Source organism: Bradysia coprophila, chromosome IV, assembly GCF_014529535.1.
Source record: "Bradysia coprophila strain Holo2 chromosome IV, BU_Bcop_v1, whole genome shotgun sequence".
Lineage (NCBI taxonomy): Eukaryota > Metazoa > Arthropoda > Insecta > Diptera > Sciaridae > Bradysia > Bradysia coprophila.
In genome coordinates this window covers 15,089,814-15,228,292 of record NC_050738.1, presented here as the reverse complement: position 1 = coordinate 15,228,292, position 138,479 = coordinate 15,089,814, and the positions used below count along the sequence as shown (strand labels likewise).

Genomic DNA, 138,479 nt, shown 5'->3' with positions numbered 1-138,479 from the left:
AAACCTTGGGCACATGGAACGAGTACAGTTGGAAAATATAACTGATGAGAATTATTTCATACCTCATCATGCCGTTAGGAACCCATCCAGCAGCACAATGAAATTTAGAGTAGTTTTCGATGGATCGGCAAAAACTACAACGAATATTTCACTGAATGAAATACTGGCTAATGGTCCAATGCTTCAAGACGACTTATTTTCCATATTAGTTCGTTTCAGAAAACACGCGATAGTGTTTTCAGCGGACATTACAAAAATGTATCGCCAAGTAGAAGTGACTGAAAGTCACCAAAAATGGCAGATGATTATCTGGCGAGAACAACCAGACCAACCATTGGGATTTTATAAACTAAAAACATTGACATATGGGCTAACATGTTCTTCTTATTTGGCAATAAAAGCACTTCAAACATTGGCAGAAGAGCACAAGAACGTCTATCCTGAAGCCGCAGAAATAGCAAAATCAGATTTTAACGTTGACGATGTTATGACTGGAGCCGAAAATGTGGAACAAGCGCTAGTGCTACAAGAGCAATTAATACAGATGTGCAAAAGTGGACATTTTGAACTACATAAATGGTGCTCCAATCATCCAATGTTATTGAAAACAATACCAGCAAAGAAGCGAGAAGTAAGCCTGGAGATCAATGCAGAAAAAACAGAAACGAAGGCATTGGGAGTAAAATGGATTCCCAAAGACGACATTTTTATGCTTTCGTACGTTCCAAAAGAGCATAACAAAGTCACAAAGCGGACAGTCTTATCGGAACTATCGCAATTATTTGACCCACTTGGCTTCGTAAATCCGGTAGTCGTGATGGCAAAAATATTCTTGCAAGAGATATGCAAATTAAAATTGCAATGGGATGCAGCAGTACCAATGCACATGAATAGCAAATGGGAGCAGTATCGAAACCAACTAAAAAAGTTAAATAAGGTGAAACTACCCAGGCGCATATTGGTGGATAATCCGTCAGATATACAACTGCATTTATTCTCGGACGCAAGTGAAGAAGCATATGGAAGTGTTGCTTATCTACGGTCGGTAAATTCAGACGGAGAACGGCTAGTCAGCTTGGTCTGTTCTAAAAGCAGAGTTGCCCCGATAGTGCAAACAACATTGCCAAGGCTGGAATTATGTGCAGCGCTACTAAACGTGGAATTAGCAAAAAAGGTTGAGCAAACGTTGCAACTAAATATATCTAGCACTACTTACTGGACGGACTCGGAAGTTGTCTTATCATGGGTGTTATCAGATGGAACCTACCGCACATTTGTCGCCAACAGAGTAGCTGAAATAAAAAGGAAAACTCAGCCGGAAAATTGGAGATATATCAATACGAAGTCTAACCCAGCAGATTTAGTGTCACGTGGAATGACACCTGAAAAACTGTTGGAATCCAAGCTATGGTGGGAAGGACCAGAGTTCTTAAAACAAGAAAAAGAAGATTGGCCAGAAATGAAAGCCTCATTCATCAGAGAAATCACTGAAGAAAAGCAAATTAAAACGGTGCTAACAGCTTCAGTACCAGAAGCCAATTTCATAGACAGGATCAATCATAGAAATTCTATTCGAGTCCTTCAACGAATTGTGGCGTACGCGCTGAGAATGCTGAGAAAAAACAATGGCGAACGAGAGCAATCAAATGAAACATTGTCGATAACGGAATTAAAAGCAGCGATGCGCGTAATACTCAAACACGTCCAAAAAACCTGTTTTGCTGAAGAATTGGATTTGCTAAGCAAAGGAAAACATTTGAAAAGTCGATTTTCTAACTTTTCACCAATCTTAGACGCAGACGGTCTAATACGAGTCGGTGGAAGATTACGAACAGCCGAAATTTCATTCGATCAGCGACATCCAGTATTACTACCAAGGAAACATTATGTGACAAGATTAATATTGGAGCAGCTACATCGTGAAAATATGCACGCCGGACCACAAGCACTCTTAGCGATAGCTATGCAAAAATACTGGCCAGAGCAAGGCAAGCAATTGGCGCAAGAGGTCGTGAAAAATTGTGTCCTCTGTGTAAAATCGAAGCCAAAAATGATGGAGCAAATCATGGGAGATCTGCCTAAATCTAGGACAACTATAGCACGAGCGTTCTACAACGTAAGCGTAGATTTCGCAGGACCGGTTGAAATTCATAGCACCATTCGTGGAAAACGAGTAACTAAAGGATATATTTGCATCTTTGTGTGCTTCACGACAAAAGCAGTTCATATGGAAGCCGCAATAGACTTGTCCATAGACGGGTTCATTTGTTGTTTGAAACGATTTGTCGCACGAAGGGGATTACCAAACGCAATCGTGTCAGACAATGCTACTAACTTCAAAGGAACTCATAACCAGCTGATGGAGCTAAAAAATGTGTTTTCGGACACAGAAAACCAGAAAAAATTGTACGAATATTGTCAGGATCATCAAATTGAATGGAAATTTTGTCCGGCAAGAAGTCCACATTTTAACGGATTAGCAGAAGCTGCTGTCAAATCAGCTAAGTGGCATTTGCGAAAAATTTTACATTCTGCCAGACTCACTTATGATCAACTGGGAACAATCACAGCCGAAATTGAAGCAATTCTGAATTCCAGGCCGTTAACACCGATGTCCAACAATCCCGACGATTTACAGCCATTAACAGCTGGGCATTTCTTAATTGGAGGACCACTGACAGGTCTAGAGGACCGAAACATCTCAAATGGTCCCAAAACAAAAATTTGGTACAAAATGATGGAAATGCGAAAGGAATTTTGGCGGCGATGGTCCACGGAATACTTGGCGGAATTACAAAGCAAGGCCAAATGGAGGCAGGAATGCAACAACATTAAAGTTGGAACATTAGTCATCTTAAAAGAAGATAACATGGCTCCATTAAAATGGCGAATGGGCAGAGTCACAAAGGTTTTTTGTGATGAAAATGGTAAAGTACGAGTTGTCGAATTAATAACCAGTGTGGTCAGAATTCCGGACATAGCTACCAACAAAAAACGAATAGCAAACATGACCGCTTCAACCCATTTGGTACGAAGAGCAATACATCGTATTTGTCCATTGCCAATTGAGGTTAATGACGAGCCAGATACGTTAGCTTCCTCAAGCCAGCACATACAAAATCCAGCTCAACCTAGCGTCATCGAGGAATCTAAGGAAACAACTGAGCAGTCTCCCGAAATAGAAGTTGCTAATGCAGAGACTACTATTGAGGAAGTTTCTGCAATCGCTAAACCACAAGGCAAATTATTGAGAGTGTCAAATGGTCGGGAGCCTCCAGTAATCGTCAAGCAGCCAGACGAGCCGATTGCGCGAAGAACCAGATCAAAAATCAAAACCACAATATGTTCAGTGGCAACTGTAGCATTCGTCTTTCTCGCTTTCCTTGGCAGAGCAAAGGCTGAACAGTGCCAATACAAATCATTCGATCATAATCCAGGACTGTATTTCGAACCAGTGGGCAGAATGGCTTTAACTCATGATAAATGGAACATCATATGCGTACTCAGTCTAGATCAACTATGGTCACAGGCATCCGAAATAACAACTATGTTGGACCAGTTGGACACCATTTGCAGCAAGATAAAACCCCCGAAGCTTTGCAATATCACACGAAAGCAATTTCGACAGCAAGTGAAAATATTGGAAGAACAAAGTGAGTTGATTAGACAGTTTTCTCATCAGCGCAGGATGAGAAAACGGCGGGCTGGGTCCAATAGTGATATACAATTATCACTATCAGAAAAAGTGAATAAACGAAGCAAACGAGGCTGGGTAAATATTTTCGGAAGTGCTTTGAAACTAACTACTGGAGTTATGGACCATGATGACAGTGAATTGATCCAGAAGCAAGTCGAATATTTGAACGGAACTTATCAAAATGCAATGAAGTTAATTGCTGATCAGACAACAATTCAAGACATAACACAAAATATAATCAAGCGTGATGAAGTGAATGTGTCAAAGCAATACACATTAGTTCACAACGAAGTGTTGGAATTAAGGAACGTTACAATAGAAAATTCGCATTTTGATTCACTATCAATTCAAGCCTTGTCGCTAATTGAAAACCATCGCGAAAGAATTAATGCTATTATTGACGTAATTACTCAAGTTCGTCATGGACATATTTCAACCATACTGATTACCCCACAACAGTTGATGCAACATTTGGAAAAAATGTCAGGCGAAATCAAAAGAAATTTGATGATACCTGGAAATGATGTACAAACTAATTTGGTACATTTGTATAGCATAATGAATGCGGAAGTAAGCATGTGCAAACGAAATCTCATCATAAAATTAACAATTCCATTGATTGAAAGAGAATTTTATGACATGCACCATATAATACCAGTTCCTTTTCGAAATGACAAAAATGCAATGCGCATTATCCACACAACGGCGCAATATATTTGCATTAATAATCGTCAAGACAAATATTATATGATTTCTCATAATGAGAATGCAGCATGCAAGGCGTTTGTTGACAACATTATTATATGCGAGCAAAAACATATGCTGTATAATATCTACAATGGTTCAGCGGAATGTGAAATGGCTATATTTACCCACACGACAAAGGCTATTTCTCCAAGATGTGCATTAATTCCAGTGCTTGGAGATCAAATATGGTCTAAGCTGCATACGCCAAATACGTTCTTGTTTACAACAAAAACCAGGACAACCTTCAATATCATATGTGGTAATAAAGCGACAACGTGTTACGCGGAAGGAGCGGGCATTGTTCAATTAGATCCTCAATGTGTACTACAAGCAGCGAACTACGAAATTACGTCGGAAAATGATGTTGATTACGGAGAACTTCATATTGTCATCCCTAAGCTAAATATTTCCGATATTCTCATCGAAATAAAACCCAATTCATCAAACGAACCTACACATGAAACAATGCAATTGGACGAACAGATGGCGATATTGGAAAAGGCAATTCACAATCAGAAACAACAAATGCAGACATTCCCTACTATCAGCGTCCATGACATTCACCACTACACAATGGTATATGTTATTGTAATTTTGCTTATTGTTTTCATTAGTCTATTTATTTACTGGATGCTCAAAGTAAGAAAACAGCAAAGTTTCACAATAGAAACAGTTCCAGTGACTAATATAGAGAAAATTCCAAAAGACGAATCATTAAATGTCACTTTTAGTGCATAGTCATATGTATGTTATGGATAACTGACCTAAATTTTATTTTTTGAATTAACTACTAACTGTGTGCATGTGTGTGCATTTCTTAAGGAAACTTTTGTTGTTTTCATTGCATTGTATACGTATGTATTAATTACTTGAAAGGCAGCTTATGATTTTTCCATTGTGTGTACTTGCCTATTTAAATTTTTCATGCTAAAAAATTGAAAATTTGAGTGGAAATAGAATACGCAACGGTCAGGAGCAAGTTAATTCTTACATATTATTGTAATCCTAGAATAAATCCTAGAACTTATTTGTTGAATTAAATATTCAACGGTCGGGAGTATGTTAATGCTTGCAATGATAATGATATAAAATTATGTAAAATTTCTATTCAATTAGATCACATATAATAATTACAATATGCGCGCGCATCTTCATGCTCGCGCATGCGCAATGCATTAACAGTTCAGTCGATAGAATTGTTATACTTGAATCATATACGCGACATTATGAACAATTATATGCGCGAATGTAAACATTGCAATCATTAACGTGTAATATGAGATGCATTAAGCGAAATATGTGGTAAAAAGATGTTAAATGATTTATGGTATTCATTTCTAGGAAATGTTTATAATAAATTGTCTTTCTTGGAAACATTTATTCCAAATACTTTTTGGAATAAATGTATTAACCAAATTATGGAAAAGGATGAACGTCACATCCGGTGCATTGCTTTATTACTATGTGAATCAAGCGTTAAAATACTTCCCACGATAATTATAAGTGGTTGTAATTATAACAATAAGTTCTTTGTTTAGAATTAGTATAAATACTGTATCCATTCAATAGATAAGATCAGAGTTTGAGAAGTAGTCAAACAGGAGAGTTTGAGAAGTATTCAAACAGGAGAGTTTGAACGGTAGTCAAACAGGAGAGTTCTTGTGAAAGAATCAGTTAATAAAGTAAAGTTTATAATTAAAATAAAACATCTTAGTCTTTTTATTCGATAAAAGGATAACCGTAGGAAAAAGCTCCTACGGGTTAAACAGATGCCTCTGTGGAATAAAACGTTGTATGCAACTCGATACAAAGTATTTCATTAGGCTCACTATGTCTATTATGACACACAAGGCCGCACCTAGACACACCTAGAGCCTAATAAACTACTTTGCACCTCGATTGCATAAATAACTAATTCTTCGGTCTACTGGTATATGTGGCACTAACATTTGGAGGGATAAATAACAAGGGTTTTTTTAGTGCTAAACGACGATTACAACTTCTCAAACGTTTCTTGGTAGAGTTAGTTTCTAATCATATTGACGTTTTAGCAAATAATTTCTGAAATTTATTTATTAGGGCTCATTCACAAAGTACGTACGCTCATAAGGGGGAAGGGGGGGTCAGACAAAAGCGTGCGCTTCATATATTTAAAAAAAACTGTCCATACATTTTTGCGTGCATGGGGGGAGGGGAGGGTCAAAAAATATTTAAAAAAAAGCGTGCGTACTTTGTGAAAGAGCCCTTAATAAAACGAATTTTAAGAATCCCACCGAGGGTTCCAAATATTTGGAAATCGACACATAGAATTTAAGATTTTTTTATTAAAATTTCCAAAGAGTCCTACAGATGAGGTCGAATTTACGAATAAGAGCAGTGTACTTGTATAAGTGGACCAGCTAAAGCAAATTTTGATAGGAATTCGGTTGACTATATAATTCTAAAATTTATTGAACAAATATTTTGGTGGCTAAATTTAAGTGAATTCTGTAGATCATTGACCTACTAGATCAACCTTCCAATCCAACAATATTTAATCATATTTTTTGATTACTTAATATAGTTTCAGGAGCTTCAGTCAGTATTGTTGACCAGGTGTTTTATCACGACATAAATTGAAAAATTGTATTCCCAAAAAATAAAGGGCTACTACATTATTCAGGTCAAATCAGCGTTAAATCCTGATTTAACTTTACTCTGTCGTGGTTTTATACACTCACTGTTGACCGAAACAATTTTATATTGCAACGAATATGCCAACCTAAGTTACTGATTATTTAAGAGGAATCTACACATGGCTAAATTGATGCCTACATTTGGAGGGAAAATTATTATTATTTTGATGATAACTTTGGACTCGCAACTTTTTTGGAAAAAGTACGATAATATAATCGTTTGGTGTTAAAATGTGTTAGCTTTCAGTAAAAATTTTAATGTTTGTGGTGATGTAACTTAACTCCGTGAAAACTCAAAATGTGTAAATTTTCGTGAAATATTGAGTTTTCTCGGACTGATGTTACATCACCACAAACATTTTTACTGAAATCTAACACGTTTTAACACCAAACGATGGTCGTACTTTTTCTAAAGAGAATGCAAATCTAAAATTATCATCAAAATAATAATGTAGTTTCCTCTTCATATGTGATAACTGCTGTAGTCTTCGATAATATTGCTTATTCGAAAGCGTTCAGATAAGCGCAAGAAATTAGTATTATCGCAATACGTCAATTGAGTGAAACGGCTATTTTCGTATTACTCAATGGAATCAGTGCTACGTGACTCCGTGGCGCAATGGTAGCGCGTCTGACTCCAGATCAGAAGGTTGCGTGTTCAATTCACGTCGGGGTCATTGATTTTTTGTTATTGACATGGCACCTTGTTTATACATAGATTTTGATAAGAAAACTTATAGTTTATGGAATTAAATTTCCTTGTTTTGAATATGGTAGCTTTGCTCGTTTTTAAAAGAGGCATTAAATGCCATCTGCTACATTTTTTAGAAAATTGAAATTGAAAATTGAGCATGATGAAAAATTAATTTGAAGATAAAATTTTGACTGAAAGGTCTCATTTTTCTACTTTTATTTATCATTTAGTATACAAATACCTTCATTTTAACGTTAATTTGGATTTTCTACAATCTTTGAATGCTATTTTGGCTCTCGCCAACGCACTTCAAGCAAAAATGCTCCGAATGAAAGTTGTCTTGTATCTTGCATGATTTTTTTTTTACAGTGAATCATAAAACTTAGTGACATACACTCGCGGAATTTTGAAAACCGACACATTTTCTGTTTCGTGGTTTACTGGTTTTTTGTGAATTTTGCATGTATTTTTATATGGAGAAATCAGAAACTCAAGTAAAACACAGAAACAGAAAATGTGTTGGTTTTCAAAATTCAGTGTGTATATTTCTGGCCAACACATTCTTTAAATCGATTTTTTACCATGATGTGATGGCTCATTTTTGGTCAAATGAAGAAAAATGTAGAACAGAACCAGATCTACATTTTTCTTCATTTGGCCAAAAATGAGCCATCATGGTAAAAAATCGATTTAAAGAATGTCTTGGCCAGAAATATGTCACTGAGTTTTATGTTTCTTTGTTCCATTTCAGTATTCTCTTTAGAGTACCACTCATGCTTGAAGTGCGTTCTCGGGAGCTGCGCATTGGGTCTGTTAGAATCTATTGTCATTTTTCCAACGTAAGTGACCCGTTAAAATGATATGACAACATTCAATACCCTCTCTAGCAACCAAACTACTTTTATTAAGGTGGTGAAAGAATGAAGTAGCAAACTGCTTTTATGGGACAAGTGGGTTGGCCAGTAGAGGCGCCACATTTTTTCATCGTACTTCATTCTCTACGGCTTATTTTCATGTGAACCAACTTCACATTTGTCATTACAGAACAAAATGTCACCATATATAGTTGGTTCACATGAAAATAAGCGCAGTGACAGCAGTAATGTTATGACAGAATGTAATAGTAATAACATATGGGAAAACTCAATTACATTTCTTCTTAGTGTCTAAACATCATTCTCCTATTAAGGTGGTGAAAGAATCAAGTAGCCTTTAGAATTTACATGTACTTTGCAGCGTAGTCAGTCAAAATGTAGAATAGTGTTTGTAGAATACAAAGAAATAAGGTGTGAATTTGACACAGAGAGCTGAGAGTTTGTTTGCTAGAGAGAGTATTGCAACATTTTATTCAGGAGCGTATAGGTGAGCGCGAACGGTCAGTAGTATACAAGTTGACGCACGTGCATTGGTACGCTATACTTAAAATATATATACTGAGGGCAATGCAAATGCGCAGTTCCGTACGGATGCCTGCTTTCAGGTGAATTTAGTTTTGTTATGTTGCACATATATTGAATCCGTTTGCGTCAAGTTGCAGCTAGTGTTGAGGTCAATTCGATTTATATACTATATACTATATACTATGTTTATACTCCCTGAAACCACCTACGTAATAAACACACACTAAACGATTGATAGCCATAATCTATTCCTTCGAAATCCATATAATTAACAAAACAATTATTTTTTAGGTGCCATCGTCTGATTTACTATTGTGCGTGCGTTTCATTGGTATCAACCCACTTAACATATTTTAATCATGACTGTTTCTTTCCACTGTTTCGTTTTTGGAATAAAAGTTTGAAATTAAGACAAAAAAATTTATTGAGTATGAAAGAAAAACTTATGACAAGAAAACGGTTTTACCAACAAAATTCAATAAAAAATAAAAAGACAAAATAATGAAAAAACCACTCCACCAAGTTCGATCAAAAGGTGGTCGAATGATTTTTTTTTCATCATTTTGAAAAAACACATTAGACAATTTCCATATTTTTTTAAAGAAATTAATTTTCAACTTGCCCTAGAACTAAAACAATGACAAATTTTTACAATAATTCTTCGTTTCGTTTATGTTCACTTTGAATTTTAAATTTAAATTTTTTATTTTTCATATTAATTACACTTTCATTTAGATGATTAGGCTCGGAAATAAAAGCAAAAATTCTATTTCTAAAATAAAACAAAAAATGTTTTCCACGATTAATCTTTTCGGTTCTTTTTTTGTTAAACCGCATATTTCATCCACTAAATTTTGATCAAGGATATATATGATGGAACTTTTGTGCTCCCAATAGTGTCAAATAAATTTCAAAAATGGTTTACTCTACCTTGCACAAGTCACTCAATTCGAGTGCAAGCGCGAGTTATCCAAACAATTTTTACATCAGCATTCCGAATCGTTGATCATGATGTTGTGTGATGTGATGATCGTTGAATGAAGTTGTGATGGAATTGATAATACGCTATTTCTCAGTGTATGACATGACAGAGGGAATATATGTAGTCCCGCCATAGGCGCATTATCGCAAAAATGATTGTGAGTGGCATTGATCGATTTTTTATTAACGTTTTCGTCGCTTAGATATCAACGGAGTTTGAGGAATGTTTAGAATATTCATAACAGTTCCTAATGCCTACATGGTAAGACATCAATCTTTGTCTTTGGGATGATCAACACTTCTTTAACATAAATACTTTAGCCTAGGGTCGAAAGTGGCTTATTTCGACCCCAGGGATGAAAAGTGAATCGACTTTAAGCTCAAAAGCACGTAATAGTAAGCGTGTCTATCGGCCAACGGTTTTAGGATGTTTAATGTGTTATAAGCTAAGTGAAAATGCTTGAAAACCTCCGGCCAAGATCGATACGCACATTTTTTTTCATGTAAAGGGCCGAAGATCTGAGATAATTTCTGCAAACTTTTCACTGTTTTCATCCCCGACACATGAAAAATCCATTATGTTACACGTGATAAAAATTAAAAGTCTCGTTATCGTGCGCTTATGGACCTTGGCTACGCCTCGAAGCAACAAATTACACACGAAACCTCTACTTCTTGTTTTTATCCATTTTTATGTAACAAAACTATTAACTAAATGTCTTCCGAATGTGATAATAATATATCGGCACCGTACAGAGCTAAAGGTTCTTTCAACTCCAGCGGAGTTACAACATTGAATCCATATCGACGACATTCAAAAAATGTTTTATGAAGCGTCGATTGAATCTCAATTAGCTTAAAAAACACGATTCGGTTCGGTTCGGTTAAAATCGATGTACAATGTTCGGGGATTTAATGACCACAATAGCAATGTTAGTCTTGTTTTTGCTTTGACTTTTTGAATATAAAAATTGTTACCGATAAGTCTACTTCGTATTACAAGTCCTAGACAACTAAAAATTCATAATTTCACGATAGAATTTGATGGTCAATATGAAAAACCACCAATTGAACCAATCACTTTTACTATAATGCGTCTTTCACTTAAAATGCCCTTAGTCAAACTTGATTTGTAAAATGTTTAATGATTTTCTGTGTCTTGTTTGAGGTTCTCTTTTTTGTGTTAAAAGTTTCTTGTTAAATTTGTTAAAACGTTTGTCTAAACACATAAAATGTGAGTGGAAAGACAAGTAAGATATTTATTAAAAATTTAATAAATTTTATTTGGAATCTTTTTGTATAACGGAATCTCATCATTTTAACGATGTAATTATAAGTACCGCTAGTCGCAAACAATGTTTGAATTCGAAAATGAATTATTCTTTTTTTAAATTAATCGCTGAAACACTATCGTGGGTTCGGTAATTTGGTATTCGGTTTTCTGTTAACTTATATTTAGCATCGATTGCCGAGAGCAGTGCCGATCCAACATAGTAATTTTGATAATAGCTTTGTAAAAAGTCTTGTTCACTTTCATCATCTCATTACACAACACAACTATCACAGTCATATATTCCTTGATCATGTTCTTTAATGCTGTATGCAGATTTCGTAGCATGGAAACAGATTCTATTTTGCGCCTCAATCATCAACTCCAGGAACGGTTGGCAATTCGGCTTCCGGTTTGTTTTCATTCGTTGATTCGCTATTGGTTTCAACGTCGTGCTGTTCATCCTTCTCTGTGCTGTGCTTTTTCTCTTCCGGTTCGTCGTACAATGGTGTTGTATTGCATTCAGCTGATTCGTTACGGTTTTCGGACGTTTCAGTATCCTTATCGTCGTCGCTATTATTAAATGCTGTCGGTTGTGGTTGTTTGGTGGCAGCAGTCTCGTTGTCGTCAAATATGTCGAATCGTTCGGGTATGTTTTGTTTAACGTCAACGGATTGCTGTTGCAATGGCACTGAATGTTGAGGCTCATCAACCGTTTCCACATTTTCATTCCTACTATCAGCAACACTGATTTCGCTTTGAGCAGATTTCTCAGTTAAAGCAGCAGCTGCTGCACCGTCATCAAAGTCAACATCACTATCGTCGTCGATTGGCTCGGTTTGTGGCAACGGAACTATCGGAGAATTGTCGTCGTTCTTACGCTCGATTTCATCGTCCCAGTTTTCTTCTTCCGATACTATCGACTTCGGACTGGAATTGCCCCAACGGGACGCTTTCTTATCTTTCGATTCATTTTGTTCGGAGTTGTTAGCTGGCACTCTGTCTTCGTCCTTTGCGGCTGCATTCCATGCTGGCCGATTTACTGAGTCATCTCTGCGGTTCTCGACATTTCGGGGATTACGAGGAGCACCGCGCTCGTCGAAGCCACCTGCACGATCAAAGAATGGTCGCTCAGGAAAACCTTTCAAAAAATGGAAAATTGTTAACATTGCTGCTGCTGCTGCTAAAATTCATTAATTTAATATACCTGGTCCTGGCGGCCGTTGTCCACGCATGAACAATGGTGTATTTACCATTCTGGGACCGAATGGTGGTGGTGGTCCGCCTCTAATCATTGGCCCTCCAAAACGATTTGGTCCGAAGAACTCCCTATGAGGACCACCACGTCGATTGTCGAATTCATCGCTACGGTTAAAATCTGCGATGTGCCAACAATTCTCAGTAAAAATTCAATCAGCGGCAATATATACTGTTTACTCACCTCCTCTGTGTCCCATTCCTGGTGGCGGCCCGCGAATGTTATCCATAACCATTGGTGCTAATCGAATATCTTCCAATGGTGTTGGTCCCATGTTCATTGGTCTGATATTGCGAACATTTTGATCCATAAAATTGCCCTGGAAATTGCCACTCATTTGCGGTCCATCACGCCAGGGCATACCGTCACCGGTTTCATTGCGACGATTGTATTCATTGCGATTACCATCATTGGCCATGTCGCGCAAGCGATCTTGAAGCGATTTGTCTCTTTCATTTCGATCATTTCGGTCACGAGATCCTCTTCGACTATCACGAAACGAGTTATCATCATCGCGGGATCGACTTCGTTCATCCGGCCAACGAGAATTGGATCCATTTCGGAAATTACGATCGCTGCGACGGTTATCACGATCCCTATCTCGATCTCTACCACGTAGTTCGCGCTCATTACTTCTTCGATCGCGGCTGTTGCTACGACGATCATGTCCTAATTTGAAATAAATAGTTACGTGACTGTGTACGAGAATACATCGTTGATCATTAAAACTGAAAATTTACCTTGTCGTCTTTCACGATCGTTGTGGTCTTTATTGTAACTTTGTGTCATATTTGCTGGTATTGGTGGCATGGACTGATCGAACATCTGAGGCGGTGGTCGATTAAACATGCTTACGTTAGTACTGGAGCTAACGACTTTTGTTGATGGCTCGTCATCCATTTCGATATCCATATGATCGTCACTGTTCGATGGAATCGAAACTGGTGGAAGATGTGACATTTGGTGTGGAGGCATTGGTGGAAAGTGATTCATAAATGCTGGCTGGTTACCCGTTGACGATGGCGGAGGAACTGATTTGTCCATAGGAATCGGTGGCAATATTGCGCCAGTTGGGATCATCATTGTTGGCGGAGGAACGCCTATCGATAAGCCAGGAACTAAATTCGGTGCCATTAATCCCATGGGTGTCATAAGTCTTGGAACGGGTCCCATAAATGGTGGAACCATTTGCATTCCAGGAATCATTTGTCCACTCGGCGGAGGTTGGGTTGTGTCCACTCGGCCAGTCATATTCATTTGAAACATTTGGCTGGGATCCATTGGCAGTAATGGATCTTTCTTTTGTGCCGACGATTTGAGTTTTTCTTTCAGCCAAGCAGGCATAGAATCTTCGTCGAACATGCCACCCTCTTCCAGCGATTCAAAGTCCGTTGAATTGCTCAATTTGTTATATGGTATATAGCTAATGCCTGTATCTAAGTCCCAGTAATCCTTCCATTCTTTGCCTTTGACACCTTTACCAGCCGCCCATGATATCATAATGGGCCTTCCTTGAAGTTTGTAATTTTTCAAGCTACTCATAGCCTTGTATGCGTCTTGTCGACGATTCATTACTAGAAATGCACATCCTCGCGGAATGATCATATCAATGCTGATGATATCTCCATACTTAGCAAAAGTGTCGGAAAGTTCTTCTTGTTGCACGAGTTTCGACAAATGTCCCACCCACAATGTCGTACTGCAAACTGAAAATAAAGAAATTGGCTGTCCATTACATTGACCCATTAATTTGCGTGTGTGATCAGGGGTCAACTGTTCGCTTCTGTACAAAAATATTGAAAGAAAAATGTTCTGATGGAATTCACGACGCAACCAAATAAATCGATGCAACAAAACACTGAATTTGATCAAGAATTTTTGTTTGACTCACAACTCGACCGACGTTTCCCTTACCACTCAAATGTTCCTTCTTAATATCATGCAATCCCTTTCGACGCCGCTCTCTCTCATATTCACGTTCCATTTCTCTCGTTCTCTCCTTATCTTTGTCCTTTCCACGGTCACGATCTCTAGATCGTCGTCGCGATCTTGGTGAACGGGTTCGGCTGCGTCGACGGGATCTACCACTGCGATCTCTTGACCGTGAACGACTGCGTCTTCGTTTATTGTAACGATCGCGGTCCATTGACGGACTACGTGAATTGCCATCCAAGTTGATTACCTAGTTTGTTCGATTTGATAAGATTATTTGGTAAGCATTTACATTGTGCCTTGTCGGGCATTGTGACAGTCAAATCAATGATCAAATTACAGTGTTTGTTGCAAAGGAAAATTTGAAATTGTTTTCCGATTTATTTGGTAAAATTGTTCGAATGATTCATTCATTGTTGATTGAGTAATATAAAACTTAAAGCATGATTCTGATCTCTTAACTATTTGCCTTACGATAAATTTACTGAAGAGGCATTTCAACAATAGATTCAAATTCTAATGTAACGTAACGCATCATATTCTGATATAACGGAACATGTTCCAATACCAACAAAAATAAACCGAACCAATCCCACCTCCCTGATTCTAAAACTTAAAAAATTTAAACTTGAACCCAATTGACATACTTTTTCAAATCGGCGCAATGGACTAAATAATAATCCGTAAATCTCTAGTGACAACATCCGAGCAAACACGCTATGACGTAATCGTCTTTATCAGTAACATGTTAAAAAAAACGTTTGGCACTCTGTTCGGATCGTGTAATCGTAACATTTTGGAAGATATGTCCAAGAAACAAAAAAAAATGCTTGAAATACTAACTTTGGTGAAACTTTATCAGAGAAATGGTTTTTGTCTTGTCTCACAAATGGAATTCGCTTCGCGCAATTACGCGTTAGTAATTATGTTACCTAGCTTTACAGACCATTTTCTAGTAATAATTTACTAGAGGTGTAATTATGACACTAGGCCGCAGGTTTTGTGTCATAATACACATCGTGAGCCTAATAAAGTACTTTGCACCGACATTCATACAATGATTTATGCAACAGAAGCATCCAAAGGCCTGTCAATTTTGCACATTATGAAGCTTATGCAACTCAACTGATCAAATTTTGTACAGCTGGTTTACAATCTCTATGGACATGATAAGGAACAGCTGGTTTAACTTCAGTTGGTTTCAATTGAATTATTTGTGCGATCTGAATTTTTCGGCTGGCATTGGTAATGCATATATAAAGGCGAACAGTTCGACAAACATAAATCGAACAAACGTTGCGTTGTGGACCAGCTGAAGCAAAACCAACTGTTGCTAGTGATGTCTATGAGAATTAGTTTACGACTCTTTATCCCTAGTTTGCTGACAAGTTCACGAAATTTAATTTTCCGCTATTAGCATCGAAAAGAAACCCTACGATACTTCACATTTCTAAAAACATTTTCGGTAAACTTATAAAATCGTTTAATGTTATGGATCCTCGCAAATCAGATTCATAAATTGAACTTTACAAAACAAAATAAATTCATGAAAAATTATAAAGGAAAAAAATTCCTTACCTTTACGATGGCCAAATTGATGATTAACCAAAATTTGGCATAATATTAAACCCGATGTGCAGACGAAACTTACAAATGCAATTCGCATTTATCTAATTCATTTAAAAATCATATCTTTCCACTAAATTCAATCCGATATCATAGCCCAAACGTTCGACTCAACAAAATCCCATTCCCCTTTTAGATTCGTTAGATTCGTTACACTTAAAACCATCTGTGGTACTCTGAGTGATTATTTTTGCTTCTTCTTTCAAAATTAACCAAAGAACAATTTATGAATCATCATCGACCCCCCCCCCCAGCATCTCAATCAATCAAAATCTATGTTTCGGCAAAATTCACAATCTTTAACCATATTTTGATCATTTTAAAACGACTGGCATTTGAATAAGATCATAAAGGAAAAGTCAATTACCTCCACTTTTCCATCGTCGGACACTAGTTCAATTTCTGGTTCGATTTGATCGGATGGACCAGCTAAATTGTTCTGTTGCATAAGACTGAGGGCTGACGGCATTCCAAAGATTTGATTTTGATCGGCTGGCTGTCGACTTAAATCGCATTCGTTTGCGAACGGAAGTTTCTGAAATCGGTAGCAAAAAAAGCTCGAATAAAAACTCCCTCACTCCATCTCACATGACAAACATTTACTTTTAGAACGGTTGCCAAATGCTTTTCGAACGCCTCCTCCTGTAGACGCATTTCGGTCAGTTTTGATTGCTTCTCTTCTTGTTGCTTCAATTTCTGCAAATTTTGCAGCTGCCGCAATACATTCGGATCGTTCAGTAGTTGGGCGATGCTGTTACTCTGCAATAAAGAAAAATTCGATCAAAATCACGGCATTTGTTTGCGTCTAGGCTTCTTACTTCAGATAGCAAATTGTTTTGATTTCTGGGTGTCATTGTCCTATTATCGTTGTCTTCATCTTCTTCGTCACCGTAATCGTAGTCCAGAACCTTTTTATTGAATTTCACCGAATCTTGAGCAGTACTACTGCTACTCGCACCCATATTTTCACTTCCCGTCTGACGTATTAACAACTGCTGCAGTTGTTGCAGCTGACGTATCGTACTAGAGTCCAACTGACTAGCTGTTGGTATTGCCATCTAAAAACAATTTAGAATTTCAATAGTACGGACAAACTGAACATTTAACGCTTCTATGAAGTACGTACAGGTCCAGATGTATCCGAAGACATTGTATGACCATCATCCATGTTCGGTGGCGGAGACTCCTGATTCATTGACGAATTCAAATTCATGCCTGTACAATTGGGTTTCAATGAATGACACAAATAGAAATGAAGTCAAATTCCATACAAACTTACCATTCGAGGAGGAGTCCAATGGCGGTTGATTTTGATAAATTATGTGATTCGGATCGGCCAGATCAAACAGCGGTTGTATAACTTCCGGCGCAAAAACACTGTTCTTCTGCCACAAATTCAGCACCCGAATAATTTTACTTTTGTCTTCGGCGGCACACCGGAACAAATTCGCAAACGTATTCTGCATATTACGGGCGAATCTCGGAGCAAATACATCCTTTTCAGCACCGAATTGATGGCGTGACTGCCGCACAATGGAATCGATCACATATAAGCCGGGCACCTTGTATTCCGCCTTACATTTGAGAATGAATTTCTCGACACTTTGGACGACGTGTTTATAGAATTTAATGGCTTTCATGGCCGTCCGTGTGATCGATGCCATCTTAGCTTTAGAAATCGGTGGTCTCTGTTCGTAAAGACCGGACAACTAAAATGGAAAAGAAACGTCAGTTTTAGTTCATCTACTTTGGATGGAACGATGGATGTATAGAGTGAGTCAAGTGTTAGAGGTTTCACTTCTTTAAAATAATAAAAGAAATGGGTAGGCCGGTACCTTTAGTAATGAGTTAATGTTCGGTCTAAGAATTATTGAGTGATTGCTAACGGGGACCCATTAATGTCAAGAAGCGGCAGATTAAGAAATCTGGACCCTCCGGTAAAACTCAAAATTTGAGAGGTATAATTGAAGGTCCGCCGAATATTATGACAGACAGTCTGAACTGCTTAAATGAGGTTATGTTTAAAGGGACAGAGTTCGGGTTCGACATCAGCCAATATCCCGCTTATGTTGCATCCACATTGTGGATAGAGAAAAAAAAAACTTCGAACATTTGGAGGGCGAACGACTATAGCCATTAGTGCTCGTAATTTGTAACGTACAGCACCGAAAAATAGAACGTCACACATCCCGTTGATTTTCACCAACACGTACTAAATTTAAGACCAGACCAGTGGCTGGTCCTATCAACAATTGGAAGAATTGTTTCAACAAAAACTATTTGCTTCACATGCTGGATGCAATTTCACGGAAACAACACTGGCCATTTACAACATAAAAGGCAAAACAGTTTATCACAGAACGTTTCAATCAACTTTTTTTTCGCAAACGATAGAGAACTTTTTATGTAACGCCCATAGTTTAGCCTGGCATTTCACTCACTTCCGTATTGAACACAATTACTGCGTCCATCTTAAAGCTGTCTTGTACAATTTGTAAATAAGATTTTCGCACTACAAACACTTTTTATGGTAGCTAGAAATCGAAACACTCCAAAGAATTCATTGTCTTCGAATGAAAATGGATGAGTTTTAAAATGGCGAACGATTGACAATCGCTTTTGACAACTATTTATCTACGCGTAAAAATCACCGCCGCGTCGACATACGTATATGTTGTGCGGATGGGCGATGTTATGAGTCCAGCATAGACCCAGCATACAAATAGCGGGTTACATACAAAAAATTTATTGAAATCAACCAATTTTGAGTTATTTTAGATGTTTCGATATCAATTCTTAAACGGTTGATCAACTGTTACAATACTTCACGATTCAGCGAAATTCCAAATTTTTCTTTTCTAAAATCTGCTCATGACCTCATGACCACAAGAGATGTTTTTGATTGAAATTCCCAGAAATTCCTACCCAAGACTTGCTGGGAATTAAAATTTTACGTAAGACGGTGCGTTGCCAGTTGTCAAATTATTACACAAAACTTAAAGACGATTATTTTGTATCAAGGCAAACATTAAGTTTTCAATTTAAAAGAATGAATTATAACGACGTTAAGCTGATCGAACTGGTTAAGCACTGTCCAACCGTTTACGATTCGAAAATAGCTGAATTTAAAATACCACATCGCAAAGAAGAGGCCTGGGAGATTATCAGCAAAGAGATGGAAATAACAGGTGAGCTGACTTTCGCAATAAAAGAATCCAATCGGGAGTCAAGAGCAAAAATTTTCACCACAGTTCTGGAATGTAGAAACCGCTGGCGAACGATACGAGAACGATATGCCCGAGAGCTTCGACGTCACGATATGAATTCGACTTGGCCATACTTCCATTTGATGGAATTTCTGACACCTTTCATCAAACCGAGAGAGATTCGAATCAAACTGGCTGGCTCCAACATTAAAAATGAGTACGATGACCGATCTAAATCTTACCAAAATACCTCACTACATACCGACACAACAGTCACGGGCAACAAATTAGTTTCCGAAGAGAGTGCAGGTGAGGAATATTCCGAACAAATGGTAAACGTAAAAGTAATAAATGTTCGCCCGGCAGCATCAGCAAACGCTTTCGTCGAGATCGAAGAGGTTTACTATGACGACTCAAACGATCGCTCCAACGACATTGATCAAAATGAAGACATTAATCGGAAGAAATTGAAACGAAAATGTTCCAGTGACGAAATGCATCAGGAAGACGTGTTGACACAAACGACCAATCATTCGCAATCGATCGAAGATAAATTATTTTGCAGTTCCGTTGCATGCACACTGAATAAACTGTCTCGTGTTCATAATATCAAAGCGAAGTGCGAAATTTATAAGGTGCTGGAAAAGTATATTGAACTGGAGGAGAGATAGCAGTAAATAGAAGATCAAAAGTTAAACAGCGTCAATGTTGAATAAGAACTCTTTTTGAATTTTCATTGTTGTTGCTTCTTGACTATCGGAAGAAATGTGTACTCTTGTATGTGTTTGTTAGTATTGAGTCTGTTTAACAATAGTCATCTAAGGAACAGGCTATATACATTTATCTGCTCTAGGTGTGTAAATTTTTCGAAGTTTATTTTAGACTCTTTAAAGAGGAGTGACACTTCACCCTAACGTGTGTAGAGGTACACAATTTATTTAAATAAAAGAAAGAAAATTTTATTTATCATAAGTGTCGAGTATGTTTTCATGTTATACCACAAATCATACGCCGTACTTCAAATTTACGCTCTCAAAATTCTACAAAGTTTCAAACTGAAATTGGCTCCCGATTAGTCATTTTCATTGAAAAATACCATAAATCGACGGTAAAATTTCCAAATAATCGATAAAATATTAACGCATTGACTTGGAAGGGCTGACATTTAGGGTTTAGCAAAATGTCAGGATTTCGCCCATTTCAAGGGAATGCGTCTAATGTTTTATCGATAATCGATAAATATCGACTGATAATCGATGTATCAGTCGATTTTTGTTGATTACCGATAACACAGTCGGAGGATATTGATTTTTGAAAACATCGATATCCGATTCTAAGGACACAATCGATATTTTATCAAGATGGATTCTTTTGAATTTCGACTGACCGAAATCGACGCTATTTTTTCCGGAACTTTTTTATATATGCCTAGTTCGGCCTTGGTGCCTAGGCCCTAAAACAAGTCTCAGATATTTTTGATCTTCCATACCTGGCTGGTTGTAAGTGGCCAAAAGTCAAAAAATGGGGTTTCGTAGTCCGGATTTCATTTCCGTAAGTTGGCGAGAACACAGGCGTGTATGGGCTCGTTGGAAAGCTGGGGTCGAGTACTTCAGGGGCAAATATTAACTTCAAAACTTGACCTCAGCTTTCCAACGAACCCATACACGCCTGTGTCCTCACCACATTACGGAAATGAAATCCAGACTACGTAACCCCATTTTTCGACTCTTGGCCACTTACAACCAGCCAGTAATGGAAGATCAAAAATATCTGAGACTTGTTTTGGGGCCCAGGCACCAAGGCCTAACTAGGCATACATAAAAAAGTCCCGGAAAAAATAGCGCCGATTTCGGTCAGTCGAAATTCAAAAGATCCCCTCTGTATCAGTCAAGATCTATCGAATTATCAGTCGACTTCTAAGGACACAATCGATATTTTATCAATCGAGTGAAAAGCGACTCTCATGGGTACCATTCTCTTGCGTCGGTTACACCTCTTTTATATCTTTTTTACGTTTTCATTTGTGCTGGTGCTCTTTTTATTGGATTTGATGTGGCCTCGCAGAGATAATAGGGAGATAGAGAGAGAGATCAATGTAGCCCTTTCACAGCCGGCAATTTTATCATAAGTCTAATAGGTTTGTTACAAATAACTGTAAACCCAAGCTTTGTATTTTTGGAAAGTTAAAGATTTTTTTTTTAATCAAAGTCAACCAACACCCTTTCTAGCAAACAAACTGCGTTTGACGTTGTCAAGATACCATCCTATTACTTTGTTTGTAGAATCATACACTATTGACTAATTTCTAATTTCACATGTAAAATAGGCAACACCGACGGCAACACAAATTGTTTGGTGAACAAGTTCTTCACCTAGCACAAAGGACCTTGGACATATTCATATTTGACATTGAAATGTGTGCAACATAGAGAAACACGTAATTTCAAATAACATAAAAACACATATCGAACAAGCCAATCTTAATCTATTATTGGGTCTGTTTGTTAGTTTGATCCTAGCATTGTCAACAGATTAATGGGAAATCTGGTACTTCATTTATTTTATCAAACTTCTTGGTATGAAAGACTTCACGAGTTTCTATCGCTTAAATTTTATCGTTGCTATCGAAAACACATGAAATATAGAAAATATTTGATTTTAATGTTGCTACCATTATAACACAGTGTTACGTCAGACGTTATAGTATAAATTGTGTACGATATTGAGTATACCTACCGTTTAATTTCAGGTGACTTTCTTATGCGTTTTCATGTGAGTCTGCAGCGCAATAGACTGAATAAATCGTTTGTTGCAGATGCTGCAAGCATGCGGCTGTTGACAAATGTGTTTAAATTATTATCGTAACTTTGCAAGTTGTAGCGCTAAATTGCTGCGTTTATGTGGTGACTAAAGGAACCTCGCACCGTGTGAGATTCGTACTCTAGGGGTAGGAATCTCGCATCCAAACATTTTTTTAAATCTACGTAATGCTGGAAATCGTTGTGACGATTTGAAAACAACATTGAAGAGCTCATTTACACCCTGGAGTTGGAATCTCGCTCTGCTCGAGATTTCTCGATATCAGTTGAATACTCACCTTTTCGCCTGTGTGTGTATAGACGTGATGTTTCAGAGTTTCCGATTTGCCGAATGATCTATCGCATATTGTGCCTGAAAATGTTAGTTTGCAGTGGCTTCAACCTTTCAGTGGATAGAAGTAATTTTGCCAGATCGGGCTGATTCGGCAATTACTCCGATCATTAAAAAGGTATACTTACAGGTATAAGCCTTAATGCCACAATGGACAATTTTGAAATGTCTGCTCATGTTGCCTTTACGTTTAAAAGTAAAATCAAAATTCGAATCAACAAACCAACATGGAAACAAAATCTCTTAAATTACCAATGCTCGAAAATTGGGCGTTGCACAATTTACAGGGCCATAATTTTTCCCTCGTATGGTAATTAATATGAACTTTCAGCTCGTGTGGCGTAGTTTTCCGTAGTCCACAAAATGGACAGATATGATTTTTGACTCCTGCAATGTCATGGATTACGATATTATTCTGAACTGGACCGCGTCGCTATCAACGCTGCTTTATATATTGAATAAACATCTACCGTCATGTCGCATTGTGTGCTCCTTCAGTTTATGTTTTGTTGTATACTTCTTGGGACAAACGGAGCACGAATAGGGCATTTTGTCATATCCAGTGTGCGTATAAGTGTGCTTCTGTTGATGGAAATAGAAAATGAATTGAGTTTCATTGCAACTGGTCTCCTCGTCTTTAATTACATTTTGACCTTACTTTAAGTGCGTTGCTGGTTTTGAACGGTTTTCCACACACTTCGCACACACATTTAATTTCTTGAACTGTCTTCGTATCAGAGTGTCGATTTTTCTTGTGCAAACTCAGCGATTGTTTCATGTTGTATGCCTAAAGTTAAACCAATTTCAGTTTGCATGAAAAAATGAATCAAAATATTCTCGGTGAGCCAGGTGCTGAGACAGTCATTTCCACTTCCAGACCATTAGTACCTTGTCACAATTTTCAGCATCGCAAGAGAATTGTTTTTGGTCTGGTTTATCATTGTGCCAGCCACTCATATGTAAACTCAATCCAGACCACTTACTGAACGCCTTACCACATATTCCACAGACGCAAGGCTGAAAACATAAACAACGAATCGAATGTTGTTCGATCTGAACGATCCCTCAAAACACAAACCTTAAGTCCCTGATGTTGACGTAAGTGACCTTCTAAGCGATGCAGTTTGAAAAACTTTTTGCCGCACTGGTCACAACTTAGGGTCGACTTTTTATTCGGACTTTCTGCGCTAACATCAAGACCGTCTTTGCTAGTTTCAATTTCAGTTGTTCCATTTGTATCGGAATTCTCTGCGTTAATATCTGCGCCAAGTGCCGTTTGCTCGTCTGAAAAAGTTGTTGCAAACCGATTTATAATCACCAAAGAAAACTGCGTAGGCATTTACTAACCTCTCGATTCTTCAATTGTGAGACTGTTTTCTGAATCAGATTGAGACCAATCATCTAAATCTTCGGCCTTCTCCACAATATTGCCTGTACCTTCTTGTTTATCGTTTTTGTCGCCTTCTTCAGTAACAAAATTAACATCCACCTCATCACTGTCATGATCGTCATGATCCACTTTAATCTTCATGTTCTGGCGAAAGAAAGTGTCTGACGACGTGCACAACAATCTAAATTTATTAACATTGACCAAGTCATTGTGACAACTCAAGCAAATATGCTTCGGTAAACCATCATCGACGTCTGAAGCCTAGTGATTTAAATTCGATACAAAAATGGTTTTTTGTTCCAGTAGATTGTGGCTTACCTCCAACGAAGTACATTTGGAAAATATTTCAGCCAAATTGTTGTTGCTTTCAAACAAAAATATCATTCTGCTCGAATCGTCGAACAACATACCTGTAAACAAGTTCTTTGTTTATTGAATGTAACAAGATGAAAAGCTTCGCTTAACATACAGGCTCTACAAGTTCCCGACGGAAACTGTTTCGGTTGGCTATGTGCTATGGTTTCAGTCATATTTTGTCTGATTTATTCAGAGATTCAGTCATTTAAATTGTGCGAACACCAGAAGCATCCTGTCGTTTTATTTATTTTTTTTGTTTTTGTTGGATTTTGACATAATTGCCATAATTGACATTATCATGTGACAGTACTGTACAGTGCAGATGGCAGTGAACTCCTCCTGGCGGACATTTATTGAATTGAAAAAGTTCCGAAAGTTAACACAATCGCAATAAATTCTAAAAATCCAAAACGAAATTCTAGATTTTTAGAAATTTATTTGGAGGCATTCCTCGACGATTTAAGTTAAGTCCAGGGTGCCGAAAGTTGACAAGTCGCAATTAACTTCAACGTAAAGAGTAAACGGAGAGAAAACTGAGTGCTTTTTTGTAAGTGGAAATAAAGACTTACTGTGCTATACTGAGTATCAGCGTTGTAAACAACGGGCTCGTAATTATACCTAATGAATTAAAGTGAAAATTCACTTACGATTTCAATACAACTACTCGAGTTCGGAGACTATGATAGGTGGAATATTGTAGGCATTTTAGAGTAGAATGGAGCATTGTAGGGGGCCTCACCATTCTATGAAAAATCCAGAGAGCTAATATGACGACTGGGACGTCGTTTCGACAGATCGAACAGATGTCGAATGCAGAGAAGTGATAACAGATGGCGTTGCTGTCTCCTCACTGGGAGCAGTGCCATCTGTTATAATTTCTCTGGTCGAATTACAGCTGGTTTTTTGAGATAGAATTCAATATATTGTCCGTCGTATATTAACCGTCGAAACGACCCAGTCGTTCTATCAGCATCTCTATGGAAAAAATAAAGATCACAAGTTGCTAATCTTTGCTAATAGGGTTGCCATCTTACTCCTCAAGTGTCAATTCACTTTTGTGAACATAGCCCAATATTTATTTGTTGACCCAGTCGACCTAGTGAAAACAGTTATAACAGTTTTGTCACTTGAGAAAACAAAAACCAAGGCTGTTGAAGCTTCAGCTGAGGTGCGAAAATGACTATTTTCTCGCCTGCGTTGTTAAAAGTATACAAACCACACACATACCCCAAGTTTCGGTAAATTCGAGTGGCAGTGCAGCCAGTATTGTAGATTTTACGACTTCAATAGAATCTTTGCCAATATCGAAATATTTTTGTTTCACAAAACGTTGTGCCTATAAAAAAACAGATGGCCCAGGTTTCTAAGCAATTTTGTGATTTTAAAGAAAGTGAGAGATGGCGTTTATAGCGCTGCACATCTGATTCAGTTATAATATGGCATTACCTCCGCCCATTACCTTGGCTGTATCGACCATTCTAACAGAATATATGTGTCCACATACAGATGTCACTACAATGCATTATTATGGAAAGAGTGTTACCCTCACGCGCCGCACGCGTCATCTCCACAAACTATCTGAGTTGCCCGTGCAAAATGTCATTAATTTGAATTCCGTTGATTATAACAGACGCTTCAAGTGAAAAACTTTTTATTTTAATTTTCTATATTTTGTTTTGTTATCGTTAAACAACTATACCGAGTAAATATTTTGTTGCGCTAGTTAAGTTTTCATTGCGTCGATTAATTACACTACAAAAAGGTGAGTTTGATTGAACCATTTTTTCGATTAAATTTTTTTTTTACAAAACAAAAGATGCTGAGTCCTTTTGTGATTTTGATAACAATACGATGCGACGCATTTTCTGAGGTTAGGCATTGATGACGTACGTTCGCAGTGTGTTTCACCGCTCAATTGATTTTTCGCTTCTAAAACAAAAGAACAATTCCATCGTTACAGCCATTCGGACTTTACTAAAAAAAATTGTTTGTTTCTTTCACAGAATGGACCGACGTAAATTACATAAGGTCAACGGCCAAACAATTGGAAAACATCGACAAATCTCTTCCAGAGCAAGAGCTAATAATAGAGCAGCTAATCAAGATGCACACCGCGAAATGGAGCCAGAAGAGGTACCGGTCAAACTATCCCGGTTGGAACGAATGAAGTTGTGGCGTCTTGAGAGAGACGAAAAGAAGAAAGAAGAAGAACAAAAGAAGAAGAAACCGTTCGTTACGGTAGTGAAACGGGGCGTCTTTTTGGATAAAACAAATTACGCCGAATTGAATAAGCAGCGCAGAAAGCGACTTAATACCACAAACGCTGGTCAAAATTTGTCGGTTCAAGTGCAAAATGAAGCTGTAACATCTGACAATAACGTTTCCAGACGTGAGCGAGGACTTATCACAGAAACAGAAGTTATTCGTACAGACAATCATACTGACAATGCCGGATTGCTAGCCATTCCAGACGATACGTCAGCGTTGAACAGCACTTTTGAAACTTCTGAAGCTACAGCCACTGTCGTTGAAAACGCAGACTCAGTTCATAACGTTCATTCTATCGCAACTCCAGCCACAGGTGGTAATGTGCTGAACGTTCCAAATGTCACCCCTCAGTTGAACACCACTTTTGAGATGGAAAATTCGACCGAAGACAACGGAACGTCAGAAATAAATGATAGTGAAAATCAACCTGCTCGACCTTCAGCTGGTGATGTTGACATGCTCACCGTTCCAGAAAACACTTCTGTGTTAAACACTACCTTTGAGATGCTGAATTCGGTTGACAATAACGGAGCTTCGGAACCAACGTCAATGGAAGTATCCAATTTGTTAGCAATCGTTAAATCGGAAAATGTTACTGGCGGAAGAAGACCGTCAATCAAATCGACGCCGAAGTCTGTTAAATCGGAAAATGTGACTGAAGGAAGAAGACCAACAATCAAATCGACTCCGAAGTCTGTTAAGTCAGAAAATATTCCTGAAGGAGAAACATCATCAGTCAAATCTACACCGAAGTCCGTATTGAGTACATCGTTTACATATGTCAGTCCGTTTGTGACGATTTCACGCGGAAAAGGAAGCGCACACAAAGAGGTTAGAGTTCGCGAATCGTTTTACAAGCTAGAATTAAGTCAGTCCAAGCACGATTCTCCAGCGGTTCGTCGGAATCGTGCGGCTGCGGACTATTTCCGCGAACAAGTGAACAGCGAAACCAATAGTCTCATGCAGAAGGTTGAGTATTGGACTAAATACAAGGCTGAAAACGATCACGTTGATTCGGTCTATGTGGACCAAATTGATGTCGCTATTGGGCAAACTCGGTTGTTGATCACCAAAAAATTCAATCAATTTTTGGGATTGTGTGACGAATGCGAGAAAGGAACCAGTCAACCACCGGTACTTCCTAAGGATCTTGAAGGTTTTTGGAGTATGGTGTACATTCAAGTTGAGAACTGCGGTCTACGGTTTCAAAAGCTAATGACTTTACAAGAAAATGACTGGGTCGAAGCGGATCTCTTGCCAGTAAAGGTTATTAAACAAACAAGAAATAGGAAAGCAGCGAAGAAAGGTGGGGCTGCGTCCAGTGGAATACAAAAAATGATTGAAGAAGCCAGACTCAAAATGAAGGAGAGCAAAATAGCTGCGACTGCTACAAGTTCAAGGTAAATTGAAGCACTAGTGCACTAGCCTATGATCGAATGTTGGACTCGTTGTTAACAGAAGTTTTTTTCTTACAGTAACACAGATGGCGGCAACGGTTTTTCGATGACACTACGTCAAACACCAGCGGTAAGTTCTCTTCCAAATGTTAAATCTTACAGTCAAATGACGATACATTGATCTTGCAGAGACTTTCGCTGTCGACCATCAAAACACCGCGAAGTATCATAAAAGTGAAAACTCCCGGAGTAAAGCGTAGCACTAAAAGTGTGGCTTTCTCGTTCATCGAATCACCGACTGCGTCGCGTTCGTTGCGGGTCGCAGCTACACCGAACCCCAAAGTGATTAAGCGTAGGGCCAGCACGAGTGGTGTGCCATCGGAAAAGAAAGGTATGACAACCGATGGTGTTTCAGCATTCCTGACCCCGAACAATCGAAAAGTTTCAACAGCCCCAGCTACATCAGCAGATAGACGATCTTCTCGCAGACTATTCAGTAATGTTGAGAACTAATTTTTTGATTCAATTTTTTATTTGCCGTTGATTGAGCGATTAAATTTTGTGATTATAAAAATGTGTTGCGTATTCAATGGAAAGACAACGAATGAGGAACTGAAACAAATACAAGTAATGAGCCCTTCACAAACTGTCGAGGATCACTCTTTTATTCTTCAACTTTATTATCACTTTCAATCACATTCTCATCTTTTTTTACTGTTTTTCTGCTGTGTCTGAAAGAGAAATGAAAAATTTTAATGGGCCGCTTCACGGGAGAACTTCGAAGAATTCTTCATTTTCTATACTGACCTGTAAAGACCATAATGTTGAACCATAAATAAAATATCGAAACACACCGAAAATAGGCCCAGACCGAATTTTGTGGGATCACCGAATATGGACACCCAGTCATCTAAAAAATAGATTTTTCTTTCGTTAACAACAGATGCACTGTTACAGTCTTCCATGCTTCCAGTCATACCGTAATTGTATCCGTTTAGTAACATCTGTAGCATACTTAGCATTCCACCGGTAAAATCGAGGAGAATATTTTCTATGCTCCAACCTACGGTACTTTTTCGTCGATAGTTCAGTACAGCCTACAGAAAGAAGATGATTTTATTATAAGAAAAAGGATCCACAATCCCACGTGCTAAACACTGACCTGAGGAATATACTTCATGATAGTTATGCTCAACTTTACGTAGCTGCAGTAGTAGAGGAAATCCAACCAATGAACCACATTCACACCGCCCAGTATAGCCATTACAATCGTACAAATTCCATAAACCCCCAATATAATTCTTGCCAAAATCGATACTCGCTGTTCGCCTCGTTCGTAAACACAGCACTGAATAATAATGACGATCGTTGCAACAACAGCATGCAACGCAAACACCACATCGTTTATCAACACAGGATTTAAGCCTTGGGGAAATCGTTGGAAATATTCAGCCTAAGTCAAGAGTTTAATTAATGTTCGACTGGCAGCAACTTAGAATTGTAGACCTGAATGTATTTATTCCAGAACAGGCCACAATTGAACGCGGAGTACATAACAAATCCAACAATGTTCAGCGATGCATAATCGAAACTATAACCGACCACACTTCTTCGGCTGAAATTAATATAAATTTGAGGATAAAACGACACTGACCAAGCTGCAAAATATATCCAGCCAACAACTTCAGATATCACAATCAGTGGACTGGAGACGGCTATCGTTACTCTCAAGAATAAATCACTTTCACTGGAAAAGAAAATTGAAAATCATTTGGATATTGAATTGGTTGAAACTTCCCAGTGGAATTAATTACTTTATGACCGTATTCTCGGTGATGTTCGTTGTGACCAGCGAATGTCCAGGGCTCTTTCCCAGCACTGTTATCATAAATTCTCTCGGTCCGTCTGAATAGATTTCAATAAACGATGGAACGACGTCAATCAGATGAGGATGCTCTCTTTCAAATATTATGGTTGCATTCTGGTTGACTACACCATTCCTAAGGACGTTGGGTTTTTAACAATTTTAACGGTAAAATATATTTAAGCCAACGATCAACTCACCCAACTTTAATATCAACGTACCGCACTTCGTCGACTAATACTGTCATGTCTTGCGGTGTCATAGACAGGAGTAACTCCTGACTGTGAACTTCTGCGCTTAGGACTTTTAAGAAGAACAGTTTTAAAGGTAAGAGTGGAAAAGATCTTAAATAATTTACCCATGAGGAAGGTCATGGCTATCCGCGGTAGTATGGCCATTTTCTCTTTCGAATTAATTATTTATCAATCTGCTAGAAGTATGAGAACCGTTTGATGAAAATCTCTTAACAAGGCAATTTAATTAGTTGCAATCACTAATGATTTATTATCAAAATTTATGTTTTGATTGTACGCAGACATCACTTGAAATGACCATATCAAAGATAATGCGGGTAGTAGAAAATAGGTTAGACGTTTTCAACAGTAGAAATTATCCCGATACATTTCTTACTTTAAAAGTAAAAGAAAGAAAATGAGAAAAGTACAAACAAAAAATATGTCAATGAGAGGTTCGTTCGTTCGAGCCTCCTGTGGGATTTATCGTTTTTCCAAAAATTGAATTGAATCTGGTTCATGCATTACTAACAAAATCAAATTTTGAGAAGCATAGATCTGTTCCATAGGACCTTCTATATGACCTTCTTGGAATTTTATCTCATCTACTAACGATTCGAATTCAAAAGAATCTAAGAAAAATTTGAAATATCTCGATCCTCGATCTATTTTGGTTTGATATTTCGTTAGTCAGGCAACAAGTTAAATCCATTGAAATTACAGTTCACGTTTACGCTATATTCGACTCTAACGACCCGTTCTTTAACCTTTGTGAAGTAAAAGTTGCAAATTAGAAGTCAATAACTCACTCGTGTCAGCAGTACTTCACAACCCGAATCGAACTGAAATTGATATTAAATTAATGCTTTAATCAGGAGATAAAACTAATCACCTGTACAAATTAACAATTGCTCATTAAAATGGTATTCAATCGATTCAATCATTGCGAATGAACTACGTTATAGATATAACTGTTTGGGGCCGTATAAATAAAACGCAAAACTCTTTCCAATTATAGTTACCATGTAAGACAATGATATTGTTAAAATAAAGGAAAATAATTCACAATAATTTTACACTAGAACTACTTGCAATTCAAGCCTAGAATGCCTTAAAACTTTTAAATGGAAACCTTAAGAGTACGTTGTAAACATCATAAAGTTTGATGCTAAAATGAACACATGATCTTGATCACTCGTTGCATTTGTATGATTCTGTGAGGGTTTTACGCGAACAAACATTTTGATCGAAAAATCAGCCATACACCCATGCGTTTGAACAGCATTTCCGATGAGACAACAGCGAACTTCGATTCAGTAAAAATACATAATCTACCAACGCATAAACGGGACGTGTTACATTAGCGAATTATTAGAAAAATGAAATTTCATGTAGCTCCGTTCCGAACAGGCTGACGATGCTTTTTGTATTGAACTATCGAGAAAAAAACTTTTTGAAACAGAAATGAAATTTCATTTTTCTTATAAGTCGCTAATTGGCAAGTCCTGTTTCGGCATTTAACCTTTCATTTGTAAATCTAATAGACATAGTAGAGACTCACAAAAATTACAACCACTTGTAAACGTAAGATGTAAAATGATGGAATATGCTGCTTCTCTCGTGCGAAGTTTAATTATCCTAGACTAGCCCGAGTAAAAATGTAACTTTAACTCTCGTCGTTGAGTAAAAATATATAATTTCGAGCCTTATGTATCACAACTCAGTCAATTAAAAGCTGCACGAGCTTCCATCTGAAAATATAAAGTATGAGCTCATAAACATGTCGTATCTGTATTGTAGTTATCACCATTGTTTCCGAAATATTGAAGAGATAAATTCAGTTCACGTAAGTCGTGCTATCAGCGAAGATGTCCAAATTTCCACGGTCGAAAGTGATTACTGACGAAAAACTTATCGAGTTGTCAGAAAAACTAAATTCACCATTTTGGGCATACGATGCAGATCTTATAAAGTCCAAAGTGGATCAGCTCCGTAAATTTGATGTTATACGATACGCCCAGAAGGCATGTTCCAACGTTAACATACTTAAGTATATGAAATCTTTGGGTACGAAAGTGGACTCGGTATCACTAGGGGAAATTGAACGTTCCTTGTTTGCTGGTTATCAACCTGGAACTCATGATAATGAAATTGTTTTTACTGCTGATATAATCGACGATGAAACCTGTGACCGTGCATTAGATTTGAAAATTCCAATAAATGCTGGATCAATTGAAATGTTAAAAGAACTGGGTAGGAGGAAAGCGTACGGTCATCCCGTGTGGATTCGGATAAACCCGGGATTTGGTTATGGACATAGTAAGAAGACAAACACGGGAGGCGAAAATAGCAAACATGGAATTTGGTTTGAAGATTTAGCCGAAGCGTTGTCTGTGGTTAAAGATTTTCGCTTAAATTTAGTAGGATTTCATATGCACTTAGGCTCGGGATCGTTTTCGAATAAATTAGAAAATGCTTGCAGTGCCATGGTTCAGTGCGTAATTGAATGTAATCATGACATTAAAGCGATTTCAGCAGGTGGAGGCATTCCAATATCATACCTTGAAGATGAACCGGATGTCGATGTTGCCAACGTTGATGGATCGGGTACTAACTATTTTGATTTGTGGGATGCAGCAAGAAAGAAAATCGAAAATCATTTCGGACATTCAATAACATTAGAAGTGGAACCGGGTCGTTTTCTAGTCGCCGAAAGTGGGATTCTTGTTACTAAAGTGCATGCAGTAAAGACAATGGGCTCGAAACGATATGCGCTTATAAATGCGGGATTTAACGACTTACTCCGTCCAGCTATTTACGGAAGCTATCATCACATTACCATATTGGGTGATGTAACAAAACGTGAACTGGAGGAAGTTGTTATTGCTGGTCATTTGTGTGAATCTGGGGACGTGTTTACACAAAACAAAGACGGATATGTGGAAACGAGATTATTGCCTAAAGTATATGTTGGAGACTACATCGTTTTTCATGATGTCGGGGCTTATGGTTCGTCAATGTCCTCGAACTACAATTCCAGATTACTATTGCCAGAAGTTCTTTTCGTCGATGATGATGTGAAAGTGATCAGAAGAAGGCAAAAAATCGATGATTTGATCGACTTGGAAAATGTTAATTAAATTATTTTTTGCAAATCTCCTTGTCTTCTTTCTTTCTCTACATTCATCCATGTATGTATGTATGTATGTATGTATGTATGTATGTATGTATGTATGTATGTTTGTATGTATGTATGTAATCGTTCTAATACTTTATATCTAAAATTAGTGGAGTACCCCCGACTTTGCTAGGGATTACTATAGTGACCAATTTTTATTCGTTCCAAAAAGTTTCATGGTTTGCCTTTTAAAGCTAAGTATACAGTCAGCCGTGTGAGAATTTCATGCGCTTATTTTCTCAAAGTCTTGCATCTCTTTTGCACAAAGTTTTTTATGCGTTGTAGGTAGAAATGTAAGATTACCGTTCTAGGCAGATATAGCTTATATTATAGATTCATTAAAAAAAGCCAATTAAATGTTATATAAAAAATTTCATCTGTGAAGCTTGTATTTTCTCCACTCAAATGCGGTGAGAAGATGACGTTTTGTTCCAGCTCTCTCTAATGACAATTGAGAGTTTTTTTTGTTTCTCAACTCTTGTTTATTCCATGGATTTCATGTTTGTTCATTGATCTCGGTTTCGCTTGAGGATCAACAAAATTCGCACTACAATTCTACTTTTCATTGTGTATAACTACAGCGATGTTTCTGACTCACTTTTCTCACTTTTTCCAACTAAAAGGTAACTGATTGAAAGTTGACCTAGTGGAAAAGTGATCTTAAGTTGTCTGTGTAAATTTGTATGGAGAAAAAATTATAGGACAACTCAACAATCAATAAATCGTGATATGTCCTATGACTTTTGTATAGATAGGACAACTCACGATTCAATGTGCTTAAACGTGAAATAGGACCACTCACGATTCATATAGGTCAACTCTGCATTTTTATTAATTCATTAACTTTGTTAGACGAAATCGGCAATAATTAATAAAATTTATATTAATTAAGTAAACAAAAGATAAATCTTTAAAATAAAAGTGGTTCCATGGAACATTATAGTTCCAAAATCGCTGAGAAATTCAAGTTCAAAGTTGAGATTTTTCAAATTAGGTCAACTTTCAATCAGTTACCTAATATTTAGAAAATCTGAAAAAGTGAGCAACTTTTTGCACCCAAAACCAACTATTTCAACTAAAAACTCAGTTTTTTTCTTAAAATCATATTTTTTCAAATTATTAGGCGGATATTTTTGAGTTAGGTCAGATTATTGTCTTAAAAATTTTGCCTGCGACCCTATTCATTGTTAATACTTTTGAAAAACTTAAATTATGTTCGTGATTTTTTGACACCAGTACATTAGGTCAATTATTTTTCAGACTATGTCAAACAGTTCTTTGAAAGTTATTGAAATTAAAACCTCAGATCTTAAAATCGCACTTTTTTGGACAAAAGTTTAAGAAACATCCCTGTAACTATTTCTCTGTGAAACTCTTACCTTGTTTTGGTTTTGAAAAATGGTAAGTCGATCCGCTCTGGCTACAAACTACAAAGAATTTTACATTCTGGAAACTCTATGCTTTTGCATGGCACCGTTGATATATTTTGATTAATGAGGTAAGGCGTTCATTCGAAAACCGATGAAATTTATTCCAATCTCTTCTTGTCGGAGAACTCGCCGAAACATTCACGTAATACGCGCCTCTGTCCAAATGTTCATTTTGATGAGTGGGAGATTGTGTTCTTAGGCTAAACATTTGAACATTGGTGCATATTGTATTTCACGAGCCGATACAAAGATAAACCCGAATTCGCTCTCCAAGCTGATACATAATTTATGAAAAAAGAACGTAATTGGTGGCGCATAAACTGAGTTCCTGTCTTTAAGGATGAGTTGAAGGTTGCAGTTTCTGAGAGCGATACATCAGGCAGGCTAGTTGATGGACTCATTGATGACAAAGTATGATTGTTCGTTTAGGGTTGAATGAGATCAAGATCAATTTGTCCGGGTCAACCACAAACCGGCTAAACAATCAATGGAATAAAATGTGAAAAGTCAAAGTTGCATGAATTTCTTATTTATTCAGAGAAACACACACAAATCATAATGCTTAGATGAACCATGCTGTCTGGCATATTTTGTATTGTTTTTTTTTACTATTCAATTAAATGCTAAGAATAAAAGAGAATTAAATTGAATGAAAAAAAATAAAACCTTTTACGCTATCAGTTAAACCACACTCAACATAATTAGGAAGAGAGAAACTGAGGCGATTGCGTATGAGCAGGCAACAATAATATTGGAAAATTGTTGATCAGGTCGAAGCAGTGTCAGTTATGCTACATTTCCCTTTCATCATAAAACCATTGTTCATGCTTGCGAGAAAGGACTTGAGTGTGGAGAGAAAATTTAAATTCTCTCACTGCAAGTATGAAAATGTGTTTTCGTGAATTTGCCAATTAAATTTTAAAATCGATTTTCTGACACAACTGTACTGTTCGCCATTCGCGAATGTTTCTCCAATGTTTTTATCGCATATTCAATGCCCCGCCTTTTCATTTGTGTTAAGGTCATTCCGAAAACTGGTTAGAAATAAATTACAAGAAAACAAAATCAATTTCATGAATTGAAACAGCTAGAATTTCTTTCTTTATATTGCTGGTATATCAAATACAAACTCAGGACAGAATACAATAATCTTTTTTTTGTTAAATTTTCTTTTACGAATTGATTTTGATATATCGATATAAGGAGAGGGGGCGGTGCTAACAAACTAAAATATTATCAATTATTATCATCATCATTTTTAAATTGTATTTATAGTGTGTACCGGACGTACGGAACCTCAACATCTTCACCCTCTTCATCATTACAACAGACTTCAAAAACGAGCGCAGTAACATGAGGTTCAATACGTTTTTTCGATACTTTTTTGACCACCTCCGACATCGGCAGCTTTAAGCGCTCTTCAAGCTTGGCCTTCTGCATAAAGAATGAGTACAGCATGGATACACCTTGGGACAGCATCGTAATCTCTAATTTGTGTTCGTTCTTGAAATGGTCCAAGAATTCGCGAAGAGTCAGTTCGCCTTTTACTTCGAATCGGTCCCACAGAGTCCATTCGATGTCGTAGTACTTCTGTGTGGCGGCCTTTATCGGTTCGGAGAAGGCGAACAACGGTATAGCCAAGTTGAAAAATCCATTTTTGAAGCGGTCCAACGTTTTGTAACTGTAAAATGAATGTTTGATTGTCAATGGTGACTGATTACGACCGAGTGATCTTCAAAAATACGAACCCTTGAGCTATTTTGTACAGCTCCAATGCTGCCAAGCCCGACACAACGGTTGTCGATGTTGCAATAGCCGGAATAATTTTGCCGGCAATCAATTTCGACGTATGTCGGTCGGCTGTTTGAATTTTATAGTTGGTAGCACGGAGATTGGAACAAGCGACAATGTAGTCCATATGGAAATTTGTGTCGTCATCCTTTTCGAATTCGATTGGTGTAACTTTGAAGTTTAGTGGTCCCAAATTTATCAGTTCATTGATGATGGTTTGCACACGATCTTGGTCAATACTTTCACCATTTTGATCGGCTTGCAAGGCAGCATCGCTTTCGGCAATTCTAACACCGGATCTGGGATTGAAAACGGGCACCTGAAATTAAATAAAACCCAAGACATGATTACAGATTGTTGATTGGGCAGCCATGGGGTCCGCTGTTACCTTAAAGCAGACACAAAATTGAATTACATACCTGCACTTGAGCTACCATTTCGGCAATAACATTCTTATCACGAATGTGTGGCAATCCGTAGACCTCAGCCTTTAAGTTGGCAGCTGCATAAACGTAATCTAAATGCATCGGATCGTTAATGTCGAAGGTAAGTGGAGTTGGACAACGTTTTGGACCCGACCAAAATGGTTGGCCACTGGAGGTGGTTTGGTCTGGAGGAAAGTTGAATAACAGTTGACGAATTTGATTCGAGAACTGATCTTGCCAGTGCAATCTGGCCCATTTAACACAGTCAGCAAAATTTTCCGGTTTGTCGGCGATCAATGCGGCCTAAAAAGCAAAATGATTTTTTTTTTAAATGAGAAATCGGTCTCCAGTTACACAAGTCGAGTGGGAGTACTTACTCTTACTGACTCCAAGATCTCCAACGGTTGAACGCCTGGCATTTTCAAGACTCTATCGACGAAATTCGAGTCGCTTAAGTATTGTGACGCATTTTCAGCTGATTGTTTAAAGACGCCTTCAAAATTATCTCTGGCCCATTGTAATGTGTGCTCGATTGCATTGGGGAAATTCTTCAAAGTGCAAATGGGAATACTTTTCTCTGGTGGATCTTGGGATGAACTGTACGATTCGGTTAAAAATGGTACGACAACCTGGAAATTTCCAAATCAATTGTGTCAGTAAAAAGCATTTAAACACTTAAAGCGCTTCACTGTGTACCTGTGTACTACCCATTGTTCCTAGAGTGCCAGCATCAATCAGCATTTTTCTGTAATAAATGCAACGCCGATCCATGTAAATTCGTGCCTCAACATTGTCAAGTGCGTTAGCCACACCATCCAAAGCTTCGAAAAATTTGTCGTCGTAGATTTTCTCCGATTCGGATCCAACGCGATTTTCGTGAGCGACAATGTTGATGGTTTTGTTCATTTTCTTTATAGCTGCGGCTGCAGTGTGTGATTTCGGCTTCTGTACGTCATTGGGACGGAACAAAAACTGTCGGTTCAGATTGGACTTTTCAATTATGTCCATGTCGGTGATATAAATGGTTCCCTTGCCACTGCCGATGCCCATCATTGCGAAATTCTTCAAGTATTCACATCCAATAGCTCCAGCTCCGACGATGAAGTAACTGAAATTCAAAAGATTTTTTGTTATTGTCTCTATCGACAAAGGGCGAAGCGTTGCAATTACTTTAAGTCACCAAGAGTCTCCTGGAATTTGGATCCGAAGACTGCGATTTGTTTGTCATAGCGGCTGCCAATCGGCTTACATTCCTCCTCAGTTAAATCTTGTTCCGGCAAGCATTCAATCGCATCGAAGTAGAAATACTGCTGTATGGGCATAAATTTGCCCGAACAAGCCTTCATGACTTCCTGTGCGACGATTCCACCAACTGTTCCGACCATGGGCGACAATTCACCAGCCGAAATCTTTGCAAAGGTTGTTAGCAGCGGTTCATCGATTGGACTCTCCAAATTACGAGCGTTGGCCATGTTGATAAATGCCTTTGAATCATCGTCGCTCCATGGATTCGGTGTACGACCATTTTGTTCGATGAATTCGTGCAAAACATCAAATGCAAGATGAATTTTTTCTGGTCGATCGAATTTGCCAAAATCGGAGTAGATGAACGCTGGATTGGCGTGACTTTCTTCAAGGGACGAAAATTTCACGGTTTTTGGCATTTTCACTTGCTTTGCGATGCCACCGCGAATGTACTCGCTAAATTTGGTTGTGTCACCAATGCTGAATGTGTACGGTCCAAGGACTTTGATTGGGATTGGACTAATGCCATTCAATTCAGTCATGCCTTCAACCTGAAAGTCGTAAAAAATTGCCAAATTATTTTCCGGAAATTTCGTTAGATTTATAAATTCGTGAAATTAATTCGTTCGTTCGTCCGTTACGATTGTTTTCATTTCATAGGATGCATTTTATCAGTTAAAATTAAGAAAAAAAAAACAAAATTAAGCTGACGTTCATCGAAAGCTGCTTTAATATTACAGAGAAGGTCCACCCTGATAAATAACAAGGTGGACAACAGACATTTTGGTTTACAGACATGAATTTAAATAAATCGTGAAAGGAGGAAATAATTGATCACTTGACCAACTTCGGATTTCAATAAACACTCCAATTTCATACATTAAAGATTTGGTTCAAGGCTAGCGGAACATGCAGGACCTGCATTGCAGATAGTTTGTATGTAACATAATAAATGACAGTTCATAAGGTATTGAAGGCTAAACTTTTATATGGAGTTCGTGGAGTATCTTGTCAGAATGACTAAAGTGGATTTAAATCAACACAGACCATACTAACAACATGATAAATAATCTAAGTCTCAGCGTATTTTTCAATGAGCTTCCGTTCAACCTATGTCATCAATAATAATCTTGAACTGATTGATAATCACGCCTCTAATCGCGCGTTATCACTTTCTCATGTTATAAAAATAATTGTTGACAGTTCAGCTCTTACAACTTCTGAGCAATGCAAGAAACGTGAGTAATGCAGCACGAATACCACAAGCCCTGGCAGTAGTAGCTGTAGCTCGAACACAACAACAGAGTTTAGAGTTCGATGGGATGGGACTAATTTTCAAATGAGTTAGCTGATTCAGTTTTTGAAATTGATATTTTAATACTAACAGTCAGAATTTGTGGCACAGTTTGGAAACTTCATTTGGGACAGTAAATTTACAATAGTTATTGCATCGTTGCGTTTAGTTAAACCGGGCGAGGAAATTATGCTTTCTTCCCTGTAACCGAGTCGACATTTCTCGGTGACCAAAAACGTAAAAGGTTCTTCCCGGTCCATACATTTCCCGCTTACTTGTTTGGCGAAGTTTCGATCTCGCGGGAACCAAATTTTTTCCGAAAACCTTTCCCTGTAACGATGTTACCAGAAAACCACATTATCTCCAAGCCCGAGTAAAACACACAATGTTCGGCCGAACTGTGCAGTACTACAAGATATTTACATATTAAGTATGGTTTTCATTCAACAAAAAGTATTCCGTGAGAGAGACGTCAGATAGCAAGCTATCAAGTAAGCAAAGCAAAAGTTAAAAAAAAAACAACTTTGCCTCTCACACGGAGTACTTTTTTGGTAAGTGGAAATCAAGCCTTAAAAATTAAAAGAATTTATAATTTTGGCTGATCGGATAGGTCCGAAAACCTCTTGACTGAAATACATTCGAAATACATATGGCCCATTCCGCAGTTGCCCATGCCCAGCCCATGTTATATTTTCAAGTTTGCATCTTTTTCAATCAACTGTATTTGAGTGAAATAGAAAATAAATTCTCTTGGGAAATAGGTTAGGGAAATAAAAAAAAAAAAAAATTAAAAATTGGCTTGAAAAATGTCAAACGACCTAAGGGCACAATTGGGATTGAGTTACAAATGGTTTCGCGGATCAACCGTAAACCTTCTTATTTACCGTTCTCATTCAAACCGATTTTTTAATCTAATTTTCGATAACCTTGCAGCAAGGCGTTGTTCAGAAACGGTTTTGATTTCTTATGGTTTAAAGATTAAATTACATTGTCAGATTGAAAATATCAGGGATGTATACGTTTCTCTTGATTCGATTAACCTTTGTTCCCTCTCAAATGTTTTGTCGTTTGAGACGTGGGACTGCGTATTTCGAACTATTGAGACTTTAATTTTCACCCGGGTAACCACGGTCCTGTTTGTACTCAATGAATTTCCATTGATTGTTTTTTTTTTTCGTTTTCATTGCAGGCTTTAAGAGGGCAGACTAGGTGCGAAGTAGGCTATATATTGAAAAATTGGTTTTAAAATTAATGTAGACCATTTAATGAAAATCTGTTCCAGCAATTAGATGAGCAATATGTTTATCTATCTCTAAAAAATGAAAAACGATTTACAATAAGCAACAGTTGGAAGAAAACCGATTTCCAAAATATGAACGTCGCTTAAAGTTAGGCTATGCAATATTTTTTTGGAAATCGGTTTTCTTCCAACTGTTGCTTATTGTAAATCGTTTTTCATTTTTTAGAGATAGATAAACATATTGCTCATCTAATTGCTGGAACAGATTTTCATTAAATGGTCTACATTAATTTTAAAACCAATTTTTCAATATATAGCCTACTTCGCACCTAGTCTGCCCTCTTGATTCAATTAAAACTTTCGAACGTAACATCGCAATTAGTAAGTAAACCTAACAGCGTCATACGTAAACCGTTTCGTTATTCGACCTAACCCCTTAATAATGCCGATGCTCAGTTTCAAATTTCCATAATTAATTAAAAAATTTACAGCTTCGTTTAGTGCCGTGTAATCAATAAAAACGGAAAGAACTCGCTCATTTATTTATTTTTACGATGAAAAAGCAATGCTATGCGGTATATATAGGCGGATGATATTTTTCTGAGTAATGAAAACAGTTAGCCCGACAAAAAAAAACTTAAAGGCGACAAAGAAATTAATTGGAATTTATTTTTCACCCGGCATAATTAGTCAGCATAACGAATTTCACAACTCTGTGAAAATCGACAGACAATCGACATTCATGTTAATTCATGTCCGACAGAATAACAATAGAAAAAAAATCGAATCATAAAAATTATCGCAGGGTCATTGCATTTGCGTCCATTAAAAATGTAATGTACCGTAAAAACGTAATTCCCATTCGGAAAAAATAACCACTTAGACAAAACATTGAAACGCAATGAAATAAAACAAAGACTTCGTGACGTCACAATCAACATGAATCATGTTGAAAGAAAAATAACGAAAAAGAAAATGGAATTTGCTAGAAAATAAGGAACAAAAAAGTAAATATTTTTCGCATGTGAATTTTACCTCGGTAAATGTAACATGATCTCCATCTTCGAGCCCGTGTCTGGTTTCATCCAGACAAGTAACAATGCTTTCAACATCTTTAGTGATTCCAGCCACCATAGTTGAAATTGGATTATTTCCATTGGTATCGTAAACAACGAAATTTTCACCGAAATCACAAAATACTTGAGCGAATAGGCCTCTCGTATCGGCAATAATGAGGGCAATATCATGTTGATGAGTGATTTTAGCGATTCTTTGTTGTTCGGATGCTGTTGATGTGGTCAAAACGACAACACGAAATTTTTTCAGAAAATCTTCAGTCAAATCGCCAGTGTACGATTTTGTAGGCACGTAATTGTTCAATTCAGATAATTGCTGACGGGATGCCTCGGCACGGTTTTGTCCAATATCATCTTCAGTCAAATAAAATTGAGTCGATAGATCACCAATTGTGCAAACCGCTTTGTCATGCAAAGTGACAGATTTGACACCACCAAGAATTACATTTTTTGCCACTTCAACACCAAGGCCGCCGAGCCCCGATATTAACACATCCGAATTTGCCATGCGACGCATGGCGTCATGGCCCAAAACATAAAGTTGACGAGAGTATAGACTCTCATCAATTTCAGAGGTTGATTCGCGCGAAGTCGACCCATTGTTTGCGGCCATTACTGCGGAGGAAGTTTCGTCAACTGAAGGTAGCTTCCGCTTTTTGGCAGCTGGGGGATCAACGGAGCTATCAAAGACTTCAGCACCAGACATCGGGCACAAAAACCAGCCTTTGAATTAAAATCCTTCACTTGTATTCAATGTTCAAACACTTAAAACACACTTATTTGCACTCGGATTAGATTAAATTATTAAATTTTACACTAAAATATCAATTTATTGCGGTCGCTAACACGATTTGTGTGAAGCGGTGTTTCAAGCATGAAGAAGATGGCACGCACAAATTCAATTCGAATGAAGCGTCAAAAATTACATTAATTTTTTTCAATCTGGCAATTCTTACCAGAGTTATTAATCGAAATTTTTGGAAAATATTTCTATTGGGAATGGGCGGAAAGATTTGATTTTATATCTGTGGCATCAAATTCAAAATTCCACGTTCCTACAATGAAATAATTCCATTGGAATTAAGGTTCCGATAGATTAAGGTTAGCTAGTTTAATATGTGTGCATTACGTAGGTGGAAGCACGGGTTTTCAGGGATCATAATGTACCAATGCACGTCTGGCAACTTGTAAAAATTTTAAATCAAAACCCACCGCTGACCGGTGGAGACTTGCTTGACGAACGGATAATGGGAAACCAAATTCCTTACTCTATTACCTTGCGGTTTAAAAAGACATAATTTTTAGTGAGTCTTCAGATAATTATAATCAACTGCTCTAGCTGGTTTACCCGTTTTACCGCATGTTTTACTCACACATACACACTGATTTATACGGGGTTCACTTGCGTGGTAATATCGTATATAAGCAATGTGGTAGGAGTGGGCAAAGTTAGATATAAATTTGGTTGGCATTAAGAGGGCAGACTAGGTGCGAAGTAGGCTATATATTGAAAAATTGGTTTTAAAATTAATGTAGACCATTTAATGAAAATCTGTTCCAGCAATTAGATGAGCAATATGTTTATCTATCTCTAAAAAATGAAAAACGATTTACAATAAGCAACAGTTGGAAGAAAACCGATTTCCAAAATATGAACGTCGCTTAAAGTTAGGCTATGCAATATTTTTTTGGAAATCGGTTTTCTTCCAACTGTTGCTTATTGTAAATCGTTTTTCATTTTTTAGAGATAGATAAACATATTGCTCATCTAATTGCTGGAACAGATTTTCATTAAATGGTCTACATTAATTTTAAAACCAATTTTTCAATATATAGCCTACTTCGCACCTAGTCTGCCCTCTTAACTGTATAAATTGTGGATGAACTTACTGATTTTTTGTTGATTTTTAAACGAAAAATATCAAAAGTGTGGAAAGAGGCCAATAGTTTTTTGACGGCAACCTACAATTTTCCTTCAATTTTTCAACATAGATCATCTTCAAGGTCATTTGAAATGCCATCAACGTCAAGAAATGCCATCCACGGTAAAAAAAAAAAAACTCATACAAATGAGGGAATGAACGAAACATTTAACGAAACTTAAGTAAGGCAAATTGAATGTGAATCGGAATATTGAATGTTTGACGAGTTAAGTATAGTTTCCACTTAAAAAGAGCACTCCGTTTAGCCTCCGTTTACATGACAGTTGTAAAATAGAACAAAGGAACTGTCACGTAAACGGAGTAAAAAATTGAAATAAATTCAATTTCCACTCCGTTTGCGTGACAGTTCTTTTGTTCTATTTTACAACTGTCATGTAAACGGAGGCTAAACGGAGTGCTCTTTTTGAGTGGAAACTATACATTATTGCATATTGCATAATTAGATAACACCACCACTGGAATTAGTATGTTTTCCAGGTAAAATGAAGTGTTGTACCTTTGGAATATTGAATGTAGGAATGTATTGAATGTTTTCAGAGGAAAGTAGTGTATTTTCAAGATGATCTGTAGGAGTTCATTTTTAAGATTTTTTAGATTTTAAGATCACCCACAAAGATCGACACACAACAAAAATAACAGGATGAGCTCCGGTAATTATGGAGCAAGACGTGTTGTATTAAGACAAAAGTAAACAAGATTTTCAAGTTTGTGTTGCTCTCCGTCTCGGTGTCAACTGTTACTCCGCACACAAATGCATATGCAATTCGTTAGTAGACGAATCTGGTACACATGGCCTTAGCTGCCCGAACGCTAAGGGAACATATCCAAGACACGTTATCCTCAATCAGATCTTCAATAGGTCTTTGACATCTGCACGTCGTGGCAATACATTGGAACCGATAGGCCTTTCACGTGATGATGGTAAACGCCCAGATGGCGTCACACTCGCACCATGGTCCAAAGGGAAACGATTAATTTGGGACGTTACCTGTGTCGACACTTTGGCAGCATCATATCTTCACCTTACAAGCAAGGTAGCAGGTTCAGCGGCTGAACGAGCATGCCAACAGAAGCACAGTCATTATACGAAACTCAAAGCGTCAGGTTTTCTGTTGGCTGGTTTAGCATTCGAAACATTAGGCCCGTGGTGCAAGGAAACAAAATTATTCGTAGATTCAATTGGCAAAATGTTAATTGAAGAAACTGGTGACATTCGAGCGAAACAATTCTTATACAACCGTTTATCTTTGGCTATTCAACAAGGCAACGCAGCCAGCATTCTAGGTACCCACCCAACAAGCAATAAGTTTGACGAAATTTTCAAGTTATAAATATTTAAAAAACAAACCCATGTAAAATGATCACAATCTACTTTGACAAAATAAAAGAATTCTGTTCCACAGAGAAGTAACAGATTTAGTAAATATATCGCAATATAGTTCTTTGGATTCTATTGAATCCTACCTACCGAGATCGGACGCATTTTTCAGCGGACTTTTTGATACTTGCCTTGAAAGGTATTGGTCTCCACAAGCCAACACAACCATAAAGAAATCCTCGATGCTTGTTAGGCTAGTCGAAGATTGTTAAAAACCGAAAACATGCACTTTTCTTGTGGAGTTCTTTCCAGATACATGAAAGCTGCGTAGTCGTGCGGGTGTCGTTGGAAAGGGAATTGAGAGTTCTTTCGAATGGGGTCTTATTGGGTTCAAATTTTAGTTACACTTTGATATAAGCAGTTGAAAATTAAGGGAAAAATTTGGCTATTTGGGCAAACTTGCAACAGTTGCTCTGTAACAGAAAAGCAACATAAACACAGAAAAACTGTTACTGACTGTTACTTGCCTCAGCTTTCTTACAACACCAGACATGCATGGGAAGTGACACCTACCTTTGAAGTGTAAATTTGAAAGTGAAGATCTCGAAGATCTACGAACACGTATTGCAGTAGTGCCGAAACAAAGAAAGTGATCTTACAAAATTGCAAAATCAAATCTGAAATGTGCTCCTAGCATTCCTAGGCTGCTACGCAAGATTTCTGACCCATGGTTGTCATAAAACATAACAAATAGGAAATTATTCTCACTAAGACATTTTAACATCACTTGGCCGAAAGCTTTGTTAATTAAAACCGTCAACTGAATTGGAGCTTTATGTCAAGGCTCATAGCTAGGGTCTAAAGATATTATTTACCTTTAATTTTGTAGAGATTAGAAGCAGAAACCACGAAAAAAGATCTTAGTAAACAGAGTAAATTCTGATCTTGGAATGTCTTTTACCTTTTTAGTAGATTCATAGCACACTAGTTAATGGCCCATTGAAATTGAAATGAATAGAAAAATTAGTTTAGACAAATTAACTTTTATTTACTCATCATCCAGGGAATCTACGTTCGATTCAGCAACAATTTTTTCTTTCTTTTCTTCGTCGTCCAAAAATTGGTCCCATTTGGAAAGACGTTTTTCCATTTCCTCTTTCGTTTCATTGACTTTGTAATTGGTTTTACCATCATACAGTTCTGCGGTCAGTTGCCTTTTACCGAAATAACGCTTGTCCATCATCTGCACAACCAAATCCGCCTCTTCTGCATCACCCATATTTATTTGAGCTACACCTTCCGGATGTCTATCGAATATCACCACTTTGGACACTTTGCCGCATTTACTGCACTCCTCCCTTAAGTCCCGCTGATAATCGATGATCAAATGCACCTCCGTGTCGAACAGCTCTGGCGTAAATAAATTTTTTATGATCACAATTCGTTCATGCTTGGGTCGTTCACCTCTCATTTGTTCCGGTCGCCAATCCAATAATTTCTCTTGCATCTTTTTCAACTTTTCTTTGTCCTTCTTTTTCTTTTTCGGCTTTAACGTCGGATTGTATTGGCCACGCATCTCGAATTTGGCACGTTGTACTTTGATTTTCTTACCGCGAACATCAGAACCGTCAAGGAGGTTTAAGGCGAGATCAACAGATTCAACACGAATGTAATGACACAGTCCATCTCCTTTCAGTTGACCATCAGCTTCAGCATATAGTTTAACTTTCAGCTTATTCGAGCCGGGATCACGGAATATCATGCCGCATTTCGACATCAATTCGGTGAATTCCTCTTCTGTGATGTCATCTGGTAGGTTGGAGACATATACCTTCGTATTCTGCTCTGGTGGAAGCTCGAACCATTGCTGCGATTCCGCTTGATTTTTTCGCTTATTCGATGATTTCGTTTCCTTCTCTCCGTTTTTACTTTCTTCTTCAACAACGTCCTTTCCTTTTGCGACCTCATCTTCTTTACATACGTCATTTGAAGTACCTGAGGTATTGTCAACGAAGCCATAGCTCATCTGGTATATCGCCATGAAATCGTCATCAATTTTTGGAAACCAAGCGTTTTTCTTGTCGTCCCAGAAAAATGTTGCTCCATCTTTATCCGTGTACGTGTGCACTCCATCGACAATGTTTGTACTGACTTCACTACCCTGTGTCTTCGGAATCCATTGATTTTGAACCGAATCCCATTTGTAAAACTCATTTTCTAAAACATTCTGATTTTCTTTCGCTATCCATTGGTTCGTTTCGGTACACCATCTGTAGTGTTCGTTCTCATAGGGATTGCTGCTGTTGACGGCTTCCGTTTGACTAGTCTCACCAGTTGCATTGGCATTGCTACCTTCCTTGATCGGCAACCATTCATTCTTTACCGTGTCAAATTCGTATTGACATTTCGTCGTCGGGTCTGTGTAAATTGCCTGTCCTTTTTCATTGTAGGTAATATCTTTCTCATATCCGTGAGACACACCATCCGCAGATGTTGATGCATTTACATCGTTCACTTCACCGCGTTCCAGCAATTCCTTTTCACGATTTTCATTGTTGGAATTTTCGGATAATGAAATTATCTCGGAATGTTTGTCTAATTCCTGTGGCTGTGCAGAACCTTTAGCATCAGTATTGACGGCTGGACTTTCATCCATTGTTGTATTAACACCACTTTCCATATTTTCACAGAATTCAAAACCAGAAATCCAGAAAATGATTCAATAAGCTCGCATTTTATTTATTTATTTCTGTGTTACAGAGCGAAACGTTTGCACGATGTAATGTCACTGCTAAGCCTGCTAAACTGACTAAACATCAATCACCAATGTTCGAATACAGTGTTGTCGTAAAATTAAAATTCATCGAAGTTTTAAGTCCCAAACTAAATAATACTTGTTCTCCGGACGAAATGACGCAATCAAATACCTCATCGCTAGAGAGTTAAAAGTCTTGTGAATGTGTTTGTTCTCACAATTTATTAGTTGACTAACACGAATTCAGTCCAAGGTCATATTTACATATTGTTTTCATATCAAACGTCGTTAACTGGTTTGACAAATATGAAAACTCCGTATAGAGTGTTATGATGAAAGAGAAGAAGATATTTTGACAAGTACCCCAAGGCAAGTTAAAATAAACTGGTCTTCTGTCCTCTCGCTCTCAACGTACCACGTTGAAAGAGAAGCAAATACTTTGACAAGTACCCCAAGGCAAGTTATAATAACTAGTCTTCGGTTTTCTCGCTCTGATCATAACAGTCTATACAAGTCTGATGTAATCGAACATCTTTTTTTTACTTCAGTGAATTTCTGTAATCTGTTGGAAGATGTTGCGAGTAACATTCGTTCTTCTATCGATTGGTAGTGTCTTCTGCGAAACAAAACACCCGATCGAAGTCGCTTATTACGATGAAATCAAAGATCTACCAAACCACCCTGAAAAGTTGTTGGTTGATGTACGAGAACCAGTTGAACTAGCAACAACTGGACAAATACCATTGAGCATAAATGTGCCTTGTATGGGACTCATTACTTTTACCATACCTAAAATTGATAGAAATCATTTTTTTTTTGAGTGTCAGAGGTTGAAAAAACATTTTCAAACGAAACATCGAACGAAGATTTTATGAAAATTTACAATCGCGCAAAGCCAACATTCACTGATCAGATAATTGTTTATTGTCGAACTGGACGTCGATCACAAATCGCTGCAGAGACTCTCGTCAACCTGGGATATCAACGGTTAGTATAGCAATATTGACAACGTATAAGAAACTAAGCAATGGAAAAGTGCATCTGATTAATGTTGTTAAAATTTTAGTGTAAAAAACTACAAAGGATCGTGGACGGAATGGGCTGATAAAAGTGGACTACCAAAGTAAAGGCTGTTCTTCAATTAGAAAGACTAGATTTGAAAGATTAAAGAAATGAAAACGATCAGTCTTTTTCTTAGATATAACGGTATGGCAAAATGTATTTATTTTGTCTGAATATCAAGAATATTTTAGAAGTACTCAGTTAGAAAGATCTATTTGTAAGATACGCAAACATTTTTCACTGTGGCACGAACGCAAAAAGCAGACAAATTCATTGCGATGCATACAATTTCACCATAAATTACTTTCGAATCTGTGTAATCTGAGTAGGACATTGACTTTAAGGTTCCAAGTAACTGTAATATACCAATTTTCACTGGACGTACACCATTTCATCCACAGAGATCGGTTTTCATAAAAATATTGATGAATATGTCTCTATATGGATGAAATTTTACAGTAATTTGACAATTCGTATCGCCTTGGAACGAACCGAATAGACCTATAGAGTGTCATGATCAGAGCAAGAAACCCGAAGACAATTTAGTTATAACTTGCCTTGGGGTATTTGTCAAAGTATTTGCTTTTTTTCAACGTGGTACGTTGAGAGCGAGAGGACAGAAGACCAATTTGGGGTACTCGGGGTTCTTGTCAAAATATTTCTTTCTCTTTCATTATAATACTCTATATAGACTGTTATGATCAGAGCGAGAAAACCGAAGACTAGTTATTATAACTTGCCTTGGGGTACTTGTCAAAGTATTTGCTTCTCTTTGAACGTGGTACGTTGAGAGCGAGAGGACAGAAGACCAGTTTATTTTAACTTGCCTTGGGGTACTTGTCGAAATATCTTCTTCCCTTTCATCATAACACTCTAACAGATCTGTTATTTACAAGGCTTTGACAGTCGACGACGAAAATTTTATGAAACGATACTGTCAGCACTGTCACTGTTGACATTTAATATCTTGACATAACCTCTATGTTATTATCGTGAGACAAGTTAACTTCAGAGTTCCTTTTCATTATGTCCGTCTTCAGGATTTCGGGGCTAAATATTTTAAGGTGAGCTGAGTAACCTTTGATCAAATTGTGCCTGTGATAATGGGTAACCGAATTTCCATGCAGAACTGGCAGACAGCCGGCTTTGCTTGTTAATTTCTCCGACGATGCATCAAAGAAGGACGATCCTTCGAAAGAGAATGATTCTACTGATAAAAAAGGAAAAGACGAGAAAACCGCTAACAAGAAGAGAGAAGTGACATCGCGTCGCATAAATGAACTATTGGGATTGATGACTAAAGATACAAATCTATCGATCGTTAAAGATGTGATTCGGCCTAGATCGGCGGCTGAAAAAAAGGAACGACATAAAGCAGCATCATCTGCCAGCGAACAGAAGGCATCAAAGCCAGCAAGTATTGCTGAGGCAGCTAAGGAAGTTGCTAAGACACTGGGTGGAGATATCGAAAAGACCGAATCAGAACTGTTAGGAGCTTTGTTAAAAAAGCAGGCCTCAAATCTGGATCTTAAGTAAGTACAGTCTACAGTCTTCTTCGGTGCCATATTATTCTAATGTTGTTCTTATTGCAGTTCGTTGATAAGTGGCATGACAGTAGACACCGAAAAAAGGGGTCCTCCATCAGAACGTCGATCGGATTTTGTTCGAAAATCGATGACACAGAGATCCGGTCACTCAAATTATGAAAGAAAATACGAGAGAAAGGAAGGAATACCACGACGAAACGAGCAACAATCGCAGAGGTGAAATTTAAGATAAAAAAAACTTTTTTCCATTTATTTGATTATTTATTCAGCGGTGTTCGTGTCCATGTCGATTTGTTTGGCGGAAAACCACTCGGCATCTTTACAACGGCCAAGGATCTGCAGGAAAGCCCGGACATTTTACCAACTTGGAATAACTTACTAAAGAAAGAACTAAAGTTGGCCGTTTCACATCCTCCAAAGAATTATTTCGAAAAAATGGCTCTCTGGACAGAGCAAGGAAAATTATGGAAGTTTCCCATTGACAACGAACAAGGTAAGTTCTCATAACCGACACATATATCTACGGTTAAACTGACACTTATTCCCAGGATTGGATGAAGAAGCAAAGATATACTTCACCGAGCACATTTTCCTCGAACAGCATTTGGAGTCATGGTGTCCGAAAAAGGGACCAGTTAGACATTTCATGGAATTGGTCTGTGTGGGATTGTCGAAGAATCCCCACTACACAGTCACTCAAAAGAAGGAGCACATTGAGTGGTACCGCGATTATTTCGCAGCCAAAAAGGAGCTGTTGGAAAGTGTCATCATAGACTCGGACACACCGAAAGAATTGCAACAGTAAATTAGTTAGCCTAGACATTGATATCCCAGCACAGTGTGGTACAATAAATTAGAAAGTCAGAGAAATGGTTCCTATTGCCACCGTAAAACTTTCCTGTGAAAAGGGGTTGAGTTGTAGCGGAAACATATATATATTGCAGAAGGTAAGTCATTCCATTTTTTGAGGCTGATGCGATTGTTGCACCATTTGTAAGACCTTTGGTTGCTATTTTAAATCGTTGGTTTATTGTAATGTATGTCATAATCGCACACTCCGAGTGCTTTCCTCTCGAAGGACACATTTAGTTCAAATACGTGGTTTTCATTAATGTGATTGCACTCCGAAGATTACAGTTGAACATTTCGAAATTCTAGAGAGAAGCATCAAATTGAAAACATTTCATCGTCAAAAGTTTTACTCGAAAAACTCACATCTTTGTGCAGCTCGATACGTTGCTCTTTCCGCAGTAAAATTTGTTTCAGTTTCGGTTCATTTGGTTCGTTCATTTGCTCTTGGATTTGTTGCAATTCGAGATCGTAATGCCGTCTGATCGTATCGAACCATTGAAGTTCATCGAATGTGTCCACTTGATTCATGCTAATAAGGAAATAAGCGACGCCCATCACAAATCCGTCATTGACGTCGATTCGGTCGCATTTTTCGATATGGAAAATGGTTAGTGCTGGCATTATGACGTACAAGCAAGTGGTGTACACGTCTTTCGGCAACGATTGGAAGTATTTGAGATAATCCTTTTCGAAAGATCGGTTTCAATTTGTATTTTGAAAAATTGGCAAAATTAACAAACCTTAAAGTAGGTCACCTCATCCGGTGATGCATTCTTGATATTTTCGAAATTCTTCAACGCTGCCAGCGTCTCCTCCATCAATTCGATTTCATCGCCAATTTTCAAATTGTCACGTCTATTTTGCGTGTACATCATCATGTTCGATTCATAATTTTTCACCGCTGACTTTATCGTTCGTATGTAGGCCATTATGTTGCCGATCTTAACAATAATATTGTAAATGCTTGGAATCTGTAGGCTTTGTTCAATGTTTTGCAGATCATCCAATAAATCCGAAGCTTTCTTGTAGCTGTATCTGTCGCTTTTGTGCTCATTCATAACGTATTTGATGTCACGCTGCAGACGTGACTTTACGTTTCGGTGATAGAAATATTGAAGAACCGATTCCATGACGTGAATAAATTGCTCATAGCCATTATGGGTCTACACGGGGCGTTCAGAGTCAGTTTGCAGTTCAGACAACTATTTTATTCTGTAAACTCACCGCAATATAAACGATACCGATTCCATTGGTCCGCAAGGCATTGATTATGTGATTGACCGTAAGCGTTTCCACTTTCTTGCCCAGTTTCTTGAAAAATTCCTGATTCTGCATGTCATACGAATAGTCGGTTATGAATTCATCTAAATTTCGCATGACGAACAGCAAATCTAATCCCTTTAAATGTCTCGTGATTAAACGACGAAGCAGAAAAAAAAATGTTTTCGTCGAAAAGTTTACCTGGTCTAGAGTTTTTGTTGGCAAGTGATCGTCAACGGTTCCTAAATTATACTTCCTTTCAGCTACGCATCTCATGTCTCCGTACGTTCGACCATCAGTTAGGGCAACCGCTTTCAATTTGTAAAACATTTCACTTAAGTAGCACTCAATGCTATCCTTAACCATAATGTGAAAGTCGATGGACTGGATCGTGTCGCATTTCACCAAGCTGACCAAGTATGAACGTAAATCTTTCAATGTCACCGAATCTTTGCCACCCACTGAATCGGTATTCATGTAATGCACGTACAGACGCAAATTGTTTTCGACATTTACGCAAGCAGTACTTAAAATACTCTTCCTGTAAACTTCATCATTGTCTTCGTTCTGATGTTGATTGATCCCGTTGAGTTGGGATAGAAATCGTAGGCAATTCTTTATAGTTGGACTTAAGTTCTGCAAACAAAACAGATTTATTACACCCACTACGTACAAACGACTAATGCTACGTACATAAATCTGCCAAAAGTCACATGCACATTCACGAAATTCCTTTGAATTTCGTTGCACTGGAGCATCAAGAGTTCTGTTAATGTTGAGCACAGCTCTAACGTATCCCGATAGAATCGATTGATGCCAATACATGAACGATGTGTCGGTTAATCTGTCGATCAATCTGCGAAAATTGGCGAACAGTTCAATATTGCTGAACAAAGTCTGAATTTGTCGGATTTGTTCAATCGTGAACAGTCGAGCGTTCAGGGAATCGGTAAGGCTGAGAGCTATCTTTGTAGCTAGTAAGCGGTTGCTAGTCATAGGTCCGTACATACACCTTTCCGCAGTTTGTAATGCAGTCAAACTGTCGATGTTTTTCGTGAAATATTTTTTGGATTTAGTCGAAAAGTCATTCTGAAACAACACCGTTGTAATCGACAATGGACATCTGCCTAAATTTCGCTTACCATAACTTGACGAAGAAGACGTAACACCTGATAACTTGCATGCTGTGAAGATTTGTGTGTGACATTCACGAAAAATTGAAAATTATCGTTGAAATATGTGCGAACAAGGCGTAGGAATTCAATCATTCGACACACCAACAGCACAACACATTGATAGATTTTCTCATTCAACTTTAGATGGATGTTTAGGATGGCAGTGGTCAAATGCTTAATTTGGCCAACGATATGGATGAACTAGAAACGAAAGATTTTCGAATAAATTTACGTTAAGTCCAAAGAAACCCACGTGATTGTCTAACCTGAACCACTAATTCACTATCATCCAAAAGATCTTTCTCATTTTTCGCTGACGCTGGTTCTCGTTTCGATGCCTCAATTTTCCATATGCACCGAACTAAACGATTCAACAGTGCGTGTGGTTCGTTTAGCAATTTACATTTCAAAGTGCTCTCATAATACTGCAACCGCGTCTTGCCCGCTGTTGTGACAAACGTCTGATGCGAGTGATTCTTAGTGGTGGCATATTTCTCCAAAAACTCCTCCGGCGTCCACAGAACATTTTCCACCAATGTAACACCGAAAAACCGATTGTTGATATCGTACACCATTTTTATCGATTTTTGATTGAAAATGACAAACAAATTGTGGCGAACGATGGACATCAAGGTGAACTTGATGATATCACGCGTGTCCTGCACATCGACTTGAGACATTTTGTCCAATTTGACGATTTTCATGTGTAGTTCATCTAAATAAACGTTGAACAATGTCGCAATGGCTGCATCCACCTTCGGTTCCCATTGAATTTTGATGTGGTACAACGTCTGAATCATTTTTTGAAACAACTTGCCATCGAACAAATGGTCTAATTCACCGATAACAATTTGTAGAGCCGTCATGTCATCGGCTCTGCAGTCCTCTACGACAACGGATTCGATTGCCCGTCGAAAACTCGACCAGTGCTCTTTTATGATGCAATTAGAATATATTTGTTCAAACGTAGCTACAACAACCATTAGATCGGCCAATGATCCCGTGACGGTGTTGGTGAAAAAGTGTACGTTGAACTGTTCTTTGAAGACAACAAATTCACTGGTTTGATTGAAAATTTCAGCCGCAACACTGTTACAACGTTGGAGAAAATTTAGTGTTGTGTATAACAACTCCAAGCTTCGACTTATTTGAACATAGATCTGCGACTTGTTCAAATGTTCGCACATATCATCCTGATACATAAAGTCCAGTAGAATCGATTTCGACTCGTCGACCAGACGATTGACTTCCGATGTTAGTTCACAAAACGTTGATATCAGTTTGACCAGCAATTTGTCGTCGGAGTTGACGAGTTGAAACCATGTAATGTTTTCATTTGTCATGTCTGGATTCAGCGACACCGGACGATACTTTGATGCATCGACCTTCGGTGTTTTGCTGACACTCAGCTTATTTAGTCTGTCCAGCAATTCGGAATGATTCTCGAGAAACTCATTGAATTGGCGAAGTTGTGACGCCCCAATGTCTGGTTAAGCGATGATAAGTAATTGTTTTAAGCGAATTATTAGTTTGAATCGGCAAGTTTAACTTACTTTGTGCGTTCCTCGTCAACGTCGACATTGTTTAACAATTTTTATTGTCGATTTTGAAGCCTTATTAGTGATTTACTAGATTCTGTTGATTCATAATAAATTGATAGTAATTGACACAGAGGAACGTCATATGCTCTTTGACAATCCAATGGATTGTGTAGACATTTCAACAGCTGATCAACGTCCAATGTTATGATTCGGAAATTCAAACAAACAACAGCCGACATGCTTGTGGGTGTTAGTTCTTCGTATATGGGAAATCAGGGAGTGTGCGTATGCGTAGAGTGGATATCCCCTTGCTGTTGCCGAATGAAAACTGATTTAAATTTTTTAAATTTAATTTATTTATTCCTGCAATCAAAATACACATTGCAGCAGCAAATATTCGTATTTATCATTGTAAATTATGCTGAAAATATCATTTCTTAGCATGGACTTTCATATGTGTTCGCATAGCAACAGCTTGAATAAAACGATGATCACAAACAGGACATGCGAACGGTTTCTCACCTGTGAAAACAACAATTTAAATCTTTTCTGTTTAAATTTAATGAAAGTGATCTAAAGAAACACTTTTAAGAGAAGGGCTTGAGGTTTCGAACTCTTGAACTTGATGTCAAATCACCAGACAAGAACATTATAAATTTAGGGTTCAGGTTCATTCAAGTTTTACCTGAGCCTGAGATTATTAAACGAGGGTTTCTCATGTCAGGTGCAGGTCAGACCAAACAGAACCCGACAAAACCTCCGAACTCTGAGAACAATGTTTTTGTGGGACAATGCGTCCAGACAGATTTTGCATATCTACTTTAGGCTGGACTCGGACGATGTTTTTTTTTATTATGATGCATCGTTTTTGGATTAATATTTTATAAAAGCAAAAGTGAATTTATTCTACGAAACACAACAGATTTAAAAGAACGTGAGCTGAGATTCAAGGAAAACAAAAAATAATTATAATTAGTTGGCCCACGAAATACGCTGACTATTTATTCGATAACAATTTGCGGGTATTTGGCCCTCAAGAAAAAAAAAGGGTTTTTTCAAAGGAGCAGCTCAGATCAATATGAACCGATTTTTCCGAGTCCCTTTAGGTCCCTTCACTGCTATCTATACTCTTTTCGAGAAATTTATTTTTTTGCTCCATGGAAAAACCATCCAAATTCGGAAAAAAATTAAATTTTTAAAACGTTCTATGAGAAAGAAATCGTTCAGGTATCGTGGAACGGTTTTTGTGTGTCACTTAAATCCTCTTTACTAACGAAAATACTAATTTGAGTACCCTTTGAAAAAACTTTTTCTCGCTGAGGGCCACCGAGTATTTTCTTACCAGTGTGTGTCATCACATGATTTTTCATTGTCTCCGCCTTTGCAAATGCACGTTGACAGTGTGGACAAATGTACGGTTTATGATTACGATGATGGATTCTTACGTGTCGGGTCACTGCACCTATATCCAATAGCAATGAAATATGAGCAGTCAGTAAACGAAAGAAACGGCCAAAGAAATTGTCCACTTACCATAGCTGGTAAATACTCGCGGACATTCTTTACACGGATACGATATTTCTTTCGAATGAAAGTTAAGGTGAGCCTGCAACTCTTTGTTCGTAGTTTTGCGTGCTCCACACGTCGGACATTCAAATGGTTTCACATTCATATGTCTCATTGTGTGAATTTTGAGCTCAACGTTCGTTGCAAATGCTTTTGGACAAATCTGTAATGGAATGAAAACTGTGGTGTGGTGACCACTAAAGACAGGCTACTTTCTTGAGTCTCTTACCTTACACGCGTGCGGAAGTTTACCGCTATGCGTATAGATGTGTTTCTGTTGATAAACATTGTTGAATTACTTTCCGTTCTGTAATTTCGAATTTTTGAATCGACACTGAGATGTATACAGACCTTCAGAGTATATCCATCCACAAACGATTTTCCACATTGGTCGCAAATGAGCTTTTGATCTCTACGTACAGGTATTATGCCCAAATGAGCTCGCTTAATGTGAGCGTTCAATGAATCCATCAACCCATATTCCCTGTCGCAGCCATCGTAGTAACAGCGAAATTCGCATATCGTTGTTGTATTCAGAAACTTTTGATGGGCAGCTCTTAAGTGATATTCGAATGCTCCGTACCTGCAGAACTCTTTCACGCACTCTGGACATTTGTACGGCTGTAATGTATTGAAATATTAGAGGAAGAACGTTACTCAACGGCTCATTCACTTACCTTCAATCCTTCGTGCTTCGAACGGACATGACCATCTAATTTGTATTGCTCTGTAAACCACTTTGGACACTTCGGACAACAGAATTTCACCTTTGTCTTGGTAGGATCTGGGCTCTGCGGTTTTAATTTGTGAATGTTGATTCGATGTTCGTCAAACGATTTCTTGGTCTTGAAAACTTTACTGCAATCGTCTGTAGTGCAATGATACGTTTTCGGCTTTCGTTCCATCTTCTTTCTGTGTGCGGTCATATGTGATCCGAGGTAACTCTTTTGACGAAATCCTTTGCCACAATAGTCACAAAAATATTTTGGCGGGTCCTCGGATGTGGTTGAGTTAGGGATAATTGGATTAGATACATCAGTTGACGCTGCAGGGCTGTGCACGATCGATTCTGTGTCATATTGTGTGAAATTCTCGCCACTACAATCAATTTCATTGAATTCGAATTTGATTTCTTGATTCGGTTCATTTTCCTCGCTTTTCACAACAGTTTGGTCGAGTTGTTCTGTTTTGATCGATTTTGTGAGAATCTACCAGAAAAAATCGCTGGTCAACTAGACTTAATGCGGCGATAGTTAGAAAGGTATACCTGTTCACGAAAGTATGCATCTGACTCTGCACAGTTACGACGAAACGCACTGAAGTCTGATAATTGTCGAAAACATTCCGGGCAAATACAATTTGGAAGGCTATCGTTTGAAGAAACCTACATCAGCACATAGCGAGAGATTGAACATTATTTGATCTGGACAATAGAATTATGTTTAGTCCATTCACCTCCAATGAAGTGCAGTATGTAAACATGACAAGTAGATTGTCTTCCAACAGAGATATAATTTTTTCCGAACTCATTAGTAGCACGGCACAGGCTCGACATCGATTTGAAAATGGGTTATCCATTTTCAGTTCCTTATTTCTCAATGAAAAACTAAAATTATTTAACACTTAAGAGCGATTTGTTTTTAAATACTTGTTTTTGACGTTTGCATTGTTCCTCTAGTTCGATATAGTATTTGAAGGGTGTGTAGAATGTGTAGAATTGTGTAGACTTAGCAGAGACATAACACTTTATTCACACCCCAAGAAATTTTTTGAAACTGATGGAAAATTAAAGTCGTGTAAATAAATGAAGTTTTTAAATGCGTTTATTTACAATTATAGATTCTTACAATCGGTGATCATGAGAAGTTTATCTCTTAGCCGTTTAAATAAAAAATCTCATTGATTTTGGAACTTTGAGGAATCGTTTCTGTAATTGCTGCGACGTTTCCGCGTTGAATTGCCAGACTTATCTTTTGATTAAAAAAAGATTTTGCGTGAACGCTGCCTGATTTAGAATTTAGAATTGGGCCTAATTTGTTAACAAATGATTTCGCTGGTTCACTAAAAGTGCCGAAAGTTTCTACAGCAAATGGTAAAAAATGGTAATTCTTCATTATTTCCTCATATAAATGTTCCTTCTTTGAACAAGCAAAGTTAGCTGCTGCACCAGCATTTTTCGATGACATATCTATATAACTGTGAGCAATCGTGTCGACACAGGTCGCATCCCATACCAAACTCTTTCAATTCATCCAGGGCGTGATTGTATTTCAATCCGGTCGTTTATTGTCTTTACGGATCAAACCTGGCGGCTCCAAAATTGAAGGAAAACATACTGTTACCAAGGCCTTCAAAATTAGATCGTTCAAGAGGATGTGTCGGAAAAACGTTCCCTTCTTTTTGATGCAAGACAGCCCATGTGTGCCAAATGAATCCACAGGGTATCCACATATACAAGTGTACGGTTGGCATATGAGTGCTCCAAGTCGAATACCGGCAATAATTCTCAATGAGTCCAAATCCAATAATGTACCCAAATGCGGCGATGGAAGCGCTTGTAACCAACCACCTGATTCCTTTTGTGTTATTAAATGAAGTAAGAGATTTTGTAATCGCGAACATGAGTAAGCATGAGTGATCGTGGTAAAAGCTGCCAAATAGTGTACTATTTTGTATGAAAAATTCTTCCAACTTAATCGGGGCAGACGATTTGTAAATTGTTTGCTGTTCAGAAATTTAATTCATAATCTGGGAGTTGTGATTCTTCTTCAACGTTACATTTTTCCATATACTGCGCACTTTGTCTAAAAAAAATGTTATCGCGGAGGTTGTCTTCTCATAAACAATATCCAATTAATTCAAAATTCATTAGGACAGTTTTTCATTACAAGCAACGCACTTCAAGCATGAGTGGTACTCTAAATAAAGTACTGAAACTAGACAGTGTATCATACAAATGTTGACACTGTAAAAAACGTGAAAAAATCTGTTCATACAAAACAGTACTCTATTTGGCAGCTATCAATACGATCACTCATGCTAGCAGTGCGTTGTAAGAAGAGAAATTCTTTTTATACACAAAATTTGGAAATTCAATAAAACAGATCGTGGAACATCTCGTTATGTTTCAATTTATTGAACTGCAACACTCTTGTTTCACTTATTTGTTTTACAATTTCTTGGCATATAAACAAAACTTAACTTCTCGACAAGGACTTTCAAGAGTGCCTTCACGACAACAGGTTGCATGAACGATGACCATAGAATATAAAAACTGCTTCTCGCCTGCAAAACACACATAATATGTTCCAGATTCTAGTCATTAAATTGAAAAAGTATTGCCTTCTTACCAGGAGTGTCTTCACATTGTCTTTCATCGTTTCGCACTTCGAAAATGTACGTTGAAAATGAGGACTTAATGCGTCCAACACATACTTGGTTTCGATGATGGGTTCGGTACATGCCAATCGATTCAGCCTATAAATGAAAAATAGTTGCAGTCACATAATAGCGAGAACAAAACACCGCCAGAAGTCACTTACTGCAACTCGGAAGCACTCGAGTATAGGTTTTTACTACCTTACAGGCAGATGGTGATATTTCCGAATGCTTCAGGCTATGCTTCTGTTGAAGAAGAAGTTGAAATTTTATTGAAGTTCATGATAGTCGTGTGCTACAACCAAAAGTTAAAAGTCAACGAGTGAAACAAAACAAACCTTTAAGCTATATCTAGTCTTAAATACTTGTCCACATTGACCACAAGTGGGTTTTCGAGTTGCACGTACTATCCCCAAATGAATTCGTTTAATGTGATTTTTCAATGAGTCTAGTGCTCCATACTCTCTATCACATCCATCGTATGTACAGTAATGTTTTTCTGTTTCGTCGGTGCCATGTCGAACTCGTAAATGCCTATTGTAGGATCGGTATTTGCAGAACTCTTTCTCGCAATGTTCACATCTGTATCCCTACGGAAATTGTCAAACTTATCTCTATGGATCTAATACACACATAACTACCTTCAATCCTTGATGGTACGATCGGATGTGTGCATCTAATTTCAGTTGAATCGTAAACCATTTCGGACATTGCTGACAGATTAATTTTATTATTTTCTCGCCGTCGGGAGTGATCTCAGGACGGGGTTCTGCTCTCAGTTTGTGCGAATTCCATCTGTGTCTATTGTACAGTTCTCTTGTTTTATAAACTCTGCTGCACCCTTCTATTGTGCATGGGAATTTGTTTTTCTCTGGACCATTTCTATGCCTGGCCATATGTGCACCGATAGAAGTCTTTTTATTGAACACCCGGTCACAGTAGTGGCATATGTATTTTTCACTGCTCATTGAATTGGAATGAGTATCTACTGGAGATGTTACATCATTCTGAGCGGTTGAGACGTAATGGTACTGTTCGAACTTCGCGTCAATATATTCAATTTTAAAGAATTCAGATTCGATATCTTCAGCTTCGGCTGGATTCTCTTCAAGTTCCATGTTAACATCGATTGGTGGTTCCTCTTTTATTGGCGCAGTTATGATCTAAACAGACAAGCATAAGTCCACGTCCCGGTAAAAGTTCTCATGGAGCTACCTGTTCTCGAAAGTAGGCATCCGAAGTGATACACTTTTGTCGAAATTTGTTGAAATTGGACAAATGCCCGAAGCATTCGAAGCAAATGAAACTTGGTAGACTTTCGTTCGAGTCAATCTACAAAAAATAGGAAGGAAATAATCTTCACAGTGCTATAATATGCCGTAAAAATGTTGCTCTACCTCCAACGAAGTGCAGTCTGTAAACATTTCCGATAAATTCTTCTCGAATAACGATATCATTCTATTGGAACATTCCTGCAGAACGGTGCACGTTCGGCAACGGTTTATGAAAAATTCCCTCATGTCTGATTTGATATTTCTTTCAGTTTCAGTCAACGGTTTCAAACAACCAGCAATTGTTTTCAATAAACATAAACACGATGGATGTTGACATTTGCATACTATTTTTATAAGCCACTGATGTCAAGGTAGTCCAACTTGTAGAGATTTGAATGAAAATCAGAGAAATGAGAAGATTATGTTAGCTATTCGATTATAGAACCATAAAATTGTTGATGTAGATAGTTGATTGCTGATTATTCGAATACGAAAATTTTAATGACAGCAATCGATTCATCACTTTTATTATACCTTGGTATGATTTTTCTTATATCGATCGTAAAGCTGAAGTCCTAGATTTCGAATATTTTATGTTGTTTTTATCACTTTTTTGTATAGATAAATCGACATCACCTATGAAACGAGCAGCATCAACACACTTCAAGCAATATTGATTCGATTGACAGCTGTCAAATAGAGTACTATTTCTGCATGAAAAACTTTTCCAAATTTTTTTACAGTTCCAAAATGTGTTTGTCCAGTCTCAGTACTATACCTTAGAGTACCACTCATGCTCGAAGTGCGTTGATAACATTCATTTAAATAGTTAAAACAAATTTTTTGATTTTTATATATTAAAGCGAGTAATGGATAAAGCTCATCTGTATTTAAATTTAAATAGTTTTTGAGATACACTGTAATTACTGTGAAATCACGTCTAGGCTACAAAAAACGTTAACAATACATCACAGAAGTGCTTAGAAATTTTTGTTTTAACTCGACCGATCCGAAGATGAGTTGTGCTATCATAAAATTCAAAGAAATGAACAGCCACATCTTGTTATGTCCATCAATTTATTGAAGCTCATGATTGGTCTTACAACTTTTACTTAACTCTTTTTTCATGGACTTTCATATGTGTTCTCAAAGCAACGGACTGAATGAAACGATGACCACAGACGGAACAGGCAAACGGTTTCTCACCTGCAAAAAGCAGAAAACAATTTTCTGGAGTTACTTCACGCCGTAAGTGTGCCTAAAATTTGAATTTCAAGTGAACGAGTCGATGCGAAAGTGAACCGAAAAATACATTTTAACGCATTCGTATGAAAATGACGCTGCGTAAGAAAGATTTGCGTGAGGAAGACCGCAATTGCGTCGTGACAAATCTCGAAATTCCCACATTAACGTCTTGTCCTTTTAAAAGACTCCTTTATTTGACAAAAAAAAAATAATAAAAAATTGTCTCCTCACCAGTATGTGTCATGACATGATTTTTCATCGTCTCAGACTTTGCAAATGCACGTTCACAATGGGGACAAATGTATGGTCTATGATTACGATGATGGATTCGTACATGCCGACTGACTGCACCTAAAACGGAAACTGGTCAGATAACTGTGCAAGAACAAATATAAGTCACTTACTGGTGCTCGGAAACACTCGAGGACACTCTTTACAGGGATACGTTATTTCCGTCGAATGGACGCTAAGATGTGTATTCAGCTCTTTCCTAGTAGTTTTGCGCGCTCCACACGTTGGACATTCGAATGGTTTCACTTTCAAATGTCTCATTGTGTGAATTTTGAGTTCAGCATTCGTTGGAAACGTTTTTGGGCAAATCTATAATTAAATAGAAGGAGTGGCCATTTTCGACAAACTAAGTTTTTGAGTCTCTTACCTTACACGCGTGCGGATGTTTACCGCTATGCGTATAAATGTGTTTCTGTAAATAACATTCTTGAATTACTTTCCGTTCTGTAATTTCGAATTTTTGAATCGACACTGCGATGTACAAACCTTCAGAGTATATCCATCCACAAACGATTTTCCACATTGGTCGCAAATGAGCTTTTGATCTCTACGTACAGGTATTATGCCCAAATGAGCTCGCTTAATGTGAGCGTTCAATGAATCCATCAACCCATATTTCCTGTCGCAACCATCGTAGTAACAGCGAAATTCCTTTACCTTTGTTGTAGTCAGAACCATTTTATGGGTCGTTCGTAAGTGAAATTCGAAAGCTCCGTACCTGCAAAACTCTTTCTCGCACTCTGGACATTGGTACGGCTGTAATGTATTGAAATTTTAGAGGAAGAACGTTACTCAACGGCTCATTCACTTACCTTCAATCCTTCGTGCGTCGAACGGACATGACCATCTAATTTGTATTGCTCTGTAAACCACTTTGGACACTTCGGACAACAGAATTTCAACTTTTTCTCGGTAGGAACTGGGCTCTCCGGTTTTATGTTGTGAATGTTGATTCGATGTTCGTCAAACGATTTCTTGGTTTTAAAAACTTTACTGCAACCGTCTGTAGTGCAACGATACGTTTTCGGCTTTCGTTCCGTCTTCTTTTTATGTGCGGTCATATGTGATCCGAGATAACTCTTTTCACGAAAACCTTTGCCACAATAATCACAAAAATATCTTGGCGGTCCCTCGGATTTGGTTGAGTTAGGGATAATTGGATTAGATGCATCAGTTGACGCTACAGGGCTGTGTTCGATCGATCCTGTGTCATAGTGTGCAAAATTCTCGCCACTACAATCAATTTCATTGAATTCGAATTTGATTTCTGGGTTCGGTTCATTTTCTTCACTGTTCACAACAGTTTGGTCGAGTCGTTCTATTTTGATCGATTGATATACCTGTTCACGAAAGTATGCATCTGACTCTGCACAGTTATGACGAAATGTATTGAAGTCTGTTAATTGTCGAAAACATTCCGGGCAAATACAATTTGGAAGGCTGTCGTTTGAAGAAATCTAAATCAGCACGCAGCGAGAGATTGAACATAATTTGATCTGGACAATAGAAATATACTTAGTTCATTCACCTCTAATGAAGTGCAGTGGGTAAACATGACAAGTAGATCGTTTTCGAACAGAGATATCATTTTTTCCGAACTCATTAGTAGCACGGCACAGGCTCGACATCGATTTGAAAATGGGTTATCCATTTTCAGTTCCTTATTTCTCAATTAAAAACTAAAATTATTTAACACTTAAGAGCGATTTGTTTTTAAATACTTGTTTTTGACGTTTGCATTGTTTCTCTGTTGTAGACATTGTAACTTAGCAGAGACATAACAATTTACTTAGACTCCAAAAGAATTTTGCGAAAACAAATGTTTGAAGAAATTGAAAATGTCCCTCAAAACTACCGTACAACGCATAAAAACTTTAGAGAGGCGAATTTGTGCGAGAAAATATATGAAATTCTCTCACAAATTCGCCTCTCTAAGGTTTTTTATGCTGTTGAAAAGTGCAAAAACAAATGAAGTAAAAGATTTTGTCAAATGCCAATATTTTCACTTTGAAATACCATGAAGGCTCTCATTTTGACCTACAGCGATTCATCATCACACGAGAAATAATAATCAGCAAAAAGAAGATGTATCGACGATAATATAAGCTTGCACCGCTGGTATTATGGGGCTAACAGACGCACTTCAAGCATGAGTATTTTAGGGTACTACAGCTGGACAGTGTATCATACTGTAAAAATAGTACTCTACTTAGCACTTTAGCAGCTGTCGACTTTTGAATATTTAGACTACAAACGACATTAATAGGTAGATCACAGAAGTGCTTAGAACCAAAGGAACTATGAAATTATTCAAATAAAGGAAAACAAATGGGGAACAACCACATCTTGTTATGTCTATCAATTTATTGAAGCTCATAATTGGTCTTACAATTTTCATTTATTACTGATACAACCACTTACTTCACTCCTTTTTCATGGACTTTCATGTGTGCTTTCAAAGCAACAGACTGAATGAAACGATGACCACAGACGGAACAGGAAAACGGTTTCTCACCTGCAAAAAAGCGGAAAATAATTTTCAGGAGTCAATAATGACAAATCTCAAAATTCCAATCCTGTCCTTTCTTCGACTAAAAAATAAAAAAAAATGTTTTCGCCTCACCAGTATGTGTCATGACATGATTTTTCATTGTCTCAGCCTTTGCAAATGCGCGTTCACAATGGGGACAAATGTATGGTTTATGATTACGATGATGGATTCGTACATGCCGATTGACTGCACCTAAAAAAATGGTCGGATAACTGTGCAAGAACCCAAAAACACCGACAGCAGTCACTTACTGTAACTCGGAAACACGCGAGGACATTCTTTACACGGATACGTTATTTCCTTCGAATGAAAATTAAGGTGTGCCTTCAGCTCTTTGTTAGTAGTTTTCCGTAGTCCACACGTTGGACATTCAAAGGGTTTCACATTCATATGGCGCATGGTGTGAATTTTGAGTTTGTAATTCGAAATAAACTTTTTCGGGCATATCTAGAATACGAGGAAAATAATTGAATTTTGATAGTAGATCGAGGGCGGTGTATGCAGTTCTTGATAACCGTTTTTTCTATCACTTTTGTGTTTGAGCTCAGTAAGGCCGTAACGTGGGTAAGCCCGATTTACATCTCAGCAGCCAATTTTTGTTGAAAGGTCTGTCGTGCCATACAAGACCAATTTTCGGATTTTCAACTTGTTGATCATGACATACCTTCCAATAAAAATGGATAGATAAACTAGATGACCTATCCACGTTAGAGCCTTCCTGGCGCTCAAAAAGCAGGGTCTTTGAAGAAATGGCACATGCTCACGGTCTACAATTCGATTAAGGGAAGGAATAATCTTCTTACGTTACACGCAAACGGCGTAATTCCAGAATGCGAATAGCTATGTTCCTGTAGAAAAATAAGTTGAAATTTAATTGAAGGTCTACCGCTTGTAATAATAATCAATGAGTGCAGCCAAACAAACCTTCAAACTAAATCCATTTTTGAATGATCGTCCACATTGATCACAAATGAGTTTTCGATTCACTGGTGGAGGTGCTTCTCCCAAATGAAATCGTTTAATGTGCTTTCTCAATGAGTCTTGCGCGTTATAAACTCTATCGCATCCATCGTACGTGCAGTAATGTTTTTCTGTTTCATCTGTACCATGTCGATTTCGTAAATGACTATTGTACGATCGATATTTGCAGAACTCTTTCTCGCAATGTTCACATTTGTATCCCTACGGGAATTGTCAAAATGACATGAGTCTCTGGATCTTTATATGGATTAATAACACACACAAAACTACCTTCAATCCGTGATGGTACGATCGGATATGCGCATCCAATTTCAGTTGCATTGTAAACCATTTGGGACATTCCTGGCAGTTGAATTTTACTATTTTCTCGCTTTCGACAGTGACCTTCGGACGTGGTCCTGCTTTCAATTTGTGCACTTTTAATCTGTGTCTATTGATCGATTTTCTTGTGTTAAAAACTTTGCTGCAACCTTCTACAGTGCATGGGAAGCTGGTCTGAGCTGGACCATTTTTGTGCTTGGTCATGTGCGCTCCGATGTAACTCTTCCTGCTAAACACTTGGCCACAATAATCGCAAATGTATTTTTCACCGGTATTTGAATTCGAATTGGTATCGTCTGCGGATGCCACATCATTCTGAGGTGTATAGTCTGAATCGTACTCTTCGAAATCGTCGTCAACATCGTCAATATATTCAGTTTCAAACAATTCGGATTCGAAGTCTTCATTTGCTGGATGTTCTTCAAGTTTAACGCTAACGCCTATTAGCGGTTCCTCTTTTATCTGTTCAGCTATGATCTAAAGATGCAATCATTAGTCCACGTCCCGGTAAAAGTGCTCACCGAATTACCTGTTCCCGAAAGTAGGCATCCGAAGTGATACAACTTTGACGAAATTTGTTGAAATTGGACAAATGTCCGAAGCATTCAAAGCATATGTAACTTGGAAGACTGTCGTTTGTGTTTATCTACATGAGAAGTAAATCACCGTCACAGTGCTGTTATATGCCGTAAAATTGTTTTCGTACCTCCAACGATGTGCAGTCCTTGAACATTTCAGACAACTTTTTGTCGAATAGAAATACCATTTTGTTGGAACATTCCTGCAGAACGGCACAAGCTCGGCAACGATTTACGAAGATTTCACTCATCCTTGATTCCTTAGTTCTTTAAAGATTTGTAACAATTGCACTGCATGGATGATATAGTTTTGTTAATAAGAAACCAATTGGTGAGGATTTTTAGATTGTTTTCTGTAAACTCAATGTTGATGTTTGCTTTCTACGCTTTCTACTAAAATAATAGGTCCATGGATGTCAAGTTGTAGAGACTTGTGGAGATTTTAGTTAAGTAGAGAAATGACAAATTATTGTTCATGAAAGGATGTTTCAGTTACAGTTATATATCCTGTGCTTTACTGATCGATTGAGAGAGTTGTCGAAAGTTATCCTTTCCATTTACTTAATCTCCATAAGATTTTATCAAAAGTGATCAATTTACTCCGATCGGAGATGTTTTTGTTCTTTAAGCAGTCTGACTTTTTAAAAGACTGTCACTTCCATGTCGTAACAAATGAAAAGTTGATACCGCAACATACTTCAGTCATTACAAGAAATGTCAAAAATTTAGTCAGAGACGAACCACCATTTTTGTAGTGTTTTTATACAATTTAATTTATTTTAATTTTTGGCTTCAATAGTCAACCTATTTCCGTCAAATGGCTTCTGCCCAACCTCCAGCAGAACCACAAAATTCAGGAAATACAACGACCACCGTACGGACCACACCTAGATTCAATATTGACGGTGTTGGGGCTAGAGTTATACGAGGTTTGACGAACGAAAAAAAAAATCTTGCATCTTTTTCAGTGAGAAGAAAATCTAAATTTCATTTCAGGTGTTGATTGGAAATGGGGGAAACAGGTAAATTGCTATTGTCCAAAATTGTGTCAACTCTCACAACTATTCAGTGAACCCAAATGTAAATCTTTCATCGGTCAAACGAGCCTTGTGAATTGAAGGGATCAGATCCTTTCTTATCTGTTGCATCAAAACAAAAAGAACCAGAATCTAGTCCAATTTGAACTAACACTGGTGTTAAACTGAAAATTCCTATTTTTCCAGGATGGAGGTGAAGGTCATGTGGGAACAGTTAGGAATTTCGAGTCCAACGAAGAAGTAGTGGTAGTTTGGGATAATGGCACCGCAGCCAATTATCGATGTTCTGGTGCCTATGATTTGAGAGTTTTCGATAGTGCTCCAACTGGTGTTAAACATGATGGCACCATGTGTGATACGTGTAGACAGCAGCCAATTTTCGGAATTCGCTGGAAGTGCGCAGAATGTGCCAATTACGATTTGTGTAGCATTTGCTATCATGGCGACAAGCATCATACTCGCCATAAATTTTTTAGAATTTATGTCCCAGGAGGTGAACGTACGATACTTGAGCCACGACGAAAATCGAAGAAAATTCACGTTCGAGGCATCTTTCCCGGTGCTCGGGTTCTGAGAGGTGTTGATTGGCAGTGGGAAGATCAGGATGGTGGCAGCACCAGACGTGGAAAAGTGAATGAAATTCAAGATTGGTCAGCCGCATCACCGCGATCGGCTGCATACGTTGTCTGGGACAATGGAGCCAAAAATTTGTATAGAGTGGGATTCGAAGGAATGGCCGATCTTAAGCTCGTTAATGATGCAAAGGGACCGACCATATATCGCGATCATCTTCCGTTGCTTGGTGAAAATGTGTTGGCCAAAGGACCGCATGGATTTCAAATTGGTGATCAGGTTACTGTTGATTTGGAATTGGAAATAGTTCAGTCACTGTAAGTAGTTGGATTTGATAGAGACTCCAGCAATTGTACGGAAAATGATTTAATTACAGTCAACACGGTCACGGTGGGTGGACAGATGGTATGTTTGAGTGCTTAAGTAATTCCGGAACAGTGGTGGGAATCGACGAAGATCAAGACATTGTTGTCGCGTACGCCAGTGCCAATAGATGGACGTTTAATCCAGCTGTATTAACGAAAGTAGGAACAACGGCAGTTACTGGTGATGGAACTCAATTTGCTGTCGGAGATTTCGTCAAAATATCGAACGATTTGGAGCGTATAAAAGTACTTCAACGTGGTCACGGAGAGTGGGCGGAGGCGATGCTTCCGGTAAGTTACCTTCAAATTATTGGCGTTCTGTTCTATAACTCAACGAATATCTTCAGACTCTCGGAAAAGTGGGTCGTGTTCAACAGGTGTACCACGATGGTGATTTGAAAATCGAGGTCTGCAACACTTCTTGGACCTACAATCCGTTGGCTGTTACCAAAGTGGTATAATTTTATACGTTTTGATTTGATCAAGTGCGTTCTAAATCAATCTAATTTTATAGGCATCTGCGGCAGATGGAACGGTGCCAACAACTTCGAATGGTGAACGACTCTCCGCTATTTTGAAAAAATTGTTCGAACCTCACGTTTCTGGTGATGTAACCGAAGAGCTTGTGAAAGCTGCTGCGAATGGGGATGCAGTACGTCGGCTTGTTGTGATGTTTAGTGTAGTGGTCGACTAATTATTTCGATTTGTAGGCAAAATGTGAAGAGTTCTTAACTGGAATGGGGCCGAATCCAAACAGTTCGACTGCTCCTACTGCTAATGTTAATGGTGTGTTCGCCGGTCACACAGCGCTACAAGCTGGAAGCCAAAATGGCCATTTAGAAGGTACATTCCGGTTCACTGTTTTGAAGCCACTAGAAACCATCGAACATTTACGATTCAAACTTTAAACTTTCAGTAATCCAAGTTCTTCTCAACCACAAAGCTGACGTTGAAATTGAAGGTAGGTCCTGGTTGGAAATATGTTAATTTTTCAGTTCAATAAAATGCCACAATATCATTGAAGATAAAGACGGTGATCGAGCCGTTCATCATGCTGCTTTCGGTGATGAGCCTGGCGTTATTCGATTACTAGCCAAGGCGAACGCCGATTTAAACGCTCGCAACCGACGTCGACAAACCGCATTACACATTGCAATCAACAAGCAGCACATCAACGTTGTTAAAACTTTGCTGGAACTGAACTGTCATCCGAGTTTACAAGATTCGGAAGGCGATACACCATTACACGATGCTATATCGAAGGAACAAGACGAAATGCTGTCGCTACTGTTGGACTATGGAGCTGACATAACGCTGACAAACAATAACGGTTTCAATGCTCTGCACCATGCGGCACTCAAAGGCAATCCAAGTCCAATGAAAATTTTATTAGCCAAATCGAATCGTCCGTGGATTGTCGAAGAGAAAAAAGATGATGGCTACACAGCACTGCATTTGGCTGCGCTGAACAATCATGTGGAAATTGCTGAACTTCTTGTACACTTGGGCGGTGCCAGCATGGACAAGCAAAATGTGAATTTGCAAACAGCATTGCATTTGGCCGTCGAACGGCAACACGATCAAATAGTGAAGCTATTGGTACGCGAAGGGGCTAACGTAAATATTCCAGATAAGGACGGAGGTATGGACTTTCATTACTCGGAGAACTTTTGTTTACCCTTTCTTTACACACATTTTATCTGTTCAGACACTCCACTACACGAAGCGCTGCGACATCATACTTTGTCACAATTAAGACAACTGCAAGATGTGGAAGGTTTTGGTAAGCTGTTGATGGGACTGAGAAACGTAAGTTGTCTCCGATTGTTTGTTATTTAACGGATGCTGTAACGATCTTGTACGCTTTAGCATGCTGACAAGAAAGCCAGTGCAACCATTGCCTGTTTCTTAGCGGCAAACGGGGCTGACCTTACGATCAAAAATAGAAAATCACAAACGCCGTTAGATCTATGCCCAGATCCGAATTTATGCAAAGCTTTGGTTGAATGCTACAACGAACGAAAAACGAGTGATATTGGTGATATGGTTACAAATAGTGAAACAACCGGTCGCATTCCCATATATCCTATGGAAATAACTGAAACTACTATGCCGGTGTATGAATGCTTAGTTTGTTCAGATCTTAAACGTGATACGGTCTTTAAGGTTGGTACATGTAACGAGTGACGATTTTCCAATTTAATCATTTTTCATAACAGCCTTGTGGACATGTCTGTTGCTGTGAAACCTGTGCTCCCCGAGTGAAAAAATGTCTGTTTTGTCGTGAAAACGTTTCTGCTAGGGAAAAGGTTAGTCATTCAATGGCAATGGACTTACCAATTTTACTAAATTTATCTCTTCTAGATCGATGAGTGCCTGGTGTGCTCTGACAAACGAGCTTCAGTGTTCTTTAAGCCTTGCGGTCATATGGTTGCATGTTCAAACTGTTCCACAATTATGAAAAAATGTGTTCAATGCCGTACTCAAATCGAAGAGATGGTTCCATTTAATGTGTGCTGTAGTGGCGAAGGATCGTCTTCAAAGGTAAAAATGGTTTTCCTTCGTTTCACATTGAATTGATATTCAAATCTTTGTTATCAACTAAGGTTACTGCCACAGTCGATGACAAAATGGATACAGATGAAACCCTGTGTGTTAACAAAGCCGGTCACGGTGTGGCTATGAACAATTCCGTTGTAGCCACACCCAGCACATCTACGACTGCAGCAAAACCAACGAACGTTAACAACATCCATGACGTACAGAAATTACAGCAACAATTGCAAGACATTAAGGAACAGGTGAGTGCCATGCAATGGTCGCATCCTTTTTCTGTTGATTAAATTCCGATTCGGACAATATTTTATCCTTTCCAGACAATGTGTCCCGTCTGCTTCGATCGTATCAAAAATATGGTATTCCTGTGCGGACATGGAACGTGTCAGATGTGTGGTGATCAGATCGAAGGTTGTCCGATATGTAGGAAAACAGTCGAAAAGCGCATTTTGTTATTTTAAAAGTGAAAAATACTTATTCGTTTTGATCTATTTTGTACACATCAAATCTATCCTTATTCCTGTCAATGTGCTACGGGTTACTCTATTAAACGAATATTGTCTAAAACCGAGAATATTGTGGATGAGTCTTCGGATTCGATAAAATGTTGTGTGATGTGAAAGAGCAGACTTGTTTTCGTGAGAAAGGTGTCCTTCAATTGAACAAATATCATCCGTTAACAGCCAAATATTTTTAAAAATTGGGAAAGTGTGCGGATGATTTTAGGATTTACTTCCCATACAGCAATGGACATATGAATTATGTAACATAAACTATTCCATAATTCTCATTCAATTGATTCAAATTCGATGTATACGAGTTGTTTGTCTGATGAGATCACACAATTAAATTTTTGTCATGAAATCGAGACCGATCCAAAAACACTGAATTTTGAATGAATAAAATTTGATACAAGAGCATGACCTTTTAGAATAAAAACTTTATTCAATATTTGCAAGAAAAATCAATTTAATAAAATTCTCAATGTGCTAGATTAGACTGTGTATTCTATATATTGTGAGTAATGCATCATATAAGACAAACAGAAGGAAGAGAAGAGAAAAATGATTATGAAAAACCACACAACGTCTTGCTAACTCGTTTAGATAGTTTTGTATTTTAATCCCATTTTACAAATTATTATATTAATGTTTGTCACCGACAATGTTTATAAAAATTATTCAAATATTTTTACACACACACATGAACACATGAACACAAAAACCAAATAATGAATTTAGCTGCATCAATTGAATAATAATAATATCAAAGATCATCATCCTCATCTCACACACAAACACACCATTCATTATTTCGTTTTATCGGGGTTGTTGTTATACTTTATGCGCACATATTTCGAAAATTTTGATATGTAGTACGCTAGGAGTGCAGAACAATACAAAAATCAGTTTATCACACAATCTATTGTGTAATCAGTGACTAATGATTCAGACACCGGTTATTGTTGTCTTGAAACTTATATTTTCAATTTACTTATCCCATTGCCCCAAGCATTTTACTTTACTTTTGTTTGCATGAAACATGAAACCTACTTTTTTCCCTCATTTTGGTGATTAATATTGTTCCTTTAAAGATTTACTAAGCATATTTGTTGCGTGTGCAGTTAGCAAAATTTCTTTTGAATATATCTGTTTATAGGTAACTAATAGTCACTATGCAATTGTTTCGGTAGGATTGGAGTAACTGATGGTCTTAAGTCCTACTGAAACATCCTACGGCAATGCCACATTTAGCATTAATTAGTTCATGACTGTTATGTCGACTAAAAAACCTCAGAATTTCAGAGCTGCGAATTTCAAAGTTCCGAAAACGTTTCTCTTTTGCAGAAGCTCTTCTACTTCATTTTGTAAAACGAAAATGTAACAGAAAATCTTCCTTAAAGGAAACTCGTTCGGAGCTTAAAAATTCGGAGTTGTTTTTCGCAGATACTGGTGATATTGTTGGAAATTTAAAATTATTTTCGTTTTATTCAACGAAACGATTCAAATCCTTTTATTTTACACTGAATAACTCTAATTACCTTTACATTGTCATGTTCAATTTTGGTTCCAACACTCCTACCGAAATTCAGCTTTTTTCCTAAAAGTGAACTAGACAAATTAGAGAATCCATGGCCTTATGATTTGTTTGCGCAGCGTTCTTTCAATTGACGAGACACAATTATTAAAGTAAAAAAAAGACAATAATTTTGTTACATGCAAAAGTTATGTAATTTTCGGTTAAATAATTATTAAATTGTTGAGAGTTGATGTTATGAAATTGATCATCAATTTTGTTGATTTTCGTCGTATTAATTTTTTGTTTTTTCTCTTTTAATTTTTCTTTTTTTTTTAACATTAAATCGTCATCAACTCATGATTTACATTTTTGACTAGTTATTTTTATTCAATAAATTGTATTCATAGAACAAATTTTTATACAAAATATTAATATTTTTAATTACTCAAACGAAAAATTAAATAAATTAATTCAAAAACACAGTGATCGTTGTTTGAATAAAACAATCAGATGACATCCTCTTCAGATAGGTCACGTGAGATAACAATGAAAACGGAACATACCGATCTATGGTGAAAAAAAAGCTCTCAAAAGTTTGATAAATCGATAGTCATGGTCTATATTGTCGAAACCAAGGCCAAGACCAGCAGCGATCAAAATTTGTTTTGAAAATGTTACTTTCACCGGCGGTGCTTATATTCATTAATTTTCTTCCACTAGAGTTAGCTATTTAGCAAAGTGATTCTTAAATCGACTAAACTAAAAGGAGGTCTTATATCAAACACAACGTGTCCTGTCCAGCAATCATCCTGACACTGTAAACAAAAACCTTTTTTTTGCATTTTATGTTCGCAAGCAACTCACTTCAAGCATGAGTGGTACTCTAAATAGGGTACCGAAACTGGACAGTGTATCGAACAAATTTTGGCACTGTAAAAAAATCTAGAAATTTGTTTCATACAAATTAGCACTCTATTTGGCAGCTGGCACTAATAGAACTTTTGCTTGAAGTGCGTTGTCGCAAGGCAACAAAGCACCTGTACTGTTGACGTGTGGGATGCATTCCTCGTCTTCAAATACAACCCTTCCACATGCCTAAACAAAAAGTTTCCCCTCAAGACAGTATCGTACTATTGTTTGCTTGCGACTAAAAAACGACTCATTGCCGTCTTGCTCAAAATCAGTTTTTTTTGTCTTTGTCGTAGTCGTACTTATTGAGGTGAAAAAACAATAACTGAGATTAAATCCAAATTATATGCTGTGACCCCGAAATTATTTTCGTAGCCTAAGCTATTCATTGAATTGAATTAACAATTTTTTTTAACATTCGCTCCGTGTACATACTATATTACAAATGACTAAAAAACATTTGAACATTTGATATTAATACCAAATTATCATCCAACACTTCGACTGAATATTTGTATATATGCTCAATGCTAGTGCAGACTTTGTGATGTTCACACAAAAAATATCACTCTACTTTCGCTGCTGTAGGTAAACAGATTTCATACTAATAGAAAATCGGTTTTTACAGAAAAATAATAAATAAAAAAAAAACTTCCACGTTTTGTACACAACATAAAATTTGATGTTAATAAATGTTTGTGCGTTATTTGTCTATCCATTACATGTAGATTGGACAATGAATATATCTATATAATGTTGAGATGTATCTCCGTATATATGTACACATATATATATCTGTCAGACTGACAATACGAAGAAAATTTGTGTTTTTTTGTAAATGTTTGCTTAAAAATATATCTTGTGTGTTTGTTCAATCCCGACAGTCATTTTTTTTTTCTTAAATATTTGCATCGGCCATTGGTCATCCATTTTATAACACAACGGATAAGTTGTAAGACAAGACATTAAAAGAGAACGGATAAATAATGTATTTGTCTCGTTGTTTGTTTTGAGCGCATAATATTCTATAATTATTCAGATTTTTATTTGAAATAAAAATATAAATATGTGCTCAAGTTTACCTATTTGCTGAATATAACCCGTCGTATTTGAACTACATTGGATTTAATATTAAAAGACTGGTATGGAACATAAAAGTGACGTTATACAATCCGACCGAATTGTGATTTTATACAATAATCCTAAGTCAGTCTACCGTTCATTTTACCAAACAATATTTGAAATAAATTTTCATAATTTAATGAAAGCAAATGGAATCATTTTACTGTGTATTCGGTAAACCACAGATCCTAAATTTTTCGCTTCTTGTCCCTTCTCGTCGTCCTTCTAGCGTCCCGATATCAAAAATTAAATATTAAATAACGATTGCCTGACTAAAATTTGAAAAGACTACCATAAAATTGCTTATTCCATTTACTTTGTAACTTTCATCACTGAATTTCATTCACCGTACCCCAATTCTCATCTATTCTTATTTTTAACAATTAGAAACCCTTTTTATTCTTAAAACAATAAAAAAAAAAATAAAAAAAAAATTGTGTCAAAGATGGGATTCGAACCCATGCCTTCAGAGAAGACTACGACCTGAACGTAGCGCCTTAGACCACTCGGCCACTTTGACTGTTCATGAAATTACTATTTATCACCAATAAAAGACTAACTGCCACTTAGAGTCTCAACAAATTTATTTCTTTGCAAATTTTGGGGTACAAAATCAATATTATAATAAAAACTTAGTTGTGTAAGTCGATATAGTATATGCGGTGATAAAATCAACTGTACTCGTACTGAATACTTCGTTGAACAGACCAATAAACAATAAATTATTGTAATTATTTGAATTTAACGTGGGCCAAACAACATAAATACAACAATTCTACTCAAATACATACATATGCTCGCGATATTTCGCCCATTCATGTTGAACTGCGTTAGGCGTCTTAAATTTCATAAACAAAAATTTACAAAAAATTCCATGAAAATATCACATAGTCATATCGCAATTGATAAGAAGTGATGGCGTCCAAGTCATTGTTTATCAATTGTGATAATATGTGTGATACGTTTCATGCAAATTTTTCGTTAGTTTTTTTTTGGTTTATGTAGCTTAAGACGTCTGGAAACAATTTTTTCCCCATTTATTTTTTATAAATGGGCAAAACATCACAACAGATTTTAGGAAAACTGTTTTTTGTTCTATTGTTTGTCCGCTATAATCCATGACAAGAAACGTACGTATTTGAGTACAACGACAATAGCTATACAACAAGCGGGATCATCTGATCAACATTTATGGCCTCTGATTGCAAGTACGGTTTTAGATTTCACGAGTTGTAGCACGACGTGAAGGCGACAAGCGAAAATGCCCAAAATTTACAGTCCACAGTAATACGTTATTCAACTTTTCATGCCGAGGGCCTAAATTACGAGAAAACAGTACCACAGGAAGTGTGATCATCTGAATAGCCTGATTACAAGTAAATTAACGAAATTAGTTAGTTAGTTACGTTTATTTGTTCTAGTAAGTGATTACATAGATTACAATTAGGCATCATGTTGAATTAACGAAATTACTTCTCTCCCTAAGCTGCTTCGTCCCTTTGTATGAAAAATTACATACGGACCTGTCTTGGACTATTAATTGGGCAATTTCGCGTGTTGTAGCGAGAATGAAGTGAAAGTTCCCAAAACAACCGTCCACAACAGATACGTATACAACTTTTCATGCAAAGGGACCCAATTGCGAGAAAAATTCTGTAATTTTAGCCCTTGGCATTAAAGAGTCATTTTTTCGAGTGAAAACATTAACCTCGGGTGCTGTACCCGGTTTGTTTTATATCACAACAACTGATACTCGTAAATCGTCTCTATTCTTTGTTTATCATTTTTGTTCATATTGGCAAACACTTCGAACAACGATTCAGATTCAGATCTTTTTCCAAAGCTTAATGAACTTTAACGAAAAACAAAAAATTCAAATTTACTTTAGGAATTAATAAATTGCCGAAAAATCATAAAGACGAAATGCATTACATTTTTTTCTCTCCTCGACATCGTCTGCTTTTGAACAACAACAATAAACCTAATGTCTGTTTGGTTGGGTAAAATAATAAAAATATCAAATATAAGTAATCAAAATCATATGCCGACCAATTAAAACAATAAAATGTTCTCGTCTTTTTTTTACTTTTTCTTGTACCACAAAAAAAAACATCTAAAGAAAAAACCGCTCTTTGATTTTATTTCCCATACGATACACACAATATCATAAACGTTATATTCAATGGAATGGATTCTTATTTTGACTCATGTATGAGTATAAATGCAATAAAGAGTCTGAAATTCATAACTTCATTTTGACCTATAATATGCCTTTACCGTACATGCTCGTCAGCATAATAGGAATTTTTCTTCAGGTAAGTTTATAGAACAAAAACGAAATAGAATTAAGTTGTTCCATCCTATCCAATTTTATCGAAATGATGTGCACCAATAATAAAGTTCTTGATGGATAAGTGAAATAATTGCAATAGAGCCAACGTTATCAGGCATATATTTTATGAGGCTTAACCATATGCACCTTACACATTAATCGAACACGGTAAGAATGCTATATAGAAATCACCTTTGTGGATTATACCATCGGAATATAATGCGGTTTTATGAGACTTTATCATCATTTACGTTTCACACATTTAACTGTTTATTATTTTTATTGCGTAAGGCATTCGGAAAGAAAAGAAGTGGACACTGAAGACTATATGATGAATACGAATTAACAATTCAAAGAGATCGAAGAAAAAAGATTCTTTGTAAAGTAAGTTACTTAACGATTAAGGTAACTTGAAATGGAGACTTAAGATACGTTGAGGCCATTACACTACACATGGCTTCCTGTTCACTTTCTGCTGAATTTTGAAATTGGTTGTATAGATGAGTGGGTATACCAAATTATTGTGCTCATAACGCCCGACACTCATTAATTTTTGAACAATGCACAGCCCAAGAATAAAATGCCAAAGTCCACTGCCCAGCTCAAAAACTTTATTTCAAAAGCCCGCAAAATAGGCAAGTGCACTCGCTTGTATTTACAGAAGTTTAGACAAAGATTTAGGTTATAGTAGTTGTAGTATACTCAGCTAAGAAACCTTTTTTTTTTGGGTCGACAACCAACCACTCAAACTAAGTCTTTTGTAGGTTTCTCTAAAAGTTAATAAATTTACTGGGCACCCACGTTTCATGAAAATACCCATGCCCATTGAATGCGAATTGGAAACCCATAATAGCTTCCACTCACCTTCAATTGGTTGAACGAAAACGAACTTAAAAGTGAGAGGAGGATCGGAATGTAATAAACTGCAAATTCCGAGCACACAAAATTTTGATTTATATTTCAACAATTTTTTTATTGCAACTATCCGTCATCCTGACTCACCACCAAAAGTTGTCGTCCAAGTGTTATGCACTTCTTCCAAATATCTCTCCTGTTTATTCTGTTCCCACTTTGCCAACACATTTTTGACATCAACGATAAATTCGTCGATGTTGGTCTTTATTTCCGGCAAAAAGTCCATGTTAGGAACATCAGCATCCCCTCCGAAAAACGTTGAATCCAAATAAAAGTAGCTTGGATTTGGAGGTAAGAAAACCTCAAAGTCTTGTCTGCTGATCGCTAGACGAACCGTTTGATATCCATCTTCAGGCTGCCCGTCTTTTTGTACCGGTTTCGGTTTCGATGTTTTTGCATAGGATCGAGGTAGCTTTCCTGTACGTGGCTGTCGACGGAACGGTGGATTGCTATGCTTAATCATAACTTTTCTAGCTTTCTCGAAATGAGTTTCCAATTCAACTGCACGAGCCGTTCGTCGTTCAATGAAACCGTTCTCTTTGCGGATATTCTTTTCAATTTCTTTACGCTTCGTTGATGGAATCGAATCTATTTGTTCTGATGGCATTGAGAGAAAAATTTGATCAAAACGCGAAAGATATCGAAGTAATCTTCAAAAGTACCTAGCATGTTCATAGCATGGGATATGATCAAACGAAATTTCAACAGAACACTGCTACCTTCAGCTACTTGGTCCCGAATGTTTTTCGGAATCACAATGATGAAGAGGGTATTGCATAACGGTTCCAATGTACGAAGTGTTTTCTCTGAAATTGATTCCACCAATTTGCTATTTATGAGCTCAACAGCATCTTTCTTCATATGTGTCGTACAAATATCGAGAAAATATTTTCGAGCACAACGAGCTTCAACATACTTTTTGCGGTTCTCAATGAAATCCGTGGACCATTTAATATACGAATTGTATGCATGCGACAGATTCACTAGAGTCCATGTGGATAGATCCAGTTTTAATAGCGACAGATACAATTGAATTTTGAAATCGGTAATCGTGTCGATGATTGCTTGTGGTGTCTCGAAGCAAATCAGAGCTGGACGCTTGTTCGTGAATATTTGTTGTTCGAAAAATTCTTTGATCGCCCACACATTGTCATTGTCCCTCTTGCGTAAATTAGTTGTCATTCGATTCTCAATGGATTCTTTAATAGTTTCAAGATATCCGTCCGGTTTCTTATGGATCCAGTCATTTTTCTCCCGCCAATTGGGCTCTTTCATTAAATAGCTCACATTTTGAAGAATTGTCGCCTCTCTCGCTCTGCCCTCAGTACGAATGATAGCTGTTCTCAGCTGGATTAGTTCATTTTGAAGGGATGTCAGTTCCGATGTTAGTTGATCATTCAACTCATACATCGGTCGTAGATCTTGTATTTTGGCCATGGATTGGCGGTAGTTGGTTGTTGTTAAATTTGAGAAAAATGCCGTACAAAAATCGCGAAACTCTTCAGCTCGCTGAATAAACATCTTTTCTTGTTCAATGATGATAGTCTTCTCTGTTAGATATTCCCGCTTAAACGTCGATTCGTATTTCAACCTTAGACTGTCCACTACCTGTTTGATAATCGTTCTCGGTTTAAATCTTCGAATTCTCGGTCGGTTAAGAATTTCTTTCTGATAGTATTCATCCCATTCCGTGGCAAGTTGACTCACATATTTCCTATTCTTTACACCAATACGCTCTGAATCGAATTGAGGGACATCCACCCTCAAACGCTCTTTATAATCAAATTCAGGTACCAGCTTGTTATCTCTTCGATTTAATTTTTTTGCTTCTTTTAATGGGAGTACTTCGTAGGGGCAAAGATATTCGTCAAATTTTTTCGCTGGCTTTTGTGGTCTAATTTTAGTAGTCTTCTTAGTCGACAGCAATTGATTGAAATGAAGTTTCTTTCCTGGAACTGCAATGAAACTGCCGCTATCGTCGGTAAAATTCGTGCAGAATGATTCCGTTTTCTTAACGTCCTCTCTATCATTTCTTTGCTCTGTTTCATTTTCTTGTAGGCGACTTTCTTCGGAAGGAATATTGCTTACGTCTGAAGAGCATATTTACGTCACCGTTAGAAATGAAAACATTGAATGTTCTCAGTTAGTTTTTATTACCTTGCTCTATATCAGCGCAACCCTTAGCCACTGCAACGTCAATTTGTCTTGCTTCAAATGGATAAGTAAAATCCATCGGCAAGGTGATTTCTTGCGACGAAACATCTTTCTTCTTCTCTTCATTATTTTCCAAAAGTTCAGGATCTTCATCGGGCCTTTCAAAACTTGGCGCGTCAATTTCCAGTAATTTCTTCAGAATTTTCTCTTCGTAGTCTTTCATCACTACATGTAGATGTTGCCCACGGGGCTCGTCATGTATTATTTCTTGCTGACCATCATGAGCGCCATTAAGAACATTTGAACTTTCCATAAATTCGTCAAAGTCTTTCAAAGCCAATTCAATGGAAAGATTTTCTATTTTTTGTTTCTGTAGAATCTTCTTCAGTTCGCGGGCAGTTTCTCGATACGGAAAGTCATTCATCACATTTTCTTCTATGGGCTTTGAATAATTTTGTACTTCTTCTCTCAACTTCTCTAGATTCCTTGGTTTATCTAGTGTTCTTGTTAAAGAGACCAACTTTTCAGTTTGCGGAAGAGTCGGTATGAACGGCATTGGTCTACCAAATTTTAGATCGCAATAGTGTGCTTCGACCTTGTACTTTTCAGTCCAATCCTCTTCAACTTGTATTACCGACTCCATGTCCACTTCTCCTGGAGTCTTATCGATATCATAGTACTCAGACAATTTAAATTTTTCCTTTCGGTACTCATCGCCTAAACGCTGTGGCACTTCGACTTTTAATTTTTGCTTTAAAAGAGTTCGCTTTTGATCAAGGAACTGTTTACGTATCTCCAGGCTCGCTTGTTTATTGTCAGTGAATTGATAGTCTTCGAGGCAGGCATCTGATGTATGTTCCCGTACTTGTTCAGTTAAAGTGGATTGATCAGACGGCTTTTCTATGGGAAGTTGTTCGTGCTGAATTGCAACGATTCGACGAGCAGTGTTTTTAGCGACGATTTCCGCTTTCTCAGCGTCATTAATGTTCTTTCTTAAAGGTATATTACTGGGTCGTGGATCCTCACAAAAATTGAAAATTGTCTTATTATCACATCTCATGTTGTATATCTGCTGGATTTGTGTCGTTCGATCAATGAACTTTTTCGATCGATGATGACCGGTATTCGGTCCTATTCCTCCAACAAAATTTACTTCGTTCGGAGCTTCATGCGGCATTTTCGAATAATCTCCATGTTCATACGGATCGATGCCACGAGCCTCCTCTTGGTTCCATTTTATTATAGCCGAATTCAAAGATGTAATTATAGTTGATGGGGGATCTACATCTTGGGAGTAACCTGTTGAAACGGTCACTTCTGATTCAATATTTTTGGTCTTTTTTGAACCTTTCCGTCGTTTTATTTTCTTAAATTTCTTTCTAGGTTTTTCAGGATCAGAAAGTCGCAACGACATTTTCAAGCAATCATCGATCAACTAACTTGATCGAATCAATGTCATCTGTTATCGATGACTACGAGAAAATAAGCGATGTTCTCTGGCTGTGGATGCTTTTCATAGGAAAGTGTTTCTTGCAGCTGAAATAAAGAAGTAAAATATTTTGTTTCCATCATATGAAAGATTCTAACTTTAAAGAAGTAGTAGACTCGACAATTATCTGGTGATATGGTTGCCGTCTGTAAAATTTCAATGCTATGCTAAATGATCTATGGAAACCCCGAGTAAAAATAAAGTCTCATTTTTATTGAAGAACTTTGCATAACTCTTGATATCAATGAAGAAATTGCCGTCGTCTCATATGAGCCCGATGATGAAGTAAAGGAAAAGAAACAAATTACATTAACAACAGAAGTAATTCCATTCTATTTGGAGAAATTGGAGGCCATTGTTAAAGAAAATAATGGACATCTAGCTCTTTCCAAGGTAATTTCTGTTTTTTTTTTCCTTCCTACCATTCATATAGCATACAATGATGGTTGAATGTTGTTGTTGTTGTTGAAGTAAATTATTCAATTTTTTTTATTCCTTTCGTTTGTTTTACGACTATTTCCACTTCATAAAACATTATGTTATGGCCTTACTTTCGTTCGTAGGTACGAAAATAATGTGATTATAATTTCAATGTACTTAGTCCACTCTTTTTCCAGAGGGTTTGGAAAGTTAACTCAATTAAATAGCAATAGCAGAGAGTAGAAAAATGATTTCTTTGACCTGATTTTTTCTTGCGATTGTTGCAAATTTATGCAATTTTGTTTCTCTTGCATTCGGCCTGCATAGGTTTAATTACGTTTGATCGGGATAATGGTATTAACTTTGAGAGTTTGCATCGTTTCTTAACAAAACATTTTTAGTCTCTGCCTATTATACAGTCGGTACATAGAAAGATAAATCGAAAAGCTTTTATCTTCCGAGCCTGTGGTTTTGCTATAAATTGAAATATTTTCTACGATTTTCTCTTCTCTTCGCTCAGAGAGCGAATTCGTCCGTTGTGTTCTCAATCTTTCTGAGATGACAAGCACAACATTTTAATATATTTATCAAATCTGTTACTTCTTTTCGTCTAAATACTTTCATTATCAACCAACACATCTTTTACTTCCCTCATTTTACGAAACTTTTTACTATATAGGACAGTATTAGTCAGAGTTCAACGTTTATTTTGTCATAATTGACGTTAACAGATGAAACAGTCTCAGAAGTTGGTTAAGTTTTGCCATGTAGCTCTTTCCAATTCATTGATTATAGTAATTCCAATAATTTCGCCTAATCAGTGGTCATAAAATTTATTAGAGTGTTAGAAGATCAGAGTGCGAGATAGCCGTCAACAACGAAAATATCGTTGAATATTGCTAACTACCCTAGTCACTGCCAGAAACCACCAAATGTGGCCATTGTTAGTGAATTCAAATCATCAAATACATTCGCAGGGAGCCCACTCCTCCTTGATTCCTTAAATCTCCTTGATTTTCAAAAATCCTCCTGGAACCTCCTTAATCTCCTCAAACTCCTTATTTTTATTTTTACTTTAGTTAAAACATTTAACATTTTAATTCTGACTGTGGAACCATATATATTCAAAACCGTTCCTCGCTTACTTCACCAAAAAAAAGTTCATGAAACGTAAATAATTCAACAAATGAGATCGATAGTGCTAAAAGGTACTTGCAAAACCCTATTCCTTCAATTGTTCTTTTCATCGATTGTGTTGATGCTGCTGGCAATTAATCATTTATTGTCAATCAATTGTTAACTTTCGTCTGGTGTGTATCGTGTTTGAGGAAAGTTTGGCCATCTGGTTAAGTTGGCCAATGTGTATTTATTCCTCAATCATACACTCACGGAATTTTGAAAATCGACACATTTTCTGTTCTATGTTTTACTGGTTTTTTGTGAATTTTGCATGCATTTTTATATGGCGAAATCAGAAACTCAAGTAAAACACAGAAACAGAAAATGTGTCGGTTTTCAACATTCCGCAACATTAAAGTTAAAAGTCGCCGAAAAGTTAATTGATGTTGGTAATAACACTTCGTCAGCTGTAGTTAGCGAATGTAAATTAGATAAATCGTCAGTGGCCAAGGCACAGCTGATTTTAAATGCGGGCATTACAAGTAGCAAGAAGATAAAATAAAAAAAATAAAAAAAAGACAAATAATTAAGTTACTTTTTTGGAAAAATCTTCGATAAAATATTTGTGAAAAATTCGGAAAATATTTTCCAAAGAATATTCTCTTAGAAACACCAAAAAATCTACTTCATAATCCTTTATATGACTTTGGAGAGTCAAAAAAATTTCGAATTCATCAAATTTAATCCAAAATCTCATATTTTAAAACTCCTGAAATTCTCCTTAAATTATCGAAATATCCTCCTTTATTCCTTAAAAAGGAGGCCGAATTTTGAGTGGGCTCCCTGCATTCGGGTTGTGATAGATGTGTTAATTTTGATGGCACATTATGTCTTATACATAGATTTCAGGCGCACAAATTTCCGACGTCAATTTCGTTTCGAGAGTTTTCAGTCGGATAAAATTCAACACGTTCTATCCTTTCGATTTTTTCCTCCACTTTTTCCCATAATCTTCTCATTTTATTGCTGTAATTTTTTCCTTGTAAATTGGTTTTCAACCGGTTTTTATGTACCTGTCTGTTTCATACACTGTCGATATTGTATACGCATGTTCTTTTTCGTGATATTTTTGGATACACATTGATCCAGCGATAAAAGGAATACTTAAACAGGCATCCATAAACTTTCGGATTAAAATTCGAATAGCAAATTCAGAATAGGTTCGGTATGGGTTACTGTCTATACTCTAATCGAAGTATTTTACAATTGGATGTAAAGGTTTTATATGCATAAAATATGATTACAGTCGGAGGACGATTGGTGAAAATAAATTTACGATATAGGGAGGTTAAGACCATATGGAAATTGGATGAGATATTTTATACTCTTCATGAGATATTTTATTTAATCAAATAGTTAAACATTAGAGAAAAAAACAGAACATTTTAAGTATAAAAATTATTCAGAAAGGTCACTATCGCTCAAGCCTTCTGAAACGCTGCCTTCTGAAACGATGCCTTCATCCGCGATTTCTTTTTCTGGTACGATCGGTACGATGTTTGAGCCGTTTTCGTGTTCTTGAGTCACGAGTGAAGCGTCTTCCACTTCGCCAGTCGTCTTTTTTTGTACAAGGAACGCAGATACGTCTACCGGAGAACTTAATTAACGTTTCTTGTTAACACGTTTTGTTGGTGGCTGTTTTCCACCTTTTTGTGGACGACGACAGTTCGCCATTTTCTTGTTTAATTTTTGATAGCACTCATAGCACTTTCTATGTTATTTTTGTTGTTGTCAATTAGCAACAATCGGCAATCTTCAATGCAGTTTGCGTATATCTCTGGGCAAAACCCGCAAATTTCTAGCAAAATTAGAATGTAAACATAATTTCTGATTGATATTCCAAATACGATGATTTCATATAACCAGACGTAGATCTATGAACGGTTTTTTTTTGAAAAACAAGAAAAATTATTGGGGTTTTTGAAATGCTGACGATTTCTTAAGAATATTGCTTACCTAACGATTAATCCACCTTTACTTAATATCTCAAATATGCCACACACATTATCTAATAAAATGTATAAACCCCCCGATCATAAAAGCATAAGAATCGCCGTAATAATACACCAATAAAATGTTTCATTGTACCATTCCTACTCTATACCTATAGCATTCTGACCCTTTCTTTAACTAATTCTTTATTTGTACCTTAAGACACGGTGCAATAAACGTACCATTTCCTGATAAATATAGTTCATAACCACTGTTTGCGCCGCCTAAAATTCAAGATCAAAACATTACCGACGGAATTTTACGACAGTTCTCCGGTTTCTGTATAAAATTAAGAAATATTTGAGGACATCGAGCAATAAAGTGTTGCATTGCATTACACGCTACAACGGAACCACACAAATTCTTCTCACAGAACTTAGATTTTCGTTAATTTTTCTTCTTTATTATTTTAACACTTAACTAATTGTGCTTGGAATTATTACTTTTGAGTTTTTACTCGGTTGCTTACGAACCTTTCGTTTGTTTATAAAATTTCATCTGATTCCCTAATTTTCACTACAAGTAAAGTTTGTTAGACTACAGGGAAACGAATTGAACCAGAGAAAGATGTGACAAAAAATATCAGAAGATTTACATGGTTGTTGCAGCAATAAAAATGTTAGGTAATTGCACGAATGATGCATTTTATTGCTTAAGTGGCAATAACAATAAACATTATCATAACAACAATATCTTCGTATATAAAAAGAAAGGCAACAGTACGTTCCTTTACTTTGTGGGCTTTATCACTTGAACTAGAAATGCTAACGATCATCTATTTGATATGTTGCAAAATCGCATTGTATATCTGTTCAATCCCAGATCTTTTCGTAACGCGCATCTTAAACTATATAATATCGATGCTAATTGATTTATGATGCATTTCTATACAATCTTGTGCGAGACACAATGACATGAGACTTAATTAATATTTTTTTTGTAACGAAAATCGTTCAAAAACACTTTAAGAAATGTGAGTTATAAAGAAGCCAATACCGACAGTGATTTGATTGTGTTTTGCTGTGTGAGCTGGCATCATCTATAAAAAATTTAGGTAGGAGGAGCTTTTGTTACCAACACACATGGAGTGTACAGTGGTAAATCGGCCAATCGGTACACGAATTCAATTCCAATTATAAACTCAAGAAATCGTTGGCATTTTAACCAATATAATGTATTGAGGTAAGAAAATAAGTTAATTATAATATAATTAATGTTCAATAACATCGTAATGGTGAGATCGCTGTTACACATGGCTGTCGGTCAAGTGTAGCTGGAATAGATAACATTTAAATTTTGTAGAAAAATTGAAGGAGAAATTTGTCGTAAAATTGATTTAGATTACTCGCGAACTTGAAAACAAAATCTTTTGAGAATCGTCTCGGAATGCGGTACCATGCACTGTGCCACGGTCAAAGATCTCACTGTTTTTTTTTTAAGTATTAAAATTTTAATATGACCCCGACAAGTTGAAGGTTGTAAGCACTGAGCATATGTTTATCTCACCTTTTTGGATAACTTCACAATATCGAATCAACAAATGGATGTATTCGAAAAAGAAAATAACGAAATCTGGCTAACAGGCTAGCTATTTCTTGTTTTACTTTGACAACTTTGATAATTTCTTTCAACTAAAGCTATTTATTTTTTACCTTTATGGCTATGACTAAGATTGCTCTTGTATTTAGATTTTTACATTTTTGAGCTTTTGACTTTATTTCTTTCTTTCTGTCCCATTTTTGCTTTATTTTTTATCCATTTTTTTCTTTTGATTTTGCTTCTGTGTAAAGTTCAATGTTCTTACAAGAGGGATTCTTTTGAAAATCCACCTGTCAAAATCGGACCCATTTCGTCTGGGATCGATATATACATGGTTTGAAAGGTCTTTGTCAGTAGACCTCAAAATAGGCCTCAGATAGTCGTGAGCTACACCAGGTTGCTGATGAAAGACCTCCGAAAGTGGTTTTTAGACTAATTTTTTGGCCGCCAAATGTGAGCGATGTAGGTGATAGTGGGAAAGCTGAGGTCAAGTACTTTTAAGTCGTTCCAGGTTTGAGAACAACCATTGATATATGTTAGAAGTACAACAAAAATTTTCGAAACCCGTGCGAGCTTCAGACAGGTCTGGGTTGGTACTGATTACGGTTATTGTGAACCTAACATGGTAGTTGTAACGTACATTATCTAATCTCTCCACTGATACCTCATAAATGAATTGCTACAGTAGGTGACTCTGAAACGGCTGTAATAGCTACACGCATGTTCATCGTAGTGGTACAACCGTAAAAAGACGTAAAAGGAGTTTTATTTGTGCGAGTGGACCAGCTGAAAAATATCTGAAACGAAATGAATAACTTATTTCAAAATTGCCGACTGTAGTAAATACATCGAATCTGCTCCTTCTCTTGAAGTACACGCTTACAGCAGGTATGAACCGAGTCTTTTACTTCATTAGTTTATATATTGCAATGTAATATGAAATACGACGTAGCTCATTGCTTATTTTCCTCAATGCTCTCGATAAAAGATGACATATAGTCGAGATAAGTTCTGCTAAGAATCTGAACCATCAGGTTCTAGAACTTCTTTTAATAATTTAGTTCAGCGGATTCAGCAGCGACGATAAAATTGAACGAATGTCTAAAATCGTCATGTGATGATAACCTTCTAATATTTGTATGAATTTTCCCAAAGATTTTCGTTTCTATGCTGTTGAGTGGTTTTGTAAACATTACAGCCAGCAATACTATGAAGTTAAACATGTTTATTCGATCGTACATAAGTAGAAGTCAAATTCAAATTGAGCAATTTGTTGAAAATCAATACGGTCAATAAATGATTTTTTTTTATCAAATTTAATTGAACATTGAAGTTTACATATAACGATCGGATAGGTTTATTTTAAAGAGATTGTATGTATTAGACGAAGCCAGAAACTTAATACCAGTTTTGCGTCATCATGGCTGCTGTTTGTTCAATCACAACACATATACACAACAAAAAGGTAAGACGAAAAAAAAACAACAATCTTCGACGTATTCTAAAATAAACAGCAAGACCAATGAGTTACCTGCCCGATGAATAGGAAAGAGTAAATGTTATACGAAGTGAAGGAGATGGGTCTAATGTGTAGTCATATTGAATATGTATAGAAGCGAACGGCGGAGAGCATGAGAGATGATGAATGAAACCCAAACTATAGGTAAATTAGTTATTCAAAAATTAAAGGAATCACCATTGTTTCGATCAGTTGGCAGTTGTATGCGAACTTGTTGCGCGGCACTTAGCACTAAGCGCATTAAGAGGCATCTAATAATTACTTGAATTAACAAAAATTCTTTAAAATTTTCTGTTGTTTATTATTTATTATTATATTGATGGGAAAAAGTTTTTTTTTTCTCTTACATCTAAGTTTTTGGACAGTTTAGGCATAAGTGTGATTATTTATAAAACATTTGACAAACGTATACTAATTAATTAGTGTGGACTTATTTGTGTAAAGTATTTAATTCAAATTATTAGTGTTTTATATTGTTATTAATACCGTATTAATAACATAAGAAAATGTTGGCTCAATGATTAAGAGTACCGTGTTATTGTTTATATGTGTTAAACGTTTAAGAGTCTCATTATCACGCACATAACAAGAAAAGGATTACACTTTCGATTTGAGCTTATCATCTGGCTGGTTGCATTAAATTATCATAAATGCGTAAGTTTTAGTATAGTTTATCGCTGAGAATAAAAAAAAAAAACAAACGAAATTTACACAGTCGAATCAGAACAACAGTTGAGCCAAGTTGAAAAAGATATTTTTTCTTCTAAAAATAAATAAATTAGAAATTGGAACAAAATTGTTTTGATACAACGTGATGTACCGCTCTATGAGTCATCATAGATCTCTACTTAAAATTCCATGCTACCTATTAAGTCATAAACGTTTTATCAAAGGCCCCGATTAAAGATATGTCGAAATCGTAGACACAGCAGCTTCTTCAGTGAATACCACCATTTACGTCCATTTAATGCAGTTAAGTCGCGTGGTTTTTTTTTTTCAAACACAAATCTTCAGAGTTATAAATTCACTAAAAATGAAATTAAATAAAATAGCTACTCTGTTTGACGGACTGTGTGGTTATATTGGCCCAATAAATTCATAAAATATTTTTTTTTTAAATCAGAAATCGACTTGGTTGTCACTGTGTTGTATTATACTATTAAAATGCTGCGTTACGTGTCATATAATCGTTTGATATTTTTATGATAAAATATGAATAATCTCAAACAAACGTTTGTATTTGTCCTTTTGCTTCTGTGGTTCCTTTTCTAAGAAAATTACGATTACGCAAAGAAATGTAAATGTAAAATCTTTAAGCTGAGGTATACACTACACCTTGATCATCGTTGTAATATATCTGTCATATATCGTTGTAATAACTCACTTTCCACCCTAGGGAAACATAAGTATGTAAATGGTTGTTATTTACGTATCTGTAGTGGACGGTCAATTTTAGGAAAGTTTTCATGCCGATAAATTACGATAAAAGTTTTGAACTAGGCATAAGGGATGAAATAGTTATTTCTGTATCTGTTTTGGACGATTGTTTTTAGGCAATTTCGCGAGTACATGCGAAAGTGCCTAAAATCAATCGTCCAAAACAGATACTCAAAAAATTTTTCATGTAAGGGGTCGAAAACCAGAGAAAAATCTCAAAACTCCCTCATTTTCGGCCCCGACACATGAAAACTAATTTTTCTTTACGTTTAAGCTTCTGATCAGCGTCTTAGAAGTTGGGTACTTCCTTGTTACTGTCGCCAGGGTCGGATGAGATTGTGGTACTTCTGAAGTCCATTGAAAAATGTTAGGCATCGGAAGATGCGTGTAATTTTTTGAATTCAAAATCTTTATTTAAATATGCGAAAAAAAGACTGCCCACAATGGTGCATCCAGTAAAAAAACGATCTTTTCAAAAATCATCTCTCAAAAACAGTTTGAAAAAAAATTGGATATCTACTAAATCCTCATATCAGTCTTTCAGTGTAATAATCGAATCTGTCCATCGGATCCAAGTATTTTTACAAACTGATGATTAGTTTGATGATTTATTTTGGCAAAAGAAATGGTTATTTGTCGTCATCGTTTAAGATTAATAAAAGTGTTTTTACAATTAAAAAAAAAAAAAAAAAGATTTGCGCCCGCGTGAACATCCAAAACAGAAATTTACTATTCTTAAAAAGTCAAAAGCCATCAACATCCATCATAATCAAAGCATTGTGGGATTTCATATTTTAGTTGGAAACGATAAATTGAATTTCATGTCGTCCATTTAATAAAAGTTGTCTTAAAAATTAGTCGATCATGACTGAGTAGTTCAATTCAAGGTAAAAAAACAACTTATTGAACGGTTAAAGAAACTTCTTTTTTTTGTCGAAATATTTTTTTTCAAATCAGTCTAACGAAATGAAATGTGATTGTCATCTCGGCAAAACATATATCTATTACATTATCAACGAGTATGGCTCCCAAATTCTCCACAAAAAATAAAAATAAAATAAAACGATACACGAAATTATTTTTAAGCAAATATCGAAGTCACGGTAATCTTAAGCAAACAAATTAAAATCTATATTCACATTCAGAGAGATAGACATACACATGATCGTCGAATATTTATTTAAATATTCATAAAAAAATATATTTATCAAAGACATTTTCAATTAAGTCTCAATTTTTTTTTAATAAAATGGACACGAAAATTTGTAAATATTTTACTTTACAAAACTTGCCTCAATAATTTCCAGAAACATTTATTTACAATATTTGTTTTTGTGGTATATAACAGTATTAATAACTTACCATAAAATTTCGTTGCCATGCAAGTGGTCTATGGAGTGAAGAGTCTTGATTAAACTTTTTTTTTCTCAGCACAGTGTCGAAAAGTAAAACTTTCGTTGACTTTATGGAGAAATGATATGTCACACACATCTAGTGTCGCCGAGTGATAAATGCTCCTTATTACTTATCATCTAGGAAAAAATGTTGGAAATTTCATTTCGATATTTTTCGTTTGTGACCAGAACGTAGCGATGAACAAATAAAACTATTATGTAATGACATACTGAATCTATCATTGGCTATATTACAGTCCTTACATTATGTTGATATGCATAACGAGCAACAACTGGTCTCTACTACATAGTTAGTACGATATTTAGACGAATAATGCCTACCATCTATGGCCTTGTCTTCTTGTAATGTTTATTAAGATACTGTCGAAGTCATAGGTAAATCAAGCTCGAGCATCGGCCGGCGATGATGTTTCGAAACTTAGCAGTGCTTGATACCACGCAATTTGTCGTCTCTAATAGAGTGTTTAATTTTGAAGTGGCTCTGCACCACTATTCCACCTCTTAAGTCGGTTACTTCGTTTGTTAAGTGTACCAAGTATTTATTTTGGTCGTCACTGCCGATAGAAAGTGACCATCCTTTCTAAAAGGTTTAATTCTCGTTACTTTTTTATCGAAAATTAATTTCCAATAAAAAACAGTGTTCTTCCGGCATCACTTTTATTGCTTGTCTTTTGGTTACTAGTAGCTTAAAAATCCAATTTTATAAGTTTCCCATGTTATTCGTCCAGAACAAAGACCACAAATCAGGGTATGCCCTAAATGCTTTTATTAACTCCATTTCTAACGACTTGATCATAGCTCGGTAAGCTATCATCTATAATAAACATTTTATAAAAACGTGCAGTTATCAGACACAGATATATTTCATGTACAAACCTTTAGAACTGTATGGTGGAAGTGAAGCTTCTTTATCGTCTAAGTGTGTACTTAGTTCTAGCGTCGGAGTAGTTGTGGTCGAAGTGTTAAGCGAGCCGAACACTAATTCATGGTCAGATTGTTGCATCGTTGTAACATCTGTGCTTTGTGTCGTTTGATTTATAATATTATCAATACGAATCGGCTCAGGTTCAACTGGTGCTATCCGCTGTTGTCTTTTACGCAGCCGGTCTTCCCTGCAAATTCTGTAACACTGTAACACAATTTTGAATAATTTGATTTATATTCGGCAAAGAGTATCACTATGATTGATCATTCGTATACTCACATCCGAACCACATAAATAATACTCCTAACAATGCATGGAGTAAAAAATACTCACTGAAAAAGATACACATGCCGTTGCAAAAACAAGCATCGATACAATCAATACAGCAAGTTTCTGAGCACCTTTTTCATCCTCCTCATTCATTTTTTAACTCAATAAACCTAAAACACTTTTACGTTTTGTCTCGTACTGAATCAGCTGCTTCTATTCTTTCGAAATATAATTTTTATTTAATCACATCATTGGATAGAGCGATAAGATACGTAATCAATTTGCACTAGAATTATCGACAAATTAGTTGGGTCCGTAACGTGAAAACTTGATCGAAAGAAAATACCAAGAACGGGCAGCCAAGGAATTCGATATTTTTAATGTTGCGCTTTGGCACAGGAGCATTAGAGTACATATGAGGAAATGGTTTGTGGTGTGCTTGTGGACATGTAATTGAAATGAAAAATTTGTGCACAGGTGGGAAAAATTATTCAGTCTCCTTGTTTTGGTATATGACTTTGGCTGCCTTCATTTTGGCAAATTTTTTACAATTAAGTTTGTATAAACATCGATGCATTTTAGAGGCATATTGCAGAACAACTTTTTGCTTAAAATAAAGATTAACGTCGATTAAAAATAAACTTGTGAAATTTTTTATCCCCCATTGGAACTCAGAAAATCACTTTTTTCATATTACAGGCTTTCGTCAAGATCAAACTCCAAGTTAAACAGGGTGTCCAAAATTTTTGTTGCTTCAAGTATTAATACTCCAAGTCTCATTTTGTACTTCATCTGTTAAACCCTAAATTGTTATCATCAGCTCCATTTCTAATGACTTGGTCATAGCTTGGCAAACTATCATCTAAAATAATACATTTTACCAAGACGTGCAGTGTAAGACATACATTTCATGAACAAACCTTTAGAACTGTATGGTGGAAGAGAAGAGTCTTTATTGCTTAAGTTTGTACTTCTTTCTAGCGTTCGTCGCTCATATTCGTTCTGTAATTCTGCCAACGGACAACGTCTTACCGAATTTTGGTTAACTGAAAGTATTATATCGAGTCAAAAATTTCACTGAGTTTTACACATTAGTTTTTACTCGCTGAAGTAGTCGAAATGTTCAACACTAATTGATGGTCAGATTGTTGAGTCGCTGTAACGTGTGAGGTTGGTGGTGCTTGATTAATATTTTCAATACGTATATCTTCAATTGGTGGTAATCGCTGTTGCTTTTTCCGCATTCGGCCTACCACACAAATTCTGTAGCACTGGGAATTTATTTGGAAATAGATGAGCATTGGTTTTGCTTTTGCACAGATGAAGGAAGGAAAAGAATATGAAATGATCGTACTCATATCCGAATCACATTCGCAAATATTTCCAATATTCAGTTAAAAAAAACACTCACTGAAAAACATACACATGCCGTTGCAATGAGGAGCAACGACGCAATCATTAACGCGAATTTGTTTGCACCGCTATTATCGTCATCCTTATTCATTTTTTAACTTAATAAACTTAAACACTTTTGTCGTGTACTGAAACAGCTGCTTGCATTTGTACAAAATATATTTTTATTATCAAAATATTGTCGCGATAAGATACGCAATCAATTTGCACTAGAATTATCGAAAAATTAGTTGAGTCCGTAACGTAAAAAACGTAAAAAAAATATTTATATTTATGACATAACTTTTTTGTTTTATAAAAATAAAGTAATGAGTTCAAGCCATGTCGTCTTATGTAGCAAAGCCCATGAAAACACATCTCATAAAACAAATGAAGTGAAAGATTTAATTTCAGTCCACCCAATACCCTCCCTAGCAAACAAACTTCGTTTTGACGCTGTCAAAATACCACCTTAATCCCTTCTTGCACTGTTGACAAATTTCCAGACGTCCCACTGATTTTCGGGGTGTCCAACTTAAAACAAGTCGGACATTTTTCTTGAAAAAGTCGGACAAAATCGGACATATTTTCGCTAAAAAGTCGGACTAAATCGGACATTTTCTAAGGAAAAGTACCTGTATTTTTTCAATAAAGTACAAAATCGGACAATTTCTCGTCGATAAATCGCAAAGTATATAAACATACTGAAGGTAATGCAAATGCTCAGCGGATCACAAATTTTACGGAACCTAAGTTTCGGGTGAATATAAGACGCGTTATGTTGCTTACGTGATGTTTGGAGTTTTTGTGTTGAGTATAAAGATGCAGCCTAGGGCCAACATTATAAAAATTATATTCACCCGAAAGTAGGGTTCCGTGAGTTTTTGTGTATTTGCATTACCTTCAGTATGTTTATATACTTTGGATAAATTGTACTTATAAACTGAATTTAGAGGCGTCAGGAATGAAGTTCATCTAAAAGATAAAAAATACCTCTAGCGAGTTTGCTTCGCTGCAAAAACTCTCCAATAGATCCTGCTTCGGGTCTACATCGCAGGCTTTTTAAAGACTATTTTGGATTTCTGTCTGAACATTATGGACATTTAAACAGATGCATGTCACTTCTTGAAGTCTTACTAGTCAATCATGGTTCAACAACCTCCCTGTCGACCTACAACTTATAACTTAGATGTTATAAGTCAGAAGGAATATACAATCGCTAAACCGAACTGGTGTGCATACGTTATTTTGCACCAGCTGGTCACATACAATTTCAAATTAGCGATTGTAAATAACTTATAAATTCGATTGTCTTTTGATTGTAAGTTAACGTATACAAAATTGTAAATATGTGAGTCAACCTCTATGGTACCTCTATGTAGTCAACATAACAAGTCAATACAGTAATATATTTACTGCCTTAATTTTATAGTTACATGTACAATGTGAAAATTTGTAAACAACTAAATGCGAGCGGAGCGGGCGAATTTTTTCGAGTTTGCATCAGTAACATTTAATGTTACTAACAAATTTTATCTTGAAGAAAAAGTCTCATAAATTTTTATTTTTGAAGAGAAGTCGGACAAAGTTGGACAATTTTTTATGAAAAAGTCGGACAAGTCGGACAAATCGTACAAAGTCGGACAAATGTTGAAAAAGTCGGACAAATCGGACAAATCGGACATGTGGGACGTCTGCTAATTTCTAATTTGACATGTTAAATTCTAAGACTAGGTTGCATTTTACCACCTTAATTAATGTAGATAAGTTGCTGGGGTATTGGTCCACCGCAAATGTTTTATGTAAATTGAAATAAGTTAAGGATTCTGTTTGGAAATTTCCAAACTTAAGTAAAGATCAATTGTACAATTCTGTTACATTTCTAGTACATTCCGTCAGCGCTCTATTTTTTTGTGAACCAACTTCACTACTATGATATTTCATGGATATTTTACCTGGGTGAAGTCACTTCACAATGAAATGAAGCGCAAAGAAGTACAGAAAAAAAATGTAGCGCTTCTACAGGTTTCCTAGTCTGTGAAAGACTAATCCTATTTTTTTTTTCTTCCAGATAATATGGCAACCTCTCACATTTTGTCAGCAATTGAACCGAATCCAACGAATTTGGGACCGTTAAACACAAGCATGCAAAGTCGATCGCCCGATGTGGACAGAAATGTAATGGTTTCGTTAGACGATCGAGAATTGTGGATGAGATTTCAAAATCTTACCAATGAAATGATAGTAACAAAAAATGGAAGGTTCGTAATGCATTCAGATAATATACATCTTTGCTTTAATTTTCATGAGAAAATGTCCATTGCTTTTGAAAAGTAGATGTGCTAAAAAGTTTTAATTATTTTTCTAGTCCAATGCTATAATTTACCTCTCAATACGTACTGTGTTCGGTTCAACATTAATGCTCCATGCATGTGTTCATATTTATGATAAATATAGTAACATTTTGTTAGAAACAATTTGCTAAATGAACGAAAATACACACCAAAGGGCGCTAATTGAATAACAAGAAACAAAATAAAAATTGTTTATTTGATCTACGAAACACGTTTTCTGTTTATAAAATGCAATTTTCATGCGCATAAAATCGGTGGAAGAGTTTAGATGCATATTCCAAAAATTTAATTTTTTTTTACTATTTTCCAGGAGAATGTTTCCGGTTGTTAAAGTAACGGCATCGGGCTTGGACAGAGAAGCAATGTACACCGTGTTACTGGAATTTAAACAGATTGACAATCACCGTTGGAAGTATGTGAATGGCGAATGGGTAGGTTAATTTCCAATTCTTTCCTCTTTTTCTCCCCTTACAACTTTCGCTGGTCCATCCATCTTATGCATACTATTAAATTTTGAACCTGAATTTTCTATTTCGAACTCGAACTGAACCTGAAATTTGTCAACCCAAATCTGAATTTTTAATGTACGATTCGACCTGAACCTGACTTGAACTTCTTTACATATCAGATCAGGATCGAGTAACCCGAATTTTTTGGCGGCATTTTTTATTTGTCTAATAATTGTTCGGGTACTCGAAATCATAATTCAGATTCCGGTTAAAATGAGGCTCGGGTCAACATCAGGTTCGTGATCCGGTCAGACCGAAACCGACCTGTTCCGAGCATTAATTGGATGAAAATATAGAATCGAGCTCAGATTGGAATCTAATTTTTCTTTCCTTATAAATATTCACAAAAGCGAAATAAATTTATTTCAATCCGGTGCAGTATAATTGAAACTTGGACTCCGAGAGAAACTTTTCAATGTTATTTGCTTGCGTATGTTTGTTTGTTTTAGGCCTTTACTGCGCAAACAATTTGCTTATAATAATTGATTGTGGTATAGAGAGATATTCACTTAGTTAGAAACAATAACTTGTCTGAAAGATTAAACATGCTGACGTGCTAATTATAAAGCGTTGTATACCTAAATGATTTCTCATTATGAGGTGATTGTTGTTGTACGTTTACTACTGTTTTCTTAGCAACAAAAACCGACCCGATATCTCTACAATAATGTTTAATTAAAAAGCGACGGGCTTGCATCAGAAAATCAGATGCTGAAGACTATAGGCAAGAAGATGTGTTAGGTGCGGACATATCATGGTTCTTAAACGATCCGTTTATTATATTACGTTCTTAGATTATTTTCGAAAGATTTATGAAAGTTAGCTCTAAAGTTGTCACAGAGCTGGTATCAGAATGACCTTTAAATAAAATGTTTAAGTTAGCGCTAATGATAAGCGCCTGGAGACAATATTAGTAATAGTATGTGCCTCCTACATGACTAAATTAGAATTCTAGAGAAACAGAGTTACGAAAGTAGGTTAGCGTCTAGCGTCTTCAGTCTTCATAAACCTCATAAAATATAACAAAAATGTCGATCTTACAGGTGGCAGGTGGCAAGGCTGAACAACCACCATCGAATCCCGTGTACTTTCATCCAGAATCTCCCAATTTCGGTGCACATTGGATGAAAGAGCCCATATCATTTGCTAAAGTAAAATTAACCAATAAAACGAATGGATCTGGCCAGGTACAGTGGCCGAATGGTCTTAGTAGTGTAGATTGCGAGTCTAAAACAAACGTACTTTTTGCACCTATGCTTCTAGATGCTTAAATTTCAGATTATGTTGAATTCATTGCACAAGTACGAGCCGCGTGTTCACTTGCTTCGTGTTGGCTGCGACCCCAGTCATCCTATTACTTATCCATTTCCGGAAACGCAGTTTATTGCTGTAACTGCATATCAAAATGAAGAAGTGACTTCGTTGAAAATTAAATACAATCCATTTGCCAAGGCATTTTTGGACGCAAAGGTGAGGAATAAATTATTTTGTAAAACGTTTTTGGAGAATTATTTCTTTAAACGACAAACATACCTGATCAGGAGCGGCCAGATACAGTTTATTCGAGAGATAATTCTGCATACAGTTGGTTTCTACCGCATAGCTCATATCCTACAACCCAGGCGTCTTTAACAACTTGTGATAGATACAGCACTCATTCGAACAGAAGTGCTAGATCTGTTCCATATACGAGTCAGAGACCGCGGAACTCTAGCAGCACGAGTTCCCCTCCGCCATCCGGATTCCTTTCGCTGGAGCCAGCCTCGCCATCCGTTTATGCTTCTTATCCGACATGCTGGCAAAGTTCTCCGTCTGGAAGTTATTGGACGACTGCTCAGCCAGTTAGTCCTGTCGGTAAGCCCACCTTTAAGCTATTTTTAATAGCACATACTGAAAAACGTATCAATTAGCTCCAACAGTTTCGCCGACTCACTCTTCAAATGGCTCTCCAGGTTACGCTTCATCGCCTGGATACACCACCCACCATTTAACGCATCAATATTCTCCAACGGTGGCAACATCACAAAGTGATCCATATCAATCTGCTAATGGTTCTCCACCACAAATCTATACATCCAACGCTGCACATCAAGTAATTGTACTAATTTATAGTGTTTTGGCCATTTGTTAGTTTCGCAATTACATGTATCCAATTTACGCATCTTGTCTAAAGGTTTACCATCCGACACCGTCTTCGCCGTCGCATCAGATCTACGGCAATGTGCTGAATCCGACCTTAACCAATCTTGGTTATTCAACGTCTTGGCACAGTGGTGCTGATTTTGGAGTTTATCCCAATTCCTATCATTACCAGACATCGGAGTACATACCCATTATCAGTGAATTGAGGTAGAATACACTTGCACATACCGGTGGCATATTTATTAACAAAATTTTCTTTATATAATGGAAATCTAGCACGTATCCGCAACCAGAGAACAACGATCCACAGAAAAGTGATTGTACTTCACCAGGACCAATATACTCGAATCAGTCGCCTGAAACGATTTTGCCATTAGAATGTGGAAACCGTTCTCCAGTGAAAAGCGACAATCAATCGGCTACCGTTGGCCGTAACAACAATAATAATTGGTCCCCATTAACGCCACCACAGCAGTAAACTTTAGTATAAATCTGTACACGTTAGTGGTACCTAATTGTTTAAAATTAAATTGAGAGAAATAAAACGAACCAATTGTTTAATTCTTTGGACAATGCGAAAGATTACAGCGAATTACAAATGTAATATTTCCACCAACCATTTTCCATCGGGGATTGTTTCTATAACAGATGCTGCATTGTGATGTTGGACTGCAAGATGTTGTTGTTTCTGAATGATTCCACACAAAATTTAATGCACTCAACACACATTACTTTCACGTTTAAACTAACCGTTCTTCAACCCACAAATACAATCCATCTGTAATGCGGTATTGGGTTTTGTGGGATGTCAATATGTGGTATCTAAGTGAATGGAAGCAGAGTTTCTAAACTAATTTCGTTGTTGTAACAAATTAAAATCTAAATTTTTTATTTTAGTATTTCATTCTTGTTGCGAGCGCATGCCTAACAAAAAATTCAGAAAATAAAAATGTTGATTTTCATTTGTTCAACGAAATTCTTGTGAAATCAATTACCAACCACAACAACTCCCAAATCAGAAAACATGTTGAATTTTAATTTTTCCACTACTGTAATTTAATTTTACATGCTACATGCGTCGAGAACCGTACTTTTCATGTTTTAAGCACTTCTTTCGACGCCCTCAGCATGTAAAATCCATTACATAACTCGGGATAAAAAGATAAAAAGTCTCGTTTTCGTGTGTTTATTGACCTCGGCTTCGCCTCGGATCAACAAGATTCACACGAAAACTCTACTTTTCATCTTTTTGTCTCTAGTCATGTAATAGTACATTACTATGCAAGGGAAGTAAAGTGATATCTCGTATCCAGATGAGAAAAAGTATCCGAGGGCGGCAGCCCGAGGTACTTTTACTCATCGTGATACGAGATATAACTTTATTTTCCGTGTGTAGTACGACGTTTTACTATGCGAGTGATGTAAAGGTTATTGCCTATACATGTAACAGCACCAGCATAGTAAAATACTATTACTTTACCAGGGCTGAAGCCCTCGGATACTTTTACTCATAGTATACATAGAATATAGTATCACGAATGTTATCCCCTAATGCTCGAGCAGGCACTTTAGGCACACCGGAAAGTGCGAAGGGGGTCGAGGAAAACCTCCAAATAAATTTCTAAAAATTAAAAGTCAAATTTTTGATTTTTAGAAATTTATTTGGAGGTATTCCTCGACTGCCTTAGCACTTTCCGGTGTGCCTAAAGTTGACAGGTCACAATAACTGGTAACGTGTTAAAATTTGGCAGAATTTATCTTTCAAACGGCAAGTCTTTGTTTTCATATAACTGTAAAAAAGTAGAGTATTTGGCCCACAACACCTCAATAAAGTTCAATTTAGTTACTTCAATCTATTTAGTCGATTCTAAATGGTTTCTCCGCAATTTCAATTTAGACAACGATTTCATGCTTACTTAGGAATATCATTAGGTAGGTTCAACACCCAATCCCAGTGCTACTACTACTGGCTCAAAAAAGCCCTTCGGCACTGTATGACGAAATTTTTCATAAGGCCTCTTGTTGCCCCTTATCCGTACAAAAAACAAAAGGCCCTTCGAAAATCGGGAAACTGCCCAATTTTGTCATCATCAAGAAAAACTGACTGTATCAGGTGACCTCATCTGTTATCGACTACGAAGACAAGAAATAAGGTCTAAATAGTGTTTCTTTATAAAGCACAACGTACAATGTGAAACAAATAGAGTGAAAGATTTAATATTATCACTATACAATGCATTCAACAAAAGAAGTAACAGATGAGCGATTAGCGACACATCTACCATTTTCACAGAATTCGTTTTCAGCAGTTTAAAAAAACCGTATAAATGCTCACCTGTCATACAAATGTTTCATCCATTAGGTTGTTTCGGTTGTTTTCACTACCAATCAACAGATGATGACTGCGTTCATAGACGAACCATCAATATACATTAAACCAAGCCATTTAACATTTTCAAAATTTAAATGTAATGAAATTGAACAACGGTTCGCTTGTATGCATGTTAATATAGGTTTTGGGAGACAAAAAATTTGCATTTTTAAAAACTTTCCATTTGTTGGTGGTTTTTTTCCTTGTTGGATTATGCATTAAGTATGCACTCTTCATACACTTATTATGAAAGTTTTACCTCCATTCGTTCATGCAGTTTGTTTAAAAGAATTACTTTGGAAACAGAGATATTTACAAGCCACAATACAAAACTTTCCATCGCAAATTCTTGAGTTTTAGCTTTATTGATATGTACGATTGTACTTGTGTTTCTTGTTTGAAATCTATGCAAGACGGAAAAGTTTCCAATAACTATACTTTGTAAGGGTATAATCTAGCCGCAAATTAAATAATTACATTTTATCGAATCAAAATTTTGAATGTTGATTAATCTGTGCTGCAGAAGCTAAAAGCACGAAAAATCAAATTAGATAATTTTTTACCTACGATTAAAATACTGATCATCTGGGACATTACGTTTGATTCATTAACAAAAAGTGGTATGTTTTCGATTACTGTTACCTACAAAATGTGCATTAAGTTTGATAAAAACCCATAAAACCTCCCAAACAACATTCAAACAAAACATTCGCAGCACACCAATACAGAGAAAATATTTTTATAAATATTTACTAGGCCAAACGAACATCTAAAAATAATGTATAGAAAACACACAGCGGAAAGAACGAGAATCGCTTGTATTTACTCACACAACTAAAACGGTCTGTGATGCGAGCTAGCAAAATACGTAGAACGAGATCTACGGCGCAAAATACAACCGAACAGTAAGTGTTAAACAGTGGTTGATGAATGTTGTGTTGCAAAAAAAAAAACCATCAGTGATCAGACCATTAAAATTTATACTTAAGTGATTTCTACACATGATTCAAAACAATAACGACAACAATTCGATTTATTGTGAGAAAATCAACAAATTTATCAATTTTGTGAAGTGCAATTTTTGATTGACTCGTTTACAGAACCACAATTTCTCAAAGTGTTAGTAGTGCGGTTGTGTACAAAGCCATCCAATTTTTGTTTTCTATTGAAATATATACTTTATGTAATTTCTAGTTGACTTGAAGTCAATATTTATTTGATAGTTTTGTATCTGTGTGTTTTTTGTTACGTTATTTGATTTACAATGTGGATGAGATGATAAGCAGATAAAAGTAACGAATTCGAACGCGGATTAAAAACGAAGTGAAATAGACATATTACATACAATAGGAGACCTTATCAGAGCGTATACGGAAAAACGGTTTCATTAGTCAGTTGACGTGCAGTCAATAAGCACGCACATTCATATACTATACACAATTTTGGTTTAGTTTCTAGTTGTGAACATAAACACAAAATATTTTTTTTGTTCGGATTTTGGAAAGAGAAGTTGGAGAAGAATTACCGTTTAAAAATTTCCGATACAATTTGGGCTACAATTTTAAGCATTCCATCCGAGTGTTCGGTAATTAACATCACAGTTCGAAAATAAGTTCAAGTTTGCAATCAAATAGTCGACCTCTTTTGGGCAAATTATTTCCGTTCGTTTGGAAAAAGGAAAAAAAATGAATTTGTCATTTGCTGGTTGTGGATTCCTGGGAATCTATCATGTTGGGGTCGCCGTTTGTTTCAAGAAATATGCACCTCATCTATTGTTGGACAAAATTAGTGGAGCATCCGTTGGAGCGTTAGCTTCCACTTGTCTTTTGTGTGATATGCCTTTGGGTAAGTTTTCGTTCTAATTTGAAAATTGTCGTTAAAAAAAAATATTTTCGTTGAATGGCCAGACGAAATGAGTTAAGTTCGTAATGCAAAACGATATTCTAAATTCAAATTTATTTATAAAATCTACAAAAATATGAAAAGGTCTACGTGTTAATGTGTTGCAACAACAATGCTTGTTTGCATATAAACTGCATTTTTTGTGATAAGCTACATTAATATGCAGTAGAAGGTCAGCTCATTCCAAAAATTTATTTTTCCATTTTCTACCTGAATACAAAATTTAACATACCAGTTCAAGCCGACGTCGACATGATATAGATACCTCACGAGAATGAGTTCTTTTTTTAAACAAAATTTAGCAAAACAAGTTAGTTGAACTTGTGCATACAAGAATCTACGGAACAGAGGGTGTGTCTGGAAACATATTTTTCTTTAAATATTGACCCTCTTTTTGTCGTTTTCATTCAACTACTACATTGAAACGGTACGTAAACCGTGCATACTTTTTATGCCACATCCAGAGAAAACTTCATGGCTCTGTACCTTCCGCAATATATGAATCTAATCATTGAACGGCCGTCTGAATTATATTCATTAAATGAATCAAAGCTTGACTTGAACGAAATTGTAATTTGTGATAGGAATGGCATCCCAATATTATACGTTGGGCAGTTTCTTTAAAGCACATAGACTGTCTTAACAATCTATTGCATGATGTAAACGTGTATGAACATGATCATGAACAAGCATAAGCCGTTTTTCGTGATGGCTCATGTATGCATTCATTACAAGTATATTGTCATGGGACATGGGACATCCATAAATTTTCTATCTTTTATGGCATTGCTATGGCCTTTGTTGTTAAAGATATTTGAAAATTCATTTTTTTTATGGCCTGAACGAAGACAATTCGTGGTCGGTTGTAGAACTTATTGCACTTGTTAGCATTGGCTTTATTTGTTTAAAGATATTTGAAAATTCATTTTTTTTTATGGCCTGAACGAAGAGGGTTATAGAACTTATTGCACATTTCAACTAAAAAAAAAAAATGTTGGAAAAATCTACCGATTAAATATTTTTAGTATTCGAAGAGATTGTATTAGTAACTTCATCAAAACAATTTCATAAATCAGATTATTATCATTGTCATAATATTAAATTCGTACTGACTTTCAACATGTGGGTTAATAATGTTTTAATTAGGTCAGCGTATGACGTTAATGCAAAATGATATACTCAATAAAAGTGTACTACGAAAACGAGTTTATATGACACAATTGCAATCGATAGTCGCTCATCATCACCTAATGAAATTTATGTTTGAATTGATTTGAATTTCAATCGGAAGCTTTCTGCGTTCTAACAAATTAGTAGAAAGTAGGCCTGTAATGAGATTACTATACCTTCACGGTTTAAAACGGGTTATTGGACGAACCACGAAAATCTATTTCTCTTACCACTTCGGGCCACAACAATCCTTTCAATAAATCTTTTATTGTTACCTACCTAGAGCGATAATTTTGCATTCATGCCTCTGGTGCATAACTGTTTATCTCGATATATCTGTTCTCGGCAGATTTAATAGAGTATCCACATAATGTTTAAAATGTTTAATTTGAAAATATGGATTATGTACCAATGAATAGAAACTACCGCGGAGGACATAATGATCTTAAAAACGGATTCAAACGCACTCATTTTCATATTATTTTGACATAAATAGCGTACAAGATAAATCTCCAGATTTTGAAGAATAGCCCATACCTGGTATGTACGTTCATTGATGTACCACACGCCTTCGGTTCGGTATACATAACTTCCAAATCGTTAAAATAAATATTTTGGACAGAGGTGCATAATCTACTCAATAGGATAGGTTTCAAACCGTATTCATCCAGGCTATCGGTGATATCATTTTATGGAAAAATTGGATGCGCTAAATATTGGTTTTCGAATAATGTTTTTCAACTAAATGTTATTCAACAAATTTTATCTAAATTCTTTAAGTGATTGTTTTCCTGTTGCAAAAAAAAGAAGCAAAAACAAAATCAAGGTTAAAATGATAATAAAATTGCCAAATTACCAAATCATTATCATAAATGCGTGAGGTAAGTTCGCAGTTTATTATCATTTTATCGGAGTTTGATAGCAATTCCAAATCACCATACGCACCGTATCGTTCACGAAAACGTACTGATAAACGTACATACAAACCGATTATATATCATAAACACGTTCATTGAATTTTTTGTTATATTGTAGCTGAATCGGCATCAAACTGATTAAACGAACAAAAGAAAACTTGAATTTTATTTGCAAACTAAATCGTTGATAATGGCAAACATCTGCAACACATTTTATGTACTTCAAATCTTAAAAAGACTAAAAAAGGAAAGCTCGAATGGCATTGTTACATCGAGAAATAATCTGGTAATGTGATAAGGAAACTTTTTTTTTATTGCGTAAAATTGATACGTAAAAAAGCAGCGTGTGACATGGTGTGATAAATTTTGAATTTCTTTGTATAGAGAATCATGTGTTGTGAGATTGTGTGTACACAAGCTCAACAGTTTCGAACACAACGTAATGTTACGATTTAAATGAAAAATTCTTCGAATTCAATTACTAACTTCTAGATCATTCCATACGCTCGTTACAGTAAGATACCTGGAATATATGTGGATTTTTGAGACTCATTCAAACATCTTTTGGTAATACACATCGAATTACCGTAGCGACATTTTGGTACTTTGATTGTGTGCATTTGCGTAAGTCCACATTTACAAAGTGATTGTGTAATTTGTGCACTTTAATTACATTCGCAACTTTGAATGTGTAATTAATACAATCCATCAAGCAAAATGTTAATGGAGTGTCGTTAATACAAAAAAAAAGTTGTTATCAAAACAGCTTCGAACTTTGAGTCGAAATTTAGTGTGATGATTAGTGATGACTTTTAAGCACCTCCATTCATCAAAATGTTCGCGAAAAAGATAAACGTATCAATAAAAATATACTTAACTCGGAAAGAAATGAGAGTTATCAAGACTACAATGTCACTACCTACACTCTCATACGAAATGGAATTGATTGTGACCATTAACGGTATGACAAGTGTGAATGGTTTTACGGTTTTACCTAAATCCAACCAACACAAATCGCTATTTCTTATCATTTATAAGATTTTAATTCCAGCTGAGAGCAATAATAATTAATTGTTTGATTACGGACGGTATCATAACACCTATCGCATCACCTAAATTTTCCTCGATCACCTAAAAAACCTAATACTCGTCAACGAAATTAAACAATTGCACCAAAACACATTCGTCAAAAATCGATAGTTTTCTTTGTGTTTTTCAGTAATAAATTGTTATCATCGAGGTCATAGCTAGTTCATTCAGTATTTATAAATAAATTGTATCGCATGATTTCTTTATTTGTTGTCAATATTGATAGTCACACACATAAACACTTGTTTAAATATTGTTGTTGTTGTTGTTGCTCAATCTCAAAACTAACTTATAATTTATGATTTCGCGAAAAAATCCAAGTCAAGAAATGATTTGAGAAATAAATTCCATTTCACTGCTATTAATAGAATACAGTCGCTTCTCATCGTTACGAACAAATATGGAAAAGATAACATATCTTAAGACCGAACTATAAGTTGAATATGTGAACTTTGTTGTTTCGAGGCAAAGCTGAGGTCAATAAACACACGAAAACGTGACTTCTCATCATTATTTCGAGTAGTAAAGTACAGGATTTTACATGCGCAGAAAGAAATGCTTGAAGTATCAAAAGTACGGTCATTGATTCATGTGGCACGTAATAGTTATTTACGTATCTGTGGTGGACAGTAGATTTTAAGCAATTTTTCAATATAAGCGACCTGAACAGTTCAGTCCTGTGGTTTGATACGTAGAACGCTTGCTTCATACGCAAGAGGTCTGGGGTTCAAATCTCGTCAGGGCGCGTAAAACAAAAATTTTATTTCCAAATTTCAATTTCATTGTCAAGTAACTTGCATATAAAATGGGATGTTGTGGGAGTGAGCGAAGTGAGAAAACCTGGAGAGGAATGCCTGAAATTACAATCAGGGCATACATTCTTCTACCGAGGAAGTGACAGTCAGATGCTAAGATCAACCGTCCACCACAAATACGTTCGCAACTTTTCTAAATTACGAGAAAAACTCTGTAATTTTGTCCCGTTGCATGAAAAAACTCTATTCATGGACCTGAAATTCAGAACTATTTCGTTTTATTCAGTTACATTCATAACTTCGGTAAGAAGTGGTAATTTCGCTAACATTCATCAGGTGTGAGAGCCAGAGACCAGTTCTGTGATTACATAATGCGAAAGCTTTTTTTCGATACAAGTAACTAAATTTCGACAAATTACTAACACGACTCAAAGGTGATTTCGAAGTCTCCTTTTAGTTCATGAAGATCTCGTGTGGTCCTAACTTATGCTAAGTAGCTATTTTCATAACATGTGCCTAAATGGAAATTTTGCGTAATAGATAATGAAAATTGTCAAATTGCCTGTTTCGACACAAGTTAGGAACATGATTTTCTGTACTGTAGCCATTTTAGTAGCACCATGAATACGCACAAAAAAATGCTATTTTAGCACTAAAAGATGTTTTAAAAGTCGCCTCCGGCTCTCTAATGGTCATTGATTACCATTAATTGCATTTCAGCGCTAGCACATTGTACATTATTATACACCCAATGGAACAAATGTTCAACAATATACTTCAGTTCTTGTATGAAGTTTGGAGAACCGAGGCGAAGCCGAGGTCTATTTTCACACAAGAAGTCATTTCCGTCATATGACGCGTCATTTGTCATATTTGTATTTAACTAGAAAATTGAGGGTAAACTTCAGTAATAAATTTAAAAACGCGAAACATGGCCACTAAGCATAAGACATAAGTCCACTCTTACGACTTCTGTTCAAATCGCAACTTTTACATCTTGCACCGTATCGAGCTTGTACTGTACATACTACTCATACGAACATTGATATCGGTCTCGGCAATTACAAAATTATCAGAAATTGACACATCTTTCATCCCTTTCAGAAAGGGAAATCGTCTTGGTAAATCCAAAACAATTGATATAATAATATAAACCCGATTGTTATTTCAAATGCAAACAACTTTTCAATTTGTTAATCTGGTTGATATTAATTGGTGGACTTTAATCAGTGAGCCAATTTTTTATCATCTTTCATTTCATATTGAAATGAAAATGGCCAAATGACGTACATCTATAATGTTTTCATCGTGTAACTAAAAAGTAAATAACAAATTGACTCATTGTCATAATAAATTACAAAATGTTAAGTTTAAAGATTGACATGTGTGTTCGAATTGGTTTTTATCGTTATCGGGATTTAATTAATTTCATTTTCTTTGTTACTTGCCAGCTTTATAATCAGTTTATAATTACGAGATTCAAAATTGAACTTTGAATTTAGTTTAGTTTTTGTATTTTAACATAATGAACTATTCGAACCGGTGTGTCGTAGCAGTATGAATTGAGCTGAAGAAACATATTTATTTTCATTTCAAACAAGAGAAAAACAACCAACATTCCTTTAATGCACCGCACCAGTTACATTTCCTTTTTCTTCGCTCTCTCGTGTACATATAATCAATTTCGTGTGTACGATTTTTTTTAACAAATAACTCAAACATTCTTCAATTCATTGCTTATCTCCTTTTTTTTGTTTTCGTTCACAAATTCTTATTGACATAAACAGAAAGTTCAACAGATCAACACATTCTTCAAATATATTGTCGAATATTATCAGCATTGATTGTCGAAGTCACATATTTTATTTACATAATAATTGTAATGAACACAACTCGGGCAGTATTGTGTGTACATTCATTTTGATTGTTTCAAGGAATTTGACTGCGATACATTTTTACGACATAAAAAACTTGATTTTTTTTTAAATTTCACGGTGGTTGTATACCTTATTGAACAACCTGATACGAACGGATATCAGCTGTTATCGATAACGACTGCAGGCCTAAACGACTAGATATGAATAATGGGATATAGCAAAAAGTATGTTTAAAAAAAATGAAGTAATAGATTTTATGACCATCTCTTGAAAATACTTGTATCAAAAAAGAAGTAATAGATCTGATGGTGAAACGGCTGATATGGTTGACTGTCTATAAAAGGTTGGTACGAAAGTTTGCAGATGATACTTGAGAACGTTTCTGGGTCCCTAACTAACAACAGTCAGAGGCAGTGTAATTGCTGCATGAATTTGCTACAACTGTTTTTAAGCTGATCCACGCATACAATCAAAACTGTTTAAGTTTATACGGTTGAAGCTCCTACAAGCACGCGCGTGTTAGTCTTAAAACCGTGTAAAGACCTATGAACAGTTTTGATTGTTTGTCTGGATCAGCTGAAAAGCAGCTGAAGCAAATCCATGCTGAAATTTCATTGCCTCTAACAACTATACCATAAATATGAGTTCCAGTTATACCTTCTTATTCTTGAGAAGCATACGTCTGCAAGAGTTATATGAATGTTATAAATCTTCAAGAAGTAGAAGTTCTTGTTTCTCAAAGAATGCTTAAAAGTAATGAAATTTTGAGTACTATGAGTCCTCGAGCCACGAGCTCTTGAAAGTTATGAGTGAAGCAGTTATTCCATATTTATGGAATATTCTGGTTATGATAGTGAAAAACTAATTTCATAAACTTGTTTTGCATTGGGTTTATTTCTTTGCATTTCTGGTGAACGCAAACAAGAAGGACATCGATTTCTAAGCGATTTGAATTATTGCTGGTCAAAATTACAGAGACGTTTTAATTTTCAAATAGACATGCATGCTATACAGGACCTAGCACACCTGTCGTCCCATTTAGTTTTACAACGCTGTACTTTGTCTCTTCCTTTTTCGACTTACTTTAAATTTTTACGATATAGATTCGGAGGAAATGAAATTTCTGTCAGTTTTGCATCGATGTAAATGTGAATCTTCTTCATTTCAACCATTTGTTATTTCTCCTCTACTCAAACAACTAGCTGACTTACAAAATATGTTTCTATTGCACAAACCGGAATACGGTACACCCGAATGTATTTTCCATTTGTTACATTATTGTATGTCGTACATGAGCGATTTTAAAAGCTCCATCTCCACAACAACACTGATAACAATATATTTTAAACAAAAAAAAATCGTTTCAATTCAAGAATGACCCATATTTTCGTTAGAATTTTTTTAATGTGACAAACTAGGTTATATTGATAATGTTATTTTAAAATTTATCCGTTCAGATACTCTCTGCTTTGAATTTACATATATACGTATGTTGGAGCATTCATTCGTGTATAAATGTAGTAATGAGTTACAACGACAACAAAATTCGTGTTATGAATTTTGAATTTATTATACGGACTGACGTCATTCAGTGGAGATTAGAGGACATAGGAATAAAAAAATTGTTTAAAAGTTCAAGAGTAGATATTCGAAATGTGTTGCGTAAGAATGAATGAATTTCAGAAGAAGAGATCATTAAACTCTTTCGAATTTTGTTTATTCCGTTCGCCAATTATCATCCTGTATGGATATCAGTATTCCTTATATTTTCGCAGTCCATTACATCGTAACACAATTCTACATAACAACATTGATAGAGCAATCTAGCTGTTAACTTACGATAATATTATTTACCGATCACCCAAGGAAACTTATGTTGTAATCATTGAGATAGTGTCACACGGAAAGAGTGATAGCGAAAAATATATGCGAAAGCAATGTACGCATTTTCTTACGTAAATCGTCAACTTCAACCTTGATTTTGAATCCGAAAACATTTCTTTTTCAGATAATCAAAGTTTACATTTTACTACTTTATCGTCTTGATTATAAATTTCGCATGTTTTGCGGATTATATAAGTATCTACTTCTTATATAGCTTTGCTTAATGAGCGTACACACATGGTGCCACACATGAATGTTGGCATTATTATCACGAAAAATTGATTTACTGTTCAAAATACCTGCTGGCGTTTTTGTATCTTTGCTACAGTGCAAACAGTTCAACTGCCCGTAGAATAGATCGGTTTCATCATAAACTCAATACATAAGTAAATAAACAAAATCATACCGCAAATGTTTTCGGTTAAGTTAGACGACACGTGTAACGACAAATGTGCAGCAATATTAGTGAAAGATAATTTTTTCCTCTAGTCATTTTACGCATTACACACTCACACAGTGTGTGAGTCACACACATATTTAGTATAATATCCATAAAAACATGCGTAGTTGCCAACTATCTTGACTTCGTTCAAATTTTCAAAACGTTTATCTAACAAACAATATTTACTGAAACCATCACAACAGGTCGTATGTCGTATACCTACGTCCACGTCAACCGAAATAGAAATTTCTGGTTTATATGATTTGTCCCTAAATGTAGTACAAAGTTATAGCAACCTTCCGGCCCAGAGAAGAGCGATCGAGTGTAGATAATAAATTAGAGTTTTAGGCCTTTTTTCCAAAAAGGTGTGTCTGTGACGTAATGCTTATACCTCCAAGCTGTCCCAATCGTTGGGAGATACTTCGTTGTATCTAATATTTTGTGAGTTATTTCGAAATCGTTTTTGTTAATGAATCTTTTAAAGATTTTATGTTTAGTTCATGCAATATTTGAATGTATAGAACCTATTAATGTTTCAATCTTTATGTATGCACTTCAACATTTTACAGCGAAATTAATTGGATTTAAATTTACTTACCTTGATGCATTGCGAACTCAGTGTATAAAATAAATGACAAAATTCCAACCTAGTTCTTATGAATTCCATTTATTTTTCAGGTGAAATGACATCGGATTTCTTTCGAATTGTCAATGAAGCTCGATCACATTCCCTTGGACCATTCAGTCCATCATTTAACATTCAAACATGCCTATTGGAAGGATTGCAAAAGTTCCTCCCGGCCAACGCTCACGAATTGGTAAGCGGACGATTGCACATTTCGTTGACTCGGGTCTACGATGGAAAGAATGTGATTGTGTCCAAGTTCAACAGTCGCGAGGAAGTGCTACAAGCATTGCTGTGTGCCTGTTTTATTCCTGGATTTTCTGGATTACTGCCACCACGATTCCAGGGTGTACGTTACATGGATGGAGCATTTTCGGATAATTTGCCAGTGCTCGACGAGAACACCATAACTGTGAGCCCATTCTGTGGCGAAAGTGATATATGTCCAAGGGATGAGACTGCTCAACTATATCACGTTAATTGGGCTAACACAAGCATTGAACTATCCCGGCAAAATATACACCGTTTTGGACGCATATTATTCCCACCTAAGCCAGAGGTGTTGTCAAATATGTGCCAACAGGGTTTCGACGATGCGTTGAGTTTCCTACATAGAAATGATTTAATTAGCTGTACGAGATGTTTGGCTGTTCAATCAACATTCGACGTTCAGGAAAACGTCCAAGATAGTCTACGAGAAACTGGTCAGGAAGACTACGATCCCGAATGCAAGGAATGTATAAAGCATAGAAAGGTTCGTTTCGGTTTTTTTTCTTTGTTAAATGTTTGCGAATCGACTTTTCTAAACGAAATATTGTCCACCCTTAGGAAGCTTTGATTGATAATATGCCTGAGACTGTTCTGACCGTTTTCCAAACATACATTGAATCGGCTAATAAAGGACTTGCCAACTGGATTTTTAAACACCGTGGCGCGAAACTATTAAAGACTCTCTCTCTACCAGCAACTTTACCAGCTGACATTGTGTGTGCAACACTAACCAAGTGAGTGTGATTCGTTGATAATTAGTCAATTCATTGCTGGTGTGGGGTTTATACTTGCATGATATATTAGGCAATCGTTCTGTGACATGAATTCCTTCCCATAGTAACGTTGACCAATTTCCATAAATTTTTGGAAGAGTGCGATTGTTGATTCTGTTAAGAAAGTACGTTAAAGTCAGGTCCACTTAAAAAGATTATTTTGATTGCACCGCGCAATTAATAAATCTCCGATTACAATCTGTTTACAAAACCATGCGCCTTTCATGCAATTATCATTGAAAAACTTAGTCGTATGGCTGCACAATATTTTTTTTTTGTTATCAACAAGTTGAATGGTCAGCTTAAAAAACTGAGACAGCCAAAGTACGTTCTTCAAACAATACAATTTTCTTATCGTTCCCCAAAAAAATATTCCTAAAATTGCAATATTGTGTCTAGCGGTGCTGACGCGTTGTTTTGGTGATGCATCGTTCAATGTCGAAAGATAAGTGGCTGCTTTATTGATTAGCCATTCAATTTTGTATGGCATGAAATAGGATGCGGTTTCTATTTTTAGACCGCTTTCTGGTTTAGAAACAATCTTCACGTGAGTTAGTTGGAAATTGATTAGAGAATTGCCTGTTGACTTAGCCTCTGCTTTTTCCAGTCTGAAAGCAATCCCCATTCAGTCGAATTTTTATGCTTCATATCTATCGTACCAAGTTTCCCGTTCTTCCGTTTAAAACGCACACATAATTCCGTCGCATAGGCTTACCTCATTATGCTTTTAAAGTGAATGTTTTTAAGTTAATAAAAATAACAAAAAATAAATTTCCATTTTTTACTAACAACAGCATTTTTTCATGTTTGTTTTTCTCTCGTTTACAATTGAAATTATGATGACACCAAATCATAATATCTCAGGCTTTTACTAATTACTAACAATGTTGCCAGTTATGTTGGTGACTCAGTAGAGCGAAGAGAATTTCGGTTTATGGTACTCGCCAACATTGTTAAATCTTCGAAAAAATTGCGCAAATTTTGCACTCACGATACATTAGTTGCCGGTAATTTCAACAGGTATGCAAAACGTATATGTCTGTTTGTTCTGATATTGGTGGCGGAATCATTATCATGTTCGATTGGTGAATAAGTGATTATATAGAAAGGAAATTTATCGGAAGGTAACATTACACCGACCATTAGCGTATCGTTTAGGTAGTCTTTCCACTGAATTAGAACTTTCTAGTATCATGCAATTGTTCATTAGAAAGAAAAGAAGATGATATTTACAATAATCTTTCACGTTTTTATGACGACAGGCTCATCAGAACTTAAAGCAACCCCTCACCCTCAGAAGCCCATTATGCTGACACCCTACAATAAATCTTCGTTGACGTTACATGTTATTATTAGGATATAGGTCGGTAAATTGATAGAGCCAGATTGCATGATATAAAATCGCTAACAAGAAGACACTTTCAAGCGAGAATTAATTTATGTTCAACGGCCAGTTTACTTCACCCGTGGTCACCCAAACTAACTAACAACCAAACAACATGAAACCTTTGAGCATTCCCGAAAGATCACCTGAAGCAGGCCACTCTCTTCATATTTAATATAAAATCCGGATTTCTTAATGAGACGCTTTGCTTTAATAACTTATTCTCAGCAGTTAACTTTGCATTGAAAATATAGCTCGCACATTACTAACACTGTGTTGATTAACAGCGCTTCGAGCGGTGCTCGAAACAAGTCAGGTTTGACTGGAGCCTGAACTGAGAACATCTAATTTAAATTAAGTCAAGGTTCAGGCTCAGGCTGAATAAAGCTGACCCGACAATTTATCAGTTTAGATTGGGTAAATACAGATCAGGTTCAGCTTAACCCGACAGATTTGCTCTAAGAATTTTTTAAGGTATCATGAACTTGACCTGATCCTGCATTGTATTTAACGAACCTGGATTGGTAGATTTTTAGTTCAGGTTCAAGCATGTTAAACCTGACACCTCTAGTCAAGATTAGATTCTAAATCAAGTCGACCTGAATCATAAGTTTTGTCCCAATACAATTAAGTTTCTAGTGTTTTGCCAATGCATAACAGAACTGATTTTCATTCATAAATTGCAATTTTTCAGAATTTTAGCCGCTACACCATGCATCAAAGATCGCATACACACCTTAATCAAATACATTATGAGCCAGATAGACTTAATACTCAGCCACAAGAAGCGACAAAAGGTAAAGTCAACTTTTTACTGGAATACCAACTCGAATTCCGTTGTGTTTAACCAATTTATTTTATCCCTTATAGATGACCGCAAACATTTCATGCCAATTGTCACTAACCGAGTTCGGCAATGTGCCAAAATCCAAGCATTTATCCCATCGATCATCGAAGGTCGATGTATTATTTAACGAAAAGTAATTTGATTCAAAGACATTCGGCTTTTACGATGAGACTTATTTTACCTTTTCTATTGCAGCGAAATATCCACTACGATCGATAATGACAAATACCATACACCATACATTTCTGCGTTAGACAAGCATCATGACTTTGGTACGGTTGATTTCGATACCTTCGATCATATTCTAACTGTAACATCCGAACACGATGCTGTCTATGCGTATTATTACATGGACGAAAATAATAAAGTAAATCGGACGCAAAAACCGAATGCAAATGAACCTAGACTAACAAAACTATGTTTCCCCATTCACCAGGTCAAAGTAACCGAAATTTTCGATATGACGGACAGTGATAGTCCGGAAATGCAATCGTTACACGAACGAGAAATAAATCAGCAATTGCAGTTCGATGCTGAACTGGATCTAACTGAGCCAGGTAGAAATTGTCATGTGTGCCTAAAATTAGATTGGAAATCATCTGCATCTCCGTCGTGTGTCTGTGCCGAGCTACAGTCTGTGTCTTAACGTCTTAACGAGAGACTAAATTTTCGCCATTTTTTTGTTTTCAAATTTTAATTTTTTATTTTTAGTTTAGTTGACTTTTACTCGTGACTGAAGATAAAAGCAAAAAATTCAAAATTGGTTCTTCTATGACAATGAAGCATATTGATTGAGTTAATTGAATTTTATCGACAGACAGACGTGTTATTTACATACGTTTCTATCGTAAAAGTACTTAATTGATATATTTCGAAACACTTCCAGCCAGTCCTCTTGATTTTGAGAAACTACTTAAATTCCTTTGTTTAAATTAATAATGGATGGAAAAGACATTGCTAGTCAGATTGTGAGAGTAGTTCTATTGTGAGAAGCGAGGTACTGGGAACCGAAAAACAATTTGTGAAATGAAATACATTTTACTATCCAATAACGAAGCGTTTCTAATAACAAAATGATGTTGAAGCCTCATCACACAGCAAGGACTGTCGTAACCTTTTTGAAACGGCTAGTTGCTATCGACAACAACGACAAAAATAATCAAAGAAATCTGGTCAGTGTTCAGGAAAGGATTGGGAAGTACAAGATTTTGTAACAAATACTTTGCGACACGTCTTAACATCAGAAGTCACAGATTTAATGATTGTTATAGCGATACGCTTGCCATTTCTCAAAGGCTAAGACACTCCTGAACATCACATACAATATTTGCAATCTCTGGTGCTTAGTGAATATGTACAAAAAATATTGTATAAATTAGGACCACGAAGTGTTGGCCAATGCCAATTTTCAGGATTTTTTTTCAAGAATTTCGCGAAATTTCGAGATTTTTCAAGAACTTTAGGATTTTTAAGAACTTTCAACAATTTAAATTCCCGAAATTTTCAAGAATGTCGTAAATCTTTAAGAATTTTGAGAATTTACAAGAATCAATTTCTCGACCGAGTTGGTAATGATATGTGGAAATTGAATTAAAAATGTTGATAGAATATTTCCCTGAGTAGTACGAACCGAACGATGCCAATTTTCTTAAAAAGCTACAAAAGTCAGGTTGTCGTCATCGAAACATTTTGTCTTTATCTTGCATCACCATTATAAATCGTAAGCTGTTTCTTGTGTGGTAAAAATTTAATCTCGTAAATTTTCAATTATTTAGATTTTTTGTGGGGAGAACATCACAGACAAAACACCATGATCGATATAGAAGACGAAGACGAATTCTATAAATCGATCAGTGAAACGTTACTGGAAATCGAAGAAATGGGCGGTAGTAATAATTCAAGTGAAATTTTTACTTAAAATTATTTCGAGAAACGAAACGAACTTTTTTTTGAAATCGACTCAATATGAATAGTGAGAAACAACAATGGAAAATTTATTGTAAAAAAAAGGAAAGGAAGGAAATTTGAATATTATTTGCTGAATTCAGATTCAGCACAAAAATACGAAGATTGTGTGATCGATAATCATGTCAATATTTTTACAAATATAAATAAATTAGGAGAAATCGTTTTTAATTTATTTGATGATATTTCCTTTAAAATTTTATTTAACATTTCTATTAGCCTTAAAATTAAATCAAAATGAATAACGATACGAAATTATAGTTGGTAAGATAGTAAGCATAAGTAAATAAGGTAATTGATGCCAAAAACAAAAACTTGTGAATGCATAGGGGCCAGTGGTACATACCTACCTGTGAATAGTTTTTTGGGATAAAATGTCGAAGACCTCTTGAATATATGAGTGGATCACTCGGAGTCTCCGAGATTTCAGTATGAGCTACGTATAGCTCCTAAGTCAGAAAAAAAGTTTCCTTTTTACTCACAACGACGTAAATTGATTGTTTTGTTGCCTTTTGTTTCTCTGTATTTTTATTAAGTCTATGGTGGAAACAAAAAAAAAAAACAGATAGGAAACCTCAATCAACTCACATTTCGGAACTCTCCGATATTTTACTGAGAGGCTTAGATCGTTTAACAGGTAAATGTGTCATAGCCTATTAATAGGATCAAAATTTATAACCGATAAATAATTCATTGATGAAATGAGATATTTTTACACTCGACTGTGTGACAATTTAGTTAAATTTTAGTGAATAACAAAAAATATTTATCTGAAATTATAGTTGTAGTCTTAGCACCAAACACTAAAACCAATTGAAGTAATTTGTTTGTGATATACAACTTTTTTGATAAATAAAAAAAAATATTTTTTTTATTGAAACGAAATTTGTTTTAAAGTCAGAAAACGAATTTACCTTTCCACATCAATGAAAGGGTATATTGACAAGAAGATCTGATACTAAAAAGATAGATCATTACTCTCACATGGCAAGCACATTCATTTTTATCCCAGTCGCCACTGAGACATCTGGTGTTTTCGGAAAATTGGGATTGGAATTGATCAAGGAAATGGGAAGCAAGATCACGGTAACGAAAAGCGTACGTCGTCGTACCTCATTCAACACTGGCAAAAAAGTTTATAAATTATTGCCTGTGACCGATAATCTAGCTCCAGGTAATGTGATTTCTCAATTTGCATTACCTGCCACAGGCAATGTGGTTTTTGTATGAGAAATTGCATTAACTGGAGCTAGATCTGCCAACTTTTTTGTCAGTGAATGACAATGATGGATGTTGTCAGAATGTTTCTGATTGGTTATCAACATAACAATAATAGCGTATGGTTATTGTTCAGCCGGGAGGACACATTTTAAGTGACAGATTCGGCCAACATTTGCTGCTATAGCTAGTGAAGTTACTTTTACATGGTATTGTAATGACCTCACATCCTAACAACCCTTGGTTATCAACGATGTAATAGTTCTAGAGGTCGAGCTACAATATTAGAAAAAAAATCCGTGTTAAAAACTTCATTTTTCTGATGTTAGTACGAAATAGGTGATTTAGTGTTAGAATTATTAACCTGAAGAAAAGTTCAGGTTGTTTAAATTTGTCAAGAATATTTATATAGACCGAATTACGGCATTATACAAAATCTTTCTTCAAATCAAAGTTCGGAGCAGTTTTAAGTGTCTTTCAGTGGCCAGGGGATAACATAGCATTTTTGTAAAGTCTGTAGTATCATGGCATACTGTGCATGGATCTCAATGATTTGTTAGTCAACCTCTATTACCCTGCTAGGTGCTTTGGTGAAAAGCGTTCAAAAGTAAAGAGGTAAAGACATATCAGAGGGTACCGAAAACAGTTTTTCGACAAGAAAAAAAATTATTTTAAATTATTGTATGTTGTACTAATGTGGCCGTGGAAAGACCTACAGGTAGAGTATACGCACTAACTGGTGCGAGTATATCCACGAGAGTTATGACTGAAAATATAGCAGATGTTTGGAGAGTCTGCCTTCTCTGCAGCATCGATGTTTCACGAAACAGAGTATGGGGTGCTTTAGCTGGCCTCACCCACTATCGTGCAGCAAGCTTACAGAAGTCTTGGAAAGAAAGTTGGTGCCAAAATGAAGATTTTTTCCTTCTTTCTGGAGGCTCTACAGGTGGAACAGCATCTGGAACGGTACTACGGCAGTCATTTTTTTATCGTCAACTATTCCTTTATTTTATCAATTGAAAAAAGCTTCGTTATGTCGCGGATATATCAGATCCTCAGTAATATCAACAGAAAAATTATTAAATTTTTCTCGAAGGATTTTAGTCAAATAAAGTGTTAGCGTATAGCGCATGATCTCAGGACTTCTGAACAGTAATTAGTTTTTCAACTGGACCAATATTTGCTACGTGATACGAGTTTGGAAAAACGATATGATCAAGTGGGAGCAAACGGTTTTCCAAACTCATATCGCTTGTATCGCTTAGCAACTATTGGTCCTCACAATATCCATCGCTGTCGTTTTTACCTATTCTTACTCTAACAGAAAGAACTAACCAAATTTGAGGAATTTTTATGTACAAATGGTGGTTCAAAGTTAAGAGACTCCCAATATTACATAGAAAATGTACATATTTTCACTTCAACTGCACCGATTTTTTCAAATCGAGTTGTATTCTATCAAAGCTTTTTTAAGAAAATTTTCTATGAAATTTTGAAAGGAAATACAAGGTGCCTGACAAACCCATTCAACTAATTGTGCGGTACTCAACAGTATTCGGAAACGAAAAAGTAATGATGCAGTTTGATTAGTTTTAGCAAGCTTCACATGCCACGGGGTAGGGTAATCTCGCACACCACACAAATTCATGGTGTGCGAGATTCACCTCTAAGTGGTGAATCTCGCACAGTCATGACTTTTCGTTACATGTCGTAAAAGGACGCATACTATGATCGCGTGTGCGAGATTCCCCGACACCACATGCCACTGGTTGTGGATTTTCAAGTTGGCAAATTCGACCCACCCTAATGAATAAGTATCGCTATCTCAGACGAATTTACAAGTAGGATATTTAGCTTAAAAGTCCTTTGAAGGTGGAATCGTTCCCAAAATTGCTGCTACATTCCACTATTGGATAGCGATCTTAGACGAACTATTACTTTGATAATCGATAAGCTTTATCACAAATTATTGTCATCAACTGGCAAGTAAAAGACTCGATGATCAAAGTTTATCGATTATTAAAGTAATAGTTCGTCTAAGATCGCTATCCAATAGGGGAGTGTAGCAGCGATTTTGGGAACGATTCCACCTTCAAAGGACTTAAGCTAAATAACACTCGACAGAAGTCAACTCATGGTTCGAATGGAGATGCCACTTTCCATTAATTTTCTTTATAACTGACCCAGCAGATTTTTCCCTAATAAGATGAAATGAGACGACTACTCAAAATTTTATAAATCATCAAAAAACTTCCTTTCATTTCATTTATTTCATCAAAAAAAATCTGTTTACATGACCTGCGTAACTCTAGTTTGCACTAAACAATTCAAAAGAGCTACTATAAAAAAGTTAACAAAAGTATAAAATCGTAAAAGCATAAAAACAAAAATTAATCACAACTCAACTCAACTCAACTCAACTTCTGCTTAACAATACGAACAACCAAAAGCCCGGACAGGTCATTCATGAAACACTGGAAAACTGTAACCCAAGTCCACCAATCAAAAACCAACATCTAAATAAGCCACAAAAAATCAAGATACTGTGACAGGAAGTATCTTGATTTTGAGTATCTTGAGTTAACAAGAAAAACATCAAAAGAATCGCAGACGTCTCACAGGCCACTTAACTGCTTCTGAAACAATCACGGCCATACTCTCGGACTACACAGTCATCGCCACTGCAACAAATGTGGATTGGAAGACAAAACAATAATTTCACTTCTGGGTGTCTGTGCACGTTATGAACTGTGGTAAGAACACTTTGTACATCTGATTTTTTTGTAATCAGAATGTGAACACTCTGTGTTATGGAATTTTTGTACACTTTTGTTTTTGGCATGAAGGATCCTAACTTTTCTAATGCAAATGCCCACCCTAAAGAGTTAAATGCCCATCCTACATCATTGAAAGAGTCAAATGCCTAGGAGCTGCATATATCCTCGCACATAACATTATTTTGGAGTGGCCTTCCGGTATTAACGCAAAGTTCGGACGATCGTTATTGTGTTTGCGGTTAAAGAAATCATTAACTGCCTTCCAAGAAGTTGCGTCCCATTATCTTATAGCAACTTCTCAGAATTTAGAAAAAATGTACAAAATTACACCAAAACCGATATCTCTTAAATGCTTTATGTATCTCTACGCTAAAGTGTTCAATACACACCTCCTATCTCAGTATTTGGCGTTCTTTGCTAAAGTTGTGGTAATTGTTCGATGACGGTATTTTTAGCAATTCAGTCTTCAACTCTTATCTGAACAAAATAGATTAATTTCCAATCTTAGAAGTGAAAAAGATTTCCGAACATTTATGTCATTTAAGTGTACTTGAGTTTTGCTGATTAGAAGAGATTTACTATTTAGCTTAGCTGTGAATGGCTAAGTAAATCAAATACTTCATACGAGTAGATACCAAATTAAGGACAAGTGCATTTGTTTTTCAAACATCGATGGATTCATTTTTCAGTGCCAGTTTTTTTTTCACCATAACGAACGAAAGATTACAACAAGTAAATAATACGCGAAAACTTAAAACACATCGAATCTCGTCATTGCTAGATTACCCTTCGTCACTCACTAGTACAATTTATAGAATCACCAAACTGTGACAACAAAAGCGACATATACTTAAAATACCTTGAAATGCTCCAGAAGACGAGCAGTTTCAAGCGAATTTTGAATACACTCGAGCTCGTTCTGATACTTATTGCGAGAGTGATACATTTTCTGATTCCCTACCAATTTTCGTCCTTACACCGATCTTCCATTATCTTTGCAAGGGGTGGGCGACACCACAAATCACAACGGACGTTCAGCACTTTAACCGAGACTTTAACACCATATAGAGTCTAAGATGTCTACCTTCATACTGGAATCGAACTGAAGGTGTCTATGCTGCTGGTTTATCTGGCTAGTGAACAACTACTCCCAACCAGTGAACTTATATATTAGTAGAAAGTTTTCAATATGGCACTACCCTGTAGAATGTGTTCACACTGCTCCACTGTCGACCCCCTGTCGACAAAAAAAAAACAAATTCAGATCTTTATACTTTGCATATTTTTGCGTCTTTCAATAGCATTTGATCAGTTTTTCTGACAGGTAAGAATTAAAACAACATTCTTTGCTTGATGTGGTTTCATCATAGTTAATGTAATAGTAAAATGTTTCTTACAGTTGTAGAAGTGAAAGAATTTTTTACTTTCTGTAGAATGAATGAGATGAGGGGAATTACCACACTCGATAAATGTATTGGTAATATGCTTACCTTGTGGAAAATATTACCTTACGCAAACAGCAGTTGGATGTACCAATCGCCAAGTCAATAGAATTTAGTTAGAAAATTGTTCATTTAATGGGGGCCCCTACTAAAAACCAAATTTTATGCATTCAAATTATACAAAAAGAAATTTTCATTTCATCTGAATTAACATCTGGGTTCAGGACACGTCAGACACTTAGATTTCCAAATTTACTAAAATAGTAGATGTACACGTAATTCAATGAATAAATTAATATTAATAGAGCAAATATGGTTGTTTATCGCAGCTCTAGGAAATTTTGAATAAAATATTAATGTTATTTTAAACAACGTGTTTATAGTTGGTTCGTTAGATAGGTACCTAATGTGTTTATTAAGCGTTGATAAGACAATGAAATTTACAGAACTTGTAATACTGTAACTGAAAATAGAAATTTCTTATTTTTGTTTTACAGATTAAAATTGGTTCAATATAATGAGCAACCAAGGTCTAAATCGTTTTTTTTATTAGCGGTTAGATTTGATTCTTTGAATACATTTTCTAACATAAGAAGATGTACAATTCATATACCCAATGGTTATTACCCATCAATTTATGCTATTTTTCAGTAGTTTTATAATTTTTGCGTGAAGTTTGACTGTTATCGAAATCGAATAACAATACCACCTAGTTCTATTATCGTGCATATAAATGAATAAAAACAGGTCGTGAACTGCTGTTAGATGTTTCAGCCGCTGTTATCATAACAAAAGTTCATTAAAATTGTTATTTTTATTATCTTCGCATGACTACCGACCACGATTTTTTTTTGTATTTTAAAATTTACACATCAAATGAAATGAACGCGTCAGCACTTTCAAACGTAAACGTAATGCAACACTGCGCATGATTCACCTAATTTTCCGTTTTCAGTGATGCTTTTTTCTCATCTAAAATTGTCTTCATTTTCTCGACGTGTCACAAATATATTCACAATTCATACATATATAGGCGTTGAAAGTATAATGTAGGTATGGAAATTAGTCTATTTTACGAAGCAGAAAAGATGTTTACACAAATGGTATTATATATTTGGCATATCTGCATGTTAAGGCCACGTGTATGTGAATAAATTTTACTTGAACTTGATATAAAGCCGAAAAATGAAGTTTCAGTTAGGCAGAAAATCTGAAAATTAAATTATTTTGATTGAAATCTAAATTGTCGAAGGGACTATCGAGGTTCAAATATTCATAGAAAATCCTCTGTCAGTCAAAAGGAAATCGCTAGAAAATCCTTCAATATTTTACGAAAGAAAATCCTCAAATTCATAGAAAAATCCTCAAGAAAATCTTCAAAATCATAAAAAATCCTTTAAAAGATTCAAGAAAATCAAATAAAAAGAAATAAAAATGACAAAATTCTTTGGAAATCCATCCAGAACCAGTAAAAATCATTGGAAAACGATCAAAAATCCTCTAAAATTTTTCTGAAAAACCTTTGTCAATGAAATTAACAAATATCTGCCCCTCATACAAGAAAAAACGATATGAGGATTGCACCATTACATTTTGTCTATGACCAGGTGCCGCTAAACGGCGAGCGCAATCTTTGAATAGGGATAGCGAAAAATATCGAATGTCTAAGGCACGAGCAATTTTGAGTTGATCGACAATTATGCTGAGTTTTTCAATGTAACTCGATATTCAACACAGGATAAATGCAAAATTGCTCGTGTACTTTCGGCCTAATTTTGGTTGATGTGGACCCCTCTAGGAAGTGCTTTTCAGCTTTTAATAAGCCGCAGTTAAAGTCGATACTTACTAAGGAATTTCAACGTTTACTACCTCTATGGTTTACTCTAAGGTTTTCTTGAAATTATGCTAATTGATAAGTTTCATCATAGCACTGTCAAGCACCGAAGCTGACTTTGACATCACTCAAGATATGTCGACAGTACTATGTTTGCCAGTTGATAAGCATATAAAAAATTTTCTCCGTCACTCGACCATGACTAGTCTATTGCGGTAAATCGATTTTAGCTCCTGCTTTGATGTCGTTAAGTGTATTGAAAATAGTCAACTTAAATTAACTTTCAAGCGCCTGCAAATCACCTTTTCGCAAGTGGTAGCGCACTTCTGGGATCGAAAAGACTGAAGCGCACCCAAAGACAGCAGGTTCGATTCCCGGGAAAAGATTGGTTGAAAAGTGTTGTTCAACCAGTTAATATTGTACATTCCACCCCAAAACCCCAAAATTCTCACAGACGTTTCGTTATCAAAATGTGTTGAGCTAGTATATTTCCTTCGTTTCACACGTTCCACAAACATTCACATTCTTACCAAGGAAGTTACCTTCTTTGTCATGTTATCATGACTGACACATTTCGCCAATGTTGTACCTTATGTAGATACATACTAAACAACCTGCTGCACTATTTACGATGATTGTAAAGTTGTTCAACTATCGAAATCCGGTTCATACAAAACACATTTTTTCGCTCAATACAAAAAAATTGCATACGAATTGCGTTGAATTGTTGACGTTGACGAGTAATGATAGACCACGTCTTTGTTCATGAAGACTATAAGAAACCTATCAACATAATGCGAAATAATGTGTTATCTCTTGCACGAAAACTCGTTGGATCGCTTCGTTGGTAATTTGTCGCTTGTTGATATTTTTCTTGGATTTAAAAGAAGAGATTACCTAACGAAAAAAAATACTTATTCTTATCTTATCTTCGTTTTCGCAGGCTGATTCGCCGATTTTAATTAGTTTTTGTTATTTTAAAGAAAACAACTTTTCGTTTCTGGTTTTATTTTTCAATTTTTTTTTTTATTTAAAAAATATTTCTTTGAGAAAATAATTTATTTTCCTTTTTTAAAAAAAGCTGTTATGCTCTCCTTTACACAGTTGATTTAACTTAAAATATAAATTTGAAAAGACCAAATAAGAGGAAAAGAAAAACGACTCTAAATTAGTGTTAAACGTCATCTTAATGCATATAATGCCTTAAAACGAAAGATTTCAAATGTGCTTGCTGAACTGTGCTACTATTAACTTAGGAATGTTAAAACAACATCGAAATATAAGAATCTGAAAATTAAGTATTTCTGTCATCATCGAGCGGAAATGTTATACACAAAATACAAAATGGTTAATCGAAGATGCGAAAAAAAATGAATTTAAATTGAACAAAACGAATGATTCACCCCCCATTCCTACCCATCATTTTACTTCTTTTTTTTATTCTTTGTAGCAATACGGAGTGGAAAAGACAGTCTAATATTTTCGTTAGTAGTCACAGCAATGAATTACGATGAAACTAAAACAATTGTAAACTTATAGTTCGTCTTTTGGATGTTCCTTTTCTTCGGATGAATCTTCGGCATCTTCGGCTTCCTCTTCCACCTGTTGGCCGCCGCTTTCGATGAACTTCACGAAACCTTCCAATGTTCGTTCGCCGTTGTAGTCGACGACTTCATTGTCGCCCTTCTTGTAGTACTTCAACGTTGGGAAAGATGTGATTTTGGTGTGCTCCAATTCGTTGGCGGTGGAATCGATTTTGGCGATGACAACTGTCTCGGAATCCTTGTATTTCTCGCCGAGTTGATCGAAGATTGGTGCCACTATAAATTGCAAGAAAGAGAGAAAAGAATAATTAGAAATGTCACCGACAACTTCTGTCTTTTTTGTTCTTACATTGTTTGCAGTGACCGCACCATGGAGCATAGAATTCAACCAAAACGTCCTTGTCTTTGTTGAAAGCGACTTCATCGAAGTTGGTCGATACGAGTGTCTTGACTGGTGTCTTGTCCCAATCATCTGGAAGATCTTGGCTGAGCAAGTGTTGCTTCAATTTACCATCCAAGAAGTCTTGTACGAATGACTTGATGTTTTCTGGCGACAATTCAGGATTCTTTGGCTTGTATTTGGCCATATCGTCTTCCAAACGGATCAATCGCATAGCTGGGACCTCTTCCTTTTTCATGCCGAAGAATTCCAAAATTCGTTGATGGTCTTCTTCGTCAGCATCGATGGTAACGAACAATACTTTGTTTCTGAATCCTCTCGACAATTCCTTAGCTGGTTCAGCGTATTTTTCAACATGTCCGGCTTCCTTTGAAATGAACATCAACAAGTGACTCTTGATGTCTCCGCCGAAGATCTTTTGTGCCGACTCATGATTGAAGTCAACAATCAATGGCATAGATTGGACAGCGACGAATTTCTTGATCGATTCTTCGGATGATTCTCCATCGTAAACGGATTTACCTTCGTCGAAGTTCTTGAACAAAATGATGGAACCGCATTGAGCTTCGTATTTGGCATAGACATCTTCGTTGCTGGTAATGGCGAATGGGAAATCGTCAACACCATTGGCAACACTGACGAATGTCTTGGCTTCAGCAGATTCACGATCCTTGAAGAAACCGACAACGACAACCGGTTGACTCTTGATGAATTCTTCGGCGGCTTCAACAGTTTCAATTTCAAGAGCAGCTGGTCCGGTTTTCTTGCTCAACCAGTTAACGATATCATCAGCTTGTCTACCACCTCCGTATTCAATTGGTGAACCACTGCGGAAGAATTTCAATGTTGGATAACCACGGATGGCAAAGTCTTCGGCAAGTTTTGTTTCTTCGGTTGCATCGACCTTGCCGAGTTTAATTGGTGATCCTTTTTCTTCCAATTCCTTGGCAGCCTTGGCGTATTCAGGAGCTAAACTTTTGCAGTGTCCACACCATGGTGCATCTAGAAATGGAGATGACGAATCAATTTACATTTTAAGACAAAAAAAATCGTCGGAAAAATAGATAGCGCAACATTGACACGAATACAAAGGAAACACATAAGGTTAATAACCGGTCACATTTTCCGTTACCGCCTACACTAAAAAGCATTTTCTGCTTATTCAAAAAAGACAATCAATCGTCTGTCCGAGAAAAATCAATCAAACACAAAAGTGCACACGAAATACTTACAGAATTCAACTAGGACGAATTCATTATTCTCAATGACCGACTGGAAATTGTCTGTTGTTAACACCAAAACTCCATCTTCAGTTTTCACATCGGCATCACCGTAAATTGCACCGAATACCGATAAAATTACTAAAGTATTTAACAACCACATTGTGATAAATTAAATTAATTGCAATTATAGACTAGAGAGGTGGAGCGTTGATGATGTGCCGGCTGAGCTTGCTAAATAACAATGTACGATAGTAAAAATTTTGTCGATGATTCTTACACGACACCGCTATTTCCAATTCCAGCGAACGTGGCAAAGTAGATGAAATAATCGTGTGATATGTTGATTGGCTAAAAAGTGACAACAAAATTGGTGTGGCCATGCAAAAGTGTCAAAAAATGGAGAGTTGACTACGTTGACTACGTGGTGCCATCCATGAGTCACTATAACGAAATAGGAATTTCAACGAGTTGTAATTTTCAAAATGCAAATTAGCTACGATACGAGGTAAGTGAAACTTTAATTCTGTGAAAAGAATCTCAAAGTGAGAAGATCGTTTAAAAGAAGCAGATGTGACGCAGGTCGCAGGTATACTTATTGCAACAGAAAATGATCTAATGACAGAAGTTCTATTTTGCGGAACAAGAAGCGGAAAATGGAAAATTAATAATTTCCAATTGGAATTTTCAGAGCTTTTTAAATTGATTATCAGAACGTTTGAGAGTCCTTTGAAAATCGAAATAGCGAGATATTTGAGGAAAAAATAAACAAACGAATTGATAAAGCGACGAGGGGGAAATCACTTTTGTGATTAACATGGTTAATGAGTTAATCTGTTAATCAGAAACTTAAGTTTTGTGATTCCAAATCGATTATTAACAATGATTAACCGATATATTTCACGTTTGTTTGTAGTTTTGCGACAATTCCACCGGTCAAATGCTGGTTAATCACCAATTCTTCGTCATCATGTTAATCACTGGTTAATCATGTTAATCATGTTAATCACATCAATAAAAAAGAGTGGTTTTCTCCTCGTAAAGCGACTCTCTTGTAAAACAGAACATATCATGCACTGTGTCTACTGATGTGATTTGATAGCTTGAAATAAATGAGCTCTTTATAGCTCACTATTCAACCTGACCAAACGAGAGGTGGGCTTCGTTACATTAGGCTGGTGTAGATTTAAAAAAGAATGTCTGTTGCAGGTAATTATGAATCGAAAGTATGACCATGATTTATCACTGCCAGATGTTTTATTAGTGACATGGTACGTACAAGTATAAACTGGACATACTGATTTGCATTCTTCGTCGATTGGAACAAAGTTTTTGAAAATCGGTTCATCGACCGAGATCATTATTCCGTTAATGTCCATCTTCGAACTTAACTCCAAAAAATGTAATTCCTAGTCGAATAAATTCCCAAAGTTGGTTCAAGATTGCGCAAGTTATCGTACCATCAGAAAACCAGACAAAAATCCATTTGGCAATCACTCATGATTAGATCGATTGCTGTTACTGTTATTAATTGAAGTCAAATGTTTGAAAATCGGTCCAGAATTACTTAAGTTACCGTGCAATCAAGCGTTACAAATATTTCAGTGTTTCGGCTTTGACCAACAAAGCAAAAGTGATCATTGTCTACGGCGAAAATTCATTTGTTTAGATACACCAAACACAGATTAAATCAAAAATAATTTGGGAGTGCAGTTTAGGCTAATACAGGAAGTATCTATTCTATCACTTCTGTAGCGACTATTGTATATATATTGCAATAATAACAAGGGCGAAGCAATCAAATACGATTGTGAACTATCTCAACAAAGAGATGTCTTTGGTTATCAAAGTAAACGCTTAAACACACAAGCCATCCTCTTCAAGTTCGATTAATCTGGCGTGGTTATGTGTGAACAAATCCAATATTGAAAGTCTTTAACGAACCCTGAATATGACTTTGAAGAAAAATTGCTAGACTGTCTCGAAGGTTCCTAACGAAAACTTTCCAGTCGTTGCTACAAGTGGACGACGTCCAAACTACACTGGAAAAGCTGACGACAAATTTCTTTAGAAAATGATGCCATTAACCATCGGCATTATACGACAAATGGCATCTGATGTGTAAGTTTTTCTTTTCTTATTACCGGCCTCTTTATTTTCAATTTATTTTTTGCTTTATTTTAAATGTAAAATGAATTAATGAGATTTTTTAGCTATCTTTGTCTTAAACTATAATATCAGTACTGATAGCACTATTGCTAATGTTGTACGAATTTGTTTGCTTTTTGTCGTCTTTCAAATCAGACTAGCCTGTAGAATTTGTTTATCAATTGCTGCAAACTAGGATCCCTTTTCGTATTACTTTCCTAAAAGGTTTTGTTTTCAGTTTTGTTGGTTTTTTGAATTTTCTGCAATTTTTAGCATTTGACCTTTATACTTCCGACAACTAGTTGTTTCCTAGGACCGTTACCAATCTGCAACAATGAACATACGCGTCAGATTCAAACATCACATAAATAACATTGTTATATCGATTCACTAAGAGATGGCCCTAAAGTTTGTAGACTTTTGTGACGAGATTTAGCAGAAAAGGAGAGGGGTGCGGTAAACGCGTACGCGTGGAATTTTTTAGAAATATTGTGCTGCCCTCTGAAAGTCATACAGAGATTGATTTTTTAAAGCTTTAAAGCTTCCGAAACAAAAAGCCTCCGAATGTTATTGTTTTTTTTTTCTTCTGATGCACTAGCTGTTTGTCGAGGACGTATTATGTCGAGGACGTATTATGTCGAGGACGTATTATGTCGAGGACGTATTATGTCGAGTAAGGATTACGTCGAGGACGTATTATGTCGAGGACGTATTATGTCGGGTACCATTAGATTAATCATTTAAATATTTTAAAAAATATAATTATTTATTTATAAAATTAACTTATTAAATTTATTTTAATTTATATAAAATATTATTATAAAATATAAAAAACAAACAAAGTTCTTGAATTTAATTATATGCCGCGCCGTATTATCTGTTTACGAGAACGAGAGCAAGAACAAAAATAAGCGAAGAGTACTGGTTAATGTTTTTTTTATGTATATCAATGTATTATGTCAAAAGTATGGAAGTACAAGATTTTGCGCTCAACTGTTGAAAATACTTTGATATCAGAACAAGTTCGATTAAAGATTCGATAATAAAATTGGTGATATGTGTGCCGGCTCTAAAAATTTAGCATTTTTAAAGACGAAACTTTAAATATATTCCGAATTTTATACATCTCAATTGTAGCTACATCTTATACAATTGTAACAGATACGTTTCTCATCATTTTAAAATTTAATCAGACGTTGAAACTGTGTATATTAACGCATATTTGAGGCTGTTATTTATACATTTTATGACTCCATTCAACTTTGTGGCTTTTCATCTTTTCTTAAATCAATTTTATTTTTTCAAAAATATTCGAGCAAAGTCTGAAATCGTTGCCATGACTTATCGTGTGTCAGGCCTATCAACTTAGTGCTTAGATGGTGTATTGAACCGTCTTATTGTTTAAAACTATGTGTAAAAAACGAAAACGCTCGAATATGATGAAATTTATACAATGACCATCTACTTGGAGGGTTGTAGTGGTTCGATTGAGCAAAGGCATATTATAGACGAAAATTTTATTCCTTTTTGTTCTCGACTGGGTTGTAACTAACGGCGTATAGTGTACTCAGGGTTATGAGCCCTATCTAACCCACCAGTACCCATTATTGAACATTCGAAACATTTTTTTATCATTACAAAACGAAGAATCGTCTTAAAAAATTATGATTCAATAGTTGTCAAAATTTCGATGTTTTGGACATGAGGAAAATTTTCATATCTTCGATATTTTTGTCTTCATTTGCTCGCTAATCAAATATGTTTTCACTTAAAATACAATTTGTTTTAACAATTAAAATTGATTTAAATTTAAAATTTGCAATGAACGTCAACACAAATGGTCCTCCGATTTGTATGAATAGACCATACCTGGTTTATACTTTCATTGAAAATTTGGGTTTCCTTTCCAAGCTCCAGCATTTCAAACTAACATTTCGTACCCATAAAAAATTGGGAACTCTATGAACTCATTTCGTGAAACTGATTTTCGACCAAATTTTAATTCTGTTTTGAAATTAGGGCTAAACATTTTGACATATTATGTGCTATTTTAGAAGTAAGATGAACAATTTGGAACCGTTTTTTGCATAAATTCTGTTGAAAATAAAAAAAAAGGTTTTTCTCGTACAATTTTCAACACATTGGAAGGTCAATGAATCTGCAACCCGGTGAAACTTTACGTCGAATCTATAATCGTTTGAAGGCTCTTGAAATTCCCTTTAAAATGAGCTACGACACGACTATTTTGCTTCCCAGTCACAGATTTTAGAAAGCTTTAACTCCAAAAAATTTCTGAAAAAGTCATGGTCGGGAACACTTTTTGTAATGTTTCATCGGTGAGTCGATTTTTTTTAAATTTTAAAGTATTTTATATTGAAGCCACAGTCTCTACGAGTCGTTATCATATACACTTAACAAATTTGTTTCAACACAAGCGGCAGAACTGCTCTCACTATGGCTCTGTGACCAAAAAGTCGGTTTTCAGAGGTGCGCATGGGAGCTTCGAACTTAAATTTTTTATTATTTTTTTATTATTTTCGTGACCAATTCGCATCGAGCCTACCCGCAGGCCTTAAAAAAATAAAAAAAAGACTGCAAAACGCTACACCCTATTAGACACATTATCAGATTTAAATTAGCGAAACTTCGTCGACACCGTTTCGATCTGAATTTTCTAATACTTTAAAAGGATTTAAAAAATATTTTTGGCTAATATCTCATTAGGCTATGGCGACGGTGGCAAAGAAACAACAAACCATTTGTTGGTATATTTCAGATTTCTCATTAAACTCTCCTCCGCCCTATATGTTTCATTTTGCACATTTTGCATTAACTACGTTGAACGTAAACTAAGAAAATACGTTTTGAATGAATAAAATGCAAATCCATACCTCAAGAATGCGTAGTAAAATTAAATATGGAATTTCAGCAAAAGGTCGTGAATGAAGGTTAAAGTGTAACGTAGATTTACTCAAATATTCATACACACGTCGAAACAATTTAATGTTTGGTTACTTACCCTACTTCATTTTGAGCGCGAATTACAAGTTTTCCGAATTTTCTATCATACACATAATCGATGGAAAATCATCGTCAACAACAATTGAAGAACACAACCACTAAGGGGTTGCAAATTTGCATACAATAATAATTATGTGTAGACGATTGAACATGTGTAGGACAAATAGACATAAATAGATCAACTTTCTGTGGATGGGTATACACATTCAAAATAGTACTCATCGAAAATCACTATAAAACGATAAATTATTGATGTTTCGATGTTATTATTGTGCAATCATTTGATCGTAAGGTTTGGTTCAGGTCTCAACAAGTGTTGACGAAGGGAAATTCAGTGTAAACCGACAATTTGTATCCACTGCCGAAATAACAAAAAAGGTTTCATTTTTTTGATAAAATTTATAATTTATTTACTGAACTCCGAAATATTTTAAGATTAAGTTTGAGCTTTTTTATGAAAGAATTTGATTTATTTGTGATGTTAATGTCCTCAATAAGACTGTACTTGAATTTTTTGGTAAATATGTGATTAAATGAAAAACACGTTTCGACACTAAACCATTCACAAGAGGAGATAATTAGTACTCGTTTTTTTGTGGAAGACTGATATGCTGTTGGCAGTATCGCGTTTTTGGTAAAAGTCAAATAGAAATATTTATTCCTTCTCTGAATTAACCTCTATCGTTGGCTCGTGACTGGTGATATTGGGCTTGTGATTCGGACAGCTGTTACTTTTATAGCTGTTCGACAACTTTGCGTCAGGAATTATACTAAAATTTATATCAATTTTAATTGATTCAGTGGAGTCAGCCATTTTAGGAAAATTTCCTCTAAAATGTTTGATGTTTTTATTGTCGTAAAACTCAGTAAATTGTTTGTCATGCTGACGCATTTTCTGTCAGGGTCTATTTTCATGAAATAAATGTAACAATTTTCACGAAATTTCACGATTTTTTATGAATTTTGTTTTAGTGAGATTAAAATTGTGCAGTCGTGGAATTTAATAGTTATTTAGTTTATTTTTAAGATATATTTCTTACTCTTCTAACCAATGTCTTTGTACATACGAACGAATTCACTTTTCCGGCTCGAAATTATTCTTTGAAAATTTTAAGAAAAAATACGGGTGTTTTTGAGCCTTCCGTACCTATCTGAACACATTTTGGGCTATACTCTCGGACTGGCCTGAAAATACGAGCCTACTTAGTATACAACTTTTCATATTGAGGGCCTGAATTACGAGAAAAATTCTGAAATTGATCCCCAAATGACTATTATCTCCTGCTAATATTTGTCCCAGTCATGATGTGTTCGGCAAAGGCTACAATACCCCGCGACAACATTGGAAAAAATTTCCATAAAACTAATTTTTTCCAAAAATATTTCTGGGTAGACCAGCAATTCATACAATACATGTCTTGGTCAAATTATAAATGGGTTGGGTCAATTCTGGATAAACATCCAAATGAAATAACAACTGAAATAAGAAATAGAAATGTGGACTTAACACACATCTCTTAAAAGTGTACATTTACGATGAAATAACAAGGATACAAATCGCGAGAAAATGTCATTGTAAAAATCTTACTTTTAAACTTAGACCTTTGGACTATGGTCACAATGAGGTGCTGGAAAATCTACAGCAAAAAAATCATTTGTAACATTCGCATTTATTCTGAGAATTTTATTGTTTGACCTTACTGAACAGTAATGAATGTATTGCGATAATAATGAATAACCATATGGTAATAAAAATGCAAGAGATTTGATTCAATTAAGTTTTTCCGCGAACTCATAAACCGTTTAAGCGAAATAACACCAAAGACATCGCAAATGAGTGTCATATTCGGGATTTAGATGGACTAATAATTTGTGTGTGTGAGTTCAGACTAGACGCCTGATGTTATTGTGCAGAATAATGTAGTTATTCTTCCAAATAAAAGCGACGAGAAAAATAATTTTTATTTAATATTATGCACAGCCATTGCGTTGTTATTTACGCTATTCAAACACCATGTAGACGAAAATAAAATTCCATTTTTACATTTTTAACATTTACCCGGATCAATGAGTCTTCTAATTCAACATCACGTTATCCATTTGACAATATTTTCAATTTATGAAAATAGTTCGAACTCAAAAATATTTATTTTTGTAAATAATTTGATTATTCTATGGAATAATATGACCACAATCAAAGTACCGCCTAAAAATTTTACTTAATTTTAAGATATTTCCAGCAAATCAATATTACCTTTCGATAATTATAATTATTGTCGTGTGTCCAGATTATATTTCGACCAAAGTCTCAGTTGATATGAAACATTTTGTTCAAATGTGAACCGAATTTATCAGAGTACATGGACAATATTAAAACATTCGAAATATGGATGAGGTTTTATAGATTACAACTGAACTGACGTTTATGTTTTTATACCCGTGAAGTATGGGTCTTTTAATTTTAGAAGATTTAAGTTTTCAGCACAGGCTTGCTCCTACAACTTCGCAACGATAGGAGTCATGATTTATTGGTGTGAATAAAAACAGACAACATTTGCAATCGAACACGTATTTATATTTAAAAATTTTGAGGTTTTTTGACGCGGGAGAAATGTTTGTTCGTTCTAGAAGGAGTACAAGAAAAATGTCGAATATTTTCCTATACTGAGTGTGTACCACATTTTAAGGTGTATCTGCGTAATCAGGCGCTTTATATTTACAACTTAAAGCAATATAGTTTTAAAACCTTTCACAGATGGCAAGAATATCATCAGTTTTACGATCGGATCTATTACTTCATTTGGTCGAAGTATTTTCAAGAGTTTGATTTCAAATCTTTTACTTCATTTTGTTGAACTTTTTTTTTTTACTTTAATAAGACCCAATGAGACCTTGTCGCTTATTTCTGAAGTCGTTGTCGATAGCAGATGATAGCTGTAAGAGGCTTAGTGGGGTCTTTCTTTCGTCCCTTACAGTTCTTTTTATGTTAATTGTATAATTGGAGTCAAGGCTGAAACTCTAGCTAACTTGAAAAGTTCAGGTCAGCATTCAAAAAACCTGATTCTGATTGTGCTTGTAATTTTGATTTGAATGAATTTGAACTGACCTGTTTAGTCGTAAACTTTACTACAATTTCCTGTTTTCAACATTTCATGCATGCTGACCTTTTGCTCACCGAGATTCGCTTACTGCTGAAAGTGTGTCGTCGATGATTAATTGATTATAGATTTCATAGTAAACATCTGAACTCAATTAGAGCACATAAATTCATTGGGCTCAACTGTCCTAAAACCACGACAGTGTCGTGAGCGACATGTTATATTAATGTCACTGCTAATGAATTAATTTATTGTTTTAACATTATGGATGATTTAATAATGTGTCAAAAGCATTGCTCAAATCCAAAATTGGTACACATCAGTCTCATAGTCTGAATAACAAAAACTGGGTAAACAAACATTCTGACCGATAAGAATGTTTAAATATAAATTTTATATGGCTTGTTGACTGACTGAGGGTGTATATTATCAATATAAAAAGAATATAACGACACATCAAAACGATGAGTTATGTTAATTTATAAGCTTATTGTTACTATGACCATAGACGAGAGAGCGTGTGTTTAAAAAGACGACAGAATATATAAGTATATAAAAAGCGAATAGAACGCGGCTGGGATATTTTTGTTTTTCCTATAACATTGATCCAATATGAATACGATAAGTGTTTTAATTTTTTTGGTGATTCGTTCTTGCTGTTGTTAGAAACAGTTGCACTTGAAGAGTGAACTCAAACGGACTGAAATATGTAATTGATTAAGATTTTGTTGTATATTGAGTGAGATGTATATTGTTGCGTTGCTAATACTGTGTTTGTTCTAAAATAAATTTTGAAGGAATAGAAAAACGGAAAATTCGTTTTAAATTTTACTGAACATTTTTGCCAAAAAAAAACTTTTTTCGGACGAAAAGTAAACTTTCTTTTTCGTCCTCTTTTTTGAAATTTAAATTTTTAAGACTTTGTCACTTTAAATCGTTTTATTAGTTTCTTATTAATAAGTGTGAATGTGTAATCTGGTTCGAAGAATTAGAAGGAGTCGGAAAAACACCAAAGTGAAATTAATTTTTTGGATCTATAACATATTAGAGTTCTTACCAAGGTAAAATATTTTTATTTAATTTTAAATTTGAATACAATAAAATTTGAATAACAGAGGCTGACTGGGTCTTGTTGTTTGCAGGGCAGGAAAATCAGAGTGAAATTCAAAATCAAAATAAAATGCTGAATTGAACTTCCTTTGTTTTGACGTTTTTTTCCTCTTCAATGCGCTATTTATATACTTTTAGGCCTTATCTAAGAATTTCACTTGCATTTAGTTCATAAACAAGAAAATAAATATTTTTTTCCGTAATTCGTTACAACGAAATTGTTCTATAAACAGAAATCTCCTTGGAATAAATTTTACAGAATTCCAGCATTACATACACATATAACATTTCATACTATATGACTTTGTTATCTGACTTTATACAAAACAAATATTTTTGATTTTGCACTGGCACGTGCTACACGCATGTT

At 36.1% G+C, this 138,479-nt stretch overlaps 20 protein-coding genes and 2 non-coding genes across 29 annotated transcripts in view; 9 read left to right on the top strand and 13 right to left on the bottom strand.

Moving 5' to 3' along the window:
- Positions 1-9,518, top strand: part of LOC119066058 — an 11,950-nt gene extending 2,432 nt beyond the window's left edge. The window contains exons 1-2 of the mRNA XM_037168283.1: positions 1-3,653; positions 9,505-9,518. The exon at positions 1-3,653 is cut by the window's left edge and continues 2,432 nt beyond it. Of these exons, the coding sequence (XP_037024178.1) occupies positions 1-3,653; positions 9,505-9,518 (3,667 nt within the window). The remainder of the gene's footprint in view (positions 3,654-9,504) is intronic.
- On the top strand, positions 7,725-7,796 carry Trnaw-cca. Its single transcript has one exon. It is a non-coding gene; the product is annotated as a tRNA-Trp (tRNA).
- Positions 9,519-9,813: 295 nt separating the features above from the next.
- On the bottom strand, positions 9,814-18,893 carry LOC119066856 (SR-related and CTD-associated factor 4). 2 transcript variants are annotated; one of them, XM_037169524.1, is made up of 11 exons: positions 18,722-18,893; positions 17,560-17,989; positions 17,407-17,495; positions 17,099-17,338; positions 16,878-17,039; positions 16,648-16,815; positions 14,637-14,904; positions 13,463-14,428; positions 12,906-13,391; positions 12,672-12,842; positions 9,814-12,605 (listed from the first exon to the last, which is right to left on the bottom strand). In XM_037169524.1, the coding sequence occupies exons 1-11, from the start codon at positions 18,749-18,751 to the stop codon at positions 11,836-11,838; spliced, it is 3,780 nt and encodes a 1,259-aa protein (XP_037025419.1). In that variant the 5' UTR covers positions 18,752-18,893; the 3' UTR covers positions 9,814-11,835. The 2 variants fall into 2 exon arrangements, with proteins under 2 accessions (XP_037025419.1, XP_037025420.1); XM_037169525.1 differs by having other exon boundaries at positions 11,453-12,605; positions 16,884-17,039; positions 18,722-18,880.
- A 340-nt stretch (positions 18,894-19,233) lies between these two features.
- LOC119066855 (transcription factor Adf-1) lies at positions 19,234-20,450 on the top strand. The gene is made up of 3 exons (XM_037169523.1): positions 19,234-19,468; positions 19,532-19,795; positions 19,853-20,450. The coding sequence occupies exons 1-3, from the start codon at positions 19,330-19,332 to the stop codon at positions 20,155-20,157; spliced, it is 708 nt and encodes a 235-aa protein (XP_037025418.1). The 5' UTR covers positions 19,234-19,329; the 3' UTR covers positions 20,158-20,450.
- A 1,676-nt stretch (positions 20,451-22,126) lies between these two features.
- Positions 22,127-24,663, bottom strand: LOC119066854 (zinc finger protein 260-like). Its single transcript, XM_037169522.1, has 11 exons — positions 24,496-24,663; positions 24,345-24,436; positions 23,984-24,287; positions 23,715-23,920; positions 23,525-23,653; positions 23,295-23,423; positions 23,107-23,218; positions 22,889-23,023; positions 22,765-22,818; positions 22,584-22,657; positions 22,127-22,318 (listed from the first exon to the last, which is right to left on the bottom strand). Exons 1-11 carry the CDS (start codon positions 24,554-24,556, stop codon positions 22,232-22,234), a joined length of 1,383 nt encoding a protein of 460 aa, XP_037025417.1. The 5' UTR covers positions 24,557-24,663; the 3' UTR covers positions 22,127-22,231.
- Positions 24,664-25,957: 1,294 nt separating this feature from the next.
- On the top strand, positions 25,958-28,617 carry LOC119066852 (disks large-associated protein 5-like). Its single transcript, XM_037169519.1, has 4 exons — positions 25,958-26,145; positions 26,387-28,051; positions 28,127-28,178; positions 28,238-28,617. The coding sequence occupies exons 2-4, from the start codon at positions 26,388-26,390 to the stop codon at positions 28,559-28,561; spliced, it is 2,040 nt and encodes a 679-aa protein (XP_037025414.1). The 5' UTR covers positions 25,958-26,145; position 26,387; the 3' UTR covers positions 28,562-28,617.
- Positions 28,618-28,686: 69 nt separating this feature from the next.
- On the bottom strand, positions 28,687-30,331 carry LOC119066853 (cystinosin homolog). The gene is made up of 8 exons (XM_037169521.1): positions 30,271-30,331; positions 30,113-30,215; positions 29,863-30,048; positions 29,555-29,795; positions 29,211-29,501; positions 29,028-29,145; positions 28,856-28,958; positions 28,687-28,779 (listed from the first exon to the last, which is right to left on the bottom strand). The coding sequence occupies exons 1-8, from the start codon at positions 30,308-30,310 to the stop codon at positions 28,713-28,715; spliced, it is 1,149 nt and encodes a 382-aa protein (XP_037025416.1). The 5' UTR covers positions 30,311-30,331; the 3' UTR covers positions 28,687-28,712.
- Positions 30,332-35,904: 5,573 nt separating this feature from the next.
- LOC119066851 (ubiquitin-like modifier-activating enzyme 1) lies at positions 35,905-42,741 on the bottom strand. The gene is made up of 7 exons (XM_037169518.1): positions 41,784-42,741; positions 38,140-38,765; positions 37,666-38,077; positions 37,347-37,598; positions 36,964-37,272; positions 36,502-36,863; positions 35,905-36,434 (listed from the first exon to the last, which is right to left on the bottom strand). Exons 1-7 carry the CDS (start codon positions 42,528-42,530, stop codon positions 36,023-36,025), a joined length of 3,120 nt encoding a protein of 1,039 aa, XP_037025413.1. The 5' UTR covers positions 42,531-42,741; the 3' UTR covers positions 35,905-36,022.
- Positions 42,742-46,114: 3,373 nt separating this feature from the next.
- On the bottom strand, positions 46,115-47,898 carry LOC119066850 (HIV Tat-specific factor 1). The gene has a single exon (XM_037169517.1). The coding sequence runs from the start codon at positions 47,763-47,765 to the stop codon at positions 46,134-46,136; it is 1,632 nt and encodes a 543-aa protein (XP_037025412.1). The 5' UTR covers positions 47,766-47,898; the 3' UTR covers positions 46,115-46,133.
- A 1,920-nt stretch (positions 47,899-49,818) lies between these two features.
- On the top strand, positions 49,819-51,315 carry LOC119066848 (28S ribosomal protein S31, mitochondrial). The gene is made up of 5 exons (XM_037169516.1): positions 49,819-49,966; positions 50,030-50,434; positions 50,495-50,665; positions 50,719-50,942; positions 50,998-51,315. The coding sequence occupies exons 1-5, from the start codon at positions 49,929-49,931 to the stop codon at positions 51,252-51,254; spliced, it is 1,095 nt and encodes a 364-aa protein (XP_037025411.1). The 5' UTR covers positions 49,819-49,928; the 3' UTR covers positions 51,255-51,315.
- Positions 51,316-51,462: 147 nt separating this feature from the next.
- Positions 51,463-55,448, bottom strand: LOC119066847 (WASH complex subunit 4). Its single transcript, XM_037169515.1, has 9 exons — positions 55,290-55,448; positions 54,003-55,222; positions 53,704-53,937; positions 53,255-53,650; positions 52,763-53,197; positions 52,526-52,699; positions 52,042-52,464; positions 51,665-51,985; positions 51,463-51,603 (listed from the first exon to the last, which is right to left on the bottom strand). The coding sequence occupies exons 1-9, from the start codon at positions 55,315-55,317 to the stop codon at positions 51,535-51,537; spliced, it is 3,300 nt and encodes a 1,099-aa protein (XP_037025410.1). The 5' UTR covers positions 55,318-55,448; the 3' UTR covers positions 51,463-51,534.
- A 185-nt stretch (positions 55,449-55,633) lies between these two features.
- Positions 55,634-64,363, bottom strand: LOC119066057 (zinc finger protein 493-like). The gene is made up of 18 exons (XM_037168282.1): positions 63,844-64,363; positions 63,518-63,787; positions 63,399-63,443; positions 63,145-63,340; positions 62,972-63,091; positions 62,607-62,701; positions 60,863-61,384; positions 60,560-60,811; positions 60,423-60,467; positions 60,194-60,320; positions 58,299-58,465; positions 58,111-58,227; positions 57,521-58,051; positions 57,195-57,464; positions 57,073-57,117; positions 56,811-57,006; positions 56,620-56,739; positions 55,634-55,799 (listed from the first exon to the last, which is right to left on the bottom strand). Exons 1-18 carry the CDS (start codon positions 64,090-64,092, stop codon positions 55,708-55,710), a joined length of 3,459 nt encoding a protein of 1,152 aa, XP_037024177.1. The 5' UTR covers positions 64,093-64,363; the 3' UTR covers positions 55,634-55,707.
- On the bottom strand, positions 59,960-61,866 carry LOC119066846 (zinc finger protein 28-like). Its single transcript, XM_037169514.1, has 7 exons — positions 61,619-61,866; positions 61,437-61,553; positions 60,863-61,384; positions 60,560-60,811; positions 60,386-60,467; positions 60,194-60,320; positions 59,960-60,128 (listed from the first exon to the last, which is right to left on the bottom strand). Exons 1-6 carry the CDS (start codon positions 61,739-61,741, stop codon positions 60,316-60,318), a joined length of 1,101 nt encoding a protein of 366 aa, XP_037025409.1. The 5' UTR covers positions 61,742-61,866; the 3' UTR covers positions 59,960-60,128; positions 60,194-60,315.
- A 1,012-nt stretch (positions 64,364-65,375) lies between the features above and the next one.
- On the bottom strand, positions 65,376-67,886 carry LOC119066845 (zinc finger protein 501-like). Its single transcript, XM_037169513.1, has 8 exons — positions 67,591-67,886; positions 67,414-67,530; positions 66,834-67,361; positions 66,507-66,764; positions 66,386-66,430; positions 65,834-66,029; positions 65,655-65,774; positions 65,376-65,546 (listed from the first exon to the last, which is right to left on the bottom strand). The coding sequence occupies exons 1-8, from the start codon at positions 67,711-67,713 to the stop codon at positions 65,449-65,451; spliced, it is 1,485 nt and encodes a 494-aa protein (XP_037025408.1). The 5' UTR covers positions 67,714-67,886; the 3' UTR covers positions 65,376-65,448.
- Positions 67,887-68,167: 281 nt separating this feature from the next.
- LOC119066844 (E3 ubiquitin-protein ligase mind-bomb) lies at positions 68,168-73,058 on the top strand. Its single transcript, XM_037169512.1, has 15 exons — positions 68,168-68,391; positions 68,459-68,484; positions 68,686-69,389; positions 69,449-69,728; positions 69,785-69,892; positions 69,952-70,089; positions 70,148-70,280; positions 70,354-70,398; positions 70,462-71,079; positions 71,146-71,246; positions 71,307-71,603; positions 71,657-71,746; positions 71,802-71,981; positions 72,044-72,238; positions 72,314-73,058. Exons 1-15 carry the CDS (start codon positions 68,280-68,282, stop codon positions 72,452-72,454), a joined length of 3,168 nt encoding a protein of 1,055 aa, XP_037025407.1. The 5' UTR covers positions 68,168-68,279; the 3' UTR covers positions 72,455-73,058.
- A 3,422-nt stretch (positions 73,059-76,480) lies between these two features.
- Positions 76,481-76,563, bottom strand: Trnal-cag. Its single transcript has one exon. It is a non-coding gene; the product is annotated as a tRNA-Leu (tRNA).
- A 2,742-nt stretch (positions 76,564-79,305) lies between these two features.
- On the bottom strand, positions 79,306-82,861 carry LOC119066843. Its single transcript, XM_037169511.1, has 3 exons — positions 81,448-82,861; positions 79,953-81,380; positions 79,306-79,887 (listed from the first exon to the last, which is right to left on the bottom strand). Exons 1-3 carry the CDS (start codon positions 82,856-82,858, stop codon positions 79,364-79,366), a joined length of 3,363 nt encoding a protein of 1,120 aa, XP_037025406.1. The 5' UTR covers positions 82,859-82,861; the 3' UTR covers positions 79,306-79,363.
- A 6,909-nt stretch (positions 82,862-89,770) lies between these two features.
- LOC119066841 (T-related protein) lies at positions 89,771-100,572 on the top strand. 4 transcript variants are annotated; one of them, XM_037169509.1, is made up of 9 exons: positions 89,771-90,236; positions 97,093-97,282; positions 97,686-97,806; positions 98,928-99,071; positions 99,163-99,354; positions 99,426-99,738; positions 99,795-99,976; positions 100,058-100,233; positions 100,303-100,572. In XM_037169509.1, the coding sequence occupies exons 1-9, from the start codon at positions 90,233-90,235 to the stop codon at positions 100,502-100,504; spliced, it is 1,524 nt and encodes a 507-aa protein (XP_037025404.1). In that variant the 5' UTR covers positions 89,771-90,232; the 3' UTR covers positions 100,505-100,572. The 4 variants fall into 4 exon arrangements, with proteins under 4 accessions (XP_037025404.1, XP_037025403.1, XP_037025402.1 ...); XM_037169508.1 differs by having other exon boundaries at positions 99,795-99,982; XM_037169507.1 differs by having other exon boundaries at positions 99,148-99,354.
- LOC119066842 lies at positions 93,084-95,182 on the bottom strand. 2 transcript variants are annotated; one of them, XR_005085813.1, is made up of 5 exons: positions 94,732-95,001; positions 94,550-94,675; positions 93,693-94,491; positions 93,311-93,563; positions 93,084-93,248 (listed from the first exon to the last, which is right to left on the bottom strand). XR_005085813.1 is itself a non-coding variant. In XM_037169510.1 (4 exons), the coding sequence occupies exons 1-4, from the start codon at positions 95,131-95,133 to the stop codon at positions 94,418-94,420; spliced, it is 462 nt and encodes a 153-aa protein (XP_037025405.1). In that variant the 5' UTR covers positions 95,134-95,182; the 3' UTR covers positions 93,793-94,417. The 2 variants fall into 2 exon arrangements, 1 of the variants encoding a protein (XP_037025405.1); XM_037169510.1 differs by lacking the exons at positions 93,084-93,248; positions 93,311-93,563 and adding an exon at positions 95,041-95,182 and having other exon boundaries at positions 93,793-94,491; positions 94,732-94,900.
- Positions 100,573-103,294: 2,722 nt separating the features above from the next.
- Positions 103,295-118,605, top strand: LOC119066840 (1-acylglycerol-3-phosphate O-acyltransferase Pnpla3-like). 3 transcript variants are annotated; one of them, XM_037169504.1, is made up of 9 exons: positions 103,295-104,242; positions 113,112-113,812; positions 113,887-114,062; positions 114,996-115,121; positions 116,180-116,282; positions 116,356-116,465; positions 116,528-116,699; positions 116,769-116,889; positions 118,108-118,605. In XM_037169504.1, exons 1-9 carry the CDS (start codon positions 104,083-104,085, stop codon positions 118,248-118,250), a joined length of 1,812 nt encoding a protein of 603 aa, XP_037025399.1. In that variant the 5' UTR covers positions 103,295-104,082; the 3' UTR covers positions 118,251-118,605. The 3 variants fall into 3 exon arrangements, with proteins under 3 accessions (XP_037025399.1, XP_037025398.1, XP_037025400.1); XM_037169503.1 differs by having other exon boundaries at positions 114,966-115,121; XM_037169505.1 differs by lacking the exon at positions 114,996-115,121 and having other exon boundaries at positions 103,297-104,242.
- Positions 118,606-126,635: 8,030 nt separating this feature from the next.
- On the bottom strand, positions 126,636-129,093 carry LOC119066839 (protein disulfide-isomerase). The gene is made up of 3 exons (XM_037169502.1): positions 128,745-129,093; positions 127,462-128,514; positions 126,636-127,388 (listed from the first exon to the last, which is right to left on the bottom strand). Exons 1-3 carry the CDS (start codon positions 128,893-128,895, stop codon positions 127,102-127,104), a joined length of 1,491 nt encoding a protein of 496 aa, XP_037025397.1. The 5' UTR covers positions 128,896-129,093; the 3' UTR covers positions 126,636-127,101.
- Positions 129,094-137,495: 8,402 nt separating this feature from the next.
- The window catches only part of LOC119066837 (LIRP-like), a 6,109-nt gene continuing 5,125 nt past the window's right edge, over positions 137,496-138,479 (top strand). Inside the window, exon 1 of the mRNA XM_037169500.1 lies at positions 137,496-138,060. The gene's annotated coding sequence lies outside the window, so the exon portion shown is untranslated. The remainder of the gene's footprint in view (positions 138,061-138,479) is intronic.

Bases quoted from the DNA above. Each gene is read 5' to 3' on its own strand.
- LOC119066856 (XM_037169524.1), bottom strand. From the start codon at position 18,751: ATGGACGCAGTAATTGTGTTCAATACGGAA. The intron at 16,816-16,877 runs GTTTGTCATGTG...TACCGATTTCAG, and splicing joins CAACCGTTCTAAAAGTAAAT to AAACTTCCGTTCGCAAACGA. The intron at 14,905-16,647 runs GTAATTGACTTT...CGAACAAACTAG, and splicing joins CCGACGATGGAAAAGTGGAG to GTAATCAACTTGGATGGCAA.
- LOC119066855 (XM_037169523.1), top strand. From the start codon at position 19,330: ATGAATTATAACGACGTTAAGCTGATCGAACTGGTTAAGCACTGTCCA. The intron at 19,469-19,531 runs GTGAGCTGACTT...TTTTCACCACAG, and splicing joins CAAAGAGATGGAAATAACAG to TTCTGGAATGTAGAAACCGC. The intron at 19,796-19,852 runs GTGAGGAATATT...TTCGCCCGGCAG, and splicing joins AGTTTCCGAAGAGAGTGCAG to CATCAGCAAACGCTTTCGTC.
- LOC119066854 (XM_037169522.1), bottom strand. From the start codon at position 24,556: ATGACTGAAACCATAGCACATAGCCAACCGAAACAGTTTCCGTCGGGA. The intron at 24,437-24,495 runs GTATGTTAAGCG...ACTTGTTTACAG, and splicing joins GTCGGGAACTTGTAGAGCCT to GTATGTTGTTCGACGATTCG. The intron at 23,424-23,524 runs GTACTAATGGTC...GTTTAACTTTAG, and splicing joins ATGCTGAAAATTGTGACAAG to GCATACAACATGAAACAATC.
- LOC119066852 (XM_037169519.1), top strand. From the start codon at position 26,388: ATGGACCGACGTAAATTACATAAGGTCAACGGCCAAACAATTGGAAAA. The intron at 28,052-28,126 runs GTAAATTGAAGC...TTTTTCTTACAG, and splicing joins GCGACTGCTACAAGTTCAAG to TAACACAGATGGCGGCAACG. The intron at 28,179-28,237 runs GTAAGTTCTCTT...TTGATCTTGCAG, and splicing joins CACTACGTCAAACACCAGCG to AGACTTTCGCTGTCGACCAT.
- LOC119066853 (XM_037169521.1), bottom strand. From the start codon at position 30,310: ATGGCCATACTACCGCGGATAGCCATGACCTTCCTCATGG. The intron at 30,216-30,270 runs GTAAATTATTTA...TCTTCTTAAAAG, and splicing joins AGCCATGACCTTCCTCATGG to TCCTAAGCGCAGAAGTTCAC. The intron at 28,959-29,027 runs GTATGACTGGAA...TCTATTTTTTAG, and splicing joins ACTAAACGGATACAATTACG to ATGACTGGGTGTCCATATTC.
- LOC119066851 (XM_037169518.1), bottom strand. From the start codon at position 42,530: ATGTCTGGTGCTGAAGTCTTTGATAGCTCCGTTGATCCCCCAGCTGCC. The intron at 38,766-41,783 runs GTAAAATTCACA...TACGACTTTCAG, and splicing joins ATCATGTTACATTTACCGAG to GTTGAAGGCATGACTGAATT. The intron at 38,078-38,139 runs GTAATTGCAACG...TTTGAATTTCAG, and splicing joins GAGACTCTTGGTGACTTAAA to TTACTTCATCGTCGGAGCTG.
- LOC119066850 (XM_037169517.1), bottom strand. From the start codon at position 47,765: ATGGAAAGTGGTGTTAATACAACAATGGATGAAAGTCCAGCCGTCAAT.
- LOC119066848 (XM_037169516.1), top strand. From the start codon at position 49,929: ATGTCCGTCTTCAGGATTTCGGGGCTAAATATTTTAAG. The intron at 50,435-50,494 runs GTAAGTACAGTC...TTCTTATTGCAG, and splicing joins GCCTCAAATCTGGATCTTAA to TTCGTTGATAAGTGGCATGA. The intron at 50,666-50,718 runs GTGAAATTTAAG...TTATTTATTCAG, and splicing joins AACGAGCAACAATCGCAGAG to CGGTGTTCGTGTCCATGTCG.
- LOC119066847 (XM_037169515.1), bottom strand. From the start codon at position 55,317: ATGTCGACGTTGACGAGGAACGCACAAA. The intron at 55,223-55,289 runs GTAAGTTAAACT...TCGCTTAACCAG, and splicing joins GTTGACGAGGAACGCACAAA to ACATTGGGGCGTCACAACTT. The intron at 51,986-52,041 runs GTTTGTTAATTT...TCTTTCGAAAAG, and splicing joins ATGAGGTGACCTACTTTAAG to GATTATCTCAAATACTTCCA.
- LOC119066846 (XM_037169514.1), bottom strand. From the start codon at position 61,741: ATGAGGGAATTTTTCATAAACCGTTGCCGAACGTGCACCGTTCTGCAG. The intron at 61,385-61,436 runs GTAGCTCCATGA...TTGTCTGTTTAG, and splicing joins ATGCCTACTTTCGAGAACAG to ATCATAACTGCGCCAATAAA. The intron at 60,468-60,559 runs GTTTGTTTTGTT...CTTCTTCAACAG, and splicing joins AGACTAGATATAGCTTAAAG to AAGCATAGCCTGAAGCATTC.
- LOC119066057 (XM_037168282.1), bottom strand. From the start codon at position 64,092: ATGACCGCACATAAAAAGAAGACGGAACGAAAGCCGAAAACGTATCGT. The intron at 58,466-60,193 runs GTAAGAAGGCAA...ATCGCTCTTAAG, and splicing joins ACAATGTGAAGACACTCCTG to TGTTAAATAATTTTAGTTTT. The intron at 56,740-56,810 runs GTAAGTGGACAA...TATTGGATATAG, and splicing joins GCGAGTATTTACCAGCTATG to GTGCAGTGACCCGACACGTA.
- LOC119066845 (XM_037169513.1), bottom strand. From the start codon at position 67,713: ATGAGTGAAATCTTCGTAAATCGTTGCCGAGCTTGTGCCGTTCTGCAG. The intron at 67,531-67,590 runs GTACGAAAACAA...CTTCTCATGTAG, and splicing joins AGGACTGCACATCGTTGGAG to ATAAACACAAACGACAGTCT. The intron at 66,765-66,833 runs GTAGTTTTGTGT...CAATTCCCGTAG, and splicing joins CGTACCATCACGGATTGAAG to GGATACAAATGTGAACATTG.
- LOC119066844 (XM_037169512.1), top strand. From the start codon at position 68,280: ATGGCTTCTGCCCAACCTCCAGCAGAACCACAAAATTCAGGAAATACA. The intron at 69,893-69,951 runs GTATAATTTTAT...CTAATTTTATAG, and splicing joins CGTTGGCTGTTACCAAAGTG to GCATCTGCGGCAGATGGAAC. The intron at 72,239-72,313 runs GTGAGTGCCATG...TATCCTTTCCAG, and splicing joins TGCAAGACATTAAGGAACAG to ACAATGTGTCCCGTCTGCTT.
- LOC119066843 (XM_037169511.1), bottom strand. From the start codon at position 82,858: ATGTCGTTGCGACTTTCTGATCCTGAAAAACCTAGAAAGAAATTTAAG. The intron at 81,381-81,447 runs GTAATAAAAACT...TATGCTCTTCAG, and splicing joins TTGCGCTGATATAGAGCAAG to ACGTAAGCAATATTCCTTCC. The intron at 79,888-79,952 runs GTACTTTTGAAG...CAATGCCATCAG, and splicing joins CCATGCTATGAACATGCTAG to AACAAATAGATTCGATTCCA.
- LOC119066841 (XM_037169506.1), top strand. The intron at 97,807-98,927 runs GTAGGTTAATTT...TCGATCTTACAG, and splicing joins AGTATGTGAATGGCGAATGG to GTGGCAGGTGGCAAGGCTGA. The intron at 99,072-99,147 runs GTACAGTGGCCG...CTATGCTTCTAG, and splicing joins AAACGAATGGATCTGGCCAG to ATGCTTAAATTTCAGATTAT.
- LOC119066842 (XM_037169510.1), bottom strand. From the start codon at position 95,133: ATGAATAAGGATGACGATAATAGCGGTGCAAACAAATTCGCGTTAATG. The intron at 94,676-94,731 runs GTAAAAACTAAT...TAATACTTTCAG, and splicing joins CATTTCGACTACTTCAGCGA to TTAACCAAAATTCGGTAAGA. The intron at 94,492-94,549 runs GTTTGTTCATGA...GTATTATTTTAG, and splicing joins TCCACCATACAGTTCTAAAG to ATGATAGTTTGCCAAGCTAT.
- LOC119066840 (XM_037169503.1), top strand. From the start codon at position 104,083: ATGAATTTGTCATTTGCTGGTTGTGGATTCCTGGGAATCTATCATGTT. The intron at 104,243-113,111 runs GTAAGTTTTCGT...TTTATTTTTCAG, and splicing joins TTTGTGTGATATGCCTTTGG to GTGAAATGACATCGGATTTC. The intron at 116,890-118,107 runs GTAGAAATTGTC...TCAATTATTTAG, and splicing joins ACTGGATCTAACTGAGCCAG to ATTTTTTGTGGGGAGAACAT.
- LOC119066839 (XM_037169502.1), bottom strand. From the start codon at position 128,895: ATGTGGTTGTTAAATACTTTAGTAATTTTATCGGTATTCGGTGCAATT. The intron at 128,515-128,744 runs GTAAGTATTTCG...CTCCATTTCTAG, and splicing joins ATTCGTCCTAGTTGAATTCT to ATGCACCATGGTGTGGACAC. The intron at 127,389-127,461 runs GTAAGAACAAAA...TGCAATTTATAG, and splicing joins GTGCGGTCACTGCAAACAAT to TGGCACCAATCTTCGATCAA.